Source organism: Papio anubis, chromosome 10 (assembly GCF_008728515.1).
Source record: "Papio anubis isolate 15944 chromosome 10, Panubis1.0, whole genome shotgun sequence".
Taxonomy (NCBI): domain Eukaryota; kingdom Metazoa; phylum Chordata; class Mammalia; order Primates; family Cercopithecidae; genus Papio; species Papio anubis.
In genome coordinates, this window is record NC_044985.1 from 99,698,024 (window position 1) to 99,819,919 (window position 121,896).

General features: G+C 42.2%; 1 protein-coding gene across 2 annotated transcripts; it reads right to left on the reverse strand.

Moving 5' to 3' along the window:
* Positions 1-43,429: 43,429 nt before the first annotated feature.
* Positions 43,430-121,676, reverse strand: MREG (melanoregulin). Of its 2 annotated transcripts, none has more exons than XM_003907922.5 (5): positions 120,489-121,676; positions 101,392-101,551; positions 45,925-46,015; positions 44,456-44,619; positions 43,430-43,888 (listed from the first exon to the last, which is right to left on the reverse strand). In XM_003907922.5, the coding sequence occupies exons 1-5, from the start codon at positions 120,581-120,583 to the stop codon at positions 43,754-43,756; spliced, it is 645 nt and encodes a 214-aa protein (XP_003907971.1). In that variant the 5' UTR covers positions 120,584-121,676; the 3' UTR covers positions 43,430-43,753. The 2 variants fall into 2 exon arrangements, with proteins under 2 accessions (XP_003907971.1, XP_031507357.1); XM_031651497.1 differs by lacking the exon at positions 120,489-121,676 and adding an exon at positions 120,408-120,429.
* Positions 121,677-121,896: the final 220 nt, after the last annotated feature.

The window sequence follows — 121,896 nt, forward strand, 5'->3', positions numbered from 1 at the left end:
AGAGACGGGGTTTCACCATGTTAGCTAGGATGGTCTTGATCTTGTGACCTCGTGATCCGCCCGTCTCGGCCTCCCAAAGTGCTGGGATTACAGGCTTGAGCCACCGCGCCCGGCCTCCTTTATTTTTTTTCAAAGCTTCCTCGAATCCCACCTCCTCAGGGACTCCATCCTGAACAACCCTGTTGAAAACCCCACCTACTTCTCACCTCATGCCCACACTATCCCTTTTCTTCCTACCGGAACATTTATCACCATCTAATATGCTATAAAATCTACTTACTTAATTGACCTATGGTTTACATGTTTCTTCTCCCACTGGTTGTAAGCTTCTTGGTGTCAGGAATATTTAGTTTGTTCACCAATGTATGCCAAGTGCCTAGAAGTGTGCCTGACACTCCATAAATACTTATTGAATGAATATATGTTATCAACGGCTAATCAGTGTATTGAAGAAGCCCAGTTGTTAACTGAAGGAGAGGTAAAAGGGAAAGAAGGACGTACTCTCTGCTAGGCCCTGCACAGGCATTTATATTTATTAACACAGTACTGCTCGTTCCTCACAGAGTTTCTAAAACACAGACCTTTAACCAACAAGTCTCAACCTAAGAGTCCATGCTAAAGCCCAGCCTGGATGGCATTCAACAGGAGAGCTAGAATTTACCTTGTTCCCAAGACTTCTGGAAATTCCTACAGGGAAAAAGAAATACTGCACAGGCAAGGACTTATGTCCCATGTGATTCCCTCCACCACTTCATCCCCAGTTCATTACAAAAATCTTAAGGATTTTCAGAAACTAAAAGTAGCTCTTCATCAGGAAGCAACTAGGGAGTTGCCAAGCACCGCTGAGGACTTTGCGCCAGACCACTGACACAGCTCATGCCATAAAAGTAGATAAATCAGACACATGTGTGGGCTATTAAAATTGCATTGAAAACAATATATGTATGAGCAAATGTAGCCCATGAGATGGGAGCCTGGTTGCTGGAAAAATCATTGGCTCAGAACAAGGGGTTTGGCCCTTGCCTCTCACCAGGCCTTCCCCAGCCCCCATCGCTCAAATCCTGCTTGTCTCCCAAAATCTAAAATGATAGCATTGGCATGTTGCATCCTCTATCTACTGAGATGGAAGCCTCTCGTGGAAAAAAATTCTGGAAGGGCATACACCAACTCATTCACAGCAATTACCTCTCGGAAGGAAATTGTACGGGAAAGCAGGAGATGCTTTTAAATTCATGCACTTTGGGATTTTATAATCTGTCAAAACAAGCATGTATTACTTTTGTAATTTAAGAAGTCAATCATGAGTCTTTTGTTAAGGGTTCTGTGGAGGATAAAAGTAGGCTTCTCAGACAGATGACTATATGGAAATTCTCAGTGACAGACAATTCAACTTGCTCCATGGGAAGCAAGGAAAAACAGGAATCTCATCCAGCTGGTTGTCACCAATGCCACGTCTTCTCAGGACCCAGCGTTCAGCCTCTCAGAGGGGGCTCCGCACCTGGGCTTCTCTTGTGTTCCTTTAGCCTCGATGGAGCAAGTGTTTGCTTCATCAACATTCTGCTCTGGAAGGCTGTCTGCAGTGTCCCCTAAGTCTGCCTGCCTGAGACCAGGGCCACTCCCAGAATATTTCAAACGATCCCTTGTTTGCCTGATGCCCAGGGTCCCGCTGAACAAACTGGTTTAAACCCTCGAGCCCTGTTCCAAAAGGGATACAGCAAACGGATTTATGAGAAGTCATGTCTGCAGACAAGAGGAAAATATTGGGTAATCAGAGCAGTTTTGCAGAGACTGGCGGTAGTAACTAGACGTCCGCTCTGAGGCAAAGCAGAGAACTGGGTCATGTTACCTGGACTCCACGGCACCACAGTGGGTCCCATTCACAAAACCACACCCCACGGCCCAGAGCCGGGAGAGGCTCCGTGCCGAGGGCATCTTTTCCAAAATGTGGCAACTCAGATGTGTAATCAGAAAGAGTCTACATTTCCCTGTGGCCAGTGTCTGTGACTAAAAGTGAGGCAAGGCTGGCATTGCACAATGACTTTTAGAGTTGGAAGGGACTGTGGGTGGATTTAGAGGGCGATTTCAGACTGGGCTTCACAGAACTCCCAGGGTCAGAGCCAGCATCTCAGGACACAAGGGTGAAGCTAACGGGGTCTCTGAGATGCCCGTTCTGTATTCATCAAGAGTGGTTTACCATTGATCCATGTTATATTTGGCTTCTTCTGTAAATGTCAGACAGCTTTGTGGTCCAATCTTGGCATGTAGTCACATTCAAAGAAACAGCTGTCATTGAAAAAATACATAATCTAAAGCAATTCAAATCTATACTCAGTCTCTAAAGAAAAAGCCTAAGGGGTGAAGTACACATTTAATGCACACCAAGATATCTTTAAAATCCATTACTCCCAATTGCTGCCGTTCTTAATCTCCTTCACCCAGGTGGCAGGTGCTTCCTGAAATCCTATGTTCCTTCCTACTTTCACAGCCAGAACAAAAACTTTCCACAACATCCAACCTGTGTGGTTCCTCCACCTCTCTTTCCTCCCTTTTCTGACTCAGTCCCTCTTTGTGTAGCTCAGCTTAGCCTGTCTGGCTTCACCAGTTGGGTTTTTGTTTTCCGCTTGTTTGCCCTGAGTCTGTCCTACACGGCAAAGCCCAGGTGCTGCTGTAGCCCATATGAACCCTTGGCAGGCAGGGAAAATGAAAAAAAGTCTGTGAATCCTAATACAGTAGTCATTTCTACCTCATTGCATTGAAGTCTCACAGAAAAAAAAATATGTGTAAAAGGATATCACTAATCTAATCTTTCTAATCGGCATCTCTGAGAAAATTCTAACTGGTAATCACTCTGCCTCTACACACCCAGTGACAAGGAGGGCATTACTTTACAAAACAACACATATACATGTTAGCCAGGTTTCATTTTTGCAAGTTCTTCCCTGGCCAAATTTTTCATAAGGTTTGAGGTCTGGCCAAAAGTCCTTCTGCTTAAAAATATTTCTTTCTGTCAATCAGAAGAAATGTCTCAATGTCTGATATTCCCACATTGTGTTCCCAAGGACTAGTTAAATATAAATATATTTTCTAAAACAAGTGAACTCTTCAGTCACTAACACCAGCCTTATTCTTTGAATTTATTTCTCACATTAGCTAGCCAGGCAACCAGTGATACCCTGAGACATTGGGTTAAGAGGGAAAAACTTTCAAAGTATGAGATGACCAGGAGATGCCCAGAGAGAGTCACAGCGATGCGGAGGAGGGGCTAAAGCCTGAAGAGAGGGCAGATTCAAAGTCAGACAGTGATAGAGACCCCTGCCCAACCCACAGCCCTCAGAGAAACAGGCCTTGAACCACCAGTCACAGCCATCCCAGAAGCCTTGAGCTGTCACTGTCAGTGGACACTGTGGTCCTAGATGTATTTTTTGAATGTGATGTATCCCCTGAGGGCACATCCTTGGCAAATGCTCCCAACACAGCAAACTCACTAACTCCTCTCTTCTTTAACGACCCCACTGGAACTTATCACTCAATTCCCAATATCTCACCTATCCTGTTATCCAGCTCTCTGTTCTATCCCAAACTCACCCTCTCCAAGCCTACCGAACTGCTGCCCTTTCGTCTCCTAGAGGGGACCAGACCTGTTTCCTGACCCAGCGCAATGTGTTCCCATGATCCAGCAAGCTCTGGCCTTCCAAAGCCTCTCCCCACAACAAGCCATTTTCTTCTCCCACTTGCCTCCAACTGTCAATTACCAGCTGTGTCCCCAGCCTCTGAAGGAGTTTAGCTACTTCACAGTTTCACCCAAAGACACCTTTCCTGCCTGATACCGCAAAACCACACTGTGGAATACTTCCCTTCTCAGGGCTTTCTAAATACTGTCTCTAAATACAGAGGGTATTGTGAGAATCTACCAAATAGAGGTTCCCCTGATATGTGTTCAACATTAACATCAATGGTAATAGCAACGACAAGCATATTGCAGATGAATGCTCAGTATGGATCTGTCCTAGAGCCCAATCCAACCCCAGTGAAAGTGGGCATTCATTGCTTTTGTCAAATCCACACTCACTCTCTTCTGATTTGCCTCTTGGGATTTTCATCCAAAGCACTTGTCCCTCTCCTGGCCAGAAATGGGTTCATGGCACAGTGAGGACACCTCTCTTCCCCAGGAATTTGCATCTTGAACTGAGAGACCCAAAACTGCAACTAATAGGAGCAAATTCCTCCAGAAGGCTGTGCCCTACAGAGACTGGACAATTGTTTGAGAGGCAACGTGTGGCACCACATAAGTACTAGAACCAGCTGGCCCAAGATTGAACATGGCTCTACTATTTATTGTCCATGTGACCGTGGATTACTTAGGTTTACTTCTCTCTGCCTCATTTTTTTCTGCAGAAAAGCAATATGCACTGCCCATTAGGGTCATCTTAGGTTCAAATAAACATTTAGACTCACAAGACAGCAATAAGCTCCACAGGCTCCACATTTGGCATCAGTTTATTGAGAAGCATATCAGATGTTCTTCAGTACAAGAGTCCTTTCAATAGTCCACACAATAAAAATTAGCTTTAAGATCCACATCAGGTGGGAATTGCTCTGGATTAAAAACCTTGTGACCTCTCCTCCCCCTTCACCCTCTTCTTCTCGAATAACTGGTAGTTCTTGTAACAATTCCAGAGGCATAACTTTCAGGTCCTCCCATAAGGACAAGTAAGTTGTAAAAGTCAGAGAAGCCCAAAACTAGAGCTTCCTAACAGGTATTTATAGTTCTGTTAGTCTAGGAGCAATTTCCCAATCAAGGTTTTTGTTTTTTGTTTTTTTACCATAAGCAATGTCTCCTAGCATCAAGGTTGACACATAGCATCATAACTGGTTTCCAGAGAACAGGCAGTTAACAAAAGGTCAATTAGGTTTTGTAACTCTTTTACCCACAGGATAATAAGTATATACCCAACTTATAGCACTGTATCAATAAGCAGATGAATTAGTGTATGCCAAGGGCTTAGAACAAGGGCTGGAACATAGTAAGCTCTCAATAAATGTTAGTTATTGTTACCGGATATTTCTGGGATAGTCTATTTTCTCTGCCTTACAAGATCTGATGATCCAGTTATTTCTTCAACTCTCTTAGCTACCACCAATCCTTCCAGTAAACTGAACCTTTGCTTATCTTGATCAGTACCTTTCTACTACAATTTATCAACTTGAATTACCTTGGAGTAGCCAGAGGAGAAAGAACTCATCTGAATCAGGTAGTCTAACCCTACCTGACTTATAGGACTTTTGCTGAAGCTCAGATTTCTCAAGTTACTGAGAGTCTGAAAACTTCCAACATCCCACTGGCCCAGAGTGACAAGTGACCTGAAGCCTATGTGGCTTCCAGCCCATAGCCTTTGGTGACTGTTGTCAAGGAAGAAGCCCTGTTGCTCCACTTACTTCACCCTGTGATTTTAGGTTGCTGTGTTTATTGGCGACTTGAGGGAAGAATGTTGTCAGTGTACACAGGTTCAAGTAGAGAGTGGTCTCAGAGAAGCAGCTAATTAGGGAACAGGGTGTCAAACTCAACTAAACAAGACAGGGATGCTTTTATCCTTGTATGATCCTTGGCCAGAGCAAAGACCTCAAGCCAGGGAGGAGCAGGTTATGGTAAATCTGTGCCTAAAGGGGAATCACTACAAATGGCATATTCATTTTTTTCTCCTGCCATTAGTAAATGGGAGTGATGGTATCAGCAAATTTTGTTCCCCTTCATTCCACTGAGGTAACTGTCTGGTGTTGAAACAGGATGACTCACTTTAAAGCATTTCTCCTCCTGTCTCCTTAGGGTCATGGTGTCTGGTTTTTTGAATTGATAGTTCCTCTCCTTCTCCCAGTTCCCCCAAGTCCCTTGCCTCCAGCACCCTAGGTCTGGCCTGGCTTCCACCTTTCTGCCTCTGACACTCCAACTAAAGCATTCAGAGCAAGGAACCAAGGTGACTTTTCTTGGTTTTCTTGTCCTGGTGACTTGTAGAGTGATTGGAACTGTACTCCTTGCTAAAGTGAGTCTTCATGCATTGGGTCTAAGGAACATTGCCTGAGAAGATGACTTCTTCAGAATAGAGGAGAGGGTAAATGGATACAAAACATAAGCAAATGTCCTGATACAGGCTGATGACTCCCACTGCCATCTTTCCCTCCAGAAGCGAGGCAACGCAGTACAGTCCCCAGTGCCTCCCAGTGGGCTCAGGCTTCTTTGTGCTACTGTCCTACCTGATATAGACTAGTCATTGTCTTCACAGATGACCACTACTTGTGCTATTAGTTACCTAATTTACTTCAAATTATTCCAATCTTTTTCTTTTACTTAAATGCCTATTTTACTCTCTTTAAATTCAAAATACCCAATGCGATCGTAAGTTCCATGTTTTTTAAATTTCCTTAATAAACACTTGTAGAACTCTTATAATGTAACCAAATATTAACTCATTACAAATATTAACTCATTGAATCTTCACAATAACCCTATGAGGTAGGGCTACTATTATGCCCATTTTACAGATTAGGAAATTGAGGCTTGGCCGGGCGCGGTGGCTCAAGCCTGTAATCCCAGCACTTTGGGAGGCCGAGACGGGCGGATCACGAGGTCAGGAGATCGAGACCATCCTGGCTAACACGGTGAAACCCCGTCTCTACTAAAAAATACAAAAAACTAGCCGGGCGAGGCGGCGGGCGCCTGTAGTCCCAGCTACTCGGGAGGCTGAGGCAGGAGAATGGCGTGAACCCGGGAGGCGGAGCTTGCAGTGAGCTGAGATCCGGCCACTGCACTCCAGCCTGGGCGACACAGTGAGACTCCGTCTCAAAAAAAAAAAAAAAAAAAAAAGGAAATTGAGGCTTAAACTAATGAGGAAATAATCACATCATAAGTCATAGAATTGGAATTAGAATCCAGGTAGGATGGCTCTGGAACTTGAGTTTAGCCTGAGTTCACCTGAGTTAACCTCTATGCCATTCTTCTTGTCCCCCTTTTAAATTAGATTAAAATAAAAAGCCTAAATATTAAAATGTTTCTATTTCCATTCATGTACCACCTGAAATTATCTCATGTCCCACCAGTGGCACATATCACACTTTGAGAAACACCAGTTGAGTGAAAGGAGCTCTGAACTTAGACTTAACTTCAGTTTCTTTCTCACTATTTACTGGCTGTGTGCCCTTGAGCAAATTTCTCAAGCTGTCTAAGCCTCGGTTTCCCCATGGGTTTACTAGTGACAATAATTCCTATGTGTCTCACGGGTGATTGGACAGACGAAGGCAATCATACCATGGAAAGTGCTTTGGAAAATACTGTCACCACAAGTCAACATCATCCCCTCTGATGATGAATAACCACTTAAAATTAAGGAAGCAATGCCCCTATTTTTCATTACAAGCAGCCCTTGCTGGTTGGAAAATCATTCAAATAAAAAGTAGATCTTTATGTTCCTTTGTGCTAGAAATTGTTGCTGTTGCCACCAATCCAAAGTAAGTTACTCCACGAAGTAAGGTCTGTTTATACTATTCCAGTACCTGATGACTTCCTACACAGAACATTCAATGTGAGCATCTCAGCCAAAGGCCCATAAAGCCATTTCCCCCACACTTTACACTTAGCTGTGCTAAACATCTGCTTTTCTTGGCCACCTGAGTTGATGAGTTTCACTTTGCACCACAGCGAGGTCCAGGTGTCAAGGAAGGACCTAGACAGTTTCTTCCCTCCGTGCCTCAAGAGGGGTCTGAGTTTATAGCCCTATTTCCCCTGGAAGAGCTAGTGGTGAGGAAACCCTGCAGCTGCGCGTCATTACACTCAATCAATGGCTATGCCATTTTTTTTTTTATTCAAGGTAGCAGGCAGGGCTGAAGGTTGCATTCTCAAATTTTCAGCCAGGTTGAAGTTGTGGCCATCTGGAAAGATGGATATGAACATAAACCTTGATGAGGGATCTTTAGTTTTGCCTTTTTGGGAGCTCCTCCAACATGAAAACGCCTCCAGTCCTCACCCTGGGTGTAACATGTTTTCTTAACTGATCCTGTGAGTGTGGGCAAGCATCTATTCTCAGCTCACTTCTGCTTCTCTTCGTTATCAATTTAAAATGAGAATAAGTAACATAATGCTTGTAGTGTTTTGATATCCTTGCAGGAACAGTAATCTGTAACACATAAGTAAAACCCTTACAATAATCCCTTTTGGGAGCTCCTACCTGATTCCAACACCTTTCAGTGTCAGAGGATGTCTTTTGAGCCCTGTACCACTTTTTACCTTGGAGAATACATCTCATATAAGAGATAACGTTATCTGATAACTGGCCATTGTGAGAGGAAAGGCAAGACAAATAAACACCTCTTGATGCAGAGGAAGCATCTCCTGAATCCCACATGGCTTGTCTCTGTACCTCTGCTGGCCAAACCAGAGTCTCCTAACATGGGCAGAAAGCAACTCTTTTCCTGAAACAATACAGGCCGTATTTTGGAGACCAGATCTTATCAAGGAAATTATTCAAAATCTGTTGCAAGTGCACCAATATACTGATAGCCCAAGTGCTGCCCTTCACTGCTTTTGTATTTGGTAACACGGGGGTTGTTCAAGGCTTAGTAACACCTCAGAGGATGACGGTACAAATGGAAAATGGACCAAAAGCATAAGTTTACATTCTTTCTGAAAGATTGTCACATGGGGTCCTGTTTGACCTATCTCCATGCTTATAGTCCAGTCCTGCCAGTAGTTTTCCTAAGCTACCTCCACTGCCTATTGAACAGGCATAGATCACTTTTTAAATAATAGTCCTGGTTGTCTCTAAACAGCCATATTCATGTGGCTACTTGGGATTTTTCCCTTCAACCATTCCTTTAATGCAGAGATGTACTTAAACACTTGTATTTTAAAGATGGGCTTTACAATGTTGAAGCTGTGTCATCTGGGGTAAATACCTGGAGTTTATTGTCTCTGGCCAAGGGAATCAAGCATGCTGACACAAGAAGTGGGTTTAGGAGCAGAGGTTTAATAGGCAAAAGAAAGAGAAAGGAGAACATCTCTCTCTCCCAGGTCAGACGAGGGCACCTAAATGGGACTTCTGGTCCATGGTGGAGTGCACCAGATTTTACAGACAGGCTTGAGGAAACGGTGTCTGATTTAAATAGGGCCCAAAGATTGGTTGGGCCAGGTGTGACGTTTACATAATGCATGGGGAAGCTGGCTGCCCCACCCTAATCTTATTATGTAAATGAGGTCTTTGCCTGGCTAGCACCATGTTGCCTGCTTCTTACTGCACCCATGGCTGGCAAAGAGAAGAGGAGATGGAGCCATCATTTTGAACACGCCTAGTCCCAGATAGCCTTTTCGTATTGGCACAACTGCCAGCATTCACCCATGCAAGCTTCCACCTTGTTTGTCTATGTCTGCAGCTTGATTTTACAGGCTGCTCTGTTAGAAAAGAAAATGATTTGGGGACTGCTTTTTATTCAAAGGAAAACCTTACCGAGGACTCCCGTACCCTCACTGTCTGCCTAAATAGTTCCTTTTTAGCTCCTATATGATTGTTCCCTGTCCAGCCACATCTCCCAAAGCCATCATCGTTGATAACCGTGCTCTGTGTTCCCAAGCTAATGGGACCAGGCATCTTCCTGTGCCTCAGACCTTCAGCCTTATGATAACCAGAACACCTCCATTAAAAGCAAAACAATCCAGACATGTAAAGGTTATAAACCTAGGGGTGGTTGACCCAGGGTTAACACCTGGCTGACATCCAAGTCCTGTATCCCCTCTATTAAACAAACTTCAACTCCTCTTACCTCTGCTCTGAGCTATCTCAATGGACATCACTAATTGCCCATTCCCCTTTCTCAGCAGGGTCCTCCCTCCTTTCCTCTCATACTTGGGAGCCCAGCCTCTCTGAGCTCCACCACAACCTTTTTCTCTGAGTCTTGTATTTTCTCTTTTCCATTGACTCTTCTTTCCTATCTTCCTTTCCTTCTCCTTTCCTATCATAGCCAAATTCCTGAAAAGCCAACTATACTCTTCCGATTGCTCAATTCCAATCTGCTCCTCACTCCCTTGGAATTGACCACCAAAAGGACAGCTTCAATTCACTGCTGGTCTATTCCTTTACTTTTTACCACATTCAGATTCCATTCAAGCCTCAGGCAAACAAGTATATGCTGATTTTCATGCAATTGTGTATGCCGAAAAGAGATATATATCCAGATATACACTTTTGTCAACAAATACTTCAAAGCATCTTACTAACAATTTTTCCAGGTCTTGTCTTTTCCTTTTAATTGCTAAACAATTTAAGCTACCTGGAAGTAAGAACTATGTCCTCTTGCTTTCAGTAGTGGGACTTAGGACAATCACATAATCAAATCAGAAGCAAATATTAGATTAAATTCAAGCCCTTTCTACCGAATCAAATAAACTGCATTTATTCTGTTAATACTGCAGCTCCCATAACTTCAGACAACAGGAACAGTATGTAAGAAGAGCTGCATTATCTAGGCAACAACTTGTTTTCTGAACGTTGCTAATATTACATAAAAATCCCACTTTGGATAGGTGGAAGAGAGAGATAGAAAGAAGACATTAAATTGTTGTTAGCTCCATCAAAAACCTGGGCTGTGTGAGCAGGAGTTAAGGAAAAAACAACTTTGATGCATTGCTGGTGTGAGTGTGAAGAATATGTGGCCCCAAATATGCCACTTTGGCATAGAGAATATTCTGAGCTAAAGGCAACCGAGAACCAGCAGATACAGAAAAACCTCTTTATCTCCCTAAAGGAAATATATATTTTTAAAGAAATTTCCATTTGTAAAGATGTCTTCTAACCAGGGAGACAGCTATTTCCAGAGACAGTTCTTATCACATGAGAGACTCTTATCTGAATAAAAGACAATCTTTAGTTACCAAACATTTTCTCTCCTTGAAACCACCTTTGCAAAATTATAACCAAGGAAATTATGATAGTGAAAAAAATCAGACCTTACCAACTCCATCTTGCTTCTAACCTTTAAGCTGTTCTTGTTCATTCCTGGCATAGGCCGAACTAACTTTGGGAAGACATTCAGTTCATGGTTTGACTCTGAAACAAAATTGATAAAAGTCCTTTCCAGACCAGGCGCGGTGGCTCACGCCTGTAATCCCAGCACTTTGAGAGGCCCAGGTGGGCGGATCACGAGGTCAGGAGATCCAGACCATCCTGGCTAACACGGTGAAACCCCGTCTCTACTAAAAATACAAAAAGTTAGCCCGGCGTGGTGGCGGGCACCTATAGTCCCAGCTACTTGGGAGGCTGAGGCAGGAGAACAGCGTGAACATGGGAGGTGGAGCTTGCAGTGAGCCGAGATCACGCCACTGCACTCCAGCCTGGGTGACAGAGCGAGACTCCGTCTCAAAAAAAAAAAAAAAAAGAAAACTCCTTTCCCAAAAAGACCCCGTTCTTGACTGGGGACCAGTTTGCCTTTGCAGAACTAACAAATCAACTACAAGATTAGAAATTACAGTTTAGGGTCCAAGAATCTGAACCTCCCCAAAATGCTCCTGGGGATAACATCACTGTTGTAAAACCTAAGATTGGTGCTTAAGATATTTTTCAGACCCTGCACTTGATGGATCAGCTGGCATCACCCAGATTGGTAGTCTGCCTCAACCAGTCCTGCCAGCTCAACCAGAAACAGAAAACAGCATGAAAAACTCACTTCGACCTCCTACAATTCCATCTTCAACCTGACCAATCAGCACTCCCCACATCCCAAGCCCCTACCCACCAAATTATCTTTAAAAACTCTGAACCCCAGACGCCTGGGGAGACTGATTTGAGTGATAATAAAACATGGGTCTCCTGCACAGCCTGCTCTGTGTGAATTACTCTTTCTCCATTGCAATTCCCCTGTCTTGATAAATCAATTCTGTCTAGGCAGTGGGCAAAGTGAACCTATTGGGCAGTCACACCCTCACCTTTCCATAATTTGCTGCCCTGTTCAAAAGCCCCAAATCCTTTTTTCTTTGGTTACCCAAAAATAGTGTATAAGCCTCAATCTTGTAGCCACCTCTTTGACCCATCGTTTTCTTTATGAACTCCCATGCATACATCTGTAATTAAAACCTTTTTCTCTTATCAACCTGTCTTTTATCAGTTTGATTCGTGGGTCTCAACCATAGAATCTAGATGGGTAGACAGAAAACAATCTCTTTTCTCCCTTGCAAGTATGAATTGGAAGAAATTTTGTCAATATGTATCCATTTAAAATGCATATACATTTTAAATTTTGACACAGCAGTTCTACTCTTTTGGAACTGATCCCACAGATTTATTTTTATTTATGTACAAAGAAAAGTGTATTAAAATATTCACTGTGGCATTAAAAAATGAGACAGTTAAACATAAGAAATGCTATTCAAGATATGTAAAAAAGCAAAATGCCAAACAGTATGTATAATATACTAATAGTTATGAAGGTAGGGAAACACTTTGTGTGTGTATCAAAAAGATGATAGATCCATAAACACACACATACACATTTCAATTTGGAAAGACTGCCTCTGGTAGCTTATACCAGAAAATACTCTCAGCTATTGTCTTTGGGAAGAAGAATTAGGGGTTGGGGATGGAAACTTACTTTTCCTCTACATTTGTATGTGCTAACTTAAAAGTTTTGCCTTGTGCAAGTAAGTAAAAGAGAGGAAAAATAATTTCTTCTCTACCCTCCATGGTTCTTAGCTGAGATTTCCTGCAGCAAAAGACAGATTAACAAGAGAAAAATAAACAGAAGTTTAATAACATGTTTACCTCCTATATACATGTTAATACATGGGCAATAACTTCGGGAAATCTCAAAGATTAAATCTCAAGACTAGATAAAGAATTGTCTTAGACTCCAGGCTTAAATACTATTGTCCCCTGAAATAAAGAAAGAGGAGTGTGGCGAAAGAAATGGTCATGGGGAAGTGGTCAGGAAAAGTACAATAAACAAGAACCAGGTTTATTTTGCAGATTTAAGTCCACACTTTCTCCACTGCTAAGAGTCTCCAGTGATTTAGTCAGCCCTCTCTTCCTGGTACAGAGAGGGAGATATCCTTAAAAGTGAAGATTTCCTTCATAGGTATAAATTTCTCTTACAAAAAGGTAACTTCTGTTTTCAAAGTGTCTCCTGTGTCTGCAGGCTCTCAAAATAACCAGCTCAAAATAATCCTTATGCCAAAGAGGCATATTTTGGGATGACTTGGTGTAATGTGTTCTGAACCCTATTAAAGTATTTTAAAAATTGTTTTAAAGAAAAATAATTTGCTTAAAGATTGGGTGAATTTGAATCCCTTTTTTCCCCCAGTTTAAAGAGTTGCTGTAAGATTTGAGAAGCGTGGGTGGGCCAACTCTGAGTTGAGATGTTTCAGCCACTGATTGAGGATGAAAGAGGGTTTTCTCTTGCCTCCCACTGGTTTTGTGTTTCACTGTTTTCAGAACATTAAATGAAGTGTAACCATGAAGAAGTCACAAATTACTTAATCCTCACACAGGAGCCAGTCTCACTAGCTCACATTCATACCTCTTAGGTCATTCCATGGCCATCAACTATACCCGGCTGATGTTGCAAGGGACAGTCTCACTGCTCTGTGAAATATTTTTCTGTCTTACAGATTCTAGGTCTCAAAATATAAGGAATGACTTCAAGAGTCACAGTCCAATTGTTCCTATATGTAATTAGAAGGAGTTATCTTAAGGTTGGTAACACTGTTAATATTATTCAATTATTTCAGCTGTCTTCTCAACGTCTCTATTCCCAACACTCAATTTCAAGTTTACGGCACCACTGTGAATCTAGCCCTTCCATTTCCCACTCAGAATATCTGTGCTATCCTCCCTCAGGAGCTCCTTGGACCTGGCATCGTCTCTACCATCAGCCTCACACCCTAGGCAAGAAGGGGAAATCCCAGAGACCATGATCCCCCAGCCATCTGGGAGGCACTCAGAAGACAGCCATTAGCGGACACTCTGGGACTTCAGGCAGTTCTGCTCCCTGAAACAACTGTCACTGGAGAGGCAATTTTACAGCAGCCACTGTTGTCAAGTGGAAATAAATTTTTAGTAATAAGAATAACAGCAATGGACGGATAAGCTGGCTCTTCTGGAACAGCCATCCAGGGATATTCCAGCCTTATGGTTCTATCAGGTCAAGCAAAAGTTGATGTTTCCACCTCACCAGGGAGCACTTTAGCCCTTAATCTCTTTTACAAGCAGCAGAGAACTTGAAGACCAAATGACAGCCAAGGACCTGGCCATTGCCGGGTAGCCTAGGAATGTGCGACCACTAAGGAATTAAGGCCCTTCTCTGTGTCTCTGTTTTTCTCACTTGTCTTCTTTCCAGCTGTCCTATAGGTGTGGTAAATCTGAATGCACAATTCTCAAAAAACATAACTCCCACTTTTTCTAGGTGCCAAACAGAATGCTAAAACATCTTCAATTATCCATTGTCTCTTTTCAACTTCCACTTCTAGTATTGATTAAGCAGTGCAGACCACCTCATCTGTCCTCCTCAATCTTACTCATGCACTACTGAGACTCACCTACAGGAGGAGAAACACTTCCAAGCACATGATGTGAATTTATATCTTTGCACACCTAACATACCGACTATTCTTGAATCCTCCTACAGTTTGAAAGAGAATACAATGCAAGTAAAACCTGAATTGATTTTAGCCTGATGTTTTCCCATGGAACAGGGACTCATAAATCACTCCATGTGTCAAACTCTACCCTTCCACCCCGATTCAGTAATCACTCTCTTAGTAACTTGGGAGATATAAACTAGACATTTGTATCTACCAGGGGTCCTATCTGGCTTATTTATTTAATTCAGCTGAGAATTTGGGGTGTTATGTTTCATTAATTCACCAATGACCTATTTTAAATCAATGATTCTGAGCCAACTTCTTTTTGAGATATTAGACTTGATATAAATACAATGTGGAAAGAAGTAATTCTCCATTCTGGGTTAACTTTGTTATTGTGCTAAGTATTCCCATAAGAAAAAAATTATCATATGCTCTCAAGCTTCACAGACATATTTTTGTCTGTATGTTTACTAAGAAAGGAGATCAAGTCTACAGTTTCATTTTCATACTTTTACAGCAAGATTCTAACCCAATCCAAAAACCCCAGCTATTTTGCATTAAAGCTAAAATTATGAAAATTAGTTAGAATCACAAATTATGTCTGACTTTCAAGCTATCTGTAATGCACAGATGTAATGTAGCAACACGTTGTATTTAAAAAAAAAAAAAAAACTTAAAGGTTTTAAAGGAAGGTTGGTGTCTTCTTCCTTGCTTTTCAGACCAAATTGTTCAGTTTCCATGGTGCTAAGACTTGGAGTTCAGTTAACTACTATTATTCATAATGGATTTTCAAAAATTCTAATGCAAGGAGAGGATAAACCTCTCCACCAATGTTTACTTACTGGAGAAAGAGCAAAAAAAGTGAGCAAGCAGATAGAGCTTTGTAATTTAAAGCAATAGCTTGCACTAAATGCTTCATCAAAAAGTAAATCCTCAAGAGTCACCTTTCAATCCAAACCCGGAAGATGATTTTGGATTCACCACTAATGTCATCCATCATTTCATGACTCAGAAATACTGAGCCACTTCAGGCACATTGGTTTTCCTAACTAAATATCCATGTCTCCATCTTTAAAAAGTATAAATTCCTCTCGTGCCTGTAATCCCAGCACTTTGGGAAGCCAAGGTGGGAGGATTATTTGAGCATCAGCGTTTGAGACCAGCCTGAGCAACATAGCAAGACCCCACCTCTACAAAAATTTTTAAAAATTAGCTTCGCATGATGGTGCATGCCTGTAGTCCCAGCTACTGGGGAGGCTGAGGCAGGAGGATCACTTGAGCCCAAGAGGTCAAGGCTGCAGTGAGCCATGATTGTGCCACTGAGTTTCAGCCTGGGTGATAGAATGAGACCCTGTCTCAAAAAAAAAAAAAAAAAAAAAAAAGTGTAAGTTTCTTTTCTGTTTTCACCACTCAACTTTAAATGACCTCTTTTGGTCTGAGCTATGAAGTCAACAAAAACCTATCAGAACTGAGTTTTAAGCTATATATATTTTTACATCCTTGTGACAATACTTTGATGAAAGTGTTAAAAGATAAAGTTGGCCACATTAAAATTTTATTTGAGCAGATAGCAATTCATGAATCAGGCAGCTCCAGATTGCAGGTGGTTAGTGCTCTCCGCCAATAGGGCATGAGGGGAAGATTTTCAAAGGATGAAACTTTCATGGGGTGAAACTTTCATAGGGTGACTGTCAGAAGCAAGGTAAAGAAAATACAATTGGTTAAAATGCAACAGAAGTCTAATTTGGACGATTCCAGTGGAAAGTCGCTAATTAGAAATTAATTGGCAGTTCAGGTTGGTTAAGCTTAAGTTTCATTTTCCTAGAATATGACCATTTACACTGACTTGGGTTTCCATTTGCTTACATAGGAGCCAGTCTAATGGCCTCCTAATTAATTATTTTAACAAAAAGAAAGAACGTATGTTCTCAGAAAACCATTACTGTAGAGGTTTCTGAGCGCTCTCCTCTCATGATGTTCCTTTCACTTCAAAGACCACCTCTCCATTATCCAAGCCCTTTTCACATTAAGGACTGTTCTGATAGACACTTCTTCCTCCCCTAATACCTAGCAGAGCCTACCCACCGTAGCACTAAAAAAAATTGTGGAAGAGGGATGCTATGCTTTTCTGCTCTTGAAGGAGCTCCAAATTGTAACCTTTCAAGACTTTCATGTGCCCACAGGATGTAGCTCAAGGTAGGGTAGAGACTACACTAGATGCAACAACTTAGGTTAATATTTGGTCCAAAACTTAACTGTAACTGTTGTCTCAGAGGAGGTATACCTATGTACACAAAATGGACTTCTGCTCACCCTTCCCCCTCCCTTAACCTGAGAGCTACCCACTATAGTTTAGATGTTTGTCTTCCCAAGCCTCATATTAAAATTATCCCCATTGTTGGAGGCAGAATCTAATAGGAAGTAGGAAGTGTTTGAGTCGTGGGGATGGATTTTGGTTTGTTGTTGTTGTTGTTGTTGTTTTTAGACAGAGTCTCACTCTGTTGCCAGGCTAGAGTGAAGTGGTGTGGTCTCAGCTCACTGGAACCTCCAGCTCCCAGGTTCAAGCAATTCTCCTGCCTCAGCCTCCTGAGCAGCTGGGACTACAGGCACCTGCCACCACGTCCAGCTAATTATTTTATTTTATTTTATTATTTTATTTTATTTTTTGTATTTTTAGTAGAGACGGGGTTTCACCATGTTGGCCAAGATGGTCTTGATCTCCTGACCTCATGATCCACCCACCTCAGCCTCCCAAAGTGCTGGGATTACAGGCATGAGCCACCGTGCCCAGCCAGGATGGATTTTTATGAATGGCTTGACGCTGTCTTCACGGTCATGAATAAGCTCTGGCTCTATTAGTACCTGCGAGAGCTGGTTGTTAAAAAGAGCCTGGTACCTCTCCTCTCTCTCTTGCCTCCTTTCTCACCCATGTGATTTCTGCACACGCCAGCTTCCCTTCATCTTCCACCGGGAGCAGAAGCAGCCTGAGGCTTTCAGCAGATGCCCAATCTTCTAGCCATCAGAATCACAAGCCAAATAAGCATTTTTTTCTTCATAAATTACCCAGCCTCAGGTATTTCTGTATAGAAACTCTAAATGGACTCAGACACTATCCACAAATGTTTAATCCTGGCTTGCTGAAATTGTTCGAAGAGGAAGTTACAGCTCAGTTTCTTTTCCTGAAAGTACAGTCTGTTACATCAAAGAAAGTGTTACTATCAGACAATCAAACATATATAAATAGAACCAAAAAATGTAAAATACTTGGAAATGGACCAAAGTTATTATAAGGTGTCTTCAATGGAGAACTAGGCACTGTCTAAATACATCATTTCAGGTTATGTGATTCTTTGAGGTCTCTGTGCCTTTCCTTGACTTTCACTGTTTTACAACTCTTTCAGTTGTGGGTAACTGGTAGTGACACAAACAGTTCTTTGTCCATAGACACGAAAGTCAATTTTGTTCTCTAAAAATACACCATTGGTTTTCCTCCCCCACTGTGGAATGAGACAGTTTTACATCTATTTGTAAATTTATTGCAGCATCGTTTGCTGGTTCTTTAAATTTTCCTTTGAACTAGTTGTAACATCTTACTAGTTCTCTCATTAATTAATGATTTAAACAAAATCTTTAATGTGTATTCATTTTATATCTGAGATTTGTGATTGTATTCTATTTTTAAAATTATAAAACCCAGAGAACAGTACAAAATTGTTCTTTACTTTCCTTATTGAAGAATCCATGAAGTCCACCTCAGGTGGGCCTCAGATCGCCCCTCCTGTCTTGTCTCTACCTTGTTCTCTCCCCACTTCCACCCCTAAAGTTTTCTCAGTCTTTCTAGCCATTTACCCTTATGTCAGAGGTGTTTGAACCAGAACAACTCCATCTTGAATAGGAGGTGGGTAAAATGAGGCTGAGACCTACTGGGCTGCCTTCCCAGACAGTTAAAGCATTCTAAGTCACAGGATGAGATACGAGGTCAGCACAACATACAGGGTAGAAAGACCTCGCTGATAAAAACAGGTTGCAGTAAAGAAGCTGGAAAAATCCACCAAAACCAAGAGGGAGACGAGAGAGACCTCTGGTTGTCCTCACTGCTACATTCCCACCAGTGCATGACAGTTTACAAATGCCATGGCAACGTCAGGAAGTTACCCTATGTGGTCTAAAATAGGTTATGGAGAAATACCAATGGTGTATTTCCAGAGAACAAAATTTACTTGCATGTCTATGGACAAAGAACTGTTTGTATCACTGCTGGTTATCTACATGCCTATATGGCATGAATCATCACCCTTGTTTAGCATATCATCAAGAAATAACCATAAAAATGGGCAACCAGCAGCCCTCGAGGTTGCTCTGTCTATGGAGTAGCCATTATTTTATTCCTTTAATTTCCTAATAAACTTGCTTTCACTTAACTCTATGGACTCGCTCTGAATTCTTTCTTGTGTGAGATCCAAGAACCTTCTCTTGAGGTCTGGATCGGGACCCCTTTCCTGTAACACTTACAGCAGATTCTTAGGCAGCCAGTTCTATGTGAAAGGAGGAGAGGAGAATATTCTAATTCTTCCATTCCCTCGGCATATTACAGCTGCAAGAAAAATAAATCTTCCTGGTGCTAGTATTCATGATCCATCAGTCCAAAACTTGAGTGTGTTATGCGATTTCCGGTAGTCAAAGATTCCTTCCATGAAAGGGGAGGAAGAGCAGTTAAAACTCTTCTCTTAGGCCGGGCGCGGTGGCTCAAGCCTGTAATCCCAGCACTTTGGGAGGCCGAGACGGGCGGATCACGAGGTCAGGAGATCGAGACCATCCTGGCTAACACGGTGAAACCCCGTCTCTACTAGAAATACAAAAAATTAGCCGGGCGTGGTGGCGGGCGCCTGTAGTCCCAGCTACTCGGAGGCTGAGGCGGGAGAATGGCGTGAACCCAGGAGGCGGAGCTTGCAGTGAGCCGAGATCGCGCCACCGCACTCCAGCCTGGGAGACACAGCGAGACTCCGTCTCAAAAAAAAAAAAAAAAAACTCTTCTCTTCTGCCACTCTGTTGCCTTTCTTCTTTTATTAAAATGGTAGGTTGCTAATTTGTCCTTCCATTAATGAGAATGTTTTTCGTTTGTTTGTTTGTTTGGAGACAGGGTGTTGCTCTGTTGCCCAGGCTGGAGTGCAGTGGTGCAAACTAATAAGGATGTTTTTAACTGATCCACTCTTTCATCTCATCTATTTTATGGCTTGAAATCAGTTCAGGTCATTAATTGAGCATTTATTATAGGGTAGGCATTGTTTTATTTGCTGGGAATTCATAGGCCTTAAAGAGCTCACAGCTTGAAAGGGTCACTTTCACATAAATGAATATTTATAATACAATGTAGCCATGCAGCACTTAATAAACCTGTACATTTTCAGAACAACTGTCCTGAAGGAGATGTCCAGCCTGTAGCTAGTTAACTCAACTAAAGGTTCAGCAAAGCACTCAAGCGTAAGGTCCTTACATTTTTTGTCATTAAGTTTTAATAAGCCCAACCATCTCCAGACCAGAACCTCTCTGAATATGAAGCAGAAGAGGTGAGCTATTTCAGACAGTAGCTGTCAAGTTACTACTTACAAGCCAGAAAATGTCAGGGCTGACCTTGGCTTTCAGGTTCACAATTCATGAAATGCAGAGTTAGGAAGGCTATCTTGATGAGCATTCTTGATTGGACCTCTCTGCATTTGGACTTGACATTCGGGGAGCTGTTCTGCTTGGGGGTGCCTTTGTTAAGTGAAATGGGTGATTCATTTCCCTGACCACCAAGAGACATCCAGAATTTGTCATGCTTTATGAGTAATTTTGAAAGTGCTTACTAGACCTCCCTCCCTTTTCAACTGCTCAGGCTCAGTAAGCTTTTAAACTTTCTATTTCATTACAGTACAAACAACTCTACAAGCAGGCCTCCTGCTTCTCCCCTCAGGCTACGCAGAATTATTCATAGTCCAGGTCTAAAGAGGAACATCAGCATGAAGGAAAAACAGACTAAAGAGTGAAAACAAATTAGCAATCCAAACAGCCCACTCCCCGCCTGTCACGGGAAGGCCTTTGGTGTCTCGTTCAGAGTCAAGGGGTTTTCTGAGTTGAAGATTAAAGGATACATTTTCAGGGCTCAGAGAACAGACAGTCTGTGAAATGTATATTCACCCAAGGCAGCCAGAACAAGCTATGCATATGAAGAACCCGGATGTGCCTTCGCCCCAAACCAGATGAGCCTGGTATGGATAGTTAGTATTTTGCTTCCACTGGGTTCGGGTCTTTCATATTTTTATTCATGCTTGGGTAAGGAAAAAAGAAAGAAAGAAAAGCCATTAAGCTCTCTTTGGAAATGTGGTAAATCTTATCTTAAAGTAGTTATTCTCAACCAGGGTGATTTTGCCCCACAAAGAAACACGTGACAAATGTCTGAAGATATTTCTGATGGTCAAAACTGGCACTGGGAGGTGTTGCTGGCATGTAGTGGGTAAAGAATAAGAAGGAGAAGGCTGAGCACCCTGTGATGCACAGGACGACCCCCACAACTAAGAATTATCTGTTCCAAGATGTCGTTAGTGCAAAAGTGGAGAATCTCTGCCTTAAAACGTAAAGCAGTGAAAATAGAATATTAAGAAAAATCCTCCCTCTCTCATGTGTGTATTTGTGTGTGTCTCTGTTTCCATCTCTCTCTCTCTCTCTCTCACATACACACACACACACACACAACACACACACACTGCTGGCTTCATAGGGGTGAAACCTATGCACATGAGCAGGGTCCATACTCAGAACCATTCCTGTGCTTGATATAATCCTCTGCTTCACCAACTTGAAATTCTCAGTAATTTTGCAAGAGAGAATGAGAGGCCCCATATTTTCCTTTTGTCCTGGGCCCTGCACATTATGTAGCTGACCCTGCACGCAAATGCCTGTGCAAGAGACACTCAGCCATTTCATGCAGCTGAAGCATATGTTCTCCACTACCCTCTTTTTTTGCTCCTAACATTCCACTTTATCATCGTGGTGCATGTTTTCCTTCTGTTTTTGAAACCCCTCTTTGGGTTATGACAGAGCTGAAGCTGGAAAGTAGACTCGTGTCGTGGATTCCGAAGCATCTGCATATTTTCTTCTTGCCCATCAAACTGTCTAGAAAATCCATACAGGGCACGAAGTGGCAGTCAGCATATCATGCGACATAAACATTTTCTCAAAGACGCTGGAAAGAAGCTGCAGAGGCTTTTCTTTCCTGCAAGGGCAGTAGGGCTCAGCTCCGATCGTCCTTGCAGAGATGACAAAAATGATCCAGGACAAGAATCGTAATCAAATAAAATCCACTTTCATGTCCATCTTCTTCTTGCCAGTCCTTTTTCATTCAATGTTCTGGATTGTTCACAAACCTATAAATAAGCTTAAAACCTATTAAAAACCTGCAGGGTAGGCACCATCACTTTGCTTCTTGTTAATCACTTTTCATCTACTACCGTAAGTCAATCAGCAACAATTTACTGAGCAACTGCGAAGGGACGGAAGACCCTATCTGCAAACAATCTTGTTCACTTTTACAAATGGATCCCTTAAAATGTCCTGTTCCTGGAAGGATGCGGATCTCTCAGGGCACCAGAAGAAAAACCTAAGTGGATTATCTATGAGGCCTACATGAAAAACCAAACAAGAGCAACAATAAGTTTGTTTTTTGAATACTGTAAGGTGTGACAAACCCTGCCTAAGAGATCCAGGTCTGCATACACGTGTCTCTACTGCCATCTTCCGACGGGCCATCCAGCACAGCTGTCCATTAGCGTCTGCCACTTGGGAATCCCCCTGAGCACTTTAGAATTGAACTTACAAAGTAAATGGGCTTTGAAAAACATATTAAAGCACAAATCATAGTCGCTGCCACACTAGTAAATGGTTGAGAACATCAATAATAATTTTTAGGTTTGCAGGCAATTCAACTTCAAACGGTACACACAGAGCAGAATTTATCACCATCGTCTGCGAGCAGCAGCCTTGACTGAACGGTGGGACTCTTCAGGGACCCAGGCCAGGACTATGGGAAAGTCCAAGGGGAGAGTCAACAGGCTCTGATCCTAACAGCCTGAATTCTTTTGGGTTTTTGTTTGTCTGTTCCTATGAAGGGGAAAAAGACCGAAGTCCCGAGCCTGCTTTAAGTAGAAATACAGCCAATGTTCCTACTTAGGCATCACCTGAGACATGACTAGTTCTCCTTTCCCTTTTGTTCCTAACAGTACAGACCAGATTGGCAATAATAACAATGATGGTGAAAATGCGGATTCCTCAAGGGCAGAGACTTCATTCTATTCACTGCTGCATTCCCATGACTAGAACAGCAATTCATAGTAAGCGTTCAAAAGATACGTTCCTTGCAGGGACATGGATGAAGCTGGAAACCATCATTCTCAGTAAACTAACACAGGAACAGAAAACCAAACACTGCAGGTTCTCACTCGTAAGTGTGAGTTGAACAATGAGAACACGTGGACATGGTGCAAGAGGCATCACACATTGGGGACCTGTCGGGGAGGAGGGGGCTAGGGGAAGGATTGCATTAGGAGAAATACCTGATGTAGATGACAGGTTGATGAGTGCAGTAAACTACTATGGCACATGTATACTTGTGTAACAAACCTGCACATTCTGCACATGTATACCAGAACTTAAAGTTAAAAAAACAAAAAAGATACATTCTTAACAAAGGGACAGTCACTGCTATCATAGCTATCATTGATTGATGATATATTTTATGCCAAATCCTGTACAGTTCTTATCTCATTCAACCTCTATAATAACGTATGAAGCATGTCTTATTATCCACGTGTTGGTTTTTTCGTTTGTTTGTTTGTTTTTTCCTTCTATCACTCAGGCTGGAGTGCAGTGGCACGGTCACGGCTCACTGCAGCCTCGACCTCCCAGGCCCAAGCAATCCTCCCACCTCTGCCTCCTGAGTAGCTGGAACCACAGGCACATGCCACCACACTCAGCTATTTTTTTAATTTTGTGTAGAGATGAGGTCTCACTATGGTGCCCTGACTGGTCCTGAACTCCTGGGCTCAATTGATCCTCCTGCCTCAGCTTTCCAAAACACTGGGATTGCAGGCATGAGCCACATTGCTGACCTCCATGTGTTGTTGATGGAAGGTGAGAGAATCACCAGACTTGACAGATGGCCAGACTGACCAGAGAGGAATGAATTTATGTTGAGTTGAATAATCTGTAGCCCATGAAGAGGTAGCTACATAAAAATAATAATAAACGTCCGCTATTGAGAAATTACTATATACCAGGACAGTGCTCAGCATGATCTTATTTACTCCTAGCAACAGCTTGATGAAATAAATCGTACTTGGCATTGCCATTTTACAGATGAAGGTCAGGAAGTTTCAGCAATCTGCCCAAGTTAGGAAGTGGAGAGCTGGAGGTCCCACCCAGGACTCCCTCCTGGCTGCAGCTTCTCTTGCCCTCATAGCTTCCCTCTCGTGATACATGTTATGCTGTCCTCCTTCCTCCAGGAAGTCACCCCAAGCTCTCATGAGCCAACATCATTCTTCACACATCAACAGTGTGAGCCAACTCCTACATAAATGCTCACCAACAGACCAACCGCAGGTGTAGCAGCTGGATACAAAACAGAAAGAGACACAAGGTGGAGACGTGAGGGTTCAGGTTGGTTTGTCTACAGTGGAATGGAGTCTCCTAAACTCAATGGCAAAGGTCACAGGATGGTCAGCTGCGAGAAGACAGCACGGAACCAAGGGCAGCAGCTTGTTTTGTCCTACAAACACTGTCCTAAAAACACTGCAAAATTCTCATGTTGAAACAAAACTCCTGGATATCTACACAAAAACCTGCACACAAATATTCCTAGCAACATTATTCATAATACCCCAAAAGTGAAAACCACCTCACTATGAATGCAATGTCTCCAAAATTCATATGTTGAAGTCTTAATCCCCATTGTGATGATATTTGAAGGTGGGGCTTTTGGGAGGTAATTAGGTCATGAGGGACAAGACTTCGCGAATGGAATTGGTGCCGTTAGAAGAAGAGACAGGAGAGAGATCATCTCTCTCTGCCGCAGGAGGATCCAGCATAAAGATGGCGCCCTGCAAGAGCTCCCTTACTGAGAACTGAATCAGCCAGCAACTTGATCACAGACTTCCAGACTCCAGAACTGTGAGAAATAACTGCTGTTGTTTAAGTCACTCAGGCCACAGCGAGCATTATGGCAGCCAAACAGACTAAGACAAACCCAAATGCCCATTAACCGATAAATGGATCCATAAAATGTTATAATATTGTATGAAATATTATTTCATAAAAACGAAGGAAATACTATTCCACAATACAAAGGATTACAAATATTATTCCACAATACAAAGGAATACAATCATTTTATTCCTTTTCTTTTTATTCAAACACCTTCATGCAACAATATGGTTGAACCTTCAAGACTAAGTGGAAGAAATCAGGAACAAAGGGTCCCATATAACCATAGGTTCCACTTACACAAATGTCCACAACACATAAATCTAGAGACAGAAACTACGTTAGTGGCTGCCTAAGGTTTGGTGTGAGGAGGGTAGATGTGAAGAATGAAGGAGGAGTGACTGCAATAGGGTACAGTTTCTTTTAGGGTAATGGAAATATTCTAAAATTGATTGTAGTAGTAGTTGCACAACTCTGTGGATATACTGAAAACCATTGAATTATCTATTTGAAACAGGTGAATTGCATAGTATGTGAATTATACCTCAATGAAGCTGTTACCAAAAAAAAAAAAAAAAAATCCACAATATTCTATACGTGTTTAGAAACAAAATACATTCTCCAATTATTGGGAATCCGGGGAGGAACTCATGGGGTTTCATCAAAACTGATCCAAAATTGATTCTGTTCTGATCCAGCCTCTTCTCCCAGACACCCTTAACTCAGCAAATGGCCCCACACTCTGCCACAGCTAGAAAGCCATGAGTGATCCTTGATTTCTCCTTTTCCTGCACCATCCCCCAGATTCACATCCATCAGCAACTCCTGTCCATTACCTCTCCAAAATACACCTCACTCTTCACCCCTTTATGCTCCTCCTCAATGCCACCAACCTAGTCCAAACCATCACCCTCTCTCAATTCTGACTCATCTTGCTCCCATTCTTGCCATCCTCTGATCCATTCGCAATGCATGGCAAATTATTGTTTCACAACATAAGTCAGCTCCTGGCTCTCCACGGCAGACACCCTTCTCTGGTCGCACAAGGCAGAAACTGAAGATCCACCCTTCCTCATGCCTCTAGCGCTCTGCTCATGATGACCCCCTAGGCTACTCCAGGCATGTTCTGCTCCTTTTCACCCTCAGCTATACCAAAGCCTTTATTGCCTCCAGCCCTTTGCACTTGCTGTTCCCTCTGCCTGGGCCACTCTTCCTTCACATCTTTGCATGACTGATGACTGTGACTCCTCCTTTAAGGGTCCCACCCAGACCTCTCTCAGAGAAGAGGCCCCTGACCACCCTATGCAGAGAGGCCCCACTCAGTTCCACCTTGTCTCATCCAGTGTTCATATTATGGCACTGCTTGAAACTGTAATTACCTTGTTTGTTTGTCTACTCTGTTCTCATCTGCCTTACCCACTAGAAACTGGATCCAATCTTTTCTTTTTATTCAAACGCCTTCTATAAATATTTGCTTTTTGTTTTTGTTTGAGACAGGGTCTCACTCTGTTGCCCAGGCTGGAGCGCAGTGGTGCGATCACGGCTCACTGCCGCCTTGACTTCCCAGGGCTCAAGGGATCCTCCGCCTTAGTCTCCTGAGTGGCTGGGACTACAGGTGCACGCCACCATGCTCAGCTAATTTTTGTTTTTGTTTTTGTAAAGACGGAGTTTTGCCATGTTGCCCAGGCTGACCTTGAACTCTTGAGCTCAAGCAATTCACCCGCCTCAGCCTCCTACAGTGTTTGAATTACAGGAGTAACATTAAACATCTGTGTCCCTGTCCCCCAGAAAAGAAGACCTCTTTTAGGGTAGCACCATATCCTGGTCAACTACAAATCCTGGTTGTCTTTGTATTCCTGTGACCTGATCTTTTCATAGTGCCTGGCCTACAAAAATGTTTTTTCAATCCTGACTTCATGTCACAATGGCCAACATTTGTTTTTAACGAAAGAGTGAATGAAAGTCATAGAAACTCCTACATTTTAAGATTGGTTAGAGAAGGTGTCAGGCCTCTGAGCCCAAGTCAAGCCATCGCATTCCCTGTGACTTGCACATATAAGTCGGGATGGCCTGAAGTAACTGAAGAATCACAAAAGAAGTGCAAATGCCCTGCCTCGCCTTAACTGATGACATTCCACCACAAAAGAAGTGAAAATGGCCGGTCCTTGCCTTAAGCGATGATATTATCTTGTGAAATTCCTTTTCCTGGCTCATCCTGGCTCAAAAAGCTCCCCAACTGAGCACTTTGTGACCCCCACTCCTGCCCGCCAGAGAACAACCCTCCTTTGACTGTAATTTTCCTTTACCTACCCAAATCCTATAAAATGGCCCCACCTTTATCTCCCTTCGATGACTCTCTTTTCGGACTCAACCTGCCTGCACCCAGGTGAAATAAACAGCCATGTTGCTCACACAAAGCCTGTTTGGTGGTCTCTTCACATAGACGCACATGACAGAAGGATCCAGCAAAGGAGACTGCAAAGGAGCTACGCAACTGAGAATTCCCCAGGAAGAAACATTGATGATCATGGGGAAATCAGGATCACAGCATCCCAGCAAACCTGTGAAAGACCTCACAACCATTTCTGTAGTTGCTGAACTAAAGCAATAACAATAGCATACAAAACAAAGATAATACTGATAATATTTTATAGAACTTAAATTCATAATATTGGGTACAGTACAATTCATTTCACTGTTTATTATCCAACTTTGAATTCAACATTTGAGGATTTCCCTCATACATAATTCCAAAGAGATATTTATAAATTTTTTCTGCTTTGTGTGTAGATTATATTAATTAGTGAAGCATTTTTCTTCTGGGTGTGGTTCCCCAACTGAAAGCTGAATTATTTTCTAAACTTAAATGTCTCAGAGTTCTTGAGACACTTTTCCCATGTTATAACTAAAAGAAGCTGGCAAAGCTGGCAATTCATGTATATTCTTCATTCTTCCTTTTTTTTTTTTTGAGACAGTCTTACTCTGTTGCCCACGGTGGAGTGCAACGGCACAATCTTGGCTCACTGCAACCTCTGCCTCCCGGGTTCAACAGATTCTCGTGCCTCAGCCTCCTGAGTAGCTGGGATAACAGGCATGTGCTACCACACCTGGCTAATTTTTGTATTTTTAGTAGAGACGGGGTTTCACCATGTTGGCCAGGCTGGTCTCGACCTCCTGACCTCAGGTGATCTGCCCACCTCAGCCTCCCAAAGTGCTGGGATTACAGGTGTGAGCCACCGCGCCCAGCCTGCATGTATATTCTTCTAAAGGAGTTGGTCACATGTCCTGGAGGATTCAGATCTATAACTGCCCAAGTCTTTGGTTTTCTTTTCTCTGAACCATGCTGTCCAAGAGCCCGACTCAGGAGGTCTGGAGGGGGCCAAAATGTCTGTACATTTGCAACTCCAAGGGTATTCTGACATGAAATCGGGATTGAAAAAACATTTTTGTAGGCCAGGCACTATGAAAAGATCAGGTCACAGGAATACAAAGACAACTAGGATTTGTAGTTGACCAGGATTTGGTGCTACCCTAAAAGAGGTCTTCTTTTCTGGGGGACAGGGACACAGTAATGTAAACACATATTTCAATTCAATATGATAAACACTTTGAGTACTTTTGCTATTGAAGCACAGAGATAAAGCTCTCTCTAGGTCTGAGTCATATTTGTTCTGGAAGGATCAAGGAATTTTGAAGATAAAAACTGGAGCAAGGGCTCTCCAATTATATTTGCGACGTTCTGTGTTTCTAAATCACTTTCAGTAATCTGCCTTTTGAGAGAGGGATTCCCTTTACCACACATTAACAAATTGCTTGGAGTCTGAAACTGGGTCCTAACTGGCCTATTTTTCTTTAGTGCCTGGTTTGCTAAAATAACAATAAAAGGACTGACCGGCTTTATAAAACAGGATCCAGACTACATCCTATGTGAGGGAAAACCAACTTTCCATGGTCTTCTGTGGCCCAAGGTTATGGAGTTACCAAAGGAGGCATCCAGGACTTTAATAAAAGTAAGGAGTGGTAGATAGTTTTGAAGATGGAGGGTGACTAACTATAGAGAACAAGAGTTAGCACAGCTTTGCTTTTAAAATAGTCAGTTGCTATGAATGCAGTGAGATGTCCAGGGAAATTCCTACAGGGATCTTTCCAGGTTGAAAATATGAACTGTCTCTGCCATTTACAGCATCCAATTGTGTGCCAGTGTATAGCTTCTAAGAAATCCCAACTAGATTCTGGTAGTTTTGAATTCCTTTGTAGAACACAATGCCTAAATATACACACATTTACAATATGCACAGCTATTATAAATCTAGCTATATAGCTAAATGTAACAATAAACTGTTCTCTCTTTAGAAGATTCTGCAAATATATTTCAAAAGCCTTTGAAAACGTATATGTCCGATTGGTCTTCAAAAGAGGATATAGCTTTCAGAAATGCTCTCAGATCTGGTAGAAGTCAAGTTGAAACTTTTTTGGAAATAAAGATTTGAATCAGATTGTACAATTAGCTGTATCAATTTGGGTAACTCCTTAATCTCTCTAATCCTTAATTTTACTGCTTATCAAAGTGAGATAGCAAAACGTGCCTAAGAGGAAAATTAATTAGATGATTATTTAAAATTTGGTACGTTTAAAAGGAATGGGTATTTGCAGCACGCTTCACTAGTCTTTCTCCTTTTGTTTTAAAAATTTGCCAAAGTAAGAAGTTGTTTTACAGGGTAGAAAACCAATAATGACACCAGCAACCCGGAATGCAGCAGAGGCAGCTATCCCGCATATCTCACATTATAATATTCAAATACATGCCGAAGACACACACAATTTGGCATGCTACAGAACTAGAGAAACAGGTAGGCCTGAGAGTAACTTGAATTTTTTCTGGAGCAGAAACTCAGAAGTCCAAAAATGATCTTATTTACAAGCCTTTAGTCTGAGTTGACCTTTCTTCTTTAAAAGACATCCATGCCCTTTCGTCGTTTCATTTTCTGCCAATTTCCAAATGTTCTCCAAGAAAAAGACAACCTCTGAAATTCACCAAAAAATAAATAAAGAAAAACCCTCTAAATCAATCACTAAATGAGAGAAAAATAGACAGAACTTCGTAAATTGACTCAGGCTTTTAAAAATTGTCTCTCCTGATGGAGACTGGGGGATGATAGCTTGACGCTCACAGACCACAAAGTGAGTCAACAGCGGCATCTAGTGTTCAATCAGAATCCTGCAAAGCCCCTCGTTGGAGATGGGAGGATCTGTTTGTTATTCTAAGACGCAAATCAGTTACATTTATCCACCCATGGAAATCATTGAGAAGCACTCACCGGAGTGTTTATGGTGCTACTTCCACAGACGTTCACAGGAGAAGGACGGCAGGTTGTCCTAATTCCAGAGAGACCGAACATCACACAGCCTTGGCATGCATCTCACGCCCATCTCAGCCTCATCTCAGCTTCCCCTCAGACTCAAACTCAAAGACAGGACTATGTGCCTGAGAGTTCCTGAAGGCGAGAAGCCCTCTAAGATGGTTTAACAGCCTTCTCTGGAGTAAACGGAATAGATTGTGTTAATTGTTGGAAATAATCCTGCTTTTGCCTTAACTTTTTCTGGACACCCTGAACTCTTCAGTGAATAGTGAATTCTGGGGAAACTATTTAATCGGCTACAATCTATAAATAAGGGGTGATTTTAGATCTGTGTATGCCAGTGATTTTCAACATTTTTCCCCAGCTATGAAATTCTTTAAGGGAAAAACATGAGATATTTGGAATGACAACGTTACAAAGAATAGATACATATACATAATCTATAGCTGATCTCTTTAAAGGGGGGTTGGTGTAGAAAAACCAGATCTACAGCCACTCAGCCTTCCAGAACTCCCACCCTTCTCTTGCCTCTCCTCACCCCACTCTCCTTGGCCTCCCACCCTGTTGGCCCAGCCCCGTGCCACTCCCAGCTTCTGAGGCTTATCTGCAGAGACCTAGGTACTCCTAGAATAACACAAGCCTTTTAAACTTGGATCTGTTTTCTTTTGGAGACAAGTGACAGAAAGGCACCCAACAGACCTGGGCAAAGGATACAAGGTGCATTAATATAGGTTAAGATGTAACCTAGCAGACACAGAAAGCTACAAAGAGCAGGAGGCTTAGCAGCTTTTTGCCACTTGGAAAGACAAGCTTCCCTTGTTTTCCATACCCACCAAGGTGCCGTGCTTTCATCCTCATCACTTTGCTGATAGCACCATGTCTTTGGCTGAGGATGCCATCAGATCCTTTGGGAAATTCTCCTTGCCATTCCGAGAGATTTTATACCCTCCTGAGCCCTCCCGGGGGCTGCCAACTTGTCTGCCCATAGATGCAAGTTACTGGTGACAGTGCCAGCAAAAATCTGAAGGGTTACTGAAAGGAGAGTCAGTGGGCAGTATCCCACAGCCAATTTTCCAGGCACAACACCCTTCTCACTCTCATCCTTCAGGTCTCCCTGTGACATCTTCCTAATACCATGTGCCTTGGAGCTTCCTCTGTAATTATTCATTCACTGAGAAAGCATAATTGGACATATTCCAAACTACCCCAACCAAAAGGCCAGCATTTGTTATGGTTGGAAACTACATGTTTACCTGGATTATAAAAATAATAAGCTCGGGCACAGTGGCTCAGGCCTGTAATCCCAGCACTTTGGGAGGCCAAGGCAGGTGGATCACCTGAGGTCAGGAGTTCGCAACCTGGCCAACATGGTGAAACCTCGTCTCTACTAAAAATACAAAAAACTAGCTGGGCGTGGTGGTGGGCACCTGTAATCCCAGCTACTCAGGAGGTGGAGGCAGGAGAAACACTCTAACCCAGGAGGCGGAGGTTGCAGTGAGCCAAGATCACGCGATTGCACTCCAGCTCGGGCAACAAGAGCAAAACTCCATCTCAAAATAATAATAATAACAGCATCTTCTCAACAACAAAAAACCTGGAAGCCAGCCCTTATGGCTGAAATGTCATTTGTATGGCTTATCAGAGAATAAAATGAAGATTCCTCTCCATCTCTTTCACTCAGTAAACTATGTGTCAGATGTATGTCATTCTTACTCAAAGCTTATTAATGATAGGTAACACTGAGCAATTGCCACAAGACAGGCTTTATTCTCAATCCTTCATCTCAGGATTTCTCAATCTCAGCATTATTAGTATTTTGGGATGTATAGTTCTTTGTGATAGGGGCCTGTATTACACGTTGTAGGATGTTTAGCAGCATCCCTGGCCACCCACAACATGAGAAGTGCTTCCCCCAACCCCTCCTCCAGTTGTGACAGCTAAGAATATCTCCAGATATGGCCAAATATCCCCTGAGGAACAAAATTGCTCCCCTCCCCTGTTATATAAGAATCATTGCCTTGACCAGGTGTGGTGGCTCATGCTTGTAATCCCAGCACATTGGGAGGCCAAGGCAGGTGGATTGCTTGAGTACAGGAGTTCGAGACCGACATGGTGAAACCCCATCTCTACTAAAAAACACAAAACATTAGCTGGGCATGGTGGCCCACGCTTGTAGTTCCAGCTACTCAGGGGGACTGAGTTAGGAGGATTGCTTGAGCCTGGGTGGTTGAGGCTGCAGCGAGCCCTGATGGTGCCTCTGTACTCCAGCCTGGGTGGCAAAGCGAGACTCTGACTCAAAAAAAAAAAAAAAAAAAAAAAAAAAAAGGCACTGCCTTATAAATTAATTATATAATTAATGCAAAAACCTAGACAGATTAGATGGTTTTATTTCTCTTGTTTTAAGTTGACAAAACTAAAGCACAAAAGGCTGTATAACTTTCCCAACTGTACACAAGTAAACTCATCTTAAAGTCTAGCACTCCAGCACCAGAGCCTATGCTCTCCACCACTCTGTTCCATTCTCTAAATGCCAAGCCCCAGTTTATTAACCAGAATCAGCAGAACTCTCAGAAGAGTTGGTAATTTCCCTGGCACCATCACTGTCTTGGGTGGATGTGCTGCCTCTTCCAGAGGCCTGGACAGTAAAAAGAAAAACAAGAGTTAGATCAGATCTTTTCAACCTTGCCCTCATGTGTGAAACTATATTTCTCAGGACATCTCAGCTAAGAAGCTACTATAAAGTTTCAAGAGCAGTCACAAAACAAAATTTCTCTAGTTTCATCTCAACTCACTGTGGCCACCCTCACCTCAGGAATTTGGAAATTCCTTCCAAAATCTTTGGGCCCCTGATTTACTCAGAAACCACAGCTGGAACCACTTCAAGTGGTGTCTTAGTGGGTGCTGTCTGAATTGATCAATTCCCATGCATTAGCTCATTTAAACTTTATGACAAGCATTTCACCCATTTAACTATAGGGGAAACTAAGGATTAAAGTGGTTAAATAACTTGCCCAAGGTGACTCACATTATTAGTCAGTATTCTTCCAAGAAACATACAAAAGGAGAAATCTATCTATCTACCTATCTATCCATCTATCTACCTACCTATCTATCCATCTATCTAGGGTCCATAAGACATTTTGATACAGGCATGCAATGCATGATAGTGACATCATAGAAAATGGGGTATCCATCCCTCAAGCATTTATCTTTCATGTTACAGACAATCCAATTACACTCTTTTAGTTATATTAAAATGTACAATTAAATTATTATTGCCTATAGTCACTCTGTTGTGCCATCAAATACTAGATCTTACTCATTCATTCTAATTTCTTTTGTACCCATTAACCATCCCTACCTTCCCCTCAAACCCCTTCTCCACGACCCTTCCCAGCCTCTGATAACCATTCTTCCACTCTCTATCTCCATGAGTTCAATTGTTTTGATTTTTAGATCCCACAAATAAGTAAGAACATTCAATGTTTGTCATTCTGTGCCTGGCTTATTTCACTTAACACAATGACCTCCAGTTCCATCCATGTTAGTGCAAATGACAGGATCTCATTCTTGTGTATAGGCACCACATTATCATTATCCATTCATCTGTTGATGGACATTTAGCTTGCTTCCAAATCTTGGCCATTGTGAACAGTGCTGCAATAAGCATAGGAGTGCAGATTATCTCTTCGATACACTGATTTCCTTTCTTTTGAGTATACACTCAACTGTGGGATTGCCAGATCATATGGCAGCTCTATTTTTAGTTTTTCGAAGAATGTCCAAACCGTTCTCCCTAATGGTTGTACTAATTTACATTCCTGCCAACAGTGTATGAGGCTTCCTTTTCCTTCACATCCTTGCCAGCATTTGTTATTGCCTGTCTTTTGGATATAAGCCCCTTAGACATCTTCAGACATGCCGGAATCCTTGAGTGTACGCAACATCCACTCTTTCTCCAAAGGTGCTCCAGAGATCACCTGCATCAAGCTATCCTGGAGCAGGGAGCATGAAAGCTGTGTGGTTTCTCAGGCAGGAGATCAAGGTCAACATCATCACACTAAGTCGCCTTGTTAATGTGTAACCTTGATATGATGTGATGAAAATGACGCTTTATCTCTGTGGCGTTCCCCCCAGTCTAATCACAAGAAAAATATCAGACAAATCCCAATTGAGGTATATTTTACAAAATATTTGGCCAGTACTCCTCAAAACCATGGACAGTGCAAGACACTATTATGCCCAAGAGGAGGAACCTAAGGAGACATGACAACTAAATGTAATGTGGCATTAGGTAAAAACCAAGGAAATAGGAAGAGAGGATAGCCTTTAATTAATAATAATGTATCAATATTGGTTCACTAGATATGACTAACGTACCATACTTGTGTGAGGTGTTAATAACATGGAAAACTGGATGTGGAGTATATGAAAACTTTCTTTTTTTTTTCTTTTGACACAGAGTTTTGCTCTTGTTGCCTAGGCTGCAGTACAATGACATGATCTCCACTCACTGCAACCTCTGACTCCCTGGTTCAAGCGATTCTCCTGCCTCAGCCTCCCTAGTAGCTGGGATTACAGGCCCCTGCCACTACACCCAGCTAATTTTTTGTATTTTTAGTAGAGATGGGGTTTCTCCATGTTGGCCAGGCTTGTCTTGAACTCCTGACCTTAGGTAATCCACCCACCTCAACCTACCAAAGTTCTGGGATTACAGGCATGAGCCTCTGCGCCCAGCCACGAAAACTTTCTGTACAATCTTTGCAAAAAAAAAAAAAAAAAAAAAAAAGCCTATTTTCAGGCCTCATGCTAGTCCTTCAGAATTAGATTATCCTGAGTGGGATGCAGGCACCTACATATCCAACAAGACCCCCAGTTTTGAAAACTAATGTAGGCTTAGCTGGAACTCCTACTACACTTACAAGGCAAGACCCTTGCAGCCACCTGCTCACCTGCCCAAAAGAAAGGTTCAGAAGCTTCAACAGAGACGAAGTTCAGGATACTAAAGAGTAGACACTTAGCTTCTAGAACATAGCAGCCATTGCCTTTATCTCGTGTATTTTATTGCCATCAAATGCCTCTGAATAGAAATCATCAGTTCAATTTTTGCCCCATAATTGGATTTGAGCCTCTTGCAGTAATGATGCTAATAAAATTACCTCTAATAAGATATCTAAACTGCATTTTTGCACTCTGCCATTAACAAAGTAAAACATTTGATGGTTAATTTGTCCTGCATCTTGGTTCACCACTGTATCTCTCAAAGAGTAACAAAACCGGCCAGGTGCAATGGCTCACGCCTGTAATCCCAGCACTTTGGGAGGCCAAGGTGGGCAGATCACGAGGCCAGGAGATCAAGACCATCCTGGATAACATGGTGAAACCCCGTCTCTACTGAAAAAAAAAAAAACTAGCCGGGCGCAGTGGAGGGCGCCTGTAGTCCCAGCTACTCGGGAGGCTGAGGCAGGAGAATGGCGCGAACCCGGGAGGTGGAGCTTGCAGTGAGCCAAGATCGCATCACTGTACTCCAGCCTGGGCGGCAGAGCGAGACTCCGTATCAAAAAACAAAAAAAAAAGAAGAGTAACAAAACCAATATTTATAAAAGTTTTCCATGGTTCCAGAAATTTTTCATCAGGCTTGAAAGAGTTAAGTAACTACTCCTCTGTAACAGATTTCTGACATGAATATAACGAAAATGCTGCCATTCCATACTTGAATTAAGATATAGCAGGACCAAATTATATTGCAAAATGTAGCGGTAACATGCAAACAGAACATGATGAAGAGGAAAGACAATTAAACTTGAGATCAGAGTCACAGGTAGTAGACCATGTTGCAGTTACTTACCAGCTTTGTGGCTTCGGAGCAGTGACCTGAACCCACATTAGCAAAATGATCAGTTTGGAATAGACGACTTGTAAGATCCATTTGAGCTCTGGAGTTTTCACTATGGAATCTCAAAGCCAAGAGTTAGTCTTGCACCCAGTATCACAGCGTTAAAACTTGTAAACTCAAAATAATTTAGAACATAATTCAGAAACTAATAATAAAAGGTAAATGTAAAACTTGATTCGTCTTAGTCCTTGAGAATGATATCCCACAACATGAATTCAGCCAGTATCAAAGGCGTTCAAAGATGCCTTTCAATCCATTTTGCCTCTATTACGAATGCTGCCATGTGAGACAGAGACCCAAGGATAAAAGCTGACAAGTAGTAGAGAACAGAAAAGCCCCATAAAACAGATGTTTTAAACATGAAGCAGGTGTTGATGTTTATTTATACCTGGCTGCTGCATAGATTGACATTGTTAAAATTTCAAAGTAGAGTTTCTTCCCCACAGACAAGGGACAATGAAAACAAATAGATAAGTCACAAAAGAAATAAAAATGGTGAACAAGCGTATGGAATAATGTTCAACCTAACTAATAAACATGCAAATTAAATCAACAAGGAGGTACCAATTTTTTTCCTTACCAATTTTTTTTACTAGTGTATATTTCAGTGATGACAAAGATATAGTGAAACTATATTCTCATACATCACTGGTAAGTGATAGCATAAATTTGTACAGGTCTTTTGGAAAATATGTGATGATAAGCATAAAGAATGATTTATATATTCATGACCTTTGATTCTGCAATTTCACTAAGAACAGAGGACAAAGCAATATGCATGAAGATGTTCACTGCAGAGAAAAATTGGGAACAGCCTCTAAAAGTCCAAAAATAGATGAAAGATTGTAAACTTTGTTGCATCTACTCAAATATTATATAGCTTTGTAAAAATGATGTTCTCAGAGGCTATTTAGTAACATAAAATGTTTATGACTTGAGAAATGTGGTAAACTATCAGATCATATATATATATATCTTTGGCTTATACAATGTTTTTAAAATTTTAATTTAGTGAACATTTTCATACTGAGAAAATTTACACAAAAATATGTTTGTTTGACTCTACTCAAAAAATCAGAATAACTGGCAAAACTGAGCCCTTGTACATGACAATTATTTGCAGCTAAGTAATAACCATTCCCTTTAGGACAAAAAACATATAACCCCCTTTGATCCACAGTCCCAATCCAATGACTCTTGGAAGCATTGGAGTTCACAATCCCTGACCTAAATTTTAAAATTATACATATAGGCCACGCACAGTGGCTCACACCTGTAAGCCCAGCACTTTGGAAGGCTGAGGTGGACAGATCACCTGAGGTCAGGAGTTTGAGACCAGCCTGGCCAACATGGTGAAACCCCGTCTCTACTGAAAATACAAAAATTAGCCAGGTGTGGTTACAGGTGCCTGTAATCCCAGCTACTTGGGAGGCTGAGGCAGGAGAATTGCTTGAACCCGGGAGGCAGAGGTTGCAGTGAGCCGAGATTGCGCCACTGCACTCCACCCTTGGCGACAGAGGGAGACTCCATCTCAAAAAAAAATTATTATACATATAAATTTTAAATATGCACATAAAAAAGAATGAAATATCCCAAATTGCTATGAATGCTTGGTTGTCTTACAGTTCTGATATTACAGTTGATTTTTCTTTTTTTTTTTAAATTTTCTGCACTAATCTTTTGTTTGGAAAATGGGTTAGAAATTAGATATTAGAAACCTGAGCCAATGTGACCTGTCAGTAAATATCCAGTCTTTTAGTAAATACCAGTCATCTCCAGCAGCAACAAAAAAAAAGAAAGTGAAGACCATATATTTCTTTCCCCATAATCTTATAACCAGGTGGCATGTTACCATGAAAGCAAGTGTTGGCCCAAATTCTTCTAAATGTACAACTCTTATTGTTCAGAAATTCTACCTTTGCTTCCTGTAATCCCAAATAAGTCCTCCTTTCTGTTCTCAGGCACAACGATTGAAATAAAAGTTTCAATGAAACGGGAGCAAAGTTTCATTCTTTGGCAGACACAACAATATTCCAATAATAAGATCCGACAACATATTGTTAGGTGTGTGAACTAGACAGATAAAAAACAAATAGAGCTCTAGGCCTTGAGTACCGCTGGGTTTGACAGATTTTTAGTATCTTCTTCCTAGAAAAGGTGACGGAAACCAGACAGAAAAGTATTCCTAGTATCCTTCACACAGCTTAAAAAACTTTTGGATACAAATTTTGATGAAGATAATTGAAATGATTAAGGAACCATCTTTAGAAAGTGGATTCCTGATTAGGATACTTCAAATGCTAACTATATGTCTCTAAAATATATGATAAAGTTCAGTTACACATATGCATATTTCACACTACTTATGTCAAAAATGCTTAAAATAAATTGTTGCATAAAAACTACAGATGTTCGCCGGGTGCAGTGGCTCACACCTGTAATCCCAGCAATTTGGGAAGCTGAGGCGGGTGATTCACAAGGTCAGGAGATCGAGACCATCCTGGCTAGCACGGTGAAACCCCGTCTCTACTGGAAAAAAAAAAAAAAAAAAAAAATTAGCTGGGCGTGGTGGCAGGCGCCTGTAGTCCTAGTTACCCGGGAGGCTGAGGCAGAATGAGTAAACCCGATGTTGGTTTTTTAAAAAGTGATGATCTATAGGCTTAAGCTTCTTCTAGCTATTATGTCATAATTTTATTTTTGTATTTCTAATTCTATTCTCTCCAAATTGATTATCTTTACATACTTAGAACATAGGTGAGAAACAATATCAAATAAATCTCCTATAGCTAATAAGTGATCAAACAATGAGACTCAAGCTAAAATCTGGTTGCCTGACTTAGTTCTCCACAACCCAGTGTTCTAAACCCATAGGTTAAGTGACTTGAAAACTGGATACCGAAATGCCCATCCATAGTGTGTCAAAACAGAAGATGGAAGAATATTCTAGAAGTTAATAACACTTGCTGAAACATTGTAAATAGCAAGTTCAAAGTGGCTAGCTATTTTCATCCTGTAGGTGGTTGTGATTTAGAAGTTACGAGAGTATACTCTCTTCACTGCAAAATATTTCTTGTGATATTAGTAATAGAAAGTGATCCGAGGAAATGAATAAATACATTAATTCAATGGAAAGGAAGCCAGGGTTGTGCCATGATCCCTCTCTGGGCATTGGAAAGTAGTCAGATAAATTGGTTTCTCTTCCAAAAGTTACTGCCATTAGTCAGATAACACCTAGGGAAACTTACATTTAATGTCTTCACTAAAGAAAGGATACTTGATGATGGTCTTGAAAAAACCATCACATTGGAAAATATGTGGTAGTGATTGTATTGGCAACTGAGATACCGTCACAGTTGGGTTCCCTGAGGGAAATTATTTTGAGATGGAGATTGGCATGAAAGAAGTCTATTAGCAAATTCCTGTGGAGGAGAGAAGGAAGACAGGCTTGGAGAAAGGGAGAGATTTAACAAAAGCCTCAGCCAACCTAATAGGGAACTCTGGAGCAATGTAAGAGAGTATGTGTGTGTGTGTGTGTCCATCATAAATATTTTCTATCTCAAGGGAATACAGTTTTTGACCTACCATTCTGATGGGTAGAGAAAGAACACATTTGACAGATCAGTGACCACAAACCATGTAGCTGACATTGTCTTAATCTATTCTAGCCAAGGTTTCACATCTGGTACAGATGCTGCAGTTAGGGTTACTACTTGGCTGAGTTTTCAATAGTCCACTTTCATCCAGTGTCTAGTTTTTATAGAGGTCAGAGTGGTGAATTAAATGGAATTATGATAAGGCTCAACATTCCCACACGCTTTAGGTCTTGAAGGGTAGCACTAATCTCTGCCTTCACATGGGATGGAATATTAATTTTGGTTTACTGTCTTGGCCAGGAGGTGGGGCAGTTTCAGAGGCTTCCACATGGCTTTCTGTTTAAGACAATTCTAACACACACACCAAGAAAGGAATGGCGGTTCTGTCAACTCCCAAGTATGTTCAGTCTGATTATTTATTCTGAAAGTAAGGAGATGACAGGGAGTCTAAGTAGGGAAATGATCATTTATTCTGAAAGTAGTATCGACAGGGACCCTACCATTGGGTAGAGCCATGAATTCAGTGGACCTAGTGCTAAGTAATACATGGAAAAGAACTCCTTGTATTATCTGAATCCCATATGCCCCTCACTCCAAAAGGTGGACTCCAGTGATACTCTGGTCCTGAAGTATCAATGTCAGCTTGGACCTTGTGTCTCAGCACCCTCAGACTATTCATGTACTCCCCTTCCCCAGTGTACAGTTATCCAAGTAAATAACCATAGGGACATCATTGCTATACACACTTGCAGTGGTTTTACAAAGACCTTCTTGGAGACCTAGACTTTCCCTCAGTCAGCAGTTTCTGCATTTGGAAAATAACAAAAGTCTGAAAATTTGGCAAAAGATTACAACCTTTTATTAAGGAGGCTGTGCCCTATCTCCTGATCACCCATCCTTGAGGTCTTTTGAAGGTATCATTTGAGCAATACTCATTTTATACCTATTTTGCTCCTAAAGATGCCATGTTCCATTAATTGTCTCCAAAGCTCTCTGCAGGAATCCTTCAACCTGGCCACTCATTGTGATAATTGTATCCATTTGTCTTCTGATAGTGACTCACTGCCATTGGGCCTCTGTTCTTCCATGTCCATTGCTGTCAGTGAGCTCACTTCTGTAACAGCATCTGGCCTTCAGAACTGCCACTGAGCTTCTCAGGGATGCTGCTGCCCTCTGACCAATGCATTCCTTATCCCTTTAGTACATGTGTCCTCTGTGCCTTCCTGGGTGTCCCTTTGCCCTTAAGAAAGCATAAATAATATTCTGTGCAATACATCCATGAACTGTAAAACCAGGTGTTTGATCTACTAGTTATAGGGTTTTTCCCCTGGTGCATATTAAAATAAATATTAATATAAAAACTTCAATCCATCTACCACCCAAAATCAACCTCCATACACAGATGAGCCTTTAAGAAGTACTACAGTAAGAAAATAAAAAATGAGTACTAAAGTAGTCGACAGGGAGACAAAAAGTGGGAAACTCTCTGGCCTCCCACACATCTGTGGCTCCTGGTCCTGCCAAGCACACTGTGACATCTCCAGCGGCCACCTGAGGCACCCCTGCGCCTCTCTCATGCACTGCCATGGCCAGTGGACTTTAGCACACATCTAATTCTTGACTAGCTTTTGGATGATGGGAGGTCCTTAAACCCATGAGTGTTTCAGCCTCTCTGCTCTTTAATTTAAAGGGATGATGGGAAAGAATATCTATCCCTTCTTATGTCAGAAATATAATACACATCCAGCTGAAAAGTAAATACAGGAGTCTTTTAATTCCTTGTAAGGAAAATTTCCTGGATAATTCCATGTATTTTAATAATCACAGAGATAGTCCTATCCTTATTCATTATCAAAATACTGTGGTAACAATTTATACTCTATAGATGCAAACAATCTCATCTATTTTGACATAAAAAAGGCGGAAAGGCAAAACGCAAATTCTGAGACAGAGATTAAAACAACACAACATCCTTAGATTTGTTTATTTTATTGTTTGTTTCACTGTTTGAATGTTTATCTTGCAAGAGCCTACAGAAGTGAGAGAAAATATCTGCAGGCTAATTTTACATAACATGAGACAAAGATTAAGCACTAAATATAAAAAATAAAACTTTTAATTTACTTATTAAACTAGGAAGAATTTTCCTGAAACACAGCAGTTAAATTGGTCTGCAATGCATTAATAAATGGAGAATATGGATCTTGCCTATGAAATATTTTAAACACTGTGGATGCTACCAAAAAGCTCATTGGTATGCAAAAATTTTCAAGTCACAATCCTCTAAGCAGACTAAATACAAGTTAGTTTTTAACCTGAATTCAGAAGTGCAAAATCTGTAAAAATAAACATATTGTCATTGTTCTCAGCAATCTATGGATTAAACTTACAAATCCTTAAAGTCTTTTCAGTAAAATGAACCATGATCTCTTGATAAGTTCCTTAAGTGGCAAGTAACTTTTGAAGCTGGACTTCTCAATCTGTAGAGAAAAGCAACCTGCATTTGCAGCATTGCTCCCTTTTGAAAATTATCTTCTGAACTGAAGAAGGTCCAGCAAAGATCTTCAGTGCAATACTCTCTGCATATGTGCAAAAGTCTGCATGAGAGTTCCCCCTACAGGTGTAGCTGCCAGCCAACGAACCAGAAACAGATGAAAGACAAGAGAAGAAAACAGAGGTCAAACATTTCAGTTTACAGATGCTATTCCAGATAAAATGCCAAGGGCATGGCCAGGCACAGTGACTCACGCCTGTAATCCCAGCACTTTGGGAGGCTGGGGCAGGCGGCTAACAAGGTCCAGAGATCAAGACCATCCTGGCTAACATGGTGAAACCCCATCTCTACTAAAAATACAACAAATGAGCCGGGTGTGGTGGCACACGCCAGCTGTAGCCCCAGCTACTCCAGAGGCTGAGGCAGAGGAATCACTTGAACCCCGAAGGCGGAGGTTGCAGTGAGCCGAGATTGCGCCACTGCACTCCAGCTCTGCGTGACAGGAGCAAGACTCACCAAAAAGCCGTGGCTTTGAATAGAAAAAGGACAATATACAGAGATGAGAGAACCAGATATCAATAATGTTGGGAATTTAAAATGCATGTACCACACATGAACACAGAACTCTTTAAATGCAGCTGTAGGAAGTTCCATTTGGGTCTCCCTTCTGAGCAGTACTCCTTGTCATTTCCATTTTTTTTTTTTTTTAGACGGAGTCTCGCTCTGTCACCCAGGCTGGAGTGCAATGGTGCAATCTTGGCTCACTGTAACCTCACCACCCAGGTTCAAGCGATTCTCCTGCCTCAGACTCCTGGGTAGCTGGGATTAAAAGCGTGTGCCATCACACCTGGCTAATTTTTGTATTTTTAGTAGAGACAGGGTTTCATCACGTTGGTCAGGCTGGTCTCGAACTCCTGACCTCATGATCCACCCACCTTGACCTCCCAATGTGCTGGATTACAGGCGTGAGCCACCACGTCCAGCCACTCCTTGTCATGTCTGTCATCTGATACATCTATACTTCTGAATAATCAGAACTGATACTCAAAGCGATGCCCTGACACCTCCAAGGTTCTACAAGGTGACCAAATCAGAGAGGTCACATCATGTCTAGTATTATTTTGGGGTTAGCATACATTTTATAATAATTATTTTACAATTGGTAGTCTGTTTTGGGACTCAATGACAGCTCTCTCTATTAATCATATTATGAACTGAAATAGTCCACTCTGTCAGGATTCATGATCAGAGATTATGATAAAACCAAAACCAAAGCTGGGGCAATGGGGTCTTGGAATGGAACCACCCATTATGAACTATCCATCTGACCAACTCTGTAACTTTCTTCCTAAATGTGAGATCACCAAGGCGTTTCAGTGCACCCTGCACAATTCATGGGGCAGGGTCCTCAGATTAAAGACTTTACATTTATGTAGAATTCATTATCATTTTTCACTAAGCAAACTCTCTATTTGCTCACTCTCTTCTACATGTAATTGTCCAACTTTGGTTGACTGCTGAGTCCTCATGGAAGAATTCCCATTCTGTCCCTGAGCCTCTCCTTTAGGGACTTGGAAATGGAAGGTAGTGCAGTTCTTTCTGGCCATCTGCCAGGCATGGAACCCCAGGCTTCTTGGGGTAAGTTCGACGAGCAAGCTTAAAGAACTCTTCTGCAGCATCAAGTGCAATGAGACGGTCCTGCAAAAACAAACAACAAACCAAAAACCTGCTGGCAGGATAGGAACCAAGACATGTCAATAGGAAAAATCAATCTAACAACAACAAAACCCACCCTGGAAATGACAATGAGCAAGTAAGACGTTTATTAATTTTTTCCTAACAAATGTAGAGACACACCTTAATCCTTTACTTACATTATCCAAGAAATATTTCCCCACTCCTTAACGTCCTTTCAGATTATTTTTTAGTCTTATAGGTTATACAAACAATACTTCTCACGTCTCTTTGACCTACAGATGGTTCAGAAAACAGACTACACAGTAGAATCCACTGAAAAAATACAAACTCTTGAGCTGGAACCCAAGCCTCAGTAGGTCTATGTGTGATACGGAAATTCGAACTTTTAAAGCTCTTTAGGTGATTCTGATGCTGCGGGCCACTGGGAATCAGAGTATATAATGCCAGCATCTGCCACCTCATATGTGATAGTGATGGTGGTGCTGGAATCAGTAGGATAGTGAATAGTTTTTAAAAGGCAAACAATTGAGGCAAAATTAGGGCAGATATAAAAAAGCATCCACTTACCACAACAAAGAGATATCTCTCTGAGAGCTCCCAACTTGTTGGGAAAATATTGGTTTCTTCAGCCAGTTTTAACAACATCTCTCGAGCTTTCCTTGTGTTTTTCGAATCACTGATGGTGCTGAGTTTAGTCACTGACAACAAAGAGTCAGCTTCCTTTTGAAAACCTAAGGTAGAAAAATGTACCACTCATGTATAGTAGTCCCAAGTTAACAAGGGTCCCGCAATACGGTCCCCACAGGAGATTACAAGCAGACCCATGTGGATTCTGTACAAGTATAAAGCATCCGAAAACTGAAGCCAAAGGCACCATTCCATGTGCTGCCTCCCAGATCTCTGTGATTGCCTGGATATTTAATTACAACTCTTTTGGTATTTTTTTTTCTCTTTGTTAACTTTTCCCTCAGAGCCTCAGATACTCATACACCAGCTGCTTGCCACCTTGTTTCTGGTTTGAAGCCCTCTTTCGTGTCCTCCCTACTGTTTTACCTTCTCCCCTGTCCCCAGAATTCCTACCTGCCTCCCAGCCTGCAAAGTGGTTCCCTCCAGGCTGTCCTTCTCCAAACCTAGATTTCCTTCCTCAGGGTAACATGATTAGCTGGTAAAAATCACTTACCCAAAAGTATAAAGAACTCAAAGACTTAAACCTACTTGGAGTAACTTACATTGTTTAAAAAAAAAAAAATGGCTATTAGCTCACAACAATACTGGATGTGCAAAGAGGGCAGAGGTCCCATCCCATCCCACTGCATGCCAACCAAAGCAACAGAGAAGGGGTCACATGGCACCCCACGCTTGAAAAGTGATGATGCCAAGATGTCATGTTCTCTTTCAAAGCAAAAGGATCAAGGACTTCAGAACTGATCAATTCACTTTTTAAACACTGAAGTAGGATTATTTTATAATGTGGGGGTCACATTTATTACATCACAATCCTGGGACAACTAAGAAAAATCATTATCATTAACCATTAGTGATGAGGGCACGTATCCAACCTAATGTCACAAGTATTTTTGCCAACCTTGACAAAGCTTTTCTTCCATACTTCTTCTGAAATTCTACACTGAGTTTTGCTGCCTGTCTTGCAAACAATATTTCTCCCAACCTGCTTCATCTTACAAAGCTATGACTAATTGGTCAACACCCACATCTAATTAAATTAATGTACAATGCCAAAAAAATAAAAATAAATGGTAGTGCCTATATGACTGCACTGGCCTGTGTACCCTATACTAGGGACAGATGGCGTAACACATGGCAGAGTGTATCCAGAAGACATGGACTGGTGACAACAGAAACATCAGGCATTTATGCTTGAGGATATAAGAGCAAGATTGGGAAAATAATTAGTACACAGTAGCCTTAATCAGTCAATTATTGACATTCCTTTTATAAAAACTATGGTGGAGAAATTGAAGAATAATGATCACAACTAGTTATTTTTACCATTTCACAATCTCTTTCAGACTTACCTAAATCTTCTAAGATGCGCTTCCATCTGTTTCTTACTTCCCTTCGAACCTGCCGCAGGGTATGGATATCATAGTTGAGTTTCTGCCACTCCTGTAGGAAAATAAAAGTTTAGTTTTGTTTATACCCCTTGGCTTAAACCTCTATCTCATTCCCAAACCTTATGTTGCTTAAACACATGGCTCTTCTCTTTTATTAATCTTCAAAGCATGCCTAAAAGAAGAGAAGGAGACGGATGAGATAAAGTTGATAGGAATAGTATCAGCTTCCACTGCTGGAGAATCTGCTCTGCACCAGGTGATATGGCACCTTGCATAAACTATCTTACTGAAACTCTTCACATTACATAGTCTCTCAACTTAGTGATCTCACTTGTAAAGTGGAGTTAACAATGATAAATATTCCATTTAAGAATGTTATAAAGACTGATGGCATACAGAAAGCACAATATCTGCACACAGTGAGCACCTAATAAAATCTATATATTATTAAAGCCATTTTATAGATGCAGTAACTGAGGCCCAAAGAGTTTCATTGGCTAATCCAATGTCATCAGCTAATAGGTATCAGAATAGATATTTGAACCCAAGTCTGGCTCCAAAGTTCATAAGAAACTGACACACACAAAAATCTATGTCTCCTTTTGTAGTCAGAATAAAGTAGACCTGAAAATCCCAAGTTTCTTGATTCCTGGGCAATGTTTCCTTCACTATATCTCAGCAACATTCTTTTTTACTTATATTCCTTTGATAGCATGAATCTGTCACAAATTCAACTTTATCAACTGATTAAAGTTCTTTATCAGTCCTATGTATAGGATGCCATCATGTTGTTCCAATATAGAACTTGAATCTTTTAGGAGCATTAGGATCTTTATTGAGATAAGTGTGCCTTTAAAATGTCAAAGAAATTTGTTTTTAACGAGCCTTGTCACTACGGAGCAGTCATTTTATAGAGTATACCTTTTACTGTTTCTTAGCAAAGACATTAACCACACAGCTATCCTAATGCACAGACCAAAAGAACATCATTCTAAATGCTCAATTTAGGACTCAAGTTATATGATATTTTGACTCCTCTAACTGAAAATGTTTCAATGATGCCATTATTTCTCTACTAAGTTCTATTCAAGGCTTGCCTTGTTGATTGCTAATCAACTCATGACTGGTTAAGAAAACCCAATTTAGCTGCCATTTCCAAATGTTTATAGATATCACTTTGAAAAAAAAAAAAGGTAGCAAAACAAACTGTGTTTTGTTATGACTGCATTTTAGATCTTGAATCTGCGGATGTGCCATCAGCAGGCCATGGGCTTTCAGCTATTTTCTAGAAGTCAGGAAGTGGCAAATTTGAACACTTTCACCCAGTCCTCTTGTATTTTACCAAAGGCATGTTGAATGTGCATGTGCACGTGTGCATGGTGATTGGGGTCAGAGACAAAGTCTGTGACCTTGGAAGAGGGCAAAGTTAACTAAGTCATATAAGAAATATGCAACCCTGGCCATATCTTTAGCATCATGTTAAAGCATACCTATCTCATCCCCCACAGACTATGTAAGTTGTAGGGGAAAAAACTCAAGTACTGCTGTCTTCATTGGATGGGCCTTATTATACTTACTTGGCCACTCAGTATAGCATATTGGAAAATACTGTGGGTGCTGAGCCTGAGTGTCTGGGTTTGAATCCCAGCTCTGTTATTTACTGACAGCCTGACTTCAGAGAAGTTCTTAACCTCACTGTTCCTCAGTTGCTTCATCTGCAATATGGGGATAATAAAACTACCTACCTCATTGGCTTATTGTGAGGATCAGATGAGTTAATGCAAGCCCTTAAAATGGAGGTTGGTCCACATGCTCCTCCAAATCAGTGTAGCACAATTAAGAAACAATCCTAGGTCAGGCCCACTGGCTCACACCTTTAATCCCAGCACTTTGGGACACGGAGGTTAGCAGATCACTTGAGGTCAGGAGTTCCATACTAGCCTGGCAAACATGGCAAAACCCTGTCTTTACTAAAAATAATAATAATAATAATAATAATAATAATACAAAAATTAGCTGGAGGTGGTGGCGCACACCTGTAATCCTAGCTACTCAGGAGGCCGAGGCAGGAGAATCGCTTCAACTCAGGAGGCAGAGGTTGCAGTGAGCCGAGATCACACCACTGCACTTCAGCCTGGGCGAGAGTGAGACTCTGTCTTAAAAAAAAAAAAAAAAAAAAATCAGAGGGCCAGGTGTGGTGACTCACACCTATAATTCCAGCACTTTGGGAGGCTGAGGCGGACGGATCACTTGAGGTCAGGAGTTCAAGACCAGCCTGGTCAACATGGTGAAACCCCGCCTCTACTAAAAATACAAAAAATTTGCCGGGCGTGGTGGTGTGTGCCTGTGGTCCCAGCTACTCGGGAGGCTGAGGCAGGAGAATTGCTTGAACCTGGGAGGCAGAGGTTGCAGTGAGCTGAGATCGTGCCACTGCACTCCAGCCTGGAAAACAGAGCAAAACTGTCTCAAAAAAAATAAATAAATAAATAAATAAATTCCTCCAGGACTCAGAATTATTTCTACTATGAGCATGGAGGACTTGATACATTACATTATGCAGTATGCAGTTTGTGAGGACCTCCAGAAGAAAAATTTATCTGCTCTAAGTATCAGATGGTTTTATCTTTCCTAAAAATTATTTCATCTTTCTGGATGCTGTAAATTTTATAACTGATCTGTTTCCATTTGTGCCTGAAAATTTCAAGTCCTTTCATGAAAAATATATATATATAGGATTTCACAAGCATTTTTGAATTACTTCAATTTCTGGCTACTTTTTATGTCTTTATTCATATTTTCCTCTTCCTTTCCTGTCTTATTCTAGTTTATCTTATCTCACTATACTTTCATGTAAGTTGCCTTACCTCCTTTTAGATAAAAAGATGGCAGTAAAATAAACGAAATATTAGGAGGAGTTACACTATGCTTATTCTCAATGAAAATGACCCTGCTTTCTGGAATTCATGAAAAGTGACCAGATTCTTAATCACACTTGATTAGAGACCCACTCAATCCACGGATGAGTTGCCTCATATGTTCACACAACTTTAACTTGTGAAACGAACCACTAGGTGGCTTCGCCAACTTGCAATTAGAGGTCTCTATCAATTTTTCTTTTAGCTCCATAGGCTGATGTCTTAGGCCTTGTAGGCCTTGTTCTAAGTGCAGCCAAATCTCCGTTTTTCAGAGACCCATTCATCATTGGATCATCCAGGCTTTGGACTTCTAAAACATCCTTCCCTTCTTGCTGTCCACCTATTAGTCATTTTGCTATTCCTAAATATCCACAATGAATGTTACATGAATTCATTCAGTTTCAGTGCCTGTTATTCTGATAAAACATTTTAGGGGGAAGCAACACATAACTAGTAATCAATATGAGATTAAAGATCTGCTAAGGATGAATCCATAGTTGATGTATCTTTGGATCCCACCTTCCCCTACCATGGTTTGGGGACAGTTTGCACATGACAGGTGCTTGTTAAAATTAGTGGAATGAAAATATGGATGTCATACTTCCATATTATTACTGTCTTCTTTTGACAGAATAGTCATGAATAATCATACATGAAAGTATCTGGAAATTTTATGCAAAATTTAAACCTCTAAAACAACTAGCATTGGTAGGGTTTTAACTAAGAATAGGCACTTGATTAAATAATTGGTAAGAGGAGAATCTGGATTCCTCTTAAACATGTGACTCCAAAGAATTGGATCTTGATATGGTTTGGCTCTATGTCCCCACCCAAATCTCATGTTGAATTGTAATCCCCATGTGTTGAAGGAGGGGCCTGGTGGGAAGTGACTGGACCATGGAGATGGTTTCTAATGGTTTAGCACCATCCCCTTGGTGCTGTCTGTCTCGTGATAGAGTTTTCACAAGATATGGTTGTTTGAAAGCGTGTAGCACTTCCCACTTCTCTCTCTCTCTCTCTCTCCTGCCACCGTGTGAAGAAGGTGCTTGCTTCCCCTTCACCCTTCTGCCATGAGTGTAAGTTTCCTGAGGCCTCCCAGCCATGCTTCCTGTATAGCCTGTGGAACTGTGAGTCAGTTAAACCTCTTTTCTTCATAAATTACCCAGTCTCAGGTCGTTCTTTATAGCAGTGTGAGAACAAGCTAATACAGATCGAAATGTAGCAAATGAAAAATAGTGATGTAAAAAATTTTATCCAGTTACGTCGCTCCACAACTAAAGAAACTAACTCCCCTACTCCCTGGCATTAGAGCAAGTCTTCTGATGTCCCTTTCCAATTTTTAAATAGTAATGATTTATTTTTTTAAGTTTGAAACAAGTAATTTGAAAATAACAGTTAAAGGTCAATTACATATTCTTCCCAAGTGACTTCAATGCAATTCTACCAGACATCAAAAGCTAAAGTCTTATTTTCTAAAATAATATTATTTGTTTCTCCTTAATTTCTGAAATAATATATTCTGGTCAATGTGATGCCGTGGCCCTGAACTTTAACAATGGGTAAATTAGCAAAGGTGTAGCAAAAGAAAACATACTGAGCTAATTTCATAAGATACCTGAGAACAAGTCAAACTGAAAAACATAATTGAAAATCAATAACTGAAGATGTTTATAGCTGAATTCTTGGGGGTTTTTTCCTCATCAGTTGTTGGCCAAATCAGATTAGGGTTGCTAGATAAGAAGGTTGAGGCAACAAGATGAAAGGCAGAAAAAACTCAATGTCCTGCCACCATCAATGGCTAATTCTCCTCCAGCTTTCAATCCCCAGGAGCTGACCTTGACCTTGAGTCCTGATTTAAGCTCCTCAGATCACTTTCTCATGCATAAAACTAAAACAACATTTGATTCTTTGACCAGCATCTTCCCATTTCCCCCACCCTTTATTCCCTGGCAATGACTGTTCTATGTTTCTATGGGTTTGATTTTTTAGGTTCCACATATAAGTGAGATCATGCAGTAATTGTCTTTCGGCGCTTGGCTTATTTCACATAGCACAATGACATCTAGGTCCATCCATGTTGTCACAAGTGGCAGGATTTCCTTCTTTGTTAAGGCTGAATAGTATTCCATTGCAATATATTTAATAAATTACCTTTATCCATTCATTCATCCAGAAACACTTAAGTTGTTTCCATACCTTGGCTATTGTGAATCATGCTGCAATGAACATGGGGATACAGATATACATCCCCATGGTGTATATATGGTGACTATAGTTAATAATACTATATTGTTTACTTGGAATTCAAGATGATTTTAAGTGTCCTTACTGCATGCACACACGTGGGCACACACACTGATGGTAGTTATGAGTGGTAATGGATATGTTAATTAATTTGACTGTGGCAATCACCACACAATGTATATGCATATCAAAGCATCATGTTGTATATCTTGAATATATATAATTTTCACTTGTCAATTAAATATTTTAAAACACAACATTTGATTCTCATCTATATTATTGATTGTAGATAAATGGGATAGTTTAAAAGTACTTTTTATTTCTTATAAAAAGGTGACTTACACACTTAAAGAAATATACTCTAACAATAACATATACATTTTAAATCACCTTAAACTCTTAGGAATATCTTCAAAAGAGATCAATTCATTTTTAATTATAAAAATAATATAATCACATAGAAATAAAATAACAAAGAGAACAGAAAGATACAAAATGAAAACTAAAGGTTTTCATTTTTCATTTAATCCTCTTCTTCCAGTCTAATTCCTCAGAGAGAGCTACTGTTCAACATTTCTTCTTCTTCTTTTTCTGATAGCTACTTCCATAACTCCAAGAATAGGCTTATACTTCCAATTTTCTCATGTGTTAACTTTAAACTTCCTTGTACTCCCTCTATGAACAAAGAGTAACTTAGCTTTTCCTCTGTGCACATGTGCACTCTCTCTCTTTCTCTCTCTTCCTCTCTCTCTCTCTCCCCCCATCTCATTGCACGGGAGGCTGGAAAAGTGAGGAAGCAGATTATCAATAGCACTTTGGACAATCACAATTCATCACCTAAGGTTGGCATCTTGCTGCCCCAAACAAAAACTGGGTTCTGATGGCAAGGAAGAAATAAAGGGCATGAACACCAGGGCAGCTAATATGTTTGCCACAAGTAATATGATGTTTTCTTTTTTTTTTTCTTTTTTTTTTTTTTTTTTTTTGAGACGGAGTTTGGCTCTGTCGCCCAGGCTGGAGTGCGGTGGCCGGATCTCAGCTCACTGCAAGCTCCGCCTCCCGGGTTTACGCCATTCTCCTGCCTCAGCCTCCCGAGTAGCTGGGACTACAGGCGCTGCCACCTCGCCCGGCTAGTTTTTTGTATTTTTTAGTAGAGACGGGGTTTCACCGTGTTAGCCAGGATGGCCTCGATCTCCTGACCTCGTGATCCGCCCGCCTCGGCCTCCCAAAGTGCTGGGATTACAGGCTTGAGCCACCGCGCCCGGCGTAATATGATGTTTTCTTTGCCAACATCTGTTATCCCCTTCTCCCATCAATCTATTAAGTACACCCAGACTTTCCCTTGCAGAACAGTTATAGTCTTAGCTATCAGAGCAGACACTGATTGGCTTATGCCAATAAACTCATTTGGCTGAATCATCCAAGGAGTGTTTTAAAATAGCCATGGATGGGATTCACTTCCCAGACCAATGACATCAGAATCCCTTGAAGGGATTCCAGGTTTGCAATCCAATGACCTAAGCCAACTGGCATAACCTATTGGTTCAGGGATGGGCACATAACCCAACTCAAGCCAAAAGAGAGGCAGTGAAATCCATGAAGCTTCTGGAGCAATCAGGAATGGTGTTTTCTCTCTCCTGCATAATGTGATATGAAGCTGCAAAATCAGGAAATGCTCTCATCACTTTGATTAGCCTGAGAAGAGCCAGATTAAACAAGAAGTAACACTCAGAGAACAAAGTTGAAACAATCACAGAGATATAGAGCCTATGGATATTCTGAGCCTCTGGGTCAATTCTCGTCTGAAGTCAGACCTACTTCAGGAACTCTCTGTTATCTTAGCCAATCCATTTGGGTTTAGACAACTGGAGTTCTTTTTCTGGCCCTTGCATTGGAAAGATTCATGTTGCAAAGCCCACTCATTGAGTATATAAAGGACAATATAGATACCACACAAAATGTTAGTTTCATATTTTCCCACCCTCGCCCTCAGGAAAAATTTTCAGTGCATGGATTTATCTAGCTGGGAATAGATAGGGCTTACAGAGGATGCAGTGTTAATGGCTCTGCCTAGATCCCCATCTTTCTGTCCCAAAAGTGTCTTAGGCAATGACACAGATATAACAGCAGCCCTTGTCTGTAGCCAGGGCTTACTTTATGGTACCTCCCCTGAATTCTGTCCAGCAGAGCAAAGCCTCTAACTCTCATGAGATGTTGCTATAACAAAGGAAAGAGGTGGCTTATATCTAATTGGCTAATTTCTTCCGAAGATTCAAGCAAGAAGGGTCTAACTATGATTGACTTAACCATTCAACTCTCGTATGAAGACAGGTTGAATCCTTCTGGCTGGATGTAATGACCAGTTCAAAGTTCACGTTTGATTAAAAACTTGGAGCTAAAATCTATTCACCATCTGAAGACCAACCATTAAGATGACTTTGTCTTTTGTCTTTCTTGGATGGTGAAAAACCATCTTCAGAGGAAGATGTTCAAACTCAGGCTAAAATGATCCTTATTGTATTTGATCCGTGCGCACGCACACACACACACACACAGAGAGAGAGAGAGAGAGAACAACTGAAAGAGTATCACTCAAAATGTTATAGATGACACTCTGGTGAAGTTAGGTAATTTGTCCCATGCCCAACTGCAAACAGCAGCTAAGCCAGAACTCATATCTAAATGCATCGAATTCCAAAGCCCACAGACCCTATAAAAAAGAAAAAAACAGAAAAGAATGACTATTGTTGTTTCCTCAAGTCCTGCTTCTTTTTTCTTATGCATTCAATTGTTTTATTTTATTTTTTTAGAGAAGGAGTTTCACTCTTGTTGCCCAGGCTGGGGTGCAATGGCACGATCTCAGCTCACTGTAACCTCTGCCTCCTGGGTTCAAGCAATTCTCCTGCCTCAGCCTCCCAAGTAGCTGGGATTACAGGCATGCACCACAGTGCCCAGCTAATTTTGTATTTTTAGTAGAGATAAGGTTTCGCCATGTTAGTCAGGCTGGTCTCCAACTCCTGACCTCAGGTGATCCACCCACCTTGGCCTCCCCAAGTGCTGGGATTACAGGCGTGAGCCACCTCGCCTGGCCACATTCATTATTTGTTAAGGTAATACATTTATATGATTCAAAAAGTACTAAAGGCTCTGTCCCCCAGTCACTAGTATTCTCTCTAGAGGTAATTAATGTTACCAATTTTAGCAGCATTTTCCCCATAAATAGTAGCATATTATACCTTGCACTTTTCACTTTATAATATGTTTTAGCAATCAGTCTTTATGAAAATGTAAGATTTGGGCTCTTTCTTTGACTTTTTTACCATTTGGTATAGACAGAAAAATATTTTCTTACATGTGTCTTAAAACTTGAACATTCCTTAAGATTTTTTGCTTCCTAGTCATTCTTTCCAGTATCACCGTTGAAAAGCATTAAGCTTCCACATGGATTCATGCACTATATACAACCCTTCGGGAATTTTCATTTCAACTCAAACCACACACTAAAAGAATATGCCACATGGCTGGGATGCTGACAATACTGCTTTACAAAAATTAAATACATCTAAATCACAGACTAAAAATTAGAGTTGTTAAATACTTTTACTTGAAAGTGGCAACTTCTTGGTAAAATGAATTCTTTGAATATGATGACTGTTGTCGCTTTCCTTCCAGTTTTCACCCATTGACATCATCTTATGCTGCTTCTACTTAAAATGAAGAGGGATCATCTAAAAGATAGAAAAACTGTATTGACTGCTTCTCCAGTTTAGTCTTCTCTCGTTTTGTAGGTAGTGGGAAATATCAGATAAGGTGGAGAAAGACATATAATACACGGTGGGGATCTGGATTGCCACCAGCATCTAAGAAATCCTCTCATGTTTGCCTTTCACAGAGAAATGTGAAACAGATGATGCAGACTAGGGTAGTTCTGCCACTACTAAAGAGTACACAGAACTGTTGATGTCAGTCTGGAGAAAGGTCTCCAGTAATGCACCGTGGGGCTCAATTTTGGAGCTGTTTTTTATCAGTGACTCGATGAAGTCAAAGATCACAAAAGTAGAAAGGATTACTACTAGTACATGGAATTATAATGTCAAACGTATAACAAATAAAGCCTGTGAGGCACAATCTAAAGACCAAAATTTATTAGGAATAAATAAAAATACACTCTATTTTTAGGTTGAAAAAAATCAACACAGCCAAAGCAGCAGAACTGGCTACACAGCAGTTCATGTGAAAGAAAGGCTGAGGGCTTGGATAAACCAAACATTATAATCTATCCAAAATGTGGCATTCATGAGGATTAATGAGTTTAAGAGATTAGAGTGGTCCCTAGGAAATAGTAAATACTCTGCAAATATTACATCTATCTATCTATCTATCTATCTATCTATCTATCTACCTTCCTACCTACCTACCTATCTAATCTATCAATCATCTATCTGCCCTTTTTTGCAGATGCCTTTAAATCCTTTTTGGATTTTGTCAGGCGATACAGGAAATAACATGCTATATTGAAATAGCCTGTAGAAATTAAATTTCTAGTAATTAAAAATTTTATAGTACATTTCATTTCTTTTGGTGTTGCTCGTTGTTGTTTTTGGGATAGTGTCTCACTCTGTTGCCTAGGCTGGAGTGCAGTGGCATGATTGTGGTTTACTGCAGCCTTGACCTCCCAAGCTCAAGCAATCCTCCTGCCTCAGGCTCCCTAGTTGTTGGTACTACAGGTGTGTACCACCACACCCAGCTAATTTTGTTTATTTTTTGTAGAGATGAGGTCTCACTATGTTACCCAGGCTAGTCTCAAACTCCTGGGCTCAAGTGATCCTCCCGCCTTGGCCTCCCAAATTGTTGGGATTACAGGCGTGAGTCACCATACATGGACTAAAAATCATATAGTGTGTTTCTATATAAAGTCTAAAAATTATACTTCAGTGTTCCAGTTGGGGAGCACTATATTACCCTATGAGACGGATACCCTTATAATCCATCTTAAGATGAGGAAACGGAGACTGAAGTAACTTCCCCAAGCGCACACAGCAGGTAAGTGAAAAGCTGGGATATGAAACCCAAACAGTCTGGTTGTGCCACCGACACATTGAGCCACCGTCCACCCTGCCTCTTCAAACAGGACGGGAGAGGGTGGGCAAGGGAGGAAGGAAAGAAAAGAAGTAGAAAAAATAGAGAAAAAACAACTGATTTGAGAAAAGATCAACCTGAAGCCTCGCCTCTTCAGCTACGCCTGAGGAGGAACTAGGAAAACACGACTGAAATCTGGGGAGAAACAGAACTTTTCTAGAGGCAGAGATTCCCCGCATCCAGCAAAGGATGCTGCCAAACCCAGGGACGATCTTTTTCTGAAGGGTGGATTCACGGGACACAGCGCCCTGGTGCTTCCTCTGAGGACCTCGGCGCTCCTCTTCCTCCTCAGAGCCAGTGGCAGGACCCTCCAGCCCCTCCTACTTTTCCCGTCCCTCCCTCCCCCACACCCTCCTCTCCACTTTGTCTCCACTTCATCTCTCAAGGAGTTTGATGAAGGCAAATCATTCCCCTCAAGAGGAAGAAAGAGAGGAAGCCGGCAGGAGCCGCAGAGGTCTGAGATTCTAAGGACGGAGGAGAGAAGGTAAATATTTGGGACTGAGCTGTGATTGTCTGCAGCAGGGAGGGCTGTGAGACTCCCTGATACTTTTCTGAAACGAGGTTTCAGGCTTCCAGACTGAGAAACCCCCAGGAAGACTTACCTAAGGTACTTCCTCTGCTCTTCCCACTTCCTTCCCCCAGTTCTTATCTCAAAAGGAAGCCTCTCCTTGGAAAATTCCCTGGACAGCATGCACCCTTCTTCCCCCAGGCCTGTGAGATTACAGCGTTACAAGAACTCCTGATTCAGAACCCAGCCAAGTCCTCTTCAGAGTTCGCGCAGCAAGCCAGTTTCACTCACTCACATGATGGGCCTCTTCCTCCCAGAGTTAATCAGCTGCACATTTTAACAAACATCCAAATGCTTGACGGCATTTGCCAAACCCAAGAGAAAAAGGATTCTGCAAGAAACAAGCTCACTTTTCTTCATAGGACAGCTGGCTGCACTGATGCAAGCAGCCACAGCCCCCTGCCCTTAACGAACTCCTTGACCTCCTCAAGCTCCATCCAGTCCATTCTCCATCCCTCCCTTCACTGCCAAATGGCTTAGACTGGGAGCCTCCGTTGCTCTTCTCACTTCCTCCTACCCGCTGATCACTAGCCCCCAGCAATCTGCCTTCTTCAGGCCTGCTCTCTATGGAAAAGGCTAAGGTATTAATACTTCTCCCCATCCCACTAGTGACCTGATTTAGGGGAGTGTTATAGTCCTTTCCAAAGACCCTCACCGCCTCTAAAGTATTTAATCCTGATGGCCATACCCTTCTTAACATGCCTTTCTAGGTTTCTATGGGAAAGGGGAAAGGAGATGAGCATTTATTAAGTGCCCACTGAGCGCCATGGGTAGTAAGTCCTCCACCACCCTGTGAGGTGGGTATTATTATCCCTATTTTGGGGAGGAAAGCGACAGTAGCTTGCCTAGAGTCTAAGTCAGGAGGAGCTCTGGGATTCGGGATCTGCTGCCTCTAAAGCACATCCTCCAGCTGATCCCCCTCACTCTCAGCTCTCTTCCTTCTGCTGGTTCCTCTTCCTTCATCTCTTCCTTTGCAGTCCTTTCCTAAGGCTCTGTCTTAGGTCTTCTTCTCACCTCTCTCTCCCTAGATAATTTCCCCTAATGCCTCAATTTCTGTTGTTATTACTTCTCTCTAGTGACACCTAAGTCTCTTACTTTAGTCCTCACCCCAGGCCTCGGCTCCAGGTCTCAGTTTCCACCTTTCTGCTGGATGTGTCCAAGTGGATGGGCTGCTGACATGTGCGTGAGCCCAATCAGACTCCACCATCCTCCCACAAGTCACCCTTCCACCTTATGTTCCCAACTTTGTCAACTGCTGCTCCCTCCCTTAATCCCATCTTCCAAATCTAAGCCAGCCACCTCAACTTGTTGATTTTCCCTCTGCACAAGATTCGTACTCTTTTCTGCCTTAATTGGCCTGAATGCCTGCAGAAACTGGTTCCTCTGCTTCCAGAAGCTAAATTCTCCAATCTCTTCCCAACCTGCTGTCTTCCCAAAGATGAGACTGGGTCACTTCCCTCCCTGCAAACTTCAGTTGTTCCTACCGCTTACTGAACAAAGTTTCAATCCCAAGAAGGTTACCCACGATCTGGCCTTTCTGGTCTTATTCCCAATGACAGCCCTCCACACATAGTCTGCCTCTGACACTTGGGATCACCACTCTATCCTCCAGCACGCCTTGAACCTGCATGCCTCGACCATGTTCATTCATGTCCTTCCTCTGTGATCTAAATCCTACTCACCCCTCGAGGCTCAGCTCAAATGCCACCACCTCTGAGAAGTCTCTGCTGTTCTTACCAACTGAAAGTAACTGCTGCTTGCTTTGAACTTCCTCAGCTCCTTTACGAAAATTGTTGTAGAGTTACTGACTGTATAGATACTCCTTTTTTTTTTTTTTTTTGAGACGGAGTCTCGCTCTGTCGCCCAGGCTGGAGTGCAGGGAAGATGAGGGATGGGGGATCATGCAGAAGAAGCTCCGAGCTTCCTTTAAACACACCTGGGCCTGGATGGTGTCATCTTCTTCCGGCACTACAAAAGCTGACTTTCTGCATCTACCAGCCATGGTGTGCAAGCGAAAAAGATAGGATCGTATTTCACTGTTCCTAGACAGCTGGTGCACTCGTTAACTGTCTGCCCTCACCTCAGCCCAAATGGAAAAGAATCAAATGACACAGCAAAGAAACATAGTGACTTAGAGGATAAGCAAGAGACTGGACTAACCTTGGAGTAGCAGGTGGGAGGGGGTGGAGGCCAGGGGGGCCCTGTGCCCAGCGGCCTGGCACCTTCAGGACTTAGAGGGGCCCTCAATAACTCCCATCAATGGTTGCTTTATGCTTTAGCTTGGATGTCTCATCACCCTGGAGCACTCACTTTAAGAAAGGTTTGTCTGTTGGTAACCAGAGCTGATGAAAATGAGCCTTTCTGGCTGGGCAGGTCAAACTCAGATGTAGGTATCTCTCTCCATGCCTCATTAGACCTACCCATTCAGTAAGATGAGAACCAGCTTCTAGGTATAGATTCACACATAGGTCGTTTTTTTTGTTTGTTTGTTTGTTTGTTTTTTGTTTTTTTGGTTTTTTTTTTTTTTTTTTTTTTTTTGAGACAGTGTCTTCTCTGTCACCCAGGCGGGAGTGCAGTGGCACAATGTTGGCTCACCGCAACCTCCGTCTCCCGGGTTCAAGTGACTCTCCTGCCTCAGCCTCCCTAGTAGCTGAGATTACAGGTGCCCGCCACCATGCCTGGCTAATTTTTGTATTTTTAGTAGAGATGGGGTTTCACCATATTGGCCAGGCTGGTCTTGAACTCCTGACCTCAAATGATCTGTCTGCCTCAGCCTCCCAAAGTGCTGGGATTACAGGCATGAGCCACCACACCCAGCCTCTCCTCCTTTTTGACCCAGAGCTGTCTACTTACCCTTTCACTGAATCCCAGGAAAAACTGGGTCTTAGCGAAGTTCACGATGCCCCCAGGCCTAGGACTACCTGCTGCTCCCATCACCAGGCCCTAAGGCCCCACCCCAGATGCTCTGATACTTAAAAGATTAATAAAGTGAAATTTGGGGGGGCAGTTCATCTCTATATACCATGCAGAGCCTCAAATCCCAAATTGCACCTTGGAGTTACTGCTTAGAGCACCTTAGACAGGTACACGCATAGCCTGGTCACTAATGCAGTCCCACCACTCTTTGCAATGCTTATCTGTTTTTACTCTGAATCCGAGCTAGAGTTTTGACCTAGAACAGATCAAATGCGAAGGCTGAGTAATGCTTTTCCAATTCTATTTATTTTTATTCCACGGCTCCACTTGAGTTCTGGAAACAGACTGCTTTGCAGCCAGAGGCCCCTGACCTAATTCTTTATCCTGGTTTTAACCAGATTAAGCCAAGGGAGAGCTCACAGCTCCTGCTGCCCAAGTGTGTCTGCAAAGCCATGGGAAGGGGCCACTAAGCATAAGATTCGAGCTAGTTTTGTCTAATTTGGGGACTCCCACCTCATGTACAGCTTTAGGGTTAAAAGAGCAAAACTCAGGATGAGATTTTGCTATTGCTGTCAGTGGGAGGGCTGGGGCTTGCCATTTTCCATGTGATATTGTTATTCCTAATCAACTAGTTGGAACCACCTCCGAGTTCTGGGGCTCTGCAAGGAGGAAAGATAATTAGTTACAGCAAAGACAAAGGATAACATGACTAAATTCCTGCTCGTGAATAGAAAAAGAAGACTTACATTTCTAACAAGGCAGAAATAGCCAATTCGTTCAATTAGTTTAAGCGTGTACCATTGGGAAAGGCCACTGCTTCAAAGTAGTGACCCAAATTTAATTTGAACTCTGAATCCAGGGTAGAGAAAACATCTCAAACATTTTGCTATGCCTCCACATCCAGACCTGTGCTGTCCAATACAGCAGCCAATAGCCACACACAGCTACTGAGCACCTCAGTGTAGCTGGTCCAAACTGAGATGGGCTGTAAGGGTAAAATATGCATCAGATTTTTGAAGACTAAAGAAGAAAGGGCCAAGCATGGTGGCTCATGCCTGTAATCCCAGCAATTTGGGAGATCAAAGCAGATGGATTGCTTGAGCCCAAGAGTTCAAGACCAGCCTGGGCAACATGGTGAAAACTCCGCCTCTACCAAAAATACTGTAGTCCCAACTACTCAGGAGGCTGAGGTGTGAGGATGGCTTGACCCTGGGAGCGGAGATCGCAGTGAGCCGAGATCGTGACCATGCCACTGTACTCCAGCCTGGATGATAGGGTGAGACCCCATCTCAAAAAAAAACAAACAAAAAATGGAACTTTTATATTGATTACATGTTGAAATGATAATTTTGTTATATAACTGATTAAATTAGACTATTAAATTTAATTTCACCTATGTTATTTTTACTTTTTTAATGTGGCTACTAGAAAATTTAAAATGACTTATATGGCTGACATTGACTTTTTATTGGGCAGTGCTGATCTACACAACATTATACTCAATCGTTTAATTTTAAAATATGGCAAAACTTGCAAAGGAATGTCTCTTTAGCCTAATACCACCAGAAAACACTCTCGTGTGGATCCTTCAGGATTTCAGGCCCTCTCCAGGTGATAGTGGAGGTGAAGATTCGTTGCCCTTTTAGTTCTATAGTTGAAGCGTGTCTTTCAGTTTACAAAAATGCTTTCATAACCCTAATTCATTAACTGATAACTACACCTAGACTAACGTCATTGCTTTGAAAAGACCCCTAAGACAAGAAAAAAGATAAATAAATTTGACTAAATACAAATCTGAAACTTCTATATGTGAAGGGAAAGAAATAATAGTCTTTCGTTTTACAAAAATGTTTTCATACCCATAATCTCACTTAACTGACAGCTACACTTAGACACACGTCTCATTACTTTTAAAAGACTTCCAAGACAACAGAAAAGATAATCTTGACTAGTAAAATTTTGAAACTTTTATACAGTTACGGAAAAAAAATCACAATAAAATGGCAAGAAAATATCAGAAGTATTTGATATAAATATAGCAGGGGGTTAATATAGAAAGAAAGTCAGGCCAGGCATGGTGGCTCACACCTGTAATCCCAGCACTTTGGGAGGCTGAGGCGGATGGATCACTTGAGGTCAGGAGTTCAAGACCAGCCTGGTCAACATGGTGAAATCCCGCCTCTACTAAAAATACAAAAACTTTGCCCGGCGTGATGGTGCATGCCTGTAGTCCCAGCTACTCAGGAGGCTGAGGCACCAGAATCGCTTGAACCCAGGAAGTCGAGGTTGCAGTTGAGCCAAGATCACACCACTGTACACTAGCCTGGATGTCAGAGTGAGACTCTGTCTCAAAAAAAGAAAGAGAGAGAGAGAGAGAGAGAGAGAAAGAAAAGAGAATCACACTAATGAGCAAAAGACAGTGAGATAATTCACAAAAATATCAATTAAGATATAATATCCCCCCTATAATAATCAAAGAAATTCTCAAACAATGAACACTGTTTTGCTATTGTTGTCTAGCCAAATTTTCTAATAAAAATAAAATGAAGTTGCCAGTGCTTGAGAGGGTCTAGTGAAAGGCGCTATTTTGTATTATGATTGAGTTATAAAATTCTTGTCACTTTCTGTGAAAACTATTTGGCAGGATGTATCAAAGCATATAAAAATGGGCAAAATCTTTAACCCAAGAATTCCAGTTCTAAGAATCTAGGTAGGTAGGTAGATAGATAGATACATAGATAGATAGATAGATAGATAGATAGATAGATAGATAGACAGACAGACAGATATTTCTTTTCAAAATACCAGAAGAAAAATGCAATAAAATAGTACAATAGTATTTATCTCGGCTAGGATTACGTATGAGTGACTCTTTTCCTCCTGTACTTTTCAAATTTTCCACAATGCTCACATACTTCTTTTATAATCAGAACAGAAACTTTAAAATCCCTAAGAATGATTATTTTTAAAGCTTCCTTTGTAAACCTAATCTAGCATCTAATTAGCTCAAAAATGGAAAAGTCTAGGTCTGAGTACTATTATAACTTACATTTATTTTAAAAGGTATTTGCTATGTTTAGGATGGCAACTCACAGGCCATAGCTCATTTGATTTCAAAGAATTTTGTTAAACTGAAAGTCCTATTGATAAATTTGCAAGTTCCTGTGCATGTCCCCGAATTCAGCCGAAAACACTGTTGCTTCTGTGGGGCATTGACCCTGTATTCCAGGATCTCTGCCAGCCTCAAAGGGGAGGAGGCAGACAGGGAGCATGGTGACAGCAAGAACAAGGTGACGACAAGGACAGGAGCCCCAGCAGAGTTGAGGTCATCTCAGGGGGTAGGGGAGAACATTCAGCAGAGATAGGCAGGGGATACAGAGGGAGGAAGGAAGAGAAGAAATTAGAAAGTTAAAATGTGCTTTTTTAGAAAAACCAACAATCCTAGAAATCTGGGTTTCTCATTCTTTAGCCCAAAAGCTTCTTGTTGTAGTGGTGAACCCTTTCCTAATTATTCTTCAGGAAACCTATCACCATGGACCCTCCTTACATTTGCTCTTCCTTTGTTTGCAAGCTGTCAAGTTGTTTATTTCTGCTTGACACTGAACAATTCCAGTCCTTTTTACCTTTACTCTCTAGGTGGAAGAAGTTTAAGCAGCAGGGCTGTGATCCATTCATTCACCTAAAGGGAGTAGGGGACTTGGTGGTGAGAAGGGATGAATGATCCTAGGAAGAAAGGAAAGAAGACAGGTGATCCTATCTAATTTCTCATCAACTGCACCTCCAGGTAATGAAGGGAATGATCCTTGCTAGGAGGAAAAACCCTTGCCTACTGAATGCCCTTAGAAGGATGTCTCTGGCCAAAGGATTTCTTAGAGTTGCAATACTCAAAATTTTTGAGGCATGGCTCCCTGGAAAATGTCATGTAGCCAACAAAATAATGAGGGGTATCAAATGGAGTTCTTTTATAACTTAAAAGCTTTGCATTCTACACCTTACCTAGACCCATTTAGTATTGTGAGTCAGAGGGACAGGTCTAGGGAGGGCAAGGGGGTCCCAGGGAGACATCCTCAATGTCCCAGACCTCTCTCTGCTTTATCTGAGCCTCTCAATTGCCTGCCTCTTTAAAATTATTAGTAAAGCTTAATGATGGGTAAAATTTATGATCTGTGTGGATCCGATTTGACAATGGGTTTTGCTCATCCCGCCCCACTTCCATAGTTTGATTTCTACTTTCTAATTTTTCCATATTTTCATGACCTACCCCAGATCTTCTCAAATTACCTATATTCTTTTTTTAAGACTTAGAGCCACAAATTAAACCACCTCCCTAATCACCCCAAGCACATCTAGAGCACACTGTGTCCCTACAAACAAATCCGGTCACACTGATCCTTTAATAAAAGGGACAGTATGTTGTGCTTGTCAATGGCAATAGGATTCCTTTAACAACTAAGAATTATTACTTAAGTTCAAGCCTTGTAAAACATTTTCCCTTTTATATTTTTAATTTTTTATTTTTTTGAGACAGAGTCTCACTCTGTCACCCTGGCTGGAGTGCACTGGTACGATCTCAGCTCACTGCAACCTCTGCCTCCCAGGTTCAAGCAATTATCCTGCCTCAGCCTCCCAAGTAGCTGGGATTACAGGCATACGCCACCACGCCTGGCTAATTTTTGTGTTTTTAGTAGAGATGAGGGTTTGCCATGTTTGTCAGCCTGGTCTCGAACTCCTGACCTCATGATCCTCCCACCTTGGACTCCCAAAGTGCTGGGATTACAGGCATGAGCCACCACACTTGGCAAACATTTTCCCTTACAATTCTAGTATTCCATTCACTGTCCATTTTTACTCCCCCATAATCTTTAACTGAGCCTGCAGATTCTGCCTCCCCTACTCAAGTGTTGGGGTTTACTCTTACAAACCCTGATGCCAAAAGCCTCAGGCAAAATAATCACTTAAGCTGAAGCAGTCCTGGGATTGTCTGGAAACTCACTGGTTAACACATTTGTTTATAATTACCCCAGTCTTTCCTTGCTATTATAGACATACGAATGACTCCTCACCAAGCAAGTTAGGAAGCTGCCTTGTGAATGCTGAATTCTGCAGCCATTCCCAGTTTCTGAGACATTTACCTTGTCAGTCATCTGCCTGACTCCTTGTCAACATGATAGGCTTCAAACAAAGCCATTAAAACATTTTCTGTGGATTTAAAACCCCAGATTATGAAAGGAAAATAGCAGAGTGGCACTAGTCCAAGAGAGGGTGCATTTTAATATATTTGAAAATTATAGTGCACTTTTTCACTTAGACTAATCTCACATAATAGAGCACTGTTTAGCCATTTTTCAAAAGAAAGAAATCACTGGTAAATGAAAAATGTTTTATATCCATAAATGAAAAAGCTAGAAGATTCTCTCAATTTCTAAAGAGGATCTCTTCTTCCAAAGTATCATACATCAGTGAGTATAAGAAGTCTTCCTCAAAGAGATTGCTCATGTGTCCTTTTTGCATGAAAAATTAAATCCACACAGTCATTTGGGCCAACTCTACCGAGCACCAAGTGGCCTCAAGTAGAGGCCAGCAAACTTTTTATGTGTATTTTATGTTGGGGTTCTGTGTGAAACATCATTGGTAGCACAAAAGCAGCCATAGTCAGTATGTAATCTCATGGGCATGACTGTGTTCCAATAAAACTTTATTTATAAATAGGCAGCAAACTGGATTTGGCCCACGTGTCATCGTGTGTCCTAAGTGTGAAGGGAAATGTAGCAGGAGGAATCAAATCCACCCATTTTACTCTCAAAAGTGCCCACAACTTCCACTTCAGGCCCAATGCATGCATCTTGCTCAAAGGGCATGAATGAGGTCTAGCAGCTTAAGATGCAAACACATAGGAATCCAATATTTAATGTTTTTGGGGGGTTAAAAGCTACATCACCTTTTCACAGTACATCAGCCTTTAAATATGGGGACTTTTTGAAATCATGTCTCCAGAAGGAGGTATCCTTTCTGTTAGATGAGAAAACAAGCCCAGAGAGGTTGAGTGGCCAGCCAAAGGTCACACAGCAAATTCACAGTAGAGTCAGAAGACAGTAGTAGAGTTGGGTCCAAACCCCAGGAACTCTTTCTGCTGAGCCACCTTCCTCTTGTGCTCTAGGGAACAAGCATCTGTTTTACTTTTCAACACTCATTACCACAGCGTCAGGTAAGACAGTAAAAAAGATGAGCTTTTAATCTTGCTTCAGCAGGATAGTAATTTTTTCAAATGATGCCTCACATCAGAACCCCAACATAAAACACACATGGAAGAAAGGTGCCTCTCTCCCACTGCCTGGCCCTACCCAAAGCTCACAGGATGGCTTGAAGGGATCCTAATGATCACAGAAACCAAGTAGTTCAAAAGTGACTTTCATTACCATCTACTATACGCTTAGCACCTCTCAGTTCTAGCACTCCCCTCCCCTACCTCTGAGCCCTGCCGTATGCCCAGGGCCCGCCGATGCAGTGTTCCCTCTCACAAACTTCCCCTCTGCAGCCTACAATCAAAACTTACTAGTCCTGGAGTCCAATCCTTTGAAAAATGAATTTGTGCTGACCTATGAGTAATTGGTAACTTAATTTTTTGCTAAATATAATTAATCTGTCTCATGAGACCTTTTTCTTTGAGACAGGGCCTCACTCTGTCACCCAGGCTAGAGTACAGTGGCGCAATCATGACTTACTGCAGTCTCAACCTCCAAAGTTCAAGCAATCCTCCCGCCTCAGCCTCCAGACTAGCTGGGACTACAGGCGCACACCACCAGGCCTGGCTAATTTTGTTTTTATTTTTAGTAGAGATGAGGTCTTGCTATGTTGCCCAGACTGGTCTCAAACTCCTGAGCTCAAGCAATCCTCCTGCCTTAGCCTCCCAAAGTGCTGGGGTTACAGGTGTGAGGCACTGCACCTGGCATTGTCTGATAAGAATTTAATGTGTTATTCTTCCCAGACATCAGATTTGAGTTTTAAAGGGGTCTTTAGTAGCCCAACACAGTGTTTTTGAAATTGGGGGCTTCTCCAAAGATGTCTCTGGAGCTGTCTAAGATGGAGAAATCTAGGCTTCTAGAAATCTAGGCTTCTAGTCAATGATCCCTATGTCATTGATCCAGAGAAGCCTTAATTGTATTAGTTTCCTGGTGGATTTCATTTGAGGGAAAAGAGTTCCAGAGATAACGTTAAAAAGCGTAAAAAGCACAGACTTATGCCAAAGCATTGACCCATGATTAAGATCTGAGCCGCAATGCCAGTACACAAGCTATTTTAAGTGTCTCAAGAATTGTAAAGCATCTGAGATTTTACCCGCTTTACAAGCTAACAAGTTCTCCTGCCAATTTCATGGGTGCTGGCAAAAGAAATGAGATTCCTGGATCAGCATTTTTTATGCCATACCTCCGAGTCCCAGTTTCCATATTGTAAGGCAAAGAAAAACAAATGATGCATATACAGTAGGTTGCATTACAGAGGAGAAACCCTGAACTTAGAGAACCTGAATCTTTTATAATGGGCAATAATCCTGCCTGCTCTTTGTGCCAGAGGGAGACACTATGTCCGCCTCCCAAGGCCATGCATTATATAAGCATCCTTGAAAAGGTAGTCCAGAACAAAGGGCAGACGATGCCTCTGCTCACAAGATGTGCAGAGACCAGCAGACCCAGGGAGAACTGTCTCCCAGTGTGGGAGTCATGGAGGGGTGGGGGTGCAGTTAAAGCTAGGCCTACTTAGGACTCCCAATGTAAGCTTCTCAGGCTAGGAGTTAGAGGGTTCAGAGGGAAAGAAAAAACCTTGCAAAGGGACAAAGAAGTGTTTTCTACTCATTTGGTTAGAAAGTATTCACTTTCTAGAAGTATTCACTTCTAGAATTTTCTAGTATTTTCTAGTATTCACTAGAAAGTATTTAACTCTTAGGACAGAGTTAAAAATTCTCACCACGGCCTACATTTTTTATTTTATCAACTGCATGCCTATCATTACGGGTTAAATCGAGTCCCCTCAAAATTGGTATGTTGAAGTGCTAAGCCCCAGTATCCCAGAAGATGACCTTATTTAGACACAATCTCTTTACAGAAGTAATCAAGTTAAAATGAGGTTATTCTGGTGGGCCCTAATCCAGTACAACTGGTTTCCCAGTAAGAAGGGGAAATTTAGACAGAGACACATGCACAGTAAGACAACATGAAGACACAGGGAGAAGACAGCCACCTCCAAGCCAAGGAGGGGGACCTGGAGAACATCCTGCCCTCAGCAGGAACCAACCCTTCATCTCAGACTTCTAGCCCCCAGAACTGTCAGAGAACAAGTTTCTGTTATTTAAGCCACCCAGTTAATGGTACTTTGGAATGGCAGCCCCAGCAAACAACACAGCCACTAAATGCATGGATTTTCCATTTTGAATTCACAAGATGAATCAAATAAACAGAGCCAGTCATGAAATATGAGTTTTTCTACTTTGAGGCTTCTGCATCAAAGGACTGTGACCCAAGCCTCTCTAACAAGGGTCTCTTACTCATCTGCACAGCCATACATGCACAAGGGCAGTATGGAAACGCATGGGCTCTGGGTCTGAGTCTGAGCTTTACCCCTGACTAGCAAGTCATTCAGTCTCTGTGACCTCAGTTTTACCAACTGTAGAGTGAAAGACACTTGCCTGCCAATGCCATAGGCTTGTGAAGCTCAAATATTACACGAGAAAGCACGCTGCAAAGAAAAGTGCTGCACAAATGTTAATTATTAGGACAAGATAATCACAGCTTCAGCTGCTACAGTGGGTTAAAAAAACAATAGTGACATTCACAATAGCAAAGACTTGGAACCAACACAAATGCCCATCAATGATAGACTGGATAAAGAAAATGTGGCACATATATACCATGGAATACTATGCAGCCATAAAAAAGAATGAGTTCATCCATGTCCTTTGCAGGGACATGGATGAAGCTGGAAACCATAATTCTCAGCAAACTAATACAGGAACAGAAAATCAAACACTGCACGTTCTCACTCATAAGTGGCAGCTGAACAATGAGAACACATGGACACAGGGAGGGGAACATCACACACCGGGGCCTGTCAGGGGATGGGGGCAAAGAGAGGTAGAGCATTAGGACAAACATCTAGTGCATGCAGGGCTTAAAACCTAGATGACGGGTTGATGGGTGCAGCAAACCACCATGGCACATGTATACCTATGTAACAAACCTGCACGTTCTGAACATGCATCCCAGAACTTAAAATAAAATAGTGACAACTACAACTGTTATCCATGCTTGGAGGCAGGAGTTCAATAGAAAATCATCATTCTGACACCTGTCAGCATATGCCCTCTCTCTAGTATCTATATACCCTAAGGTGCTTTTTATTCCGCAAACATCACTTCAAAACAGGTAAGCAGTAAATATCATGTCATGGATTAAAATATTAAGGAGTCAATGAAATTTTATGTTTTTGGACACCTAGCAATCAAAAGCCTAGATATATCTCGTTCGGAGCCAGTTCCTCCAGATGACTGGATCTTGCCCTGTGTCAGATGAGAAGTTCGCATAAAGACAGGCACAGACAGAATGAGGTAGAATATCCTGGGCAAGCTGAATGAAGAAAAAGATGGATCAAAGGAGCAGAGGTCCTGCCTACTTCCTTTCCTGCCTGTGTTACACGGCCCTGCTCTCAACTTACTGTAGCTGGGCAAAGAGTCCAAAACAGCAGAGACAAAAGAACAAGAAAACACCTTTTGAAACTAGGGCAGATGAACAGGTAGAGTGAGTATATGAAGGACAGTCTGTGTTTCAACGTCAGCCAAGGATCTGCCAGCGAGAAGGGAGGTCATTTCTCAAACGTGCTGCCTTACCTAACCCGTCAGATGGGAAAAACATTCCTGGCACCCACAGTTAGTTGCCCAACAGTGCAACTCAAAGATGTACCAGGGGCTGATTGCTAGCTCATGCCAGGGATCACCCCCTCTAGACCATTCAGCCCTTGGGCTCCACAAGATCGTTTTGGACAAGAAGCCACCTGGATGATCCAGTGCCATGTCCTCTACCTTCAGGACCCTGTCTCCTTCCTAGGAATCCTGGAAATCAAGCTTCTGGCAGTGTTTCTCAGATGATAAGGCTGCTCCAACTCCAACTTGGGAAAAACCAAAAACTTCAGCAGCATTATCCATGGGTTATCTGGAAGTCTGGCAAGAAAGCACTGAACTGGCCTCTCTGTTCAGAAAACCTCTCCTCTCCCTCAATTTCACCAGTTACGATGAATTTCGCTTTACAAGTTTCTCTTCCAAAATTGCAGAGCAGGTTAAATTCATTGGCCATTCACACCCCTCACTGAATTCCTCTGGTTGTCTCCTAATACCTGCTTCTTAACAATTCCCAGCTAAGCTAAGCCTAGGTAGAGTGAATGGACATGTAATTGGGTGAAAAGAAGGGAGAAAAAAAATATGAGTGTTGGGGTCCTTTTGGGGTGAGCTAAACTTGGTAAGGAGCAACCAAAGGGGCATAGGCAGAGGATGACAGGGCAAGAACCCTGGAGGCTGGATGACCCTGGAGAAGGGGCCCTCCGGGAGTTAAGAGGAGAGCCCAGGACAGTAGGAGGAATGACCTTGCAGGCAAAGGCAGCCCACCTTGCTGGTTACAAACACATCTTTGGGTAGCTCAGTCCTACTCCAAAGCCCGTTCCCTCCAAACTTCTGCCTGGAGAAGCAAAGGGATAATGGCTCAAGAGCATATACTGTAGTCACGCCCTGTTGAAAGAAACGCTGAAACCTCATCAACATTAAACAGGTAACACCACATTCAGCGTAAGACAACAAAGAACATTTTTGAATTTATTTTTGCAGACTGCCAAGGCGGGATTTAAAGAGTGGACACCCTGTCCAGTCCACAGTCCACAGGCCTCTCCCTCCTTACAAGCTGTTGCATGCCTACTCCCAGCTATCCTCCAACTCCCCCAAATGTTAAGTGATTGCTGGGAAAGAGATTGGAGCAAATGGATAAATGCCACGTCCCTGAGGCATGTCCTGGGCTTATCAACGAATTCAACAGCAGTAGATTTTTATCTCTACCACTTGGACCTGTTTTCCAAACTTTCTGGTACACACCAATGCTGGCAAAAAAGAAAAGAAAAGAAACTAGAATAGATTAAAGTACATTCGGTTGTACACTGGAACAAAAAATATTTTGGTTGTGCTGCAACAGGCTTAATCCCATCACAGCCCTCTCTGAGGACAGCCCAATACCTGGGCCTGGTTAATCGTCAAGGGCACCTGGACCTTCTACTTCTTAGTTGAAAAGTGCAACTTCACAGCCAGGTCTGGCAATCTGTGACTCCAACACACTTCCTGCATGCTTGTGGCCTCCTGCTGCAAAACATGTTTTTTATGGAAGAAGAAACTAGGTTAATTTGGACTTGGGTCCATTGAAAATCACCCCACATTAAGTGCTTTATTAACAACAAAGACAACAGCATATTGGTAAAAGAGCTTGGATGTGACTTTACCTCACCTAAATTGTAATTCAACATGGCAATTATTTCAAGAGGGTGTGCCCAGCTTGTATTCATTTGCTATGTGGCCTGCCTCCTAGATTGCAAAACCATAAAATGACACAGCTCACTCCTGGGCTGTAAATAGCATGACCATGTGTAAGGATTATGTGACAACAGGTATCTGGGGACCTGGCACCCAAAGGAAAGGACTGTTTCATGTCAAGAAAAATCCAGTCTCTTTCCAGAACTCTGCAGATTTAAGTCTGAGAAGCAGCAGGTCTCAGCCCCCATCAGAATTGGGCAGGTGCTCCCATTTCCCCACATATTCAATTAAAGCCAGAGAGCAAGCCCAGTGTTCTTATGGAGGGCTCCTCAGAACCTTCCTCAATGCCCCACCTGAGCCCACACACATCAGGAGGTTCCATTGCATCTGTATCTGGGGCTCTCCTGGGATCCATGCAATTAAGAGCCATTTTCATTAACTGTAAGAGGAGCAAGAACAACCAAGGGGAAGAGGCAGGGCTAGGAGTGGTGTTGAGGGCACAGTGGTGAAAAAGGCAGCACACAAACATCTATTAATTAGCATGTGACTTCACAGGCAGGTGGAGGGGAAGACAGCTGCAAAGAAAGGGCCTGATGTAAAGGAAGAATCTTAGACCCTTGGAAAGATAAATGCTAACCAATGGCTTCATCGCCTTTTTGCTTTATCTACTCTGGTGCAATTCCTCAGAGCCTGCTCCAGTTCCTAAACACACAGACACAATTCCTAAACACACACACACACAGACACACACACACTCTCTCTCTCCACCTCCCACTTTCTCCAGCACACCCACAGTAAATCAAAGCAAAACAGTTTAGAAAAACCCAGGGAAACAGCCACCACAAAATGTGTTAGGAAATAATAGGGAGAGAATTTTATTTTATATGAATTATATATATATGAAATAATACCTCTGAATTGTATTCAAACTGTACAGAAAACTATAAAGTTAAAGGAAAGTAAAAGCCTCCTTCCCTCCACCTACTTCTAATACAGGTAACTGTCCACAAATCTTATCACTGTACATTAGCATATATATGCTTTTACACAAATGGGATAACATTATACATACCCACTTAGCAATAAATCATAACCATCTTTCCAATTCACTATCTATAAATCCTATCTCATTATTTTTCAAGGTATATAGCATTCATTAGTGAAGCTACTTAAGATATACTTAACCAGTACTTTCATTAGGTAGTTTTATTTCTATAATTTTGCCTTTCATAACCATACTCCAGGAAACATATAACTTTGTTTAGCAGTGTGAGAATGGTGCCCTCTGACCATAGGCTAGATTGACAGCAAAACTGCTGGATGAGCTGATTTAATTTAGATGCAATATGTAGGCTATTCTACCTTTAAAAGAGCTAGTCAGTGCAACCTAAATGACTGACACAGAAGCCAAGGAGCTGTTTTGATCACAAGGAATACCATTTGGGGGCAGCCACTTCCCATGGGCTCAGCCAAGAGAAAAATGTCAATCTTTACTAGACACTGCCAATATCCATTCGGGCAGAGATTCCCCAAAGCTTAATATCCTCATAGGTTTCTGTACCTTCAGTCAGCTTTATATATTAAATAATGAATCAAGAAAATGAATGAGCCTTCAGTTGGGAAAGTGTAACTATCAATGGGCAACAGAGATGATACCATTATTTGACGGACAGACAGTCAAGAAGTCTCATGGGGCCAGGCATGGTGGCTTACACCTGTAATTCCAGCATTTTGAGAGGTTGAGGTGGGCAGATCGCCTGAGGTCAGGAGTTCAAGACCAGCCTAGCCAACATGGGGAAACACTGTCTCTACTAAAAATACAAAGACTAGCAGGGCATGGTGGTGTGCACCTGTAATCCCAGCTACTCATGGGAGGCGTGGTGCAGGGGAGCCGGGCTGAGCCAGAAGAGTCACTTGAACCCAGGTGGCAGGGGTTGCAGTGAGCCAAGATCGCACCACTGCCCTCTAGCCCAAGTAATAGAGCAGGACTCTGTCTCCAAAAAAAAAAAAAAAAAAAAAAAAAAGGGACAGTAGGATGGCATTTCCTCACTGAGTCTTGGCAGTGCATTAAGTTCTACTTGCAACAATCTGTGTGTTTCACTCGGACTACAATTTCTTGAAACTCTACCTTCCATTCTATCCCATGCATCTTGCCTTCTATTCCAAATCTGTTGGCTCTGTCTGGGTATCTGCCCAGCCTCTTCAACTGGAGCCTTTATTTGAAATACATCCCTTGCTCTTAGCCCCATATTCACACAATATTACATTATTCTAGATTTGCCTTGATTCCACATTCTGCTATCTTCCTTCCCAAATTTCTGCATGTACCCAATTCTTAAGGCTACTACTCATCTAGGGATGACATTCAGAATTCACCATCTACCACCATCAAAGGACAGGAGGTTCTAGCCAAATGACATGAATAACTTTATACTAGAGAGGAAAGCACCAAGTTATCATACCTTGAGGACAATGGTAGTTGGTGTGGTATATGTAACATATTTAGAGCAGCATCTGGAGTACAGGGAGTGCTCCATAAATGTCAGTTGTCAGGAAGCCCATCAGACTAACAGCAGATCTCTCAGCAAAAACTCTACAAACCAAAAGAGAGTGGGGACCAATATTCAACATTCTGAAAGAAAAGAATTTTCAACCCAGAATTTCATATCCAGCCAAAATAAGCTTCATAAGTGAAGGAGAAATAAAATCCTTTACAGACAAGCAAATGCTGAGAGATTTTATCACCACCAGGGCTGCCTTACAAGAGCTCCTGAAGGAAGCACTAAACATGGAAAGGAAAGACCGGTACCAGCCACTGCAAAAACATGCCAAATTGTAAAGACCATCGATGCTAGGAAGAAACTGCACCAACTAACAGACAAAATAACCAGCTGACATCATAATGACAGGATCAAATTCACACATAACAATATTAACCTTAAATGTAAATGGGCTAAATGCCGAATTAAAAGACACAGACTGGCAAACTGGATAAAGAGTCAACACCCATCAGTGTGCTGTATTCAAGAGACTCATCTCTCGTGAAGAGACACAAATAGGTTCAAAATAAAGGGATGGAGGAAGATCTACAAAGCAAATGGAAAGCAACAAAAAGCAGGGTTTGCAACCCTAGTCTCTGATAAAACAGACTTTAAACCAACAAATATCAAAAGAGACAAAGAAGGCCAATACATAATGGTAAAGGGATCAATTCAACAAGAAGAACTAACTATCTTAAATATATATGAACCCAATACAGGAGCACCCAGATTCATAAAGCAAGTCCTTAGAGACCTACAAAGAGACTTAGACTCCCACACAACAATAATGAGAGACTTTAACACCCCACTGTCAATATTAGACAGATCAACAAGACAGAAAATTAACAAGGATATCCAGGACTTGAACTCAGCTCTGCAACAAGCAGACCTAATAGACATCTACAGAACTTTCCACCCCAAATCAACAGAATATACATTCTTCTCAGCACCACATCACACTTATTCCAAAATTGACCACATAGTTGGAAGTAAAGCACTCCTCAGCAAATGTAAAAGAACAGAAATTATAACAAACTGTCTCTCAGACCACAGTGCAATCAAATTAGAACTCAGGATTAAGAAACTCACTCAAAACCACACAACTACATAGAAACTGAACAACCTGCTCCTGAATGACTACTGGGTAAATAATGAAATGAAGGCAGAAATAAAGATATTCTTTGAAACCAATGAGGACGAAGACACAATGTTCGGCAATCTCTGGGACACATTTAAAGCAGTGAGTAGAGGGAAATTTATAGCACTAAATGCCCACAAAAGAAAGCAGGAAAGATCTAAAATCAACACCCTAACATCACAATTAAAAGAACTAGAGAAGCAAGAGCAAACAAATTCAAAAGCTAGCAGAAGGCAAGAAATCACTAAGATCAGAGCAGAACTGAAGGAGACAGAGACACAAAAAACCCTTCAAAAAAATAAATGAATCCAGGAGCTAGTTTTTTGAAAAGATCAACAAAATTGATAGACCATTAGCAAGACTAATAAAGAAGAAAACAGAGAAGAATCAAATAGAGGCAATAAAAAATAATAAAGGGGATATCATCACCTATCCCACAGAAATACAAACTACCATCAGAGAATACTATAAACACCTCTATGCAAATAAACTAGAAAATCTAGAAGAAATGGATAAATTCACGGACACATACACCCTCCCAAGACTAAACCAGGAAGAAACTGAATCTCTGAATAGACCACTAACAGGCTCTGAAATTGAGGCAATAATTAATAGCTTACCAACCAAAAAAAGTCCAGAACCAGACAGATTAACAGCTGAATTCTACCAGAGGTACAAAGAGGAGCTGGTACCATTCCTTCTGAAACTATTCCAATCAACAGAAAAAGAGGGAATCCTCCCTAACTCATTTTATGAGGCCAGCATCATCCTGAAACCAAAGCCTGGCACAGACACAACAACTTTAAACCAATATCCCTGATGAACATCGATGTGAAAATCCTCAATAAAATACTGGCAAACCAAATCCAGCAGCACATCAAAAAGCTTATCCACCATGATCAAGTCAGCTTCATCCCTGGGATGCAAGGCTGGTTCAACATACTCAAATCAATAAACATATCCATCACATAAACAGAACCATCGGCAAAAAGCACATGATTATCTCAATAGATGCAGAAAAGTCCTTTGACAAAATTCAACAGCCCTTCATGCTAAAAACTCTCAATAAACTAGGTATTGATGGAACATATCTCAAAATAGTAAGAGCTATTTATGACAAACCCACAGCCAATATCATATTGAATGGGCAAAAACTGGAAGCATTCCCTTTGAAAACTGTCACCTCTCTCACCACTCCTATTCAACATAGCATTGGAAGTTCTGGCCAGGGCAATCAGGCAAGAGAAAGAAATAAAGGGTATTCAATTAGGAAAAGAGGAAGTCAAATTGTCCCTGTTTACAGATGACATGATTGTATATTTAGAAAACCACATCATCTCAGTCCCAAATCTCCTTAAGATGATAAGCAACTTCAGCAAAGTCTAGGATACAAAATCAATGTGCAAAAATCACAAGCATTCCTATACACCATTAACAAACAGAGAGCCAAATCATGAGTGAATTTCCATTCACAATTGCTACAAAGAGAATAAAATACCTAGGAATCCAACTTACAAGGGATGTGAAGGACCTCTTCAAGGAGAACTACAAACCATTGGTCAACGAAATAAAAGAGGACACAAACAAATGGAAGAACCTTCCATGCTCATGGATAGGAAGAATAAATGTGAAAATGGTCACGCTGCCCAAGGTAATTTATAGATTCAATGCTATCCCCATCAAGCTACCAATTACTTTCTTTACAGAATTGGAAAAAACTACTTTAAAGTTCATATGTAACCAAAAAAGAGCCCGCATTGCCAAGTCAATCCTAAGCAAAAAGAACAAAGTTGGAGGCATCACGCTACCTGACTTCAAACTATACTATAAGGCTACACAACCAAAACAGCATGGTACTGGTACCAAAACAGAGATATAGACTAATGGAACAGAACAGAGCCCTCAGAAATAACACCACACATCTACAACCATCTGATCTTTGACAAACCTGACAAAAACAAGAAATGGGGAAAGAAGTCTCTATTTAATAAATGGTGCTGGGAAAACTGGCTAGTCATACATAGAACCTGAAAGTGGATCCCTTCCTTACACCTTATACAAAAATTAATTCAAGATGGATTAAAGACTCAAATGTTAGACCTAAAACCACAAAAACCCTAGAAGAAAACCTAGGCAATACCATTCAGGACATAGGCATGGGCAAAGATTTCATGACTAAAACACCAAAAGCAATGGCAACAAAGCCAAAATTGACAAATGGTATCTAATTAAACTAAAGAGCTTCTGCACAGCAAAAGAAACTACCATCAGAGTGAACAGGCAACCTACAGAATTGGAGAAAGTTTTTGCAATCTACCCACCTGACAAAGAGCTAATATCCAGAATCTATAAAGAACTTAAACAAGTTTACAAGAAAAAACACAAACAACCCCATCAAAAAGTGGGCAAAGGATATGAACAGACATTTCTCAAAAGAAGACATTTATGCAGCAAACAGACACATGAAAAAAAGCTCATCATCACTGGTCATCAGAGAAATGCAAATCAAAACCACAATGAGATACCATCTCACACCAGTTAGAGTGGCAACCATTAAAAAGTCAGGAAACAACAGATGCTGGAGAGGATGTGGAGAAATAGGAACACTTTTAAATTGTTGGTAGGAGGGTAAACTAGTTGTGGAAGACATTGTGGTGATTCCTGAAGGACCTAGAGCTAGAAATACCATTTGACCCAGCCACCCCATTACTGGGTATATACCCAAAGGATTATAAATCATGCTGCTATAAAGACACATGCACATGTATATTTATTGTGGCACTGTTCACAATAGCAAAGACGTGGAACCAATCCAAATGTTCTTCAATGATAGAGTGGATTAAGAAAATGTGGCACATATATACCATGGAATACTATGCAGCCATAAAAAAGGATGAGTTCATGTCCTTTATGGGGACATGGATGAAGGTGGAAACCATCATTCTGAGCAAACTATCACAAGGACAGAAAACCAAACACCACATGTTCTCACTGATAGGTGGGAATTGAACAATGAGAACATTTGGACAAAGGCCTGTTGTGGGGTGGGGGTCAGGGAGAGGGATAGCATTAGGAGAAATACCTAATGTAAATGATGAGTTAATCGGTACAGCAAACCAACATGGCACGTGTATACCTATGTAACAAACCTACATGTTGTGCACATGTACCCTAGAATTTAAAGTATAATAAAATAAATAAATAAATGTCAGTTGTCATTTTTCTTATTATCTGATTCCTTTTTACCAAGTCACCTTCCTGTATGTTCACTGTCTTCCCTAACAGATTCTGTTAAAGGGGAGAGACCGCACTGACCAGTCAAGTTTATGTCCAACCTGATGGTTATACGCATGTGGGTTTATACAGCAGTTTTTGAGAATTTGGTTAGTCTTAGTGAAACCCTGTGTGATGGTTAATTTTATGTGTCAGCTTAGCTGGGCCACAGTGCCAAGATATTTGGTCAAATATTATTCTGATATTTCTCTGAAAGTGTTTTGGGGTGAGATTAATGTTTAAATCAGAGGACTCTGAGTAAAGCACATTTACTCTGTGATGTGGGCAGGCCTCATCTAACCAGTTGAAGGCCTTAATAGACCAAAGAGTGACCTCCTTCAAGTAAGAAGGAATTCTGCCAGCAGACTACCTTTTGATTTGAACTACGACTCTTCCCTGGGTCTCCAGCCTGCTGGCTTCCTTCAGATTCTGAACTTGCCAAGCCTCCACAATCACATGAGCCAATTCCTTAAAATAAATCTCTCTCTCTCTCTCTCTCCTCTCTCGCTCTCTCTCCCCTCTCTCTCTCTCTCTCCATCCTGTTGGTTCTGCTTCTCTAGAGGATGCTGACTAATACACCCACTAAGTTCAAACAGCCCTAGCTCTGAAAACAATCAAGTTCAGAGACCTGCACAGCTGATCATCAGAGCAGAAGTCACCACACCGATGGCACTGCAAGTCTGTGAGCTTTGCATGAACAATCGACCAGCCTCCCTCCTCACACATCTACCATGCTGACGCTAAGAATAGATGCAAAACTGGAAGTGGGCCCATATGGTGGCGGATGGAGAAAATCTAATGTGTGGCAATATCGACCACTCAGTTCTCACACTGACTTGAGAGGTGAGGAATCTAGGAAAAACAGAAAGGAATTTCCTAGGCCAAAATTACCATCAAGACTCAAAACAAAAAGTAGCCTTTCAGGTGTATGAAGAAATGACAACACTCTAATTACTAATCAAAGCTTCCTGATTTAATGTGAGACACGTCATTTTAAATAAAATTAACTGATGAATGGACACAGCGGGTAGAATTTGAGCTTTTGTTAAAGCATGCCCTGTGTATGACAATAGCCTAGATGCCTTTGAAATAACAATCACACATTGGAGTTTTCTTTTTTTTTTTTTTTTTTTTTTTTGAGACGGGGTCTCGCTCTGTCGCCCGGGTTGGGTGCTGTTGGCCGGGTCCCAGCTCACTGCAAGCTCCCCCTCCCGGGTTTACGCCATTCTCCTGCCTCAGCCTCCCGAGTAGCTGGGACTACAGGCGCCCGCCACGTCGCCTGGCTAGTTTTTTTTTGTATTTTTTTAGTAGAGACGGGGTTTCACCGTGTTAGCCAGGATGGTCTCGATCTCCCGACCTCGTGATCCGCCCGTCTCGGCCTCCCAAAGTGCTGGGATTACAGGCTTGAGCCACCGCGCCCGGCCCTGGAGTTTTCGTAAGAGTGAAATAAGCTGGACGCTATCTTACTTTTTTTTTTCTACAAAGTTCTATGCCTATAAGCTTATTCCTGTTCACATTTAAAATAAAAGATAGGCCGGGCGAGGTGGCTCACACCTGTAATCCCAGCAATTTGGAAGGTCGAGGCAGGTGGATTACCTGAGGTTGGCAGTTCGAGACCAGCCTGACCAATATGGAGAAATCCCGTCTCTACTAAAAATACAAAATTAGCCGGGCATGGTGGTGCAAGACTGTAATCCCAGCTACTCGGGAGGCTGAGGCAGGAGAATCACTTGAACCTGGGAGACGGAGGTTGCGGTGAGCCGAGATCCTGCCACTGCATTCCAGCCAGGGCAACAAGAGCGAAACTCCGTCCCAAAAAATAATAATAATAATAATAAATGGTAAACAAAAGTATTCAATTATCTGCCCTAAATTCACTGAACCTTGTAGCTTTCCTTCTCCACTTTATAGTAAATAAATGCATTGACACCAAGTAAGAAGTGCATTTCTGCTTGGGCACTACTGAGAAAAGTCACTTAACCTCTTTGGGTTTCTCACTCACTCTCTTTTAAAATAGTTTGTTTATTTCAAAAGACTGCTATGAGAAGCCAGCAAATGCTTATAGGAGGTGCCTTGACTGTATGACAGGCAGCCATCTCTGATGATCTCAGACACTCTAAGAAAAACCAAAGTCAATACTGAGTAGGTCACTGGAGGCTTGACTTGGTATTAATCCCTGGTGTTTCAAAATGTATGTCATTGACTGTGATTTTTTAAAAATAAAACCTTTGAGGCAGCTTTATGATTTTAGTTTCCTTTCAGGCCCAGTTGTTATATGCAAGATGTGGAAAAAAAGTAATAACAAACTAATGGAAAGAGCCCATTTCTGTCAGCAAATTATCCTGCACATGCCTGCCAATTAATAGGTGGCCTTCCAGAAATTTTGACTACCACAAGCACAATACGCAGGAAACACAGAAGTGCAGCAATGTGTTGGTGTGATAGCGAGGTTCTGGATACAGAGAAAGTTGGCCAGTGTCTGCCCTTTTCCTCCAGGCACTGCATTCTCCTGGAAGGCCCCAATTTGTTGTCCATCCTTCCTATTTCACTGACCTGTCAGGACTCACAAGTTACGTTACCCTTGGCCTTCATATATCTTTCTGGGGCTCCAGGGGAAGGAGGTCAATGAGGACAGACTCTAAAGAAGAGTAAAATAAGGAGGCCTGCTCATCACATCCTAGAATATGAATGCTCAGAAAACAGAGTAGAATTCAGTTACAAAAAGCTCCCCAGTCTCCTGTCCTTTCCTTTACCTTCCATGGCCAAGCAGTTTCAAGGGAGGCTCCACCAGACATCAGCCTCTTCCAGGTTTACATCCCCGATGATGACATTGAGTGGTTGTGACTGGCCCACAGTTTCAGTGCATCTACTTTATGCAGGTGTGAAAACTGATCAGTATGAAGCTGTCAGCTATTTTTCCAATGAGCAATTTGGAGGTTAACAAAAGTGATAGAGGCCGGGCACAGTGGCTCATGCCTGTAATCCCAGCACTTGGGGAGGCCAAGGTACTCGGGAGGCTGAGGCAGGAGAATCACTTGAACCCAGGAGGTAGAGGTTGCAGGGAGCCGAGATCATGCCACTGCCCTCCAGCCTGGGAAACAAAGCAAGACTCTGGCTTAAATAAAGAAGAAAAAGGAAAGGAAGGGAAGGGGAGGGGAAGGGAGGGGAGGGGAGGGGAAGGGAGGGGAGGGGAGGAGAGGAGAAGGGAAGGGAAGGGAAGGGAAGGGAAGGGAAGGGAAGGGAAGAGAAGATTAATAACAAGTGTTGGCAAAGATGTAGAGGAACTGGAACTCTTGTACCTTGCTGGTGAAAATGTAAAATGGTACAGATACTGTGGGAAACAGTATCTCAGTTCCTCAAAAAATTTAACAAATTAAATAAATTACTTAAATTAAATAATTAATAACTCATTAAATAAATTACTCTATGTTCCAACAACTCCACTTCTAGATATATGCCCAAAAGAACCAAAAGCAGGGACTCAAGCAGATATTTGTACATCCGTGTTTGCAACAGCATTACTCGCAAGAGCCAAAACATAGAAGCAACCTGAGTGTCCATCAATGGATGAATGAATAAACCAAATGTGGCATATACATGCAATGGAATATGATTCCACCTTAAAAAGGAAGGAAATTATGACGGCTGCTATGGTATGAATGAACTTTGGAAATATTACACTAAGTGAAGCGAGCTAGCTATGAAAGGACAAATACTGCATGATTCCACTTACAGTAGGTACCTAAAGTAGCCAAATTAATAGAGAAAGAAAGTAGAAAGTTGCCAGGAGCTGAGGAGTTATTGTCTAGTGTGCACAGAGTTTTAGTTTGGGAAGATGAAAAAGTTCTGGAGATGCATGGTGGTGATTGTTGCCAAAAAATATGAATGTACTCAATGCCACCAAACTGTACCACTTAACTTACAAATTATTAAAATAGGAAATTTTCGTTATATACATTTTAAATTAAAAAACAAAGGTGATCCTTGTCTAGGGCAGTCCCAGTTTATATTTTTGACCTGGAATACTTAATATTAGCAGCCCCTCTCTTCTTACTTAAGAACTTAGGTGAGTATGTCCCAAACTGGACAACAGATAGTATAATCACTCTAAGGTTAAACCACTATTCAGTGTCATCTCGTTAGAATATGGCAGAGGTATGATTCTTATCCACAAACTGTCTGATTCCAGAGACCACATTCTTCACCACCACACATCCTGCAGAATTGCTAATGACGTTGCTCCCTGGCATACATCAGGTTTGCCACTATTTATTGTGTCAGTTCTCTGACTTACATGGAGCACTGATGTGCTACCTGCTTAGTAAGAAACACTGGCCAGGCGCGGTGGCTCAAATCTGTAATCCCAACACCTTGGGAGATCGAGGCAAGTGGATCACCTGAGGTCAGGAGTTTGAGACTAGCCTGACCAATATGGCAAAACCCTGTCTCTACTAAAAATACAAAAATTAGCCAGACGTGGTGATGCATGCCTGTAATCCCAGCTACTTGGGAGGCTGAGACAGGAGAATCACTTGAACCTGGGAGGCAGAAGTTGCAGTGAGCCAAGATCACACCATTACACTCCAGCCTGGGTGACAAGAGCAAAACTCTGTCACAGCAAAACTCTGTCACAAAAAAAAAAAAAAGAAAGAAAGAAAGAGAGAGAGAGAGAGAGAAAGAAAGAAAAGAAAAGAAAGAAAGAAGGAAACACTGATTCTCTTAATGCTAACCAAAAGAAATGCTTATATTTTCCTTAAAAAGGAGAAGGGGGATGAGCGAAGAGTAGAAACATCACAGACCGATGAACACAATGTCTTCTGGTATAATCCAGTGGATTTTAGTAACTGAATGGTGCAACACCATCAGGGCCACATGATACACAGTGCTCAAAGCAGGTAGATACAAAACCAACACCAAAACCAGTCACTCCATCAATCAGTTGACACGGGGTGAGTAATGATCAGCAAACACAGACCAGAGTGTCTACTCGAGGTAGGAAGCCAACATCCGCTTGGTAACTTTGTCTTTGACCAAAGAAGTTCCACTGAAGCTCTTTCTAAACTCACTGGAGAGCCTGGAGTACTGTGTCTAGTCATGCAGGTTTCTGGGTCACACCGAACTGAGCTGGGATCCCAATTTTCCCAGTCATTTCCTCTAACACTTTGTACCAGTGACAAAGTCTCTAATCATCTGAGTCAAAATGCCTCTTTCATAGGGTTACCATGAGGACTCAGTATTTGTCTGGAGAACATGAAGCATGCTGCTTAGCACACAGGGTAATACTCTGTAAATATTATTCTCTAGAACATAGAGTGCAAGAAACCTTGATTCTCAGATCCCAGTAAGTTTGTTTATTCTCTCCCTCCACCCTGCCCCAAATCCTCTGAACCCAAATAGTCACTAGCAAAGTAAAAGAAAGAACAAATGCATTCAATAATCCAGATAATCTGGACCTCAAAGAAAGAGGCCTTCGGAGGATCCCAAAATTATCTACAGAATCGCTTCCATTTTCCAGTTATTTTGCTCCTCCATGGCTGGGGTAAAACTTGCAGTCCTATCTCTAAATGTAGCCAATGTTCACCCACTTCTAGAGAAATCAGATGGCCCCGAAAGAGTGGGCTTTGTCCAATTCTTGGGGACATGTTGAGACACAGTTTTACAGAGCCAAACTGGAATATCTGGGTTTCTGAGTGCTTAAGCATTCTGTGGCTGGTACACGATCAATTCAACCCCCATTTCCCTGTTTCTCCCACCAAATATTCCAATCAACTCTGCTTTGTTGCCTCTTTTTGTATTAGGGACATGATAGGCTAAGTGTATGACCCAGACATTGGAGAGAGCTGCTGGGAAGGTCTGTTCCTATCTTCGCCATTTTTAAGGAACTGTTTACAATGTCTGGCAACACCCTAGCAGGTAGTCTTGATGTACTGGGGACAAATACATTATAAACGAGGATCATTTATGTGTCTGCCTCTGTAGTATTAATTTTTCACTTTTATTTTTAGTTGATACGTAATACTTGTATGTATTTAGGAAGTATTGCCTCTGTAGTTTTAAAAAAAATAAAATTTAGCTGCTCCCAGGGGGTTTGGCCAAGTGTGGTTTTCAGAGATCACTCCAGCCACACAAGCATCTGATGACCATGTGGTTCCTGCTGATGAATGACAAGCAGGCAGACACATGTCATGAGAGGGATATGCATTTGTGAGCATACAATTACTTAATAGCCTTAAAGGATAAGCGTAGAATTTCTGTCACTCATTATGCCAAATAAACATCACCTATTTTTGAACCAAAACCGTACTAGAAAGGGTTTATGAGAATGATCTGATAGTCAGTGTATTCGTCCATTTTCATGCTGCTGATAAGACATACCCCAGACTGAGAAATTTACAAAAGAAAGAGGTTTAATTGGACTTACCATTTCACACGGCTGGGGAAGCCTCACAATAATGGCAGAAGGCAAGGAGGAGCAAGTCACATCTTAGATGGATGGCAGCAGGCTAAGAAGGAAAACTTGTGCAGGAAAACTCCTCTTTTTAAAACCATCAGATCTCATGACACTCATTCACTATCAAGAGAACAGCATGGGAAAGATTTGCCCCCATGATTCAATTAGCTCCCACCATGTCCGTCCCACAACATGTGGGAATTCAAGGTGAGATTTGGGTGGGGACACAGCCAAACCGTATTAGTTAGCATATATCTCCTTAATCAAAAATGTAAAAGCAGCCAGTCACGGTGGCTCATGCCTGTAATCCCAATGCTGTGGGAAGCCAAGGCAGAAGGATTGCTGTAGGCCAGGAGGTCGAGGCTATCGTGAGCTATGATTGCCCCTCATGCTGTAGCCTGGGCAACAGAACAAGACCTTGTCACCAAAAAAATAAGATAAAATAAAAATAAAAATTAAGGCTTTTTTTAGCAGAGTCAAAATGTTAAAGCTACGTACAAACTCCTAAAGGAACTGCCAAACCATAGAAACAGGCACTAAAACAGGTCAGAGAACACTAAACGAAGTGAAGAAGGGATGGAACAAAGTAGAATGAAATATTTTGGAGGTAATCAAACAGAAGCCCGGAAAATAAGTCTTAACCAGTGGCAATCACCATGGAAAAGCATAAGTTGGGAAACATGTGTGTTGTGCCTGGAAGCACTTCCTGAAACATGGTCACCATCCTCAGACCAAACGTAGCTGTCATCCCACTGACATGAAAATCCCTTTCATACTCACTGGCACCAACAAGACACAGAGACAGGCTTATGAGCAGACTTGGCTTATACATTTTGAAATCTGTATTGAATCACAAACAATATCTGTTCCTTTCTCTCCATTTCAATCCTGATACTCATTATATATCTCTGGAGCCACAAAGCCAGATTAAAATCCTGCATCCAAACTTAGCAGCTGTGTGCCCTTGGAAAAGTTGCTTAAAATGGAAATAATAATGGTGTCTGCTTCAGTGAGTTGTTGTTAAAGAGGACACAGTTAATATAGGCAAAGTGGTTAGAACAGTGCCTGGCACTATTTTCATTATTATTAATATCTTAGAGAATAAGTTCACTCAGTATGATTATAATTATTAGATAAATAATAAGTTGTATCCATATTTCATTAACAATTTTTAAGCTCCCTAGAGCAGAGCGTGTTACATAAAGTACAACTACTTTAATGAAAATGAACATAAGGATAATTTAGGGACATGACTTTGAGGCTGTTTACTACTTCTTAGGCAAACATAATGTACTTTATGGCATCATTCAACGACAAGAGCAATAATTTTTCCACTACTTAGAGGTTTGAAAATGCATCATTTCTTCTGCTGAAGGTCTGTTTTCCATCAGCTCCAGAAGGCTTATGTAAATGAAGGTGGATTCTGTCTATGAGATTTAAATAATGTTGTTTTGTATTTTTTGACACCAACTGACTTCAAGCTCATGCCTTTGTTTCATTATTTGCTCTTCTATATGTATATTTTCTCCTGACTTTTTGTCAATTTGGAATACTGTAAATTTAGCCTTAATTATTTGTGGTCCTTCCTCTACCAGCTTCAGATTCCAAGGGGAATGCAGATAATACATACACTGTCTTGAAATTATTTTTCATCATTTAGAGAATTCCAAATATGGACATTTCTAGGTCTTTTGTGCTGTTGCTACTCAAGGAAAAATATTATGTTCCATTCTTCTTAATACCTTTCTTGAGCTTCTAAATTGTATCATGCAAAATATATCTAGGGTTCCTTGTTCCTTAGTAAGTGAAATTTGATTTTCCTCCAAAACCAAAATCCTTTTTTTAAATTAAAATCTGTAACAATTTTATCCTGTGTGGAAAAGAAAATAAGCAATAGTAATAAATATGGAACTCATTCAATGTTAAAAACAACCCCCCTCTAGCTTCCCACTTTCACCTTCTAAATCAACGGTGAATTCAGTTTTCAATTATCTTGGACAAAACAACAATAATCATAAGTAGTAGTAGTCCTTGCTATAAACATCTTTACATATCAATAGCCCATAGGCATATTTTATTTTATTTTATTTTAAGCTATCTCCTACTGGAAAGAAAACATATTTTAGTTAGCTGACATATTTTCTAATTGAGTTATTTTAAAATCTCGACATTTTATTTGAAAATTTGGATTTTCAGCTTCTTTTGAAAAATTAAAAATTTCAGTATTTGTGGGCCCACATTCTCAACATGGTGAGTGGGTTCACATTCTCAACATGGCAAGCAGCTGTCTAGAGTTAACAGCTGCTCCCATTAAAAGCAGTATGAGTTTCCAATGCCATTCAATATGCGGGGTGAAGGGCAGGGGGTGCCCACTTCCCTTACTGATGTTACTGCCTAGTCCCTGGAGAGATCTGAGGTTGCAACCTGTTCTCCATCTTGAAGTGTTTTCCCTAGTTTCGCAAGAATGAAGTGATATGGTCTGGCTGTGTCCCCACCCAAATCTCACCTTGGATTGTAATAATCCCTATATGTCAAGGGCAGGGTCAGGTGGAGATAATTGAATCATGGGGGTAGTTTCCCCCATACTGTTCCCGTGGTAGTGAGTAAGTCTCACAAGATCTAATGGTTTATAAATAGGAGTTCCCCTGCACAAGTTGTCTTGCCTGCTGCCATGTAAGACATGACTTTGCTCCTCCTTTGCCTTCTGCCATGATTGTGAGGCCTCGTCAGCCATGAGGAACTGTGAATTAATTAAACCTCCTTCCTTTATAAATTATCCAGTCTTGGATATGTCTTTACTAGCAGCATGAGAACAGACTAATATATGAAGCATTGTCACAATTCCAACATTTCAAATGTGCATACTTTGATACAACAATTCTACTGAAAAAACTATGGAAGGTCATACAAATATATATGGATGTCCACTACAACATTGCTTTCAACAGGAAAAACATTAAATCAACCTAAATATCAATAGGAACTGGTTGAATAAATGATGGTGAAGCCATGCAAGAGAATACTAGAGAGTCACCTAAAGCAAAAAAGTAAATCTAAGCATATTAAAATGCAAATATGTCCAAAATATATTAAGTGGGAAAAAAGCAAAGTACAGAACAGTACATAATATATGATCCAATCTGTAGGGAAAATGAATTTCAACAATTTAGAAGAAAACATAAGCATCTTTTTTTTTTTTTTTTTTTTTTTTTGAGACAAAGTCTCGCTCTCTCTCCCAGGCTAGAGTGCAGTGGTACGATCCTGGCTCACTGCAACCTCTGCCTCCCAGGTTCAAGCGATTCTCCTGCCTCAGCCTGCTGAGTAGCTGGAATTACAGGCGAGCACCATCACGCCAGGCTAATTTTTGCATTTTTAGTAGAGACAGGGTTTCACCATGTTGGTCCGGCTGGTCTCAAACTCCGGACCTCATCATCCACCCACCTCAGCCTCCCAAAGTGCTGGGATTACAGGTATGAGCCACCACATCCGGCAACATAAGCAACTTTTGAAAACTACATTACTGTTACACATGTAAAAGAAGACAGTGGATGGGCACAGTGGCTCACACCTGTAACTCCAGCACTTTGGGAGGCCTAGGCAGGTAGATCACATGAGGTCAGGAGTTCGAGACCAGCTGGACCAACATGGTGAAACCCTGTCTCCACTAAAAATACAAAAATTAGCCAATAGTTAATCAAAAATTAGCTGGGTATGCTGGCACATGCCTGTAATCCCAGTTACTCTGGAGGCTGAGGCAGGAGAATCGCTTGAAACCACGAGACGGAGGTTGCAGTGAGCTGAGATCACACCATTGCACTCCAGCCTGGGCAACAAGAGTGAAACTCTGTCTCAAAATAAAAACTAAAAATAAATAAAAATAAATAAAGGAAGCATGATGAAAAGGGTTATTTCGAATCATTTCATGCATAATTATCATCACATCTTCATGTTATTTATTTGAGTGCCTGTTTTGGAAACAGAGTTCCTGTTCCTCTACAGTTGAGCCTGAATTCATTTCTTAGGCAAGAGGAAGAGGTTCTTTCAAGATTGCCGAATAGGAACATATCCAGTCTGCAGCTCACAACGAGATCAATGCAGAAGACAGGTGATTTCTGCATTTCCAACTGAGGTACCTGGCTCATCTCATTGGGACTGGTTAGACAGTTGTTGCAGCCCACAGAGGGCAAGCTGAAGCAGGGTGGGGTGTTGCCTCACCAGAGAAAAGCAAGGGATCAGGGAACTCCCTCTCTTAGCCAAGGGAAGCCGTGAGGGATTGTGCTGTGAGGAAGGGTGCTCTCCAGTCCAGATACTATGCTTTTAACATGGACTTCGCAACCCACAGACCAGGAGATTCCCTTGGGTGCCTATAACACCAGGGTCCTGGGTTTCAAGCACAGAACAAGGTGGCCATTTGGGCAGACACCGAGCTAGCTGCAGGAGTTTTTTTTCATACCCCAGTGGCAGTGGAACACCAGCAAGACAGAACCGTTCACTCCCCTGGAAAGGCACTGAAGCCAGGAAACCAAAGGGTCTGGCTCAGCAGATCCCACTGCCACAGAGCCCAACAAGCTAAGATCCACTGGCTTGATATTCTCGCTGCCAGCACAGCAGTCTGAAGGCAACTTGGGATGCTTGAGCTTGGTTGGGGGAGGGACGTCTGCCATTACTGAGGCTTAGGTAGGCGGTTTTTCCCTCACAGTGTACACAAAGCCGCTGGGAAGTTTGAACTGGGTGGTGCCCACCACTGTTCGGCAAAGCCGCTGTAGCCAGACTGCCTCTCTGGATTCCTCGTCTCTGGGGAGGGCCTCTCTGAAAGAAAGGCAGCAGCCCCATTCAGGGGCTTATAGATAAAACTCTCATCTCCCTGGGACAGAGCACCTGGGGGAAGGGGTGGCTATGGGCGCAGCTTCAGAAGACTTAAACGTTCCTGCCTGCTGGCTCTGAAAAGAGCAGTGGATCTCCCAGCATGGTGCTCAAGCTCTGCTAAGGGACAGACTGCCTCCTCAAGTGGGTCCCTGACCCCTCTGCCTCCTGACTGGGAGACACCTCCCAGCAGGGGTCAATAGATACCTCATACAGGAGAGCCCCTGATGGCATCTGGCTGGTGCCCCTCTGGGACAAAACTTCCAGAGGAAGGAACAGGCAGCAATCTTTGCTGTTCTACAGCCTTCGCTGGTGATACCCAGGCAAACAGGTCTGGAGTGGACCTCCAGCAAACTCCAGCAGACCTGCAGCAGAGAGGCCTGACTGTTAGAAGGAAAACTAACAAACAGAAAGGAATAGCATCAACATGAACAGCATCAACATGAACAAAAAGGGCATCCACACAGAAACCCCATCCACAGGTCACCAATATCAAAGACCAAAGGTAGATAAATCCATGAAGATGAGTAAAACCAGTGCAAAAAGGCTGGAAAGTCCAAAAACCAGAATGCCTCTTCTCCTCCAAAGGATCCCAACTCCTTGCTAGCAGGGAACAAAACTGGACAGCAAATCAGTTTGACAAATTGACAGACGAAGACCTAAGAAAGTGGGTAATAACAAACTTTTCCGACCTAAAGAAGCATGTTCTAACCCAATGCAAGGAAGCTAAGAACCTGAAAAAAGGATACAGGAATTGCTAACTAGAGTAACCAGTTTAGCGAAGAACATAAATGACCTGATGGAGCTGAGAAACACAGAACAAGAACTTCATGAAGCATACACAAGTATCAATAGCCAAATCGATCAAGCAAAATAAAGGATATCAGAGATTGAAGATCAACTAAATGAAATAAAGCATGAAGACAAGATTAGAGAAAAAAGAAGGAAAAGGAATAAAGAAAACCTCCAAGAAATATGGCACTATGTGAAAAGACCAAATCTATGTTTGACTAGTGTACCTGAAAGTGACAGGGAGAATGGAACCAAGTTGGAAAACACTCTGCAGGATATTATCCAGGAGAACTTCTCCAACCTAGCAAGACAGGCCAACATTCAAATTCAGGAAATACAGAGAACACCACAAAGAAATTCCACGAGAAGAGCAACCCCAAGACACATAATTGTAAGATTCACCAAGGTGGAAATGAAGAAAAAAATGTTAAGGGCAGCCAGAGAGAAAGGTCGGGTTACCGACAAAGGGAAGCCCATCAGACCAACAGCAGATCTCTCTGCAGAAACCCCACAAGCCAGAAGAGAGTGGGGGCCAATATTCAACATTCTGAAAGAAAAGAATTTTCAACCCAGAATTTCATATCCAGCCAAAATAAGCTTCATAAGTGAAGGAGAAATACAATCCTTTACAGACAAGCAAATGCTGAGATTTTATCACCACCAGGGCTGCCTTACAAGAGCTCCTGAAGGAAGCACTAAATATGGAAAGGAAAAACCGATACCAGTCACTGCAAAAACACACCAAATTGTAAAGACCATCAACACTACGAAGAAACTGCATCGACTAACAGGCAAAATGCCAGCTAGCATCATAATGACAGGATCAAATTCACAGAAAGCAATATTAACCTTAAATGTAAATAGGCTAAATGCTCCAATTAAAAAACACGGACTGGCAAATTGGATAAAGAGTCAAGACCCATCAGTGTGTTATATTCAGGAGACCCATCTTATGTGCAAAGACACATATAGGCTCAAAATAAAGGGATGGAGGAAGATCTACAAAGCAAATGGAAAGCAAAAAAAAGCAGGGATTGCAAACCTTGTCTCTGACAAAACAAACTTTAAAGGAAAAAAGATCAAAAAAGACAAGGAAGGGCATTACACAATGGTAAAGGGGTCAATGCAACAAGAAGAGCTAACCATCCTAAATATATGTGCACCCAATACAGGAGCACCCAGTTTCATAAAGCAAGTCCTTAGAGACCTACAAAGAGACTTAGACTCCCACACAACAATAATGAGAGACTTTAACACCCCACTGTCAATATTAGACAGATCAACAAGACAGAAAATTAACAAGGATATCCAGGACTTGAACTCAGCTCTGGAGCAAGTGGACCTAATAGATATCTACAGAACTCTCCACCCCAAATCAACAGAATATACATTCTTATCAGCACTACATCACACTTATTCTAAAACTGACCACATACTCGGAAGTAAAACACTCCTCAGCAAATGCAAACAAACAGAAATAATAACAGTCTCTCAGACCACAGTGCAATCAAATTAGAACTCAGGATTAGTAAACTCACTCAAAACCACACAACTACATGGAAACTGAACAACCTGCTCTTTAATGACTACTGGGTAAATAACAAAATTAAGGCAGAGACAAATAAGTTCTTTGAAACCAATGAAAACAAAGACACAACGTACCGGAATCTCTGGGACTCAGCTAAAGCAGTGTTTAGAGGGAAATTTATAGCACTAAATGTGCCTAGGAGAAAGCAGGAAAGACCTAAAATTGACACCCTAACCTCACAATTAAAAAACTAGAGAAGCAAGAGCAAACAAATTCAAAAGCTAGCAGAAGACAAGAAATAACTAAGATCAGAGCAGAACTGAAGGAGGTAGACACATGAAAAAACCTTCAAAAAAAAAAATCAATGAATCCAGGAGCTGGTTTTTTGAAAAGATTAACAAAATAGATAGACCGCTAGCCAGACTAATAAAGAAGAAAAAAGAGAAGAATCAAATAGACACAATAAAAAATGATAAAGGGGAGATCAACACTGATCCCACAAAAATACAAACCACCCATCAGAGAATACTATAAACACCTCTATGCAAATAAACTAGAAAATGTAGAAGAAATGGATAAATTCCGGGACACACACACCCTCCCAAGACTAAATCAGGAAGAAGTTGAATCCCTGAATAGACCAATAACAAGTTCTGAAATTGAGGCAGTAATTAATAGCCTACCAACCAAAAAAAGCCCAGGACCAGACGGATTCACAGCCAAATTCTACCAGAGGTACAAAGAGGAGCTGGTACCATTCCTTCTGAAACTATTCCAATCAATAGAAAAAGAGGGAATCCTCCCTAACTCATTTTATGAGGCCAGCATCATCCTGATACCAAAACCTGGCAGAGACACAACAAAAAAAGAAAAGTTCAGGCCAATATCCCTGATGAACATCAATGTGAAAATCCTCAAAATACTGGCAAACCAAATCCAGCAGCACATCAAAAAGCTTATTCACCACAATCAAGTCAGTTTCATCCCTGGGATGCAAGGCTGATTCAACACATGCAAATCAATAAACGTAATCCATCACATAAACAGAACCAATGACAAAAACCACATGATTATCTCAATAGATGCAGAAAAGGCCTTTGATAACATTTAACACCGTTTCATGCTAAAAACTCTCAATAAACTAGGTATTGATGGAACGTATCTCAAATGCACACGTATGTTTAATGCAGCACTGTTCACAAAAGCAAAGACTTGGAACCAACCGAAATGCCCATCAATGATAGACTGCATAAAGAAAATGTGGCACATATACACCATGGAATACTATGCAGCCATAAAAATGAATGAGTTCATGTCCTTTGCAGGGACATGGATGAATGATGGTTTCCATCATTCTCAGTTGCCTCTGCTCTCGAGAATGATGGAAATCATCATTCTCAGCAAACTAACACAGGAACAGAAAACCAAACACCACATGTTCTCACTCATAAGTGGGAGCTGAACTATGAGAACACAGGGACACAGAGAGAGGAACATCACAGACCTGGGTCTGTGATTGAGCAATCACAATTGATGGGTGAGTAAACCACCATGGCACGTGTATACCTATGTAACAAACCTGCACATTCTGCACATGTATACCAGAACTTAAAGTATAATTTTTAAAAAAAAGAGGGAGAAGAGGAAGAAGGAGAGGAAGAGGAAGAAGGAGGAGGAGGAGGAGGTGGAGGCGAAGGCGGTGGCTTCTGAAAGACCCATCACACCAGGCCCAAGGATCACACAAAAAAGACACAATGGGCCACTTTAGAAGCTGTGCTTTTCGAGGTGCTTTGTAGTTCATGTTGCCTCTGCTGTCTTTTGAAAAGTAAAGATAAGTGAGCAGAAAGGTGGGAGCTCCTCCAGGGAGAGCTGCCAAATTCAGGCCAAATACCTTTTCCAGCCCCTTGCACATTTGCATGGGGCCTGGTGAGAGAGACAGAAAGAGAGAAAGGGGGGGGCGGAGCAAGATGGCCGAATAGGAACAGCTCCAGTCTCCAACTCCCAGCTGGTTACACAGAAGACCCGCGGATTTCTCGCATTTTCAAACTGAGTGTACTGGGTTCATCTCACTGGGAGGCCGGACGATCGGTGCTGGTCAGCTGCTGCAGCCCGACCAGTGAGAGCTGACAGGGCTGCAGGCATTACCACCCGGGAAGCTAAGGGGAAGGGAATCCCTTTCCCAGCCGTGTCTGAGACACACAACACCTGGAAAATCGGGTAACTCCCAATCTCCCAATACTGGGCGCTTTTACAAACAGGCACACCAGGAGATCATATCCCACACCTGGCCAGCAGGGTCCCACGCCCACGAGCCCCTCATTGCTAGCACAGCAGTCTGTGATCTACCTGCAAGGCAGCAGCGCAGGCTGGGGAGGGGCTCGCCATTGCTGAGAGGCTTAAGTAGGTAAACAAAGCTGCTGGGAAGCTCGAACTGGGTGGGAGCTCACAGCAGCTCAAGGAAACCCTGCCTGTCTCTGTAGACTCCACCTCTGGGGATGGTACAGTAAAAATAAACGCAGCAGAAGCCTCTGCAGACTTGAAATCCACTCTGTCTGACAGCTTTGAAGAGAGCAGGGATCTCCCAACAGGGAGGTTGAGATCTGAGAACGACAGACTGCCTGCCTGGCGGGTCCCTGACCCCTGAGTAGCCTAACTGGGAGACATCCCCACTAGGGCAGTCTGACACTCCCCACACCTCACAGGGTGGAGTACACCCTGAGAGGAAGCTTCCAAAGCAAGAATCAGACAGGTACACTCGCTGTTCAGAAATACTCTATCTTCTGCAGCCTCTGCTGCTGATACCCAGGCAAACAGGGTCTGGAGTGGACCTCAAGCAATCTCCAACAGACTCCACAGCTGAGGGTCCTGACTGTTAGAAGGAAAACTATCAAACAGGAAGGACACTCCACACCAAAACCCCATCAGTACATCACCATCATCAAAGACCAGAGGCAGATAAAACCACAAAGATGGGGAAAAAGAGGCAGAAAAAAGCTGGAAATTCAAAAATAAGAGCACATCTCCTCGCAAGCGAGCAGCTCATCGCCAGCAACGGATCAAAGCTGGACGGAGAATGACTTTGATGAGATGAGAGAAGAAGGTTTGGTCCATCAAATTTCTCAGAGCTAAAGGAGGAATTACGCACTCCAGCACAAAGAAAATCCAAAAATCTGAAAAAAGGAAGAATTGACGCTAGGACTAATTAATGCAGAGGCCTAAACCAAAATGAAAGAGATGAAAAACCATGACACGGTGAATTACGGACAAATGCATGCTTCGGCAAACCTAATTTATCAACTGGAAGAAAGAGCATCAGCGATTGAGGATCAAATGAATGAAATGAAGCCAGAAGAGAAACCAAAAGAAAAAGAAGAAAAGAAATGAACAAAGCCTGCAAGAAGTATGGATTATGTAAAGACCAAATCTACGTCTGATTGGGGTGCCTGAAAGTGAGGGGGGAATGGAACCAAGTTGGAAAACACTCTTCAGGATATCATCCAGAGAACTTCCCCAACCTAGTAGGGCAGGCCAACATTCAAATCCAGGAAATACAGAGAACGCCACAAAGATACTCCTCGAGAAGAGCAACTCCAAGACACATAATTGCCAGATTCACCAAAGTTGAAATGAAGAAAAAAAATCTTGGGCGCGTAGCCAGAGAGAAAGGTCAAGCCACCTACAAAGGGCTTCCATCAGACTCTCACAGCAGATCTCTCGGCAGAAACTCTCCAAGCCAGAAGAGAGTGGGGCCACATTCAACATTCTTAAAGAAAAGAATTTTAAACCCAGAATTTACATCCAGCTAAACTAAGTTTCATAAGTGAAGGAGAAATAAAATCCTTTTACAGATAAGCAAATGCTTAGAGATTTTATTTCACCACCAGGCCTGCCTTACAAGAGACCCCTGAAGCACTCAACATGGAAAGGAACAACCGGTACCAGCCATTGCAGAAAAAACATGCCAAAATGTAAAGACCATCGAGGCTAGGAAGAAACTGCATCAACTAACGAAAGCAAAATAAATTCAGTTAATATCATAATGGCAGATCAAGTTCACATAACAATCTTAACCTTAAAATGTAAATGGACTAAAATGCTCCAATGAAAAACATGACTGGCAAACTGGATAAAGAGTCAAGATTCCATCAGTCTGCTGTATTCAGGAGACCCATCCACACACGCAGAGACATGCATAGGGGCTCAAAATAAAGTGGATGGAGGAAGATTTACTACAAATGGAGCAGGAACAAAAAAAAGCAGGGGTTGTAACTTAGTCTCTGATAAACAGACTTAAACCATCAAAGATCAAAAGAGACAAAGAAGGCCATTACATAATGGTAAAGGGATCAATTCAACAGGAAGAGCTTAACTATCCTAAATATATATGCACCCAATACAGGAGCACCTAGATTCATAAAGCAAGTCCTTAGAGTACTGCTGAAGAGACTTAGACTTATACAATAATAATGAGACTCCCCAACACCCACTGTCAACATTAGACAGATCAACAAGACAGAAAGTTAACAAGGATATCCAGGAATTAACTCATCTCTCTGCAAGCAAGCAGACCTAATAGACATCTATAGAACTCTCCACCCTAAATCAACAGAATATACATTCTTCTCAGCACCACCACATCGCATTTCATTCCAAAATTGACCATATAATCGGAAGTAAAGCACTCCCTCAGCAAATGTACAAGAACAGAAATTATAACAAACTGTCTCTCAGACCACAAAGCAATCAAACTAGAACTCAGGACTAAGAAACTCAATCAAACCGCCAACTACATGGAAACTGAACAACCGTCTGAATGACTACTGGTACATAACCTAAATGAAGGCAGAAATAAAGATGTTCTTGAAACCAATGAGAACAAAGATACAACATACCAGAATCTCTTGGGACACATTTAAAGCAGTGTGTAGAGGGAAATTTATAGCACCAAATGCCCACACAAGAAAGCAGGAAAGATCAAAAATTGACACTCTAACATCGCACTAAAAAGAACTGGAGAAGCAAGAGCAAACACATTCCAAAGCTAGCAGAAGGCAAGAAATAACTAAGATCAGAGCAGAAACTGAAGGAGATAGAGACATTAAAAACCCTCCAAAAATCAATGAATCCAGGAGTTGCTTGAAAAAAGATCAACAAAATTGATACAGACCACTAGGCAAGACTAATAAAGAAGAAAGAGAAGAATCAAATCTAATTAAAATGATAAAGGGATATCACCTCACCTAATTCCCACAGAAATACAAACTACCATCAGAGAATAATTATAAACACTTCTTACTTAAATAAACTGAAAACCTAGAAGAAATGGATACCTTGAAACTTACACTTCCAAGACTAAACCAGGAAGAAGTTGAATCCCCTGAATAGACCAATAGTAGCTCCTGAAATTGAGGCAATAATTAATAGCCTACCAACCAAAAAAGTCCAGGACCAGATGGATTCACAGCCGAATTCCTACCAGAGGTATAAGGAGGAGTTGGTACCATTCCTTCTGAAACTATTCCAATCAATAGAAAAAGAGGGAATCCTCCTAACTCATTTTATGAGGCCAACATCATCCTGATACCAAAGCCTGGCAGAGACACAATAGAAAAAGAGAATTTAGACCAATATCCCTGATGAACATCGATGCAAAAAATCCTCAATAAAAAATACTGGTAAACCGGATTCAACAACACATCAAAAAAGCTTATCCACCATGATCAAGGGCTTCATCCCTGGGATGCAAGGCTGGTTCAACATTCGCGAAATCAATAAACATAATCCATATAAACAGAACCAAAGACAAGAACCACATGATTATCTCAATAGATGCAGAAAGGCTTTTGACAAAATTCAACAGCTCTTCATAAAAACGCCAATAAATTCGGTATTGATGGAACGCATCTCAAAAATCATAAGAGCTATTTATGACAAAACCCACAGCCAACATCATACTGAATGGGCAAAACTGGAAAAATCTCTTGAACTGGCACAGAAGACAGGATGCCCTCTCACCACTCCTATTCAACATAGTGTTGGAAGTTCTAATAGGGCAATTAGGCAAGAGAAAGAAATCAGGGTATTCAGTTAGGAAAAGAAGAAGTCAAATTGTCCCGTTTGCAGATGACATGATTGTATATTTAGAAACTCATTGTCTCAGCCCAAAATCTCCTTAAGCTGATAAGCAACTTCAGCAAAGTCTCAGGATACAAAATTAATGTGCAAAAAATCACAAGCATTCTTATACAATCTGTAATAATAGACAAACACAGAGCCAAATCATGAATGAACTTCCATTCACAATTGCTTCAAAGAGAATAAAATACCTAGGAATCAGCCATAAGGGATGCAAAAGCATCTCTAAGAACTACAAACCACTGCTCAGTGAAATAAAAAGAGGATACAAACAAATGGAAGAACATACCATGCTCATGGATAGAAGAATCAATATCAGTGGAAATGGCCATACTGCCCTAAGGTAATTTATAGATTCAATGCCATCCCCATCAAGCTATCACCAATGAGTTTCTTCACAGAATTGAAAAAACTGGCTTTTAAAGTTCATATGGAAACCAAAAGAGCCCCAGATTCCAAGAGACAATCCTAAGTCAAAAAGAACAAAGCTGGAGGCATCACGCATCTTTTCGACTTCAAACTATGCCTACAAGGCTACAGTAACTAAAACAGCGCTGGTACTCGGTACCAAACAGAGATATAGACCAATGGAACAGAACAGAGTCCTCAGAAATAATACCACACATCTACAGCCATCTGATCTTTGACAAACCTGAGAAAAACAAGAAATGGGGAAAGGATTCCATTAATAAATGGTGCTGGGAAAGTACTGTTGGCTAGCCATAAGTAGAAAGCTGAAACTGGATCCTTCCTACCCCATGTCGAAAATTAATTCAAGATGGATTAGAGACTTAAATCGTTAGACCCACACCATAAAACTTAGAGGAAAACTCTAGGTAGTACCATTCAGGACATAGGCAATGGGCAAAGACTTCATGTTCAAAACACCAAAAGCAACGGCAAGCAAAAGCTAAAATTGACAAATGGGATCTAATTAAACTAAAGAGCTTCTGCACAGCAAAGCGAAACTACCATCAGAGTGAACAGGCAAACTCCCTACAGAATGGGAGAAAATTTTTGCAATCTACTCATCTGACAAAGGGCTAATATCCAGAACCTACAAAGAACTCCAAACAAATTTACAAGAAAAAAAACAACCCCTTATCAAAAAGTGGGCAAAGGATATGAACAGACATTTCTCAAAGAAGACATTCATACAGCCAACAGACATAAAGGAAAAAAATGCTCATCACCGCCAACAGAGAAATGCAAATCAAACCACAATGAGATACCATTCACACCAGTTAGAATGGCGATCATTAAAAGTCAGGAAACAACAGGTGCTGGAGAGGATGTGGAGAAATAGGAACACTTTACACTGTTGGTGGATTGTAAAACTAGTTCAACCATTATGAAAACAGTATGGCGACCTCAAGGATCTAGAAGTGATGTACCATATGACCCAGCCATCCCATTACTGGGATATACCCAAAGGATTATAAATTATGCTGCTATAAAGACACATGCACACGATGTTTATTGCAGCACTATTCTACAATAGCAAAGACTTGGAATCAACCCAAATGTCCATCAGTGACAGACTGATTAAGAAAATGTGGCACATATATGTACCATGGAATACTATGTACATAAAAAGGATGAGTTTTAAGGCCCCTTGTAGGGACATGGATGCAGCTGGAAACCATCATTCCAGCAAACTATCACAAGAACAGAAAACCAAACAATCGTGATGTTCTCACCATAGGAGCTGAACAATGGAGATCACTTGACTCAGGAAGGGAACATCACACACCGGGCCTATCATGGGGAGGGGGAGGGGGGAGGATTGCAATGGGAGTTATAATTCCTGATGTAAAATGACGAGCTGATGGGTGCTGGAGACCAACATGGCAATAAGCATATATGTAACAAAACCTGCATCGCTATGCACATGTACCCTACAACTTAAAGTATAATAATAATAAATAAATTTAAAAAAAAAAAAAAAAAAAAAGAAAGAGAGAAAGGGAGAGAGACACTATACATTATTTCCATATTGCTCTTACTGCTTTGGGCAGAGTCAGGGAAGAAGAGGAAGAAAAGAGAAGAACTGACTGTTTTCACCAGCGGAAACTTTAGCTGGTTAATGTAATATAGGAGTGTAAGAATTTGTTCTTTCCACTAAAGAGAAAACAAGGCCACACATTCCCAATTATACGCTCAGAAAGGGCAGCCAGGGAATGCAGTTCTTGGCAGCAGCAGGCTTTATGACTTGCCTTCAGCATTGCCCATCACAGAGGGGATTTTGCTGGGGACATGGGCAGCCAGAGGTAGTGGGTGCTCAGTCACTAGTGGGATGCTACACAGCAGCCACTGAAGGAGTCCCAGTCCACCCTTCCCTAGGCCTCGAGAGCAGAAGCAACTGCAGGCCCTTCCCCGGCCCTGTGATCCGCATCTCTAACCCCTCCAAAGCATCCAAGTCACATCAGAATAAAAGGACTGGGACACATGGCACTTCTAAAAGTTTATCACCTCCTGCTAAAATATGTTTTTTTTTGGGGGGGGGGGGAGATAGCAATTAATTACCAAAAATAAAGAAACCTCGATAAGGAAAAGACGAGCTCCACAGCACCTCCACCCGCCCCCCGCTGCCAACATACATACTAAACCCAACTATAAGGTTCCCTACCCTGCTCAATTCCTCTATACAAAGAAGCATGGAGTGTATATTTAGTACAGCTTCCTCCTCAGAGCTAGCGGATGAACACAGAAGTCGGAAAACCTAACTCAAACATGACTTTTGAAAGAAAGGAGAAAAAGACTACGATCCTCTTTGCTGTTTTCTCTTAACTTACAGAGTTCTCTCCTTTTTAATATTCTAGTGTTCTTAAATCAATCACTTTGGATTTAGAGTTATTGCGAGGGTTCAAGCCTTATCACAAGAAGAATCTCGAATATATAGTGGATCCACTGCTGTCTGATCAATATGCACAATTTAAGGATCTTTAAACAAGGGGAAAAAAACTAATTCAGGCTTCACTAATTCAAAATTAGTGATAAGGCAAAGTACCCTTCAAACTTCAGTCTGAATCAAGTAACTGTGGCTTAGTAAACAACTGGAAAGATTAGAAATGGACGGGGTAAGCCATTTAAGATGGCAAACTATCTTCACACACTTCAACAGCATTGCCTTAATGCCTTGTGCCATTAAGGTAGGAATTAGAAATGAGCCTTATCTCTGTATCAAGCAGGTCAATCAAGACTAGCTATAATTAGCAACCAGTGATAATATATGCTGCTGAAATACCTGCCCTTCATTTCAAACATCTCATCCTTCATTCTTTTTGTTATTTCAAGCTGATCTTCTCAGGAATTACTATTTTTTGCTATACAGCATCATCTGCACACAGCAAGACTTCAAAAGGTGCTCACCTCTGAGTCTTTGGCCTGCTGATTACGAATGACTATCAAATTGTACAGGGTTCTGTCGTCATCTGCCTCTGTGTGGGACACATCATGGGGCATACTCCATAAATTCTTCTCATCATCCCTCGCCAGAGTTGCTCCAAATGAGGAATACGGATTGCTATCACTGTTGTATAAAAAAAGGAAAGATTGGGGTTTTATAATATATATAATGTTATATATCATATGCATGCAACATACAATATCAACTAAAACTTATACAATGTAATATACAAATATATTGTCAAAAAGGTCTGAATTGTCTTTAATAATTAAGCATAACACAATAGAGCAGTAAAAACAAACCAAAAATACAAATAAATCACTTTAAAAAGAACAGAGAACAGATGTACCTTAGCAGAGGTAATTACTACAGTTAAATATGAAATTCAGCACTGAGTACCCCAGAAGCTAAGACAACAAAGGAAATCCAATTCTTTTTTTTTTTTTTTTTTTTTTTTTTTTGCTTTGAAACAAAGTCTTGCTTTGTCACCCAGGCTGGAGTGCAGTGGCACAACCTCAGCTCATTACAACCTCTACCTCTCAGGTTCAAGTGATTCTCCTGCCTCAGCCTACCGAGTAGCAGGGATTACAGGCGCCTGCCACCACGCCCGGCTAATTCTTGTATTTTTTGTAAAGCCAGGGTTTCACCATGTTGGTCAGGCTGGTCTTGAACTCTTGGCCTTAAGTGATCTGTCCATCTCGGCCTCCCAAAGTGCTGTGATTATAGGCGTGAGTCACTGTGGCCAGCCAGGAATAGAATTCTTGTGTGATTAAAAGAAAACGATTAACAGGAAGGGATGAACGTTTGACTGGCTCTGAGTTCAAGGAAGCACAGTAAACTTGGAGTACAATGATATATAATAGCTATAAAATTCCTTACACCAGGAAAATTAAGTAATAAATATGCATACCCAAAGACTTTCAATAAACAAGACAGAATGTTGACTGAGAATTTCAGCAGTCCTGTTTTGTACATTTGTTTTATGATTTATGCCTTATAAGGTGGTACCTGGGTGTGGACTTACAGAGATTAGTGACAGAGCATCACATCTGGGGCAAGCCTGCACACAGCCCCAGTTAATTCTGTAACCCCCAGTTGAATTCTGTGGGAAGGACAGGTAGGGTCATACCGAAGCTATTCACTTCATCTAGTAATATGTATAAAGCACTGACTACATGCTAATCACAGGGCTCAATAAAATTGTGAGCAAAACAGACATCATCCCTGCCCTTGGACCTCACTAGTATGGGAAAGACATTAATGAATGATCATATGACTATAAAATAAAAATTGTGATAAGTGCCATTAAGGGGGAGCTCAGGAGGCCGTGAGAACATACGCAAGCTGCTAAGAGAAAACCCTCACGAAGGCAGGCGTCAGGTAGGCGTCATGAAGAAGAGGTGCTGGGGCACCTCTTCTTAAAGGTTTTTCCACCTTTAAGTGGAAAAACAGGAACAGAGTTGCAGGCAAAGGAAACAGCATCTTCAAAGGCCTGGGGTGGAAGGAAACACAAAATGTTGAGATGTCAATATGGGATGCTCAGAAGTTGGCACTAAGGAAATCTTGCAACAGGAAGCAAAGTGCTAGTCCCCAGATTGGGGTTCAGCAGCAGGAACCCACCCAGCTAGGGAGGGGCTCCAGCCCTAGAGTGATGATGTACAGGTCAGACTGCCAATCACAGTCTCAAATTTTGAAAGACAGGGCCAGGCGCGGTGGCTCACACCTGTGATCCCAACATTTTGGGAGGCTGAGGCAGGTGGATCACCTGAGGTCAGGAGTTCAAGACCAGCATGGCCAACATGGCAAAACCCCATCTCTACTAAAAATACAAAAATTAGCGAGGTGTGGTGACACATGCCTGTAATCCTAGCTACTTGAGAGGCTGAGGCAGGAGAATCGATTGAACTGGGGAGGCAGAGGTTGCAGTGAGCTGAGATCACGCCATTACACTGCAGTCTGGGTGACCAGAGCGAAACTCCAGCTCACAAAAAAAATAAAATAAAATAAAATAAATTGGGACAACAACCAGGGCCCACTTACAAAAACTAGGGCAAAAGGTGGGGACAGAACCTTGGAACCAAGGCTAGCAGGAGGCCAGCTACCTGAATCAGCACGGGGTTTAGAGACTGAATGTTGAACAGTGCTCCTGAAATCCCTGTGGCTGCAGGTCAGAAGTTTAGGGTCTGGGACTGAACAAAGTACCTGGCCCTATGGGGAAAGGTGCAGATGATGGGAAATCAGACACAGCACAAGCACACTATGCTCAGAACCACGCTGTTTTTACTGACTGATACCATAAAAGCTAGAACACAGGCAGCCCCACAGCCTGACTCTTCCTGAGAATGAGGAACCAGTGAAAGAGGAGGAAAACGATGCCTTTGGGCGCTGCCCATGTGAACTTTAATGAGCATGTTAAATTCATTCATTCCATTCGTTCCCTTGTTTGTTTATTCAACAAATGTGGAATAAATGCCTGCTGTATACTGAGTCCTGCACTGGGTGCCATGGGGACATGAAGATAAATGGGATATTGTCTCTGCCCTTAACATAACTGTAATGCAATGAGATCAGTACATAAAAAAAAAAAAAAAAAGCATGCACAGATTGTTGTAGGAACAAACTGGAAGAAGTGATAAGTTATGTATGATGAGAAGGAAGTTCAAGAACTAACCACAGGATTGGGGAATCGAAGTATTCCTGCATGACTGCAGCATGTGGTGCGTGGAGCAAGGAAAATGGAGGGACATGAAGAAGAAAAGGTAATATGGGGTCAGATTAAAAGTAGTGCTGGCGTCCAAGCTTCATTCTGTGAACTGCAACATTATCAACAGGCTTTTGAGCCATGTCAGGTCTGTATTTTAGAGGAATAACTCTGGGTGAAGGAAGAACAAGAAGATGGCTTAGGAGGGTGTCACAATCAACTGTCACACAGGGGTAGGGGTAATTTTCAAGCCATGCTCTTTGAGGTCCTGGTGTCAGGGGGCCTTGGGACCACAGTGGGGCAGGAGTAGAGAAACAGATGGGCAGGGCTTCTCTGGCAGAGATAGAAAGAACCCACAAACCAACCACAACCAGAGCAGCTTCTCCATTCAAATAGTCTTTGTTAGAGCTAGAAGGAAGGTTGTTTGAGGCTCAGGAAAAATGGGGTTCTATCGCTAAACAAATACATAATTTTGAACATTCTGAAATTATGATTGAGATAAAAGTAAGTGAGGTTGAGAGTGAGGGAAATAGCAGTGAGAGTGGAAATGAGGACTGATTCCAGCAGCATCTGAGAGGGGTGACAGCAGCCCATCATGGGAGGCACAGAGGTACCAGCAAAGGTGATGCCTTTAACTGCAACGTATGAGGCAGAAGCCAAGGCTGACCTCATGAGTCTGCAGAATGTTCACGGAGATGTCAGGGACCTGGGTTTAGGAGCGAGGACAGGGCAGAGATCTAGATGTGGGAGCAATATACAGCATTTCATGGCATCACAGAAGCAGGTCAGAGAACCAGAAGAATAGTCTTAGGGGATTAGGAGACAGAAAAGAATAGGTGAGTCCAGAAAGCGAGATCAGGCAGGACAAAGACAAATGCCGAAGAGCAGGTGGACACCACAGAAGTGTCAATAACATGAAGGATGCTGACTCCAATTTCTTTCTGCAGCCGATGATATGCAACCACTGCATAATATATTCAGGGCTTGAGCCAAGGGCTCCTGCATTCCACCCCTCATGTTACACAAGCATGGGTCCCGGTGTCAGGACCCATCCTTTGCAGATAGGGACAAGAATACTGCAGTACTTGACTTCTTCTGGGCCAGGCAGCCAGCTGACAGTCTCCCCAACATGAGTTCCTGGGTGGGGATCCCAGAGAAGCCACTGTCATATAACTCAGCATCCAAATGCCGTGACAGGGATGAACTCACAGTGAAGCAGCTCAGATCGTGACTACCTATGTGGATGCTCCCTGTACAAACCAGCAGGTTCCCCTGGGGGCTTGTCTCCAGGACGCACTCTCCTTGAGTCACCCAGACCTGGCACAGAGCTCCCACCAAGAGCGGCAACCATGGCTTCCAACATCACAATAAATGCACTTCTGGGGCAATGAAACCCTGGTACTTTTCCTGACATCGGTCTTCCGTCTTCTCCCAGATGTGTTTCATTTCTATGTCTTGTCTCCTCAACAGGTGGGTCAGTTCCTCTAGGGCAGGGGTTGTATCCAGTTTCTCTTCTACATTTCTACATTTCTTTCCCACATCACCTAGCAGGGTCCTAGGACACAGCAGTTGCCTTAAAAGCACTTGTTGAATGCAACAAACTGCGCTGTAACCCCGAAATCTGCTGAAGGAAATCCCAGACATAACTCATGGTACCGCCTTTTAAAAATTTCCCTAAAGCAGGAGCTTTAGAAAGGAGCCAGTACGTACCTGAAAAATCAGTAAAAATAACATTAGACCATGAATAATTTAGCCACCTTTTACTTTGCTAAGCCACAATTTCTTGTCCTATTTTAAAATGACGATCTCAGCTGCCTCCCTGGCCAGTTCCCCACCCTCTCTCAACCTCTCTCTCTGTCTCTCTGTCCCTCTTCTCTCTAGCTGTCTCTGTCTCTCTTTCCTCTCTCTTGCTCTCTCTCACTCTCGCTTCTTTTCCTCTTTCTCTGTTTCTCCTCTCCTCTCTCTAGCTGTCTCTGCATCTCTGTCTCTCCTCTCTTTCTCTCGCTTATCACATCCATCCACACACATACACGCATGACTTCAGCCAGCATAAAACACTAGCCTCTCATCCTTCATCTACAAGCCCAAGTAAAGCTCTATAGGAAGGTCAACCCCAGCCTGTTTAGAAGTGCCCATGTCTCCAGAAGGTGAGTGCCTCCTGGGATCTCACCATATCTAGCCCTGCCCTAATTAGAAGCAGTGTTCCCCTGACAAGCCTCCAACTCTGCCTCGTCACTGATATTCAGGGGATGATGTAAATCAGGAAAGAGAACCAACTGCTATGCCCCTGGACGGGCAATGCCTCCCAGCAGTGGTAATCTCTGTGAGCTCCTGGGCCCTTCCCAGCAGGATCTGACCTGCTGGTGGCCACAGAGCAGGCTCCTCCACTCTGCCCCGCTCCCTCTCCAGACCCAGACCTGGCTCCTGCTTCGTTCTTATTCAGTAATTGCAAGGTTTCTTTGGGGTAGGAAAGGTGGGGTGCCACTGTTAAATAAAGAAAGAACTTTTTTCAAAATACTGGTGAAAATGCACAGGGGTTGTGAGCTCGTTCAGCAGCATCAGAAGCATCTGTGAGAGTTGGCCTGGCTCACCGGATCCTGGGTCCCGTTCTCTGGGCCTGCCCCTTTCACTCCTTCACAGCCATCAGGTCAAGGTATCAAGCCACATTGTTTTAAAACATTTAATCCTTTGGACAGAGAAACTAGAACAGAGAGAAGCCTACAGCAAATGGCCTAAGGAGAAGCAGCTTTGGAACCTCTATGTATCCCAGACCATGAAGGGCTCTGGGGCCTGTGCCAAGAGAATGTAGTGCAAAGGCCCAGGGGTCTGGGCCTGAAAACCCCTGGGAGGACAGATGAGGGGAAACAGACCAGAAGTCAGAAGCTTCCCTTTCTCTCCCTCCCCCATATCATGAGTTCTAAAAGGCTCTAACGAAAGTGAAAGTGGTTGTTTTCCCCTGGCCACCATCTGCTGATGATAAATATTTTATTAACGTCAGGCGTTTGAGAGGTGGCTCTGAGGTTACACACTAAGCTGCTTTTACTCTCAAAAGGTAGGGTGAGAAAAGTCTCAGATTTCACCCTTAATCCCACCCAGGGGCACAAGACCCAATCAATCCAGAGTCTTTTCTTTCAACATAATCTACAGCTAAACAAGAGACAAAGGTCTGTAGGTACTAACTTCTGCCTGGGGATACGGCTGCAAAGTGCTAGTCAGCATTGAAGCCATTTACCAAGAGTTCCTCAGGATTCCTCACTACTAACAAGGGCTGCATGTAAAAGACCTTGGAAGGCTCCACAAAATACAGTGCACACAGGCTGGCTGCCGACACCAGCAGTTCCAGTGACTTTACTGCTCTCCCCACAGGTCATGTGGCAGTGGCCACTAGCTTAAGACTGAAACTCTGAAAACAGCAAGGGAAGAAAATCTCCAGTCAACAGCAATCAATGGTCCACGCCCTTGACACTCACAGATTTTGGTCTGATTTCCTGCTGGGAAGTCGCTGGCCTGCTACCTCCCCTGGCTTCAAGACCTTTCCCTTTTTCCCTCTATTGAGACCTCCCTGGGATGGAGAAGGTGAACCAAAGATCTTCTCCCTCTCCACCATCGCCTTCCTTCCCTCCTCGCTCTCCTTCTTTGTCTTTCCTTCAGTCCTTCCTTTCTCCCTCTCCTCTTTTCTTTCTTTCTTTTTTTTCTTTCTTCCCCCCTCTCTCTTCCTGTCCTTTCTTGGTTTCTCTCTGTCCCTCTTCTTCTCTTTCTCCCTCTCTTCTCTCTTTCTCTCCCTCTCCTCCTCTCTCTTTTTCCTTCTCTCTCATTCTCTCTTTCCTTCTCCTTTCTCTCTTTCTATCTCTCCTTCCTTTGTTCTTTCAGATACCGGCTTTCTCTTACCTAGTTGACCCAGTGTTTAAACATGTTTTATCCCCAAGTTTATTTCTTATTTTTTTATTTATTTTTTATTTTTTGAGACAGAGTCTTGCTGTGTTGCCCAAGCTGGGGTGCGGTGGGGCGATTGTTCCATTGGTTCCAGCACTTTCCTCAGCACTTGCCACCTACACTCATGACTTCCTTCAACCCCAGAGATGTGACCTGCCTCAGTGTGAAGGAAGAAAAGCCCTGGGCACCCCTTTCCTGGCATCCCACTCTGATGTGCTCCTACCCTTTGGGCTTTCTATTCTCACACTGAGGCAGAGCCCCGTATGATGCTGCTTCACACATCTGTGCCCTGCTCTCGAGGCTTGAAGATGGTCCTTACAGGCACCCTGTGAAGCAAGCACTGTTATGTCATCCAGCTGAGGAAATACGAGGGCTGAGGAAGATAAGACCCAGTCGTTGGTGTCTCCTCTGCTTTCATTCACACCTGGTCACTTCGTCTAGTGCCACACCTTTAAACATCATCTACATGAGGAAGATTCCTGAATCAGAATCCCCAGCTCAGTACTCTCTCCCAAATTTCAAATTTCCCATCTCCCCTGGGATGTCTCACAGACAACACAAGCTCAGTGTGGTCCAGACCAAGCACCTGATCTTCCCACTAAACCCATCCACAGGCTCCCCACTCAGATGATGGCAACTCCATCCTTCCCATTGTTCAGGCCAAGACCCTTGACGACATCCCCCACTCCCTCATCCCCTACATCCTATCCATCAGAAAATCCTATTGGCTCCACAATCAAAAACCATCCACCTCTATCACTACACCCTAAGCCAAGGCCTCTTACGTTTTGCATAAGAATTTCTGCAGTTATCTTTTTTACTCACCTATTTCTCTTTATTAACAGGATGGCTGAAGTGACCATTTTAATATGTAAATCAGATCATGTCATCCCTCAGCTCAAAACCTGCCAGTGGCTAACCCATTTGGCCTATGGGATAAGCCAAAGTCCTGCAGTGGTCCACAGGCCTGCAGTGATAGTCCCACCACCCTGTCCTCTTCGGTTCCCTGAACCCATCAGTCACACCCTGACCCCAGGGCCTTGCACTGGCTGATCTCCATCTGCCTAGAATGTTTTTCTCCTGACAGCCACATCCTCACTCCTCCCTCTCCCGCAAGTCTTTGTTTAAACACCACCTCCTCAACAAGGCCTGCCCTGACCAACCTATTTAAAATTGCAACATGCTCCCTCCCTTGCTCTACTTTTGTTTCCTACAAACTTATTTATCTCCTAGTTTACTTATTACTGTTTATTGTGCCCCCCACCACTACCACCGCCACCACTAGAATAAAAGCCACTAGGACAGGGATCTGCATCTACTTTGCTCAGTGATATATCTCAAGTGCTTAAAACAGTGCCTGGCAGGAGAATCACTTGAACTCGGGAGGCGGAGGTTGCAGTGAGCTAGGATCGTGCCAATGCACTCCAGCCTAAACGACAGTTAGACTCTGCCTCAAAAAAAAAAAAAAAAAAAAAAAAAAAAACCCAGTGCCTGGCACATAGTATATGCTCAATAAATATTTCCTGACCCAATGCACCCTTGTTTCCCAAGTTCACAGGGCTCTGAACTGTACAGATGAGTATGACTCTGTGTCTTCAGGCTCACAGACGAGCTCCTAACATTTTTTTAGCTGTTTAAATTTATGAAAATTCGCCTTACAGTCTTGTGGAAGGAAGCAGATGATAAGCACATATGTTTATGTCCCATGATATTCAGGACTATAAAGAAATACATAGTGAGTAAGGGACACAGTGAAGAGTGGGGCACGGTTTTAAGAGAATGGTCAGGGAAGAATGTTCTGATAAAATGACTTTGAGCAGAGATCTAAATAAAGTGAAGGAGTTATCCACACAGAAAACCAGAGAAAGAGTCTTCAAGGCAGGGCAGGCAGGAAGTGCAAAGGTCCTGAGGCAGGGGTGTAGGTGGTATATTTGAGGAACCAGGGGCAGGCCAGTATGACTGAGGGATGAATAACTAATTTCACCTTATATGCTGACTTTAAACCATACTTCATAGCCCCAAACTGGAAACCACCCAAAAGTCCACCAAGAGTAGAATAGGGGAACAAAATGGAATACACTCTAACGCAGTAAGAACCACGAACAAGCCTACACACAACACCACGGAGGAATCTCCCAAAGCTCTACCAACAAAGTGAGTTCTATGAGAACACACAGTTTGATCCCGTTTATGCAAAGTTTAAAGGCAAGCAATACAAAAGTACATCTTTAAGGTGCACACATAGGTGGGAAAGCTAGAAGTCTAGATATGATCGAGGAGGAGATAAGGGCTGGCAATAGCTATCTCTCGCCATGGGAGGTGGTTACAGGAGTGTTCACTTTCTAGTTATTCTTTTTATTTTATTTTATTTTATTTTTGAGACAGGGTCTACCTCTGTCACCCAGGCTGGAGTGCAGTGGTGCAGTCTTGGCTCACTGCAGCCTCTGCCTGCCAACTTCAAGTGACTCTTCTTTCTCAGCTTCCAGAGTGGCTGGGATTATAAGTGCCGCCACCACACCAAGCTAATTTTTTTTTTGAGTAGACACGGAGTTTCGCCATGTTGGCCAGGCTGGTCTCGAACTCTTGACCTCAAGTGATGCACCTGCCTCGGCCTCTCAAAGTGCTGGGATTACAGACATGAGCCAACAGCGTCCAGCCTATAGTTATGCTTTATACTGAACATATTTGTGTACGGTTTTTTGTCTGTAATATCACACATTTGAACATATGTTTTTAAAAGATTTTTGTAAAAAAAAAAAAAAAGCTAAGTAAAAGCCGATTCAGGACGGTGTCAAACAGTTCAGGGTTCTTTTGTTGCACACTATGTCACCAAAATTATTTCCTAAAAGGGCACAAAAGAATAGAGTGCATGGTATATAACTGTCACAAAACAAATATTTATTAACAAGACTACAACAACTTTAGTTGCTAAAGGAATAAACTATTTTACCCAGCATTTAAGCAGAGTTTACTTTTTAAACATAGGTGGTGTACTGATAAGATCACTTCAAGATTCTAGAGAATAAAAAGTTCCAGCAAACTCTCACACAATGTGTAGGAGAAAGAAATTTCATCTTCTCGGGAACTTCCAACGGCACTAAGACTGACTAATGCAAGTCACAAAAAAAGAAGAGGGATGCTGTGGCTTTCCGGGGAAGAAAACCTTTAAAAGTCATCCTTGTGCATTTTGGACAGCTGACTTCTTATAAAGAGCTTCCCTCCTACTTGTTGGGGATAAAGCCCTGTCCCCGGGACCGCATTCACGCCCCTTTGGCCCTCCCCTATCACTCCCCTGTCTTTCAAGCAGGCAAAAGTGCCAGCCTTGCAATGAGAATCTTCCATCTAGGGCACTTTCCTTCAGTACAAACCCTTTGTGCCCCTGCAGGCACTTCCTGTGAATCACTGTCTGGCCCCGGAGCTTTGTAAACTGCAGGTTTCTGCAGGAAGGCACAGATGAGGTGTGCCAATCTTCCCAATCTGCTCAGAGACCTGGCTCTGGAAAACCCAATAGTATGTGGTGGGAAAAAAGTCAGGCCATCTGGGCCCCGGTCTGAGAAATCTCACTGACATAAACATACTCGTCAACACTTTCTAAAAGCCCTTCCAACGGGGAGAAGACGATTTGATCAGCTCCAAGGTCAGGAGAGTCCACACTGTAAAATGAAAAACTCTACAAATGTAAAAGATTATGATACTTCTAGAGTTGGTGGTGATTCCCTTTTACATGTTGTGAGCCCTCCCTTCCCCCACCCTTCTTTCCCACTGGCATCTGGTTTCCCTAGCCTCAATGCAGGAAAAGGCCCAGTGTTTCTGGACCCCAGGCTATAACAATTCAGGGAAAGATTCAAACTCCAAACACAATTTCTAACACACACCACGTAAGCAGCTAGTTCCATACCTCTCGGCGCGAAGGGCTCTGCTCTTTCTATGGCATTGAAATCTACTAGCATATGAATCCCAGTTCAACCACATGTGCCTCTAAGCAAGTTACTGAAGTTCTCTGTGCCTCAGTTTCCTCAGTGGCCAAGTGGGGATGGCAGACATAATTACAGCCAATCCTCATTATTTGCAGATTCTGTATTTGCAAATTCGCCCACTCGTCAAAATTTACCTGTAACCCCAAAATCAATACTAGTGATGTTTCCAAGGCCATTCGTGAACGTGCCTAGAGTGGCACAAAATTTAGAGTTGCCTGAGATGCACAACCCAGCTGAGGTCAAAAGGCAACACTCAGGCTTCTTGGTTCAGCTATCAGATTGGAAACAAGTGTCCTTTTTGTGATCACTTAGCAACATTTTATTTATTTATATATTTTGAGATGGAGTCTCGCTCTGTCACCCAGGCTGGAGTGCAGTGTCTCAATCTCAGCTCACTGCAACCTCCGCCTCCAGGTTCGAGTGATTCTCCTGCCTCAGCCTTCAGAGTAGCTGGGAATACAGGCACGTGCCACCACGCCCAGGTAATTTTTGTATTTTTAGTACAGACGGGGTTTTACCATGTTGGCCAGGCTGGTCTTATACTGCTGATCTCAAGTGCTCCACCTGTCTTGGTCTCCCAAAGTGCTGGGATTACAGGTGTGAGCCACCACACCCAACCCCTACTTAGCGGCTTTTTTTTTTTTTTTGCATTTTTGTACTTTTAGCTGGCAATTTCACTGTTTAGAATATCTCCCAAAATGTAGTGCTGAAGTGCTAGCATACATGTTGGATAAGCTTCACTCCAACGTGAGATATAGGGTGTTGGCCAAGAGTTCAATATTGATAGATCAACAATATATATTAAATAAGGTGTCTTTAGGCAGAAACCCATAAAACAATGTTATGTATTGATTGGTTGACAGGGATCTAATCCTGCCATCGGCTCACAGGAACCTAACCCTGTATTTCCCCTAGGAACAATGGTTCAGTATTCACTAATTGAGTGTTTAAGTGACTTTACAGAATCTAACTACCACAGACAACAAGAAACAGCTGTGCCTGATAGGGCTATGGTGGGGATTTTATTAACAGATATAGAAGAAATGGTTTAGTTTGAGTCACATTGTTTGGGGCAGAGACTGAGTTGAGGAGGAAAGTGTCTCTGACAGGGAAGTTCATCTTCCCTGCCCTCATGCTCCTGATCCTGCACAGATTGGGCTTAGTGCTTGTGACAGACTAGGCACTGTTGTAAATGCTTTCTATCTGTGGGTCATTCGGGAAAATTCAGTTTGTTTTGAATTTGGCCCACACCTGAAGGCCCTGATCAATTCCTTTTTAGAATGATCCTTTGTGTGGGCACAAAATAGTCACCTAGAGCAAACTGAGATTTTATTTTACTTTTCCCTCACAGGAATTCAGGCACTGTAGAAAAACAAAACAGTGACATCTGTTCTCCATTCATTGCCTGCAGAGGGCATCAAGTTTGTTATCATGAATGGAAGCTGCAGGTGGGCATCGAGATGAACAAGGAGCAAAATAGATTTGGAAGCTCATTATATGGTCCTCTTGGGTGGCTTAAGAGAGAGCCACGCATAAAAACATGGCTATCATTGTTCATTCTTTCCATTTCTTCTTTTGCTTTTGAAAAATCAGACAGATGTAATGATGTTTATCAGTTATTAACAGCTAATAGAAGTTAGAGAGTAACAATTGCACTTCCCTGAAAAAGTTCAAAGTAACCCTTGTGAAAGATCCCTCAGTGCATGATGTTTACACCACAGCCAGCTCTTTTGTGTCCTGACTCAGCATCTCCCAGGCCTCTGATGTCTGTATTAGTTCGTACATGGCAGTAGGCTCCATGGTGCCAGAGGACCTGAGCATCTCTCTTCTTAAAGGTGACTGCAGCTGTGCCACCAGGAACACAAACATGCTCAGAAGAATCACATGTTCAAGCTATTCTCCTGCCTCAGCCTCCCAAGTAGCTGGCATTACAGGTGCCTGTCACCACGTCTGGCTAATTTTTTTTTTAATTTTTAATAGAGACGGGGTTCACCATGTTGGCCAGCCTGGTCTCAAACTCCTGACCTCAGGTGATCTGCCTGCCTTGGCCCCCCAAAGTGCTGGGATTACAGGTATGACCCACCGCACCTGGCCTCAGGTAGATTTTTATACGGTAAGAGCATGCTCTTATCATTGATGGAAGAAAGCTATGCTACAAAAGTGAAATAATAACCAATGCTTTGGGCTCACACATCTTTCCAAAAGCATTCTGTAATGGGTTGAATAGTTTCCCCCCAAAAGATATGTCCAAGTCCTAATCCCCAGTAGCTATAATTATGACCTTATTTGAAAACAAGGGCTTTGCAGATGTAATTAAGTCAAGGATCTTGAGACGAAATCATCCTAGGTTTTAGGGCAGACTCTAAATCCAATCACTGGTGTCCTCATAAGAGAAAAGAGAGGGAGATTTTAGACACAGAGGAGAGACACATCAAAGATGAAGGGAGGCAAACAATGAGGCTGTGTGGCCACAAGCCAAGGGACACTGGGAGCCACCAGAAGCTGGAATCAGTGAAAAATGATTCTCCCCTAGACCCTTTGGAAGGACTGTGGCCCTGCTGAAACCTTGATTTCAGACTTGTGGCTTCTAGAACTGTGAAAGAATAGATTTATCTTGTTTTAAAAGCCACCACATTTATGGGAAGTGGTGGTGGCAACCCCAGAAAACTGGTGATTACATACTCCAAGTATTTCTTTTAATTAATAACATGAAATTTTGAACCAAAAGCCACTCACTATTTTACAGACAAATGATCAATGATCTAGCCACACAAAAACAATCTATTTGCATCATTATCCTCTCCTCAATGCATACCGGTTTATTGTTGTTGTTGTTGTTGTTGTTGTTTGATCACTATTTACCCTGTTTTAGAAATGTGGTCAGTGTAGGGGAGAGTGGCATACAGAACCTCAAACCTTATATGGACAGTTGATATTGTGACTCTTAGATGACAGTCCTAAAATTGGGGAAAACATGAGAAAACAGTGAGTAGATGATTCAAATATTTGGGACTGAAGCCTGGGTTAGGATCAAGGCTGTGTTAGAATCAGGCCATGTGTCCTTTCTCCAGGCCCAGACTTGTTCTTCCTTCCACAAAAATTGCTTCCATAAAAATTGCTCCTTCCATAAAAATTGCTCACTCAAAATTATTCACTGCTGAGACAGCTCTGGACAGAAGAGTTAGACAAAAGGTCAGGATTCACATTTCCTGGGTCTTCAGCCTCCTTCCCGGCACTACAGCCAGCCTCACTGCTCTGTATTCCACGTTGGGTCAAACAGAACGTCAGCTCACACAAGTCCGTGGGCAGAGGACAATCAAGCCTGGAACAGCCCTTCAAGATCATGATTAAAGTCTCATCTCCTTATTCTACAAAAGAAGAAACTAAGGTTCAAGGAAGTTAGGAGACTTCCCCAGGATCTCACAGCTGGTTAATAGCTGGGATGAGGACTCTGGTCTCCTAACTCCCACTAGGCTTGGTTCACAGAGCCAGTATGCATCATGTTTAAGAAAACTAAACACAGATTCAGTGGAAAGGTCACCACTGCAGGTGAGAGCAGGATGCGGCTATGCAGAAATATGTGCGTCACTCAACTCTATTTAACGTTTTCTTTCTTAAGGTGAGTGCTAGGGTAGCTAGCTGTGGGTATTAGCTTTATTATTCTTCACAATATTTTACTTTAAATACCATTTAAAATTTTTACACATAGAAAGCAATTAATAAACGAACATTCATTGTAATTATTACTAATCAAAAACTATGGGCCTGATGCGGTGGCTCACACCTGTAATCCTAGCACTTTGGGAGGCCGAAGCGGGAGGATCACGAGGTCAGGAGTTCGAGACCAGCCTGGCCAACATGGTGAAACCCCGTGTCTACTACAAATACAAAAAATAGCTGGGCATGGTGGGGTGCACCTGTAATCCTAGGTACTCAGGAGGCTGAGGCAGGAGAATTACTCGAATCCAGGAGGCAGAGGTTGCAATGAGCTGAGATCATGCTATTGCACTCCAGCCTGGGCAACATAGTAAGACTCCGTCTCGAGAGAGAAAAAAAGGATTTATTCAGTTCTTATTCCATGTAGACCACTGTGCTGGGCACCACAGAGGATACTAAGGTAAGATTCAGCCTCTCCAATTTCACTGGAACTATACCACCCACCTTATAACGTAATACTAGGCAAAATGCAGTAAGTGACCTGAGGGGTAAAAAGAAAGAAACGAGATACCATAACTTCTTGGGGAGAATTTCTAAGACTTCATCAAAAAGGTGGCAACTGAAAAGGTAGTCTTTAAAATCTGAGCAGAGTTTTAAAAAGTAAAGAAAACAAAAAGGTGTCTCTGCTAACAATTTTGGCATTGGCAATGGCACCAGGAAGAAAACCTGCATGATGAGGTTGATCAGGTTTACAGACAAAAAGACTAGAGAAAGCAAAATCAGAGAAGCCAGGGCAGCAGAAAATGTAAAAGAAAGGATGAATAGTCTGCACAGAGGTATTCCATGTACACTGAGAAAAGAACATCCAATTTCTTTCTCTTTGAAGAGAGCACTTTTCATGTAATTATACCAGAGGCAGAAACCAGATTTCAGTGCCTGGCAAACAGTAGAAGCCCAATAACTACTCACTTAATAAATGGATGCTACCCAAATGGATGCAACCCTTCAGTCCCATCTTGAGCATCAGCATTTAGAGCTGTGCTTCTCAAAGCGTGTTCCTAGACCACCTTCAGCAAAACTACCTGGTATATTTACCGAAATGCAGAATTCCAGGCTCCATCCCAGACCCAGTGAGTCACAATCTTTAGGGATGAGTCCCAAAAGCTGCATTTTAAGCAAATTTACCAGGTGATTCTAAGTGGGGGGAAAATACAAAGGTGAAGAAGCAGGTGGGGGTACAGTTTACTATTCTTTAAAGACGTTTGTGTGTTATACAGTGAACAGCAGAGAACAGGAGTTGAAGGGCAGGACTACAGCAGGACAAATTTTTAGTTGAGTGAAGCCTCAGCAGATTTCTAGAGAAAGGGGAAAGAAAGAAAGAATAGAAAGAAAAGAAAAGAAAGAAGGAAGGAAGGAAGGAAGGAAGGAAGGAAGGAAGGAAGAAAGGAAGGAAGGAAGAAAACTAGTGGGCCAGAGAGAAATACAGATGAAAATCAGAGAAAGCACAGGCATTCCCCCCGCAGGGACATGGTTCCAGAAAAAGCAAAAGGACCAAGGTCAAAAGGACCAATGTCATCAGTGGTATTGTCAGTCTGGCAAATGAGCTGGGACCAACCGTGGTTTTTCCTGAATGAACAAGAGTCCCTGGTGCATTTTGGAAAAGGACTGGAGGTGATCATGCACACAGGTGACAAATGTCTTCCCTGACCTCACCTCTTCCATGCACTATTGCCTTAGGGAGTGAAAACATGGAAACCATTCTTTCAATCAGTAAAGGATTTAGTTTGGGAACAAAAGATGTCTGAACAAAACTTTTTTTATAGATGGAAAAAAATCGACATGAAGAATGATGTTCTTAATAAAATAATAATTCGGACCATCTGCCCACAGGATTTCACCACATCAAGATTTCAAACCAGTCATTTTTGTATATAGCACGCCAGCTTCTCAAAAAGTTAGATATACTGTATTTACCCAAGGGAGCTGAAAACACACATCTACACAGAAATCTGTATGTATATGAATGTTCACAGCAGCACTCATAATAGCCCAAAAGTAGAAACAATCAAAATGTCTATCCACTAATAAATGGATAAACAAACTGTGATAGAGCCATACAATGAAATCTTTAGCCATAAAAAGGAATGAAGTGCTGATACATGCTAAAGCACAATGAACCTTGACACCATTCTGTGAAGTGAAATAAGCCAGATACCTAAGGCCACATATTGCATAATTCCATTTATACAAAATGTCCAGAACAGACAAATCCATAGAGTCAAAAAGTAGACTAGTGGTTGCCTCAGTGGCGGCAGGAAGAGAGGGAAGAGTGACTGCAAAAGGGTATGGTGTTTCTTTTTGGGGGTGATGAAACCTGCTGGAATTAGATAGTGCGCATGCCTGTAATCCTACGACTATGGGATGCCAAGGCGGGTGGATCACGAGGTCACAAGTTCAAGACCATCCTGGCCAGCATAGTGAAACCTCATCTCTACTAAAAATACAAATAAAAAGTAGCCAGGCATGGTGGCGGGCACCTGTAGTCCCAGCTACTCGGGAGGCTGAGGCAGGACAATGGCGTCAACCTGGGAGGCGGAGCTTGCAGTGAGCCGAGGTCGCGCCACTGCACTCCAGCCTGGGCGACAGAGCGAGACCCCATCTCAAAAAAAAAAAAAAAGACAGTGGTGATGGTTGCTCAACTTGGTGAATATACTAAAAACTACGGAATTGCATACTTTAAAAAATTTTTAAATCAACTAAAAAAACTTTTCAGATCCAATCTTCAGATGCCTTGTGTAGGAAAGAACCTGCAGGTACCCATATACACACATGCCACTGTTCCACGTATCCATTAATAAGCTGTTCTTCCCAAATATTCTTATATGGAAATGACGCCAGCATGACACTAAACCACATGAGACCAGTCCACTCATACCCACATGCTCAGAATAACAATGATAATTAATTACTACAATTTATTGAGTGTTAACCATGTGTCACACTCTCTACTAAGCACTTTATATGTATTATCTCCTTTGGTCTCTCACAGCAACCCTTTGAAGTATGTACCATTATCATCCCCATTTTACAGATGAGGAAATTGAGGCACAAATAATTTTAATAACTTGTGCCAGGTCACCCAGTTGGGTGAGCAGACTCCTTCCAGGCAACCTGATTCACAAGCACTATGCTATTCCGCTCCAATTGACCCTGGGGCTTCTTAAAATCACATGCAAAATTCACTGACTTGTACTCACTAGACAGAAGCCAAGACAGGAGAGGGTCTAGATCTTAAAACCACCAGAACTATTAACAGAAACAGCAATCCCGGACAGAAAACTGGAAATACACAGGCCTCTGAGGATGAAACTAAGCTCAAGCCTATATTTCATGTTACTAAGAGCCCTGACAAGTTCAGCATATAACCTAAGCATAAAATTCTAGATTGTAGTTGCCCACTACCCATTAGATTACAGATAGAGTATTCCATTTCTCCCTACCCACAATAATCTAAAAATCTAAGTGGGAGTGCCATCGACAAGAGCAATCAAAAACACCGTGTATTGTGTGTATGACTTTATATATATAATATACATGAGTTACATGTTTATATACATGTGTGCTCACCAAACAGCAAGGAGTAGATGGTAATTTCTAAGTCCTACATCCTACAAGAGGAAGATGGATAAGGGCAAAGTAATCAAAGAAGATTGCTTGAGAAGGCCTTGAAAACAGCTTTTGGTAAGGAGGAGCAAGGATAAAGGTCACCACTTGAGGGAGGGTTGGAGTGAATGAGTGGATTATTCCCACGGCCTCAAGGAGTGTACACTGTTCAATGTACTGGAAAATCACAGTGGACAGGCAGGAAGGGGTTATGTAAGATCTCCAAAGTCAAGGGGGTGTTTGGACTTGATAGAGTAAGAAAAGGTAAATTATCCCTTAGAAAAAGTTGTGCAAGCTGTATTACGTGACTTGCATACTTCAAAAGAAAGAAACCCTGGCTTCGGTATAGGCTTACTCAACCCTGGGGTTCCACCTGAAATACTGTTTCCTAATTCCATTTTAAATACTCTGTTTCTGTCATGTCTACCCCTGAGGCATGACCTAGTCCAGCCTCGATTTCAGCAAACTCGAGATAGAAAATCATTGCTTAAAATCACAGCCCTGAACAAAACTGGGCCGGTATGGTCTCTTCACAAAGCCTCTTAGCTTATTGCTAATGAGCATTACATTTCCTCACACTTTTAACCTGTAATGAATCAACATCCTAGTGAATAGGCTGCCCCTTGATGAAACATGCGTTTTTTTCATGTGAAAAATATTTCCTCATACTCAGTCACTGGAATCGTCTTCTCTGGGTTAATAAAATTGAATGAGAAACAGACAACTTTTTTTGCTGAATGACACAGAAATCCACAGCCGCCCGTTTCACTGTAATATACCGATCAAATACCCAGTCACAGCTGTATTTTATCAGACCCCTATGGAAACTTCTGATCAACTTCTCTCCCTTACTTCCCTGCCCAGGCAGGACACCCGAATTCTTGGCACTTTGTACAGACATCCAGCTGGGTCTCAGGTGTCTCCGAAGATTTGTGCTTTTCGGCAAAAATCTTACCCAAGAATTAAACGCAAAACATCCTATAAGGAACCAAGGGGCTGAGATGGCGCCTCCGCGTGCCCTTCCAGCAAGCCCACCTCCCCAACTCACACAAGCACACAGGTGTCCACACTCCCGGCGCCCGGCCTCGGCCCAGGTAAGCCCAGATCCCGGCCCGGGCGGTACACCCACCTGACCAGGGGCTCCTTCTCAGGCAGGGCGCGCTCCTCCAGGCACTTGCACCGGCAGCAGCAGCACACGGTCTTCAGCCAGTCCCTCAGCCCCATGGAGAGCGAAGGGCCCCACCGGCGCCGAGAGCCTGGGGGCCTGTCGCCGCAGCGAGCGATCGAGGCTGGGGCGCGGCCACCGGGCCGGCGTCCAGGTGCGGGGACAGCGGCAGCCCGAGCGTCGCGGGCTGGTCCGCGCGCATCACGCCGCGGCCGGGGACGCGGGCGAGGGCTGCAGGCCGCGCGCCCTCCTCTACTTGCGTTTTGTTTGGGGCGTGAGTTTTCTTGGGGCTTTTTTCCCTCTCTTTTAATTCCCCGAGCGCAATTTGGGGCGCATGCGTCCCCGAGACGCCCCGCTGCCGCCCTCTAAGGGGGAAGCAGGGACTCCAGCCAGTCCTCAAAATCGCAGGGCACCGAAGACTGGCAGCCAGGCTGGGGGAGGGCGGAGAGGGGAAAGCCCTAGAGCCACAGAGCACGAGGTTGGGCTGAATCTATTCATACCTTTTATTGGCTTCACTGCGCGAGGAAATTAAAGTTCCTTATCCACCCCCACACGCCTTCAAAGCAGAGTTTTGGGCATGTTTTTGATGTCAGCTCCACACAGAGTAAAAGTTACCAAAAGAGCATGGATTGATGCATCTAGACGTAGGGGGTTTTTTTGTTGTCGTTTTTTTTTTTAAGTAATATATTTACAATGATTTGAAAAATTGTTTTCAAACCTCCTAGTCCTTAAGTAGCCCCTATTTGTGAAGCAACCACTTGTGAGTTTCCAGAGTTATTTATTTATATGCAGTTGTATTTATTTGTGCTTGTACAGACTTGTTAATATATGTGCCTGTCCTCCTCCCTTTGACCCAGACAGCGGCAAACTCCACACATTTCTGCACCTGGCTAGTTTGACTCAGGTATCATGGAGGCTGCCCCATGTCAGCGCGTGGATATCCTCCTCTCATTTTAATAGTTTCATGCTAAGCAGTTTTAAGGATGCCCACATGTTACTTACTCAGACCCCTATTGATAGACATATGGGTGGATTCCAGCCTTTTGTTATTAAGATAATGCTGCAGTGAACATTCTTGAACCAACGTATTTGAACACATCTGCAAGAATATCTATTGGATAGGCCGGGCGCGGTGGCTCACCCCTGTAATGCCAGCACTTTGGGAGGCCGAGGGGGGCGGATCACGAGGTCAGGAGATCGAGACCATCCTGGCCAACATGGTGAAACCCCATCTCTACTAAGCTACAAAAATTAACCGGGCGTGGTGGCACGCTCCTGTAGTCCCAGCTACTCAGGAGGCTGAGGCAGGAGAATTGCTTGAACCCGGGAGGCGGCGGTCGCAGTGAGCCGAGATCACACCACTGCACTCCAG

What these genes read in the sequence shown, in the direction of transcription:
- MREG (XM_003907922.5), bottom strand. Translation starts at nt 120,583, where the DNA reads ATGGGGCTGAGGGACTGGCTGAAGACCGTGTGCTGCTGCTGCCGGTGC. An exon ending in AGCAGGCCAAAGACTCAGAG is followed by an intron (nt 46,016 to 101,391) that starts GTGAGCACCTTT and finishes ATTTTCCTACAG; the next exon opens with GAGTGGCAGAAACTCAACTA. An exon ending in GCGCATCTTAGAAGATTTAG is followed by an intron (nt 44,620 to 45,924) that starts GTAAGTCTGAAA and finishes TTTCTACCTTAG; the next exon opens with GTTTTCAAAAGGAAGCTGAC.